At 52.6% G+C, this 121896-nt stretch overlaps 1 protein-coding gene and 1 long non-coding RNA gene across 2 annotated transcripts; one reads left to right on the top strand and one right to left on the bottom strand.

Annotated features, from left to right (window-relative positions):
• Window positions 1–58840: 58840 nt before the first annotated feature.
• Window positions 58841–104753, bottom strand: SLC9A1 (solute carrier family 9 member A1). Its single transcript, XM_056122631.1, has 12 exons — window positions 103631–104753; window positions 68140–68600; window positions 65522–65772; window positions 64681–64898; window positions 63071–63273; window positions 61954–62043; window positions 61448–61518; window positions 61157–61330; window positions 60884–60998; window positions 60699–60800; window positions 59802–59874; window positions 58841–59433 (listed from the first exon to the last, which is right to left on the bottom strand). Exons 1-12 carry the CDS (start codon window positions 103974–103976, stop codon window positions 59096–59098), a joined length of 2442 nt encoding a protein of 813 aa, XP_055978606.1. The 5' UTR covers window positions 103977–104753; the 3' UTR covers window positions 58841–59095.
• Window positions 82403–85365, top strand: LOC130031370 (uncharacterized). The gene is made up of 3 exons (XR_008793684.1): window positions 82403–82852; window positions 83732–83840; window positions 85233–85365. It is a non-coding gene; the product is annotated as an uncharacterized LOC130031370 (long non-coding RNA).
• Window positions 104754–121896: the final 17143 nt, after the last annotated feature.

The following is a 121896-nucleotide window of genomic DNA, read 5'->3' on the forward strand; positions in this document are numbered from 1 at the left end:
TCTTGCAAGGCCATTGGAGTCCTCCCAAGTCTCTTGTCTTTTCCAAAGGCCACTGAGTCTTCCCCAGGGCCACTGAGTCCTTGAAAAGGTCACTGAGTGTTGACTCACGTTTTCCCAGGCAAGGAAGCCAGTAGCCAGAGACAAGAGAGCTTGAGTTCTTTTTGTTTGCGTGGGTGAGAGGGGTTGGGTGGGGCGTTTGCAGGTGGGTGTCATACCCAGTGGTACTCAGGGTTTACTCCTGACTCTGTGCTCAAGGATTGCTCCTGGCAGGGCTCAGGGGACTATATAGGGTGCCGGGGATCTAACCAGGGTCACCGCCCTTCCCCCGGTGCGCTCCCTCTAGCCCCCAAATCATTTGAAATTAAATGACCTATCTACTTCTTTATTTTGCCGTGCTGGGGATGAACCCAGGGCCTCGTGCAAGGCAGGTCATCCTGGGTCTTTTTCTGCCAGGGGGCATTCCCCACGGTGTTGTGGGGACCATGGGGTGCGGGGATCAAATCCGCGGCTCCAGCCCTTTGGAGCTCTCTCTCTCCGGATCCACTTTTTTTTTAACCTGTAAACTCGCAGATGGACTCCTGCAGAAGGGCGCCCTCAAACTGGAAGGCGCGAGGGCGTCACTAGGGCGCTTGGGTCGGATCCTGCAGGTCTGGACAGGCCCCTGGAGTTCGCAACTCTGCTCCAGGGTGTTCAACTACTCAGCAGGAGGATGCTTGGGCGCCCTGGACCCTCGCGCCTGTCCTCCCTGCCGCCCCCTCCGCAGGCCCCGGGCAGCGGCATTCCCGGCCCGGCCCGCTGCCCAACCTCATTCCTGGCACCCACGTAGCCCGGCGCCCGCTGCGGAGACAGCAGTTCCCACGGGAGGAGCCCGCCAGAGGCACGGGCCGCGGGGGAGGGATGAGGCCCCGCCCGAGGAATTGACGTGCGACGGGGCGGGGCCTCCCTCTCTGGCCCCTGCCGGTCCCACCTTCGGCCCCGCCCGTCTCGGAGCAGTAAATCCCAGGGGCCGCATCTCTTGCCTCCTTTATATTCCCTCTCTCCCGTTTCTCTTGTTTCCTGCCCTCTCAGTGGGACCTGGGAGAGAGGGGCTCAGAAAACTGATCTGAAGAAGCCGTCTTAGTGGAGGGACAGGCAGGCAGGCTGGCAACCCAGACACCTGATCTTTAAACCTGTTTCCTGTCAAAGGATGAACGTGAGGAGCTCACTTTCAGCCTTCTGGTGCAGGTCTGGGCGGACTCCCTGGAGGAGGCAGGAGTCTGGCAGGCATGATAGCTGCAGAGGTCTCCTTAGTCCTTTCTAAGAGCCCTGGGTGTGCTCAGGCCTTCTGGCCAGAGGGTGCCAGTGGGGGTCTTGCTGCTGGGAGGATGCTGAGAGTCCTGCTCTAACCCCCTTGACTCCTTGGAGAGCTGCCTTGTAGGAAGAGAGGCCCGGGTCAGAGGCCCAGCTTCCCACTGTCCCACTATGGTGCTGTGTGTCTCTGGGCCTGCTCTTTTCCCGCCTGCTGCGACAGAGGGAAGAGGCCCCAGTCTCCCAGAAGTGGCTCCAGAGCCCAAGATCCTGTGGTGGCCAGGGAGGGATTCATTTCACCTCCAAAGTGAAGGCAGAAGCCAGACTGTCAAAGGATGAGCTGGGTCCTAGGGGCCTGGGGAGATAGAAGGGTGTCTCCCGCCTAAGAGCTAGGCTGATTGACCCCTTTTTGGGGTCTCAATTGAGGCCCTGCTAGACGACGGGGTCAAAGCCACACTGAGGTGCTCAGGGTCTTCTTCTCCTGGTGGTGCAGGGCTCCAGGCAGTGCTGGGGATGAAACCTGGGTCGGCCACATGCAGGCAAGCGCCTTCCCTCCCGCACTATCTCTGGCCTTAGGCACCTTCTTGTCTGATCCTCACTGACTCAAGTCATGACCATTGGACAGGAGAAAGCTGAGACCCAGAGGGGCCAAGTCAGGAGTCTGAGGCACCAGAGTAAGAGGACAATAGAGGGTTTGACTGAGTAGGTTTCCTATAGATGTTCTAGGAAATGTCCCCTGCACTTGATTATCTGGAAGGCACAGCTCTGAACACGGAAGCTTCAGACTCGGGATCTTCCATCTCCATTCTTTTATTATTTTTATTTTTATTAGTGAAACGTCATGAAGTACAGTTGTAGACTTACACATTTTTGTGCTTGGGTTTCTATTATACAATGATCGAGTACCTTCCCTCCACCAGTGCCCATTTCCCACCACCATGGATCCCAGTATCCCTCCCACCCCCCATCCCCCCACCCCACCCTACCTCTGTGACAGGGCACTCCCTTTTGTTCTCACTCTCCTTTTGGGTGCTGTGGTTTGCATTGCCATCTCCGTTCTTAACTTTGGAGACCAGAGTTGGAAAATCAAGTGTCTGATTAAACAGGTGACAGAAACCTTCAAGGTGGATGAGGGCCTGGCCAACTCTGTCCTCTCTGCTCCAGGCTCTTCTGCCTTTTGTAGCCCCTCCCAAACCCCCACCACCACCCCCTCCTCCTCCTGGGACGTGGAGCCCTGTCTTGGGACTGTGGGCAAGGACGAAGCTGAAGGCGAGAATCTTCATTCAGAGGATGAGGACTACATGTTTGGCATGGGGAATGCCTAAGTTTTCATGGACCCCACTCTCCAGCATGGCCAGGTGTGGCCTCTCCTACAGAAATACAGAATCCTCCAGATCCAGGAGAGCCAGCAGGGAGGGGGCAGAGCCTTAGAAAGTCGTCTTGCCTTTAGGGTTTATTGCCCAAGACCGAGATGTGTCACTGAAGCAAGGAGGAGATGGTCTTGGGTTTTAATTTGGGTTTGGTTTTTACTGTTTGACTTCTCAGGCGGGGGCCCTGGGCCCCAACAGGGGGTGGGGGTGAGGGGGAGAGGTGCTGAGCCAGCCGCAGTCTAGGCCTACTCCCTCACTTTGACGCCTGGGCCTCTAGGAACTGGGAGGCTTGCCTGCACCAGGCTTCTAGGCTAAGCAGGGCCAGTTGCGGGGGCAGATAAAGGTGAGAGTCAGTTGAGGCCCAGCCGGGCTCTCCCAGAACTGGGGTGTGGCTCTGTCTGGGCCAGGGTGGAGATCTTTGTCACCAGGCTCAAGCCCAATTTATGACCAACGTCAGGGCTCATCCCAGGATCAGGGAACTGGGTGAAGCAGCCTCGGTCCCTCCCAGGTCAAACCCCGCCCAGAATTCTGACTCTCTAGGCTGAGTCAGGCAGAGCCTGGGCATCCACGGGCCTTTGGCTTCTGGGCTGGAACAGAGGTGCTGGGGGATGGGACCACCTGGAGCCAGCGCAGGGTCCCCTGCCCCTCTCCTGAATGTGCTTGAGGGAACCTCCCACCCCTACCTCCTTCCCTCACCAGATGAATCCCTGCCCCTACCCCAGGACTCTGGCTTCTGTCAGACCTCCTTCCTCCTCTGCAGTTCCTGCTCCAGGCTCTGAAGCTGAGAGGCAAGTGCATAAGTGTGAGTGTGGCAATGAGTGTGTGTGAGTGTGTATATGTTAATGTGTGTGTGAATGTATGTGTTGAATGAGTATGTGCATGTATGTGTGTGTACGTGTATATGAGTATGTGTCAGTGAGTGTGTGTGTGTGTATCTGTGTGTGTAGTGGGTGTGGTGGGAGCTGGTACATGGCTCCCCAGGGAAGGAGCGCAGAGTCCCCTGCTGTGTCTGATGCTGAGGCTAGCATGGATGCCAGTGCCTGTGGGATAGTCCCTTTGCTCTCCCAGGACTCGGGGAAGGGCTGATGTCGTGCTGGCTCCAGAGTTTAAGTGCCTTCAACTGCCTCCTGTCCCATCCCAGTGCCTGTTGACTGAAGATGACTGTGATTGACTGTGATAGTGACTGGCTCTGTTCTGGTGTGTGCGACACACACACACACACACACACACACACACACACACTCTGATAAGGTGACAGTCTGAGGATCAGGAGCCGTCCTCACCACTGCTGGATATGCACCCCCTGCATTGCACCCCACTGCTTCCTGACGGGCCCGGGGATGGGTCCCTGTCATCAGAGGACAGCCCAGTGACCCGCACTGACAGTGCTGTGCCAGCTCTCTCCTTGTGACTGTCACTCATCTCCTTCTGCAACCTCGTTTTCAGAAGCACCTGCTCGTTCATGGGACCTTAGAGGCCACAGACACCCCAGCTCTCCATACAGGGTAATGTGACAGCAGAGGTTGGTGGGTGACCTCAAGGGGCTTTGGGCTTGTTGGGGTGAAAGGTCCAACCACCTCCAACTTTAATTTGATTTTCATAAAATAAAGTAGCCTAGCTCTCTCTCTTTCTCTCTCTCTCTCTGTTTTGTTTTTTTGGGCCATATTTAGTGGTGCTCACTCTTCCTCCTGCCTCTGTGCTCAGGAATTACTCCTAGTGGTGCTCGAAAGACCATAAGAGGTGCCGGGGATCAAACCTGGGTCAGCTGTGTACAAGGCGAGTGCCTTACCCACTGTACTATCTCTCCGGCCTCCTTCTTAAATTTTAATCTTTGTTCCCTGTTTTCCTTCTTGTTACAGTGACCAGGAGTCACCCGCACTTGTGTGGTGCTTGCACATCATTTCTGACTTGTGGTTCTTGGCGTCTTAGTGGTGATGTGCTAGCGATCACACACTTTGTTGTGGCCCTGTGGATTCCCAACAGCAGTGCAGCTGGGGCACACTTGGGCATGGGGTGGTTCAGGGATCAAACTCAGGGCCTCGGGCTTGCAGGGAGCACCCTCCTGTGGAGCAACTGCTCTGTCTTCCTCTCAGCTTGACCCTTCCTGAGCACCAGGCTTCTTACGGAGTGGACTGTGGTTGGCTCTGGCAGCCTTTCTCCAAACCCTGTTTCTCTTTATGGGGAAGCCCCCACTGAGAGAGTCTTGATGGACATATTGGACATGCTGCCTACTACCAAAGCTGAAGGGGACCACAAGAACCCCCCTTAAAGAGGGGCAGGACACTGGTGCCTTCGCCTCACGTAGGCCTGTATACTGCCATCAGGACTTTGTTTCATGTTTATTTTTGGATTTTTTTTTAGGTTTGGGGTCATATCCAGTGATGCTCAGGGGCTAGTTCTTACTTGATGCTTGGGGTGGGGGGTGGCATGCAGTGGCAGTGATTGAACCCAGGCCTCCCACATGCAGAGTATGCACTCAGAGTATTGAGCTCTCTGTCCGCTCTCTGGAGGGGCTCTGGGGGGGCTGCCACCAAGACAGGAACTGGCTCCCAGGGAAGTCTTTGGCAGCAGCAGCACATGTGGCATGTGCTGGTGACACTCTGGGTCAGTGTCTGCCCTCTTTCTCAGCCTGCATCTCTGGGTTTCGTGTTCATTTGGGGTGCTCCCCAATGTTTTTCCTTTTCTTCAGAGGGCAGTCAGGGCCAAGAGTGGTAGTACTGGGCATTTGTCTAAATAGAGACAACCTGGATTTGATCCCTGGTAACCCATAAGGTCCCCTGAGCAAAGCCAGGAATGATTCCTGAGTGCAGAGCTAGGGGTAACCCCAGGGCACTGCCAGGTATGACCCCCCAAACAAACAACAAACAAACAAACAAACAAACAAGAAGTCAGCCAGCAAGATTCCTTTGTTAGCATCCACCTAATAACCACTGCCCCTGCCCCACCGCCAGGCACTGTTGTCACTGTTTCCACCACCCCAGAATCGAAGCCTCAAACCAGCCCCCTTGTCCCCAGAACCCCATTGTTTTCCAGGTTCTCATTTGTTACTATAAGCATGAACAGCGTTAATCATACATAGACTTTCAAACTGTCAGGGTTCAGTGCCGGAAACAGAGATTCTTCTTGGTGTCCTTTGCAGAAAGCTATTTCAGGGCGATCAGTGAGGGAAGCAGAATGGGGTAAGCTTCCAGGAATGATCTCCCTTCCTAGCCTGCACAGAATTGACCCACCAAGAGAGCCATTGCTTCTGTACCCATGAACCTGAGAACACACTTCTGATGCCTCAATCTGGGTGTCGGGATGCTACTTCTGTTCTGGGGATGTGAGGCCCTGGGCATGGTTATTTATGTTCACTAGGCTGGGAGGGGCACAAGAAGAAAAAAAAGTAACATTGATATTCGGGAGATGTCTCAAGGGGATTTCGGAAGGGAGAACGTTAGGAACGACATACCCATCCTGTGGAATTTGGTATGTCGGCAAGTGGACATGGCTATCGAAGAGATTTGAGTAGAAGTCATGGATAATCTTCTCCATTGCCGTTCTGGAGGATGTGATGGATCCATCAGGACGTCGGAGGGCAGTCATCTTGGTCTTATAGTTGGCGAAGGACAGGCGGGCGTTACGAATACTTTTCCCGGCTTCTGCCACATCCACCAGTACTTCTGCTCTTCTCTCTTTGAGGTCTTCCTTGATCGCATCTCTGCACTGCTTTGCAAGCTCGGACGTTAGCTTGCGGTTGCCTGAGGCATGCGCCAAACCACGCTGGCGAATTAGCTCAAGAGTTTTCGAAGATAGGCGACTTTTAGTGGCTATCTCTCTCTTGGTGTTCCTCGCACATTCATTGAGGTGCTGAACCAGTCGATCGTATTCCTCATCAATGTTGTCAACAATGGCATCTTCCCATGTTGCCGCAATAGTACCAAAGAGTTCCCAGTTGGTGGTCGTTCTGGGAGTTCTCTTTTTGAACTTTGCAGCCCTTTCTCCCCGCTCTGTGAAGTAGAATTTTGCACGAAGGAGACGGTGGTCCGATCCCGTTCGAAATTTTGGGACAACAGCGACATCAGTCAGGCAAAACCGTCGATTGAATATGATGTGGTCTATTTCGTTGTGGAATCGTCCACCGGGAGACTCCCATGTCCATCATTTAGATTCTGCCTTCTGGAACTGTGAGTTACCATGAATGGTCTTGGTCGACATGATGAACTCAGACAGTCTCTCACCCTGTTCGTTCCATTCTAGGCCAGGGGTCCCGATGTGAAGTTCTTCAGCTGATCTTCTCGGTCCTATCTTGGCATTAAAATCACCCACAATGATCTTGTAGAAGGTGTGGTCTTCTTTATAGAACTTCTCTAGCTCCATGTAGAACTTCTCGATTTCTCTTTCATCATAATGAGATGTTGGTGCATAGACAACAAAGATAGAAACTGCAGGCAGTGAGCCACATCCTAACGTTCCTAACGTTCCTAACGTTCTCCCTTCCGAAATCCGACACGCCATTTCGTTGGTAAAGAAGCAAACAGCAACCGGCCCAGACAAGGTCAGACCTGAACACCTGAAGAACCTGCCGTCAGTACTCATCAATACACTGGCTCGGCTCTTCATTCGCTACCTGTCTGAATGCAAGGTTCCGTCCCAATGGAAAACCAGCAGGACCGTACTACTGTTCAAGAAGGGAGACATCCATGACATTGGCAACTATCGCCCGATCTGCCTATTGTCTGTGATCTACGAGCTGTTCACTCGAGTCATCCTGAATAGGATTGGCAGAACACTAGATGAAGGACAACCATGCGAGCAAGCAGGGTTCCGCAAAGGATTCAGCACCATCGACCATATCCACACGGTAACCAAGCTCATTGAGGTTTCTCGGGAGTTCAAGATGCCGCTCTGCTTAACGTTCATTGATTTAAAGAAGGCCTTTGATTCTGTTGAGACGGAAGCGGTCATTGAAGCCCTAGCCAATCAGGGCATTCAAGCCCAATACATCAGGATCCTCCGTGAGCTGTATTGCGGATTCACTACCAGGATCTCACCATTCTACAAAGAAGTGATCGTTGATGTCAAGAGAGGGGTGCGGCAGGGTGATACCATTTCACCGAAACTCTTCAGTGCCACCCTCGAGAACATCATGCGACGACTGGAATGGGAAGGAATGGGAGTGAAGATAGATGGTCGGCAATTACACCACCTCCGCTTTGCTGATGACATTGTTTTAATAACACCAAACATCAGCCAAGCGGCACAAATGCTGGCCGACTTTGACCGTGAGTGTGGAAAGGTAGGACTACAGCTGAATCTTACGAAGACAATGTTTATGAGAAACAGCCTTGTTCCTGACGCCCCATTCGCTCTCAATGGAACGACCATCTCCGAATGCAACAGCTATGTGTACCTAGGTCGAGAGGTCAACATGAGAAATGACCTGGCACCCGAGCTGCGCAGGAGGAAGAGAGCGGCTTGGAACGCCTTCAAGAACGTCGAAGAAATAGCTAAGAGGACGAAGAACCTCTAGCTCCGGGCACATCTCTTTGATTCCACTGTTCTTCCTGCATTAACATATGCCTCAGAGACCTGGGCCCTACGCAAACAAGATGAGAATGTCATTCAGGTCTCCCAAAGAAGAATAGAAAGAGCTATGCTTGGAATATCACGTTTCACTCAAATGAGAGAACGAATTCGGAGTTCTGACATCCGTCGACGATCAAGGATCAGGGACGCTGTCTCATATGCCAAGGTGTCGAAAATCAGATGGGCTGGTCACGTAATGAGATTTAAAGACGACCGTTGGACTAGAGCTGTTACTGATTGGATTCCACGGGATGTCAAGAGACCGCGTGGCCGCCCACCTACCAGATGGTCAGACTTCTTTGTCAAGATCATGAATGATCGGTTTGAGGCCCTCCATGTTCCCGGAGCGAAGAGATGCCATTGGGCTACACTAGCACGCGACAGGGACAAATGGAGACGTTACTGGCACCCGCTCGAGCAAATCGACGACTAACGGGAAGTTAAGTGATTAAGTGAAGTCTCAAGGGGCTGGAGTGCATGCTTTGCACGCAGGATCCTTGGTACTGCATGGTCCCCTAGCATCAACAGAAGTGACCCCTGGGCACCACACCAGGAATAGTCCCAACACTGCCGGGTGTGGCCCCCAAAAGAAAAACCCAGGGACAATACCCAAGCACATAGGGTAAGGCACTTGCCTTGCGCATGGCCGATCCGGGTTCAATCCCTGACGCTCTCTACTGCCCCTGAGCCCTTTGAGGAGTGATTCTGAGCACAGAGCCTGGAGTAATCTCTGAGCACCACCAGGTATGCCTCCCCAAAAAAACCCAAAATAAATAAATCATTTAAAAAATCAAAACAGAGCTAAGTTAAAAACAAAACAACCACCACTATCCTTGCAAACAAACAAATAAACAATTCCTAAAAACCCAATAATTCAAAATTAAAACAGAAAAACCACCACTACCATTTACAATGCACTTATTATGCACCGGGGATGGTGCTGGAATGGTCCCGGTTTTAAGGAGCGGCCCAGACAGGCCGGCGCTGCAAGGAGCCTGTGAACCTGGCCCAGCAGGAGGTGATGGGGGAGTCTGTGGCACAAGCCTGCGCTGTGTGGCAGGAACATAGTCATTAGCTTTCTCACCCTCTGTCTAGGAGGCAGGATGGAGGCTGGGAGAGCAAGGCCCCAGGGGTGTGCTCCATGTCTGGTCTTTGCACTGTCACTGGTCCAGCAACATTGTGATCAGCCGGCAGCTGCCACCAGCCATCCCCTTCACCACAATCAGTCAATTAGCACCCTGTCAGCTCCACCAACATCAAGATCTGGTAGAGCCGTCTCCTTTTTCATCACAGACAACGTCACCGTCCATGTCACTACCACCACTGCCCTGATTATCCCCCATTACCTCCGTCCCCAGCGGCAGGGTGGGGCCATGTGTCCAGTGAGGTCACCCCTCTGCAGGGCGCTCCCAGAAATAATTGCTTAATGAGTTGATCTCAGCAGTGAGCTACCCCACACAGCCGGGAAATGTCTGGACTGGCCGAGGCGGAAGGGGCTGGTCTCTGGAGGGGTCCACACCATGGGTGCGTGGCCAGCGGGGCCATCCTCTGGTCTGGCTGGCGAAGAGCAGGAGTTAGGAGTGAGGGAGTTAGAAGTGCTGATAGACAGGGCCAAAGAGTCAGGACAGTGGGGAGGGAGTTTGCCTTGCATGCTACCGGCTCCAGTTTAATCCTTGGCACTGCACATGGTCTCCTGAGCGATGCTATAGATCACTTCTGAGCAAAAAGCCAGGGCCAGCCTTTAATGCCTGCCAGGCGTGGCCCCCAAACAAACAAAAACAAGAGTACAGGTAGAGTCAGTGCAGGTTTATGTAGGCAAGTGACCTCACCCTTCTGGGCTTTAGTTTCTTCATGTATGAAACGGAAGCCCTAAGAACAGCTGTTGAGAGGAATGTGGAAATTTGAGGAAACATAAACCAGAAACTCACATCCAGGCAGTCACTAGGCATTTTTTTTTTCTTCATCTTTAAATTTCTTTTTTTGGATTTTGGGTCATTCCCAGAGATGCTAATGATCTACTTCTGGCTGTATTCAGGGATCACTCCTGGTGGTGTCAGGGGACCACATGCAGTGCCAGGATTTGAACCCGGGTTGGCCAAGTGCAAGGCAGGTGCCTTAATGTCAGTATTATCTCTGGCTCTTTGATTTTCACTTTCAAAGATTCTGGAGGGGCCCAGCCAGTGGTGCTCAGGGGCTGCTCCCGGCTCGGTGCTGGGGTTGTTCTGACCATGCTTTGGGACCGTGAAATGCGGGGGATAGAACTCAGACTTCCCGCACAGCATGTGCTCAGTCTTTTAAGCATCTCTCTCTGCCCCTCTTTTTCTTCTTTAACCAAATACCTATGTGTATATAAATATTACATAAGCTTTTGTATTTTTTGCCACACTTTGTGGTGCTCAGGAGTTCCTTCTGGCTCTGTACTCAGAAATCACTCTTGGCAGTGCTTGGGGAACCGTATGGGGTGCTGGGGATCGAACCTGGGTTGGCCGCGTGTTAGGCTAGCACCGTACCTGCTATACTATCGCTCCAGCTGTTATGGTACAGGGAGCCTTGCTCAAACCTGAGCTATTGTTCCTCATGTTCTTGGGCACAGATGCTCACCTCAGTTCTACAGTGCTCCCTCTCTGGCTCGCTCAGCAGAGAGCACTGCTTGTTTTATCGGGCAATCAAAAGGGGGCCCTGGCACATCACTGCCCCCAGGCCTGACTCACACAGAAATGCCTTCATTCCCCTTGTGGGCCTCCCATCCCCGAGCCAGGAAGTCCTTCCGGATGTCTGGAGCTGAGGCGGCAGTTCTGAGTCTCCTCCCCACTGATGGTGCCTGTGGGAAGATGGAGGAGGAGGGGCAGGGCTTGCCCCCTTGTCTGAGATCTGGAACCGAGAGGCTTCTGGGCACTGGAGGGGCAGAGTTGGGGGCTCCTGTTGGCTGTGCCCCAGAGGGCCTGTTTTTTTCTGGGACCCTTTCCCCGGCATGCCCACCCCTTCAGCACTGCCATGCCTGCAGGCTCCCAGCCTTGGAGTTCCATTCCCTTTTGTCACCTTCCCCTCCTCTGCCATTATCTCTCTTACCCTGTCACTCAGGGAGGTGACACCAGACCGGGGGCCTGACAGTCTCAGGCTCACGCCTCGTTGACACAACCCAAACTCACCTCATCTCCCTCCACTTTGGCCACAGTCTTACCCAGAGACACCCAAGCCAGAGAGAAAGTTAGGGATCCTTCCTGACCTACCCCATTCTGCTGTGGCTCCCGCTACCACATTACAGTGATGCAGTCAGCTTGAGACTGTTCCCACCTTCCCCAAGTCCCACTGCCTCAGGGGGTAGCAGAGACTTTGCCTTCCACGCAGAAGGGGGAGTGAAGGGGGTGGAGGGGTGGGGAAGGGTCTTCAGAGGGCCATGTGAAGGGAGGCTGGGGGCACCACCCAGACACCCCCTTCTTGACTAACACAATTTCTGGGAACAAGGAGTACCGGATTTTGCCCTCTTCTCTGGAAAGTTCCATGTAAAGGGCCTGGCCAGCCTTACTTCTACAGGGCCCCTGGGCTCCGAAGCTCCCTCTGGTGGGCCTCTGCCCACTGCTCTGCATGCCCAGCCTCCCGCTCTCCCCACTGCCTTCCAGGGCTGGTCCTGAGTGTGGCCCGGGAACTTCTTGAGGGGAGAATGATGCCCAGCGGTGACTGCCCCTGAGACACTCTCCAGTTAGAGCCGAGGCTTCCCTGTGTCACCCTGGGGAGATTCGCCCGCAGTCCACCTCACCATCTCCTCTACAGCCCACCTCAGGCTGTCTCAGGATTCACCACAGTTTCTTACGTGGTTTTCTTTCCTCCCTCTTCTCCTGCTCTTCTAGCAGCTGGGAAGGCCTCCTGGGGCACAGAACTGGCCCGGCCACGCCCCAGGACAGTGGGCATTCTCTGTGGTGGCTTGGAAAAAGGAATCCTGACCCTGGGGCCTCCCTTCCTCCTGCTCCTCTCAGCTCATTTCCAGTTCCAGTGCTCACTTCCACCAACTTGCACTGGTTCCATATTCCAATCAGCTCAGAGATAAGGCTGGGTCCCCTCCCTGGGAACACTGGGTGGCGAGGCCCAGGGAAAGGCTAACGTCCTGGCTGTTATTTATTTTTGGAGGGGGTTTGGGAGGGGGCAGTGTGTGGTACTGGGGTCTAAAGAGGTTTGGCCCCAAGCCAGGAATGCTCCCCAACCACTTCCCCTCACACGGCTGTTTTGCCTCAGGTGGGGTTAACTACATTGTTGGTGCTGAGAATTCACAGAGTGAGAAGCCAGGGTCTCACACACCCTGAGCCCAGTTTGGGTTAAGTCTGAAGGCCTCTCCAGCTCCTTGGGGAAACCATTTCTGACACCCACTGTGGGAAATCGCCTGTTCCCCCATCTGCAGGCTTTCTGGAATTTCCACTCATAGACCTTAGTCCCCTTCATTGTTGTGTTTGATTCTTCCATACCTCTCAGGTACTGCTCAGCACTGAGGCAGCAGCGAGCAGAAGAAAAAAACCCTCCCCGGCTGGGAGCAGGTGCTGACAAACCACAATCAGTGGGACACGCTGAAGGGTGTTCCGGAAGAAAGGGAGGCAGGACGGGGGAGGAAGGCAGGAAGATGCTCACATAGATGTAACAGTTGGAGAGAGGCTAGTGTGAGGTAAGAGAGGAGCCCACAGAATCATCTGGACATGGAACATTCCAGACAGAGGGAACAGCCAGTCCCGAGGGCCCCAGGCCTCTCTCTCGGACTTGAGAAACAAGGAGCCAGTATGTCCAGAATGGAAAGAGCCGCAGCAGGCGCCGAGGCTGGAGGCCAGGTCCTGCTAGGCTTGTGCGTCACCAGAGAGTCTGGATTTTATTGTGAGTGGGAGGCTGAGGGTTCAGGGGCAGTGCTGGAGGCTGATCTGGGGAATAGGAGGAAAGGACAGGACCGTGGAGAGTAGCTGGAGGCCCCACTGGACTAGTGAAGGGGAGGCATGGGGAGGAGACAAGAAATAGTTGGAAGGATCTAGAAGGTGGAGCCAATGGGTCACACCTATGGGTTGAGAGTGAGCAGAGGATAAGCTATGAGTGGAACCTCGTCTTTCTTGAGAATGCTCTTTGTTTGCCTTTTTTGGGCACTACCCAGCTGTAATTGGGGTTTACTCCAGCCTCTGAGCTTAGGAGTCACTCCTGGTGGGGGTCAGGAGACCATGTGGGATGCTGGGGATCAAACCTAGGCCAGCACATGCAAGGCAAGCTCGGCCTGTGGTGCTATTGCCTCATCTACACCGGACTGTTGTTCAGGGCTTGCTCCTGGCGGTGCTCAGGGGACCCTGTGTTGCAGAGCAAGCATCCAGCCTTTCACCATCTCCCCGCCCCCCTCTTCCCTTTCAAATGCTGAAATCCTTCCCAACACCATCTTGCCTCCTCTGAACCCCTGCTTCCACCTCAGGCACCTTGGAGATTCAGCCTCTGTAACCGGCTGTGAAGTGGACACACTCATCGTCTCTGAACTGTGCGATGGGGGCCCAGGTGCTCAAGGCAGTCGGGACTGGGGGCAGCAGGTGGGTAGTGCCCCACCACCCTGCCTCTTGCTTGGCACTGTGAGAGGGTGTGTGAGAAGGTGTGGGCCAGTGTGTGTGTGAGGGAAAATTTGAGTGTAAGAGAGGGAGAGGGTTGGTGGGAGGACGTGGTTGAGTAGGGGTGTCGGCAGGCGTAAGTGTGAGTGAGTGGAAGTGTGATTAAGTGTGCGTGAATGTGGGTGAGTGTGCATATGAGTAGAAGTGAGTGTGGGTGAATGTGGGTGTGGGTAAGGATGCAGTTAAGTGGGGGTGTGGACAGGGGTGAGTGTGAGTAAGTGGGAATATGTGTAGGGATGAGCGTGGGTGAATGTGGGTGTGGATAGGGGTGAGTATGGCTAAGTGGGCATGTGGGGAGGGGTAAGTGTGAGTGAGTGGGAGTGTGATGGGGTGAATGTGGGTGTGGCTGGGGTGGATGTGGGTGAATGTGGGTGTGGGTGTGGATGAGTGGGGGGTGTGGGTGTGGGTGAGTGTAGGTGTGTGGGGGTGGGGTGAGTGTGAGTGTGGGTGTGGGTGAGCGTGGGTGAGTGTGGGTGGTGGTGAATGTGAGTGTGGGTTGGGGTTAGTGGGGGTGTGGGTAGGGGTGGGTGGAAAGGGGTTGAGTGAGTGAGACTGACTGACTGTGAGTGCAGATCTGCCTCAGGCCTCTGGAGTCCAGGAAAGTCCCTCATCCTTTTTCCAATTTTAAGAATTCCAGCTTACAAAATAAGAAAGGAGAGCTGCGTAAGACATGGTATATTTTAAATGTTTACATTTAGCAAATGAATGCTCTTAACACACACAAAATACAATGCGATATAATTGTGCTATTCAGAAGATAATTACAGGATTTATAGAAAATATTAATTCATAGTGCACTGCAGGAGGTGTGGCTGGGTAATGAGACACAAGTTTAGAGCTGCCTGTGCACCACTCGCTCCTCTCCTCCCGTCTTTGTCCCTACATGTCGGAGCCTGGTGTGGGCCCAGTGGCCTCCCAGGCCCTGCTCCCTCTTTCTCGCCTCCCTCCAGCCCTCTGTGGCTCTGTGGGCCTGGCAGGCACTACCTTGTCCCACCACCTCAGAACTCACTGTTCCCTCTGCTGGGGACACTCTTCCTGCACTGCCTCCCATAACATCTTTTTTTTTGGGGGGGGGGGGTTTGGGGGAAAGGCACACCCAGAGATGCTCAGGGCTTGCTCCTGGATCCAAACTCAATCATTCCTGGCAGACTTAGGGGACCATATGGGATTCTGGGGATTAAAACCAGATTGGCTGTGTGCTAGGCAAGTGCTCTAACCACTGTATTATCTCTCTGGCCCCCAGAAGAACTTTTTAACATTACACACGATTGTACTCTCGAGCACACACACTATGGTTTATCAGCTGTTGCATCCTCAGGGTCTGGGACAATCGAAGCACAGTAGGTGGGTGCTCAGTATACATTTACTGGAAGAAAGAAAAAAATCTCAGGTTCTGGCAGAAGCAAAGCATGGGGTAGGGCATTCATCTGTCGTGAGTTCTGTCAGTAAGGAGCCCACCCTAGCTTTGACTTCCACTGTCTGGCCACTAGGGGCCAGCAGTGGGGTCCCAGAGACCAGTGGGGAATGCCCTGAGGCTGGGAGCTGGAAGGGGCCATCCAGTCCAACTCCTTTTAAGCAGCCCCTCAGAAATGAGAGCATTTGGAGATCTCTTGGGGCCCAGATATCCAAGCCCCAGAAGGCATCAGGATTTCACCCTTTACTATAGGTCAAATTAAATGTGCTTTATAAGGTATACCTGGCCTTATACTTGGTCTTCTATGGAATGATTATGGACCCTGGAAAAGGTAAAAAACAGGAGGGAGAAAACGCGAAGGAAGAGGAAGGATTCCAGGAAGTAAGGTGTTGATCTGGTTCCCGAAGCCTGAGTGGAAAGTTTCAGGAATGATCACGAGGTGGCGCCAGAATCCCAGTTTTGCGGGAGCTGCGCTTCTCCGCCAAGGCAGAGTTCAGAGGCAGGTGGACTTCTAGGGTGGGTCTGGGACAGGGCTCTGCTTGAAATCCAGCCTCTCCCAGCCTGTCTCCCTTCTCTTCTAATCTAAGGGTTCCCCCGTTCCTGTTTCGACCCAGGCCTGCCCAAGCCCACCTTCCCCTGAGCTTGACGCTTCTGCACAGGAAGCCAGTTCTTTGTTCACTTCGTGATGTGTACTAGCCCCTCAAGTCACACCTCCTCCTGCAATCTGGGAGGGAGACCAAACACTTCCTCTGGGCCCTGGATTCTGCGGGTGGGGGGGGGAGGTAAGAATAGAAATGGAGAGAGGGAAACAGCAGCTTGCAGGAGTTTAGACTTCCTCCCCATCTGCATGAGAAGCACAAACAATCACCTCCTTTATAGATGTGAAAACTGAGGCTCAGAAATGTCAGGCCACAAGTATGCATTATCCTTTCATCCACCAAGCCCTTCCAGCTGCGGTGGGGAACGGGCCAAGCTGAGCCTGTCCCTAAATTCATTCGGGGACCAGAGATCTAGTACCTGGGGTTAAGGACAGCGTTTGCCTTGCAGGAGGCGACTTTTGCTTCGTCTCTGATTCTATCCCTGGCTCTGCCTATGGTTCCCTGAGCACTGTCAGGAGTGACCTCCGAGCAAAGAACCAAGAGTAAGCCCCAAGTACAGCCAGCTGTGGCCCCAAACAAAAACAAATGCACGCACAAAAATCCATTCAACAGCATCTCCAGGCCCTGCAGCTCCAGCAAGAAGCAGATCCAGTCCTTCCCCACAGGGTTGGCAGCCGGGAGAGGCTGGCAGGAAGCTTACAAGGGCGGTTTGTCCTTGAGTCTTTGCTTGGCGCAGTGGGAACCCAGCGATGCAGTTGCTGGCGCCACCTGAACAGGCTGGGGGGTGCAGGACGGGAAAGGTGGTGTGAGGGAGTCTGGGGACTCTTGGCGAACCAAGCTCTGTTCAAGCATGATTTTCCAAAGGTAGAAGCAGAACATGATCCTCAGACACACAAAGGAAGTCGATGGGCCTGCGGGTTTTCTGTAGCTCTTTCACTGACAAGGAACTGGCAGATGCTAACCAGTGTAAGTGAGAATCTGACCTCTTAGGTTTCTGTTTTCTCCTGGACAGAATCCCTTTGTGCAGATACAAAGAAGCTCATGGCCCATGAGGTCCTCGGGGGCCCAGCTGCCTCACAGGCCTCCGTGCCCTCTCTGGTGTGTGGGGTCCAAAATCCAGGAAGAAAACCTTCCTCTCAGCCTGGGAGGTGGGGAGCAAGGAAGGGTGAGGGTCCTTCACCCCTGCACCCAATATCAGCAGGATTAGTCAGTCCAGTGCTGTAACCAAGCCCCTCAGGAATGTCCTCACAGAGGATTGTTTGAGAGAAGAGCCTGAGTGTCTGGAGTGTCTGTCAGGACTCCCTCCACCCTCACCACCCCCACAGGCCCCAGAACACCCCAGTAGTGAGATGGATGGGGATGGAGCAGATTTAAAGAAGTACAGGCCAAAAAAGGAAAACGTGTTGTGCAACCCTCAGAGTCCCCCCGCCCTTTGCCTGAGGGAAAAGCACCACAGACCTGCCGGAAATCCGGAAGTCCAGATGTCCCACACTGAGCACAGCCCTGAGGCTCCTTTAACTCTTGCTGTGGCCACCAGAACTGCCCTGGTGTGCTTGGGAGGCCATGCGGTGTTGGGGTTGAACTGGGGCCCTGTGCCAGGCAGGCGCTCCAGTCCTTTGAGCATCCCCCACCCCACCTGAGGGCCCCCCTCTTTCCCGGGGAAGCTGCAGCCTGACTCAGCAATCCCGCAGGTCTGCTGGACCAATAGCCGTGCTTCTGTTCTCTAGCAGATCTGGATTTCCCAGACTTGCTCCCTCTGGACAGATCCCTGGGGCTTTGTGAAGGCAACATTCATTTCCTTAGAAACGGCTGGATTCTGGCTTGGAGCAGGCTGTGCGGCAGAAACCGAATGCCACTGGCGGTGGAGACCTGCTTTTCTGGTTTCTTCCTCCATCAGGGAAAAGGAACCAGGATGTGGCCGCCTCTGAACTGGCAGCTCCTCTGGACCCTTGGGCTTGCCTGAGGAGAGTGAAGGTGGCCCTTGATTCAACACGAAGTCAAGAACGGACACGAAGGAATCCTGGCATTGTTTTGTGTTTTGATCAGGCCTGGCTTGGTGCTGGAGGTTAAAGCCAGGCCTCCTGCATGCAAAGCCTGCAACCCAGCCTTTTGAGCCACATCCCTATAGCCTTATATGAGTAACTGAGGAATTGTTAACGTATTTGGGCTCTCAGAAGATGAAGCAGGACAGGGAGGAGCTGGAGAAATAGCACAGCAGGCAAGGCCTTTGCCTTCCATGTGGCCAACCGGATTCGAGCCCCAGCATCACGTATGTTCCTCTGAGCCTGAGTGTAGAACCAGGAGTAATTCCTGAACATTGCAGGATGTGGGCCCAAAACCCAAATCAAACCAGAAGAAATGGAAGGGGACCGGAATGATAGCACAGCGGGTAGGGCATTTGCCTTGCACGTGGTCGACCGGGGTTCAATCCCCGTCATCCCATATGGTGCCCCAAGCACCGCCAGGAGTAACTCCTGAGTGTGGAGCCAGGAGTAACCCTTGAGCATCACTGGGTATGACCCAAAAAGCAAAAAATACAAACAAACAAACAAACAAAAAACCCCAAAAGAAATGGAAGGGGCTGAGCGATAACACAGAGGGTAGAAAGCTTGCCTTGCACGCAGCTGACCAGCATTTGGTCCCCAGCACCCCGATGGTTCACCAATCTCACCAGGAGTGCTCCCTGAGCACAGAGACAGTCAGGTGTGGCCAAAAATAAAAACAAAAATAGACCTGATATTTCGAAGCTCTTTCGAATGTCCTAGACTCACCCCAACCCACTCCCTCTTCTCTCCACAGTCTTTTAGGGGCAGGAATCCAGACCAGCTTGGCAGGGCTGGGCCTCATGGTCTCTCATCAAGCTGGGCTCAAGGTGTCTGTGGGAGCTGAAGGCTGGGGCCAGAGCATCTGCTCCATGTGGCCTGCTGGTGAGCAGGTGGCCTCATTGTCCTCCCTCGGGGCCTCTCCTTAGGGTGGCCAATGTGACAGCTGGCTGGGTTCACCCAGAGGAAGTGACTTCATGGAGCCAGACCGCAGCCCTGATGTCATTCTGAAAATCCGCTGCCACCTCTCCCACAGGCCTGTGGGTCACCCAGACCCGCCTGCCTCTTGCGGGAGGGCGTGGCCGGAAGCTCAGAGGTCAGGTGGTGGGACCATCTCGCTGGGTGCCGGCAGCTCTTTTGCCAGCTCCAGGGAAAGGAGCAGGAGCAGACCCTCGTGCTTGGAGCCCTGCCCACCTCCCAGAATGCTGGGGAGATCTAGAGCATCTCTTGCATCCTCTGGTGGTCACTTGGAACTCTGCGAAGGGCTGAGATGGACTTGGGTGCTGGCTGGCCTCACCACCTTCCAGGCTGCCCACCGCCTCCTGCGCTGAACTCCCACCCCCTGTGTCTCCCCAGCTGGTTCCAGCTGCAGCACACACAGTCCTTCCCAGATCCACAGGCCTTCCCACAGAGGCTTGGCAGCTCAGGCCTTTGTCGGGAAATTGACAAGGTGGCCCATTTCATTGTTTTTCTATTTTTAGTGCTAAGGCAAGGAACTCAGGGCCTCACATATGGGAGGCGTGAGTTCTTTACTGAGTCCCACTTTGTACTTATTTATTGATTGTCTTCTTTTAGGTCACACCCAATGGTGCTCAGGGCTCACTGCTACCTCTGCGTTCAGGGATCACTCTGTAGGCAGGAGTCTATGGCTGTACCACTCTGAACGTACCCAATCTCGTTTGGAAGTACCAGGAACCAGAGTTGGTCACATGCAAGGCAAGCACCTTGACCCCTGTACTACCCCTCTGGCTACCACTTCTCCCATTTTTTTTTTAAATTATAGGGGCTCTTCCAGTGGTGTCTGGAGGTGCCTGGGGACCACCAGGGTTACACTCAGGAATATTAGGGGATATGTGATGCTAGGAATCAAACCTAGAGCCTTGGACATGCCAGGCCTATGGTCTACCACCACCCTGGCAGACCCATTTCTTGATGACAGGCAGCCCAATTTGGGTCAGGAGCCACCTCTAACCCACTGAGCCTGTCCCCATCTCCACCTGCGGCAGTTATGGTGCATCTGGAGGCCCAGAGTGGATGGGGTGGAAGGTGCTTGTGTGTCACAGAATGGAGGAAGCGGAGAGTCTGGATGGGGAAGGGCAGGGAGCAGGCAGCCTGTGTCCCAGCAGGGGTCACAGGTTGCACCGTCCATCTCCGTCTTTGGGGGGCGCACAAATTGCCTCCACACCAGGCAGCAAGAACAGGTCCAGCCTGAGCCAGGTGCCCCTGGTCCAATCAGCAAAGGCCAGGGAGGGTGGCTGGTCCTGGTGGTGGAAGGTCAGGCAGGTGCCAGCGCAGGACATAGTGTTGAGGTCATGACTCACTAGGTGAGGTATCTGCTTAGGGGAGAGATTTGTTCTGTGCAGAAATCAAGTACTAGGGTGCTTCCAGATCACTTTGCATTCCTTCCCCTTCCTAAAATTTTCCTGGGATTCTGGAAATAAGCCATTCATGTATATACTCATTCTGCCCCTCTGATACACTACCAAGAACCTGACACCTGTGTACCAATCCTCAGCCATTCAACTCAAAGCTTCAATTTCACTGCAGAATGTGGTTTCCAAGTCTTTAGCATCACTTCCGGAGGTTCGGAGGTCCGGAACCAGCCACAGCCATTCTTAAGATCAGCACTGTGTGGGCCAAGGGTCTCGTCAGGGGGTCCCGAGCTGTGGCAGCAGCGGTGGCGCGAGGTGTCGGCGGCCGGCGTGGGCGGAGGTGAGGCCCAAAGCTTAAGCCATGCTTAAGACCACTCTCCACACGTTTGGACGAGCCTCACGCATGAAGGAACTGACAGAGGAACCCAGGTGTGTGGGACCCAGGGCTGAGATCTCCAAGCCTGCTCAGATAGGGACTGGTCCTCCTCCACCCAGATCCCCCATCTTCCAGTAGCTAGGCATTACACCCACCAACCGCCCCTGGCACCGTGTTATCCCATCAACGGCCAAGACCCAGGGACTATAAAACCTAGTCCCGGGAGTGTGTGGCCGCATTCATGGCCACACCATCTCTTATTGTCTAGTCCTCACTCTTGGAGAACCCAACAGGCTACCAAGTGTATCCTGCCTGCATGGCAGAGTCCGGCAAGCTCCCCGTGGTAAATTCAATATACCAAACTCAGTAACAATGATGGATCTCATTCCCCTGACCCCGAAGGAGCCTCCAATGTGGCACTTGCTAAAATCTCAGGGCTAGGATGAAGGGAGACGTTACTGAGGCCTGCTTGAGGAAATTGATGAACAACAGGATGACAGTGATACAGTGATAGCATCACTTGGAGGGGCTGGGATGCTGTGTGGTCAAAGAGACCTGCTTTGTGTCTGTGAGGCTCTGGGGTTGATGCCTGTCACAACACACACACACACACACACACACACACACACACACACACACACCCCAAGTCAATCTCCCAGGCAGCTTGTTAAACACCCTGAAGGCAGGGCCTGGGTTTAGGAATCCATTTGTGCTTGCCTCACAGGGGCTCCTCGTAACTGCAAGGGGCATGGGGCAGTTGTCAGGAAATCTCCCCGTAGCTCTGAGTCGCCCACAGTGGGGGAGTTCTTCGGGAGCCATTGCCTCGCCCTCAGACTATTTCTTTGCTCTCCCAGGGACCCTCCTGCCCTCCCCTGCAACAAGCCTTTGATCCTGACCCTACTCCAGCTCCCTGTTTTGCTTTCTTTACTACCTTGATTTCTCTTCTGAGCCTCTTCAAGACTCATCTCACATGGAATTCTATTATCGAAGAACCTTTTGCATTTATAGAAACAACCCAAAACCCTTTTTGGGGGAGCTAGGTGATGAATAACCAAATAAAGGAATGGATTTCAATTGTCCCTAATTGTAGGGGGTTATTAGTCTGTGCAGATGGGCCTAATGAGTACTGCACTAGGATTTCTAATTATCCTTAATGAGTTTCCAAAATTCCTGGGGCCTGATAGGGTGAGGTTGATTGTAGCCCAAATGACCCCATGAATCAAGTCTTACGGTAGCTACGCCCTCCCATGCTGATGCTGCAGTCGGCCACGTGACACTCCGTGGCCAGTGGGTTAGCAGCAGCACCACACAGAGGCCTGGACAGTGCTTGGGCTTTGGGGCTTTGTCCTGAAACTGTCATGGCACCGTCATATGAGGAAGCCTCGCTGGATGGGCTTCCTTGGGGATGAAACACCTCTTATACAACGCCCCGTACCCCTGTTCCAGTAAAGCCAACCTCAGCCATTCCCTCCACTCAGCCCTGCGGCAAACATAGACCCCAGAGAAAACAGGCAGCTGATCCACAGAGCCATGTGGAAATAATAAACCCTTATTTTGGGTACTTTGTTATATAGCCAAGCTGACTGATACATAGAGTCACAGTAACAGCCACAGAACTACAGTTCTCTATCATTCTCTCCTCCTAAGCTCCTGGGGCCTATTACATAGATCTGTGGTAGTAAAGCAAAAACAAAAAAAATAGTGACTTGTGCTGGGGGTGTGATTCAAGTAGTATGGCACACACCTCACATGAGGTCCCAAGTTTCATCTCTAGCTGCCCCTCCCCAGCATATTAAAAGATATGATTCATATAAAAAGATAATTTTTGGGGCCAGAGAGATGGCACAGTGACTGAAGTGCTTGTTGCCAAACCCAGTTTGATCCTCAGCACCACATGCCCCTGAGCACTGTGCAGTGCTGGGAGGAGTCACCACAATGCTTCCCAAAAGCTGTTACATAGGATCATGTCAAAGAGCAGAGGCAGGGGGTATGGTGCTGCCAGCAGGTCAATCTGTACCTGTGAGGCAAGTGCATCAGCAGCCTGATGGCGTCTTCAGACTTCCAGATACCCCAAAATTTCTGCTGTGCCTTTGGCCAGACCCCAAAAACTTGGGGCAAAGTTTACCAAGAAAGTAAATGGCCAAAAGTTAGGTATGTGGGAGACACACCCACAAACCACCTCCGGCTCAGCTATATAATTGGAGGCATGGCCTCTCTGGTTCCTGATCAAACTGCTTAATGGCCATGATCCTAGAGACTCAGAAACAAATCTCGAAACCCAATGGCTTTTGGCAGAAATGCGTCCAGTCCCTGCAGGAGGTTACAGGCGCTGGACCACCCCAGGTGGGAATAGGTTTTGTGCCTTGGCCTGTTCCCCATGGCAGCCCAGTGGCCACCATCCTCCAGAGGCCACTGGACAGTCAGGTTTGGGCCCACAGTGACAAGACACGTGGGGCCTTATGGGATGAGGGTGGAGCTGGCCTTTTCCTCCCTGTCCCAACGAGACCCCAAGTCGCTGCCCACGAACGGATTCTCTGGCTCCTGATCAAGCTGCTTAACGGCCATGATCCCAGAGACTCAGAAACAAATCTCGAAACCCAGCAGCTTTTGGCAGAAATGCGTCCAGACCACGCAGTGTGTTATAGTCGCCGGGCCATCCCAGGGGGGAAAGGGTGCTGTCCCTCCACCTCCTCCCCCTTAGCTGTTTGGTAGCCACCATCTGCCAGGGCCATTAGACAGTCAGATTTGGGCCCTCAGTGAGGAGACATGTGGGGCCTCACGGGATGGGTGTGGAACCGGCCCTTTCCCCCCCCATCCCAATGAGATCCCGTGTTGCCACCAACGAATGGCGTCTTTGGCTCCTGATCAAGCCATTTAATGGCCATGATCCCAGAGACTCAGAAACAAATCTCGGAACCCAGTGGCTTTTGGCAGAAATGCATCTGGACCCTGCCGTAGATTACTGTCGCTGTGCCACCCCAGGGGGGAAAGGGTGCTGTCGCACCACCTGCTCCCCCTTGGCGGCTCAGTGGCTGCCATCTGCCAGAGGCCATTGGACAGTCAGGTTTGGGCCCGCAGTGACGAGACACTCAGGGCCTCATGGGATGGGGGTGGAGCCGGCCCTTTCCTCCCCATCCAACAAGACCCCGAGATGCCGCCCACAAATGACCTTTCTGGCTCCTGATCAAACTGCTTAACGGTCATGATCCAAGAGACTCAGGAACAAATCTTGGAACCCAGCAGGGTTTGGCAGAAATCCCTCCAGATTTAATTGTTAAAATTTTGGAATTTCAAAATTGTGCAGCCACTGCTGCAGCCACGCAGCATCATATGTTATTCATAGCCAGCAATAGAAAACAAATTGTCTACTGGCGTATTCAATATGCCAAACACAGTAACAAAGAGTCTCAAAATGGAGACGTTACTGGGCCTGCTCAAGCAAATCGACGAACAATGGGAGAACAGTGACAGTGACAGTGCCTTTTCAGCAGATCTGAGTGTTGGGGTAAAATCCCAAATAATAATGGTGAGTCTGGTGTCAAAATATTGAATGTAATCAATGTAGAGAGAGAGTAATGTGGAAATCGTCTGCTCCACAGGTAGGGGGAGGGTGTGGGATAGGGGTAGACTGGGGTTTTGGGGGGTGGAGAATGGGTACTGGTGAAGGTACGGGTGTTTCATTGTATGACCAAGACTTAAACCCAAAAGCTTTGTAACTGCTCTCATGGTGATTCAATAAATAAAATTATATATATATAAAAAAAAAGGTCCGAGGCAGGTGGCTCAGGGCTCAGAGAGCAACCCTCTGGACTTTAGTTGACTGTTTCTGTTCTCAATACTTTCCTTCCAGCGAGAAGAGAGAAGAGTGAGGGGAGGAAGAACATGACTGATCTCTTTTGGGCAAAGCCGCAAAGAGGCAGATGTCACTTTTTTTATTTTGGTGGGGGTGGGGTTTGGGCCATACCTGGCTCCTGTTCAGGGGTCACCCTGTGTGCTGTGGATGGAACCAAGGTCAACCACATACATGGTGAGTGCTGCAGTTCTTCTGTTGTCTCTCTGGCCTGGACATCACTTCCATTCACAGTTCTTTGGCTAGAACATGAACCCATGATTCCATCTGGTAGCAGGGGAACATGAGCCTAGCTAAAACGTGAGTTTTTATTTTCTTTGTAAAGAAAAGAGTAAATTATTTTAGATATTTGCTATGGTCTGCTCCAGGGCTAGTATTATCCTCAATAAATATTAGTGTCACAGGAGGTAGGTGGTTTTATTTCTCATTGGTAGGCGCTGATGGAACCAATATTTTATGTTTATTGGGGCTGGAAAGATAGTACAGGTGTTAAGGCACTTTCCTTGCAAGTGTCTGACATGGGTTTCATCCCGGCACCCCATATGGTCCCCTGTGCCCTCCAGGAGTGATCATTGAGTACAGAGCCATGAGTAGGCCCTGAGCACCTCCAAGTGTTACCCCAAAACAACTAAACAAAACCAAAAAACATTTTATATATAAAATGATTGATTAGGTTGCTTTGGGATGCAGGTGACAATACTCAGACTGAGGGTGCACCAAAGCGGTAGAGTACTTGTCTTGCTTGTGTGAGGCCAGGCGTTCTATCCACAGCACTAAATAAAACACTCACATCCACTCCTCTAAATGTTGACTAGAGAGTTGGAGGTTGGGGGAAAAGAGAGATAGTATAGCAGGTAGGGTGCCTGACTTGCATGAGGCAGATGCTGGGTTTGATCCCTGAAATCCTAAATGGTCCCCTGAGCCTGTCAGAATTGATCCCTGAGAACAGAGTCAGGAATAACCTGTGAGCACTGCCAGGTGTGCCCTCTTCCCCCCCAACAAAATAACAGCAAAAAGAAGAGTTTGGGGTTGAAGAGTTGGAGAAATAGCACAATGGGTAAGGCATCTCATATGGTATCCCATAAGGCGTCCCTGAGCACTGTGGGGAGTGTGATTCCTGCATGCAGAATCGGGAGTAACCCCTGAGCATTGCTGAGTGTGGTCCGAAAAGAACTGGGGGTTTGAGCTGGAGAGATGAGGGTAGGGTAGGGTGCTTTCCTTGCATGCAGCTGACCCAGGTTTGATCATTGGCATTGCATATGGTCTCCTGAGCCCTCCCAGGAGTTATCCCTGAGCACAAAGCTAGGGGTAAGCCTTGAGTACAACAGGGTGTGGTCTTCCACCCCCAAAAGTTGAGATGTTAATAATCTTTAGAGGTCTTGATGTGATTTTTTTTTTTGGTTTTGTTTTGGAGCCACACCTAGTGATGTTAAGCAGTTATTCCTGGCTCTGTGCTCAGGAATAACTCCTGGTGGTACTCAGGGGACCATATGGGATACTGAAAATCAAACCTGGGTCGGCTGCAAGCAAGGCAAGCAGCCTTACCTGCTGTGTTATCACTCTAGCCCCTTGCTATGAGTATTGAGTCAAAACTTGTCTCTTTTCTTTCTGCCTTCTCAGCTTCTGCACCAGGATCCTGGGCCATCCTGAGAGATGGCTGCAGGATTCCGGCATCAGATCCAGGATAATCGAGCAGTGGTAGCTACTGGCAGGTATCTAGAACTCTGCATGCATCAGACCCCTAAGCACTTCAGGTTGATTCACTCATTTCACCTTCCCAACAGCCCTGCCAAGGAAGTACCATTATTTCCAGTTTGCAGAGGTAGAAATATGAAGCCACTGCTCAAAACTATGCAGCAAATCAGAGTCAGAATCCAACCTTTACTAAGTTTTGGTGCCAGGGATCAAACCCAGGGTCTTGTGCACGGGGGCAGTGTGCTCTGCATGAAGCTATATCCCCAACCTCAGAGTCACTCAGGGGGATTGGAGCCACCACCGGAACCCTGGGAAGAGAAAGCTGGGACAGGCTGACCCTCACAAAGATCATGCTCTCTTGTTACCAAATCCAAGTTCAGTTCTGAATCCAGTGTCAGTTGCCATTTCTGGAAAGCCAGTGTTGACAGTGTCAGTGTGAAATCAAGTTCACTTAAGTGCTGGCAACCTAAGGTGGCACTAATTGTGCCCACATTTATGTAAGAGGAAAAGGGCAGTGGAACAATCTGAAAACAGGGAAGGGTCCAGGCTGCCACTGTTTGGCTAGTGTCAGTGGTTTGAGTATGGAGACTCACCTCTGGTAAAAAGCACAGAAATATCTGCCTGGAAGAATAGTACAGGGGTTAAAGCACTTGTCTTGAATCCCACTGACCCCTATTCAAAATCCTGACACCACCCATGGTCCCTAGAGCATGGCCAAGGGTCAGTCCTGAGCACAGAACCAGGAATAGCCCTTGAGCACTGTAGGGGTTGCCCCACCCCCAAGTACTGAAATGCCAGTCTCTGTGTCCAGGAGCCTGTGTGACTGTGACAGATTTCAGCAATCTCTCTCCAGAGGAGCTGGGATTGTTCTGTCCCATTCGTCTGTGACTGACTCTGGCCTAGCATTAAACACACAGTGTGTGAAAATGCTTTGGACTAACAAACAGGCAAAGCAGAGGCCAAGGTGAGAGAGACATTCTAAGCAGCATCTGCGTAGGGAAAAAGATGGAGTCCCTAATGCCAGCTCACTCTTTTATTTGAGGGAAATCTTTCCCATAAGCTCTAGCTGACTTCCCCTCTATATCACTGACCAGAACAGAATCCAATCCCAGCAGAGGAGAATGGAAAACCTCTCACTAGTCACTGTGTCCTGGGGCTCTTTACTTTTCTTTCCCCGCCCCCAACAAAACCGTCTGTTCAGAAGTGTGTGTGTGTGTGTGTGTGTGTGTATGTGTGCGTGTGTGTGTGTGTGTGCGCGCGTGCGTGCGCACGCACATTCATGCAAACATCAGTCCCATGGGCAAACCTGATGTAAGCAGATAGATAGGAAAGGGCCCCCATGGCAATGAAATTCCTAGGAAGTAATAAAACCAATAGGGCCAAGGCTGCAAACACAGGAATCAAGGCCTGATAAGACTTTCACCTGGTGAGAGAGATCCAGAAAAGGCTGGATTCCCCTCTGAGAGAAGTTCCAGCAGGAACAAAGGCCAGGGAAGGAATTTCAAAAGGACCATCGACTGCTCCCAATTCTATCCCACTTGGCAACCACCTTAGCAACGGACTTTTACCTAAGTAGAAGCCCCTGATGTGGGGGCTGCTTGGAGAAACCCTATAAAAGCCACCTTGAACAAAGGAAGCACACTCATATGCTGCCTGAGCCTGTGTGCTGCTTGTGCCCACGTGACTGGGCACATGTGTCACCCACATCTCCCCTCTTGAGATGTGTACTGGGGCTCCCTCCGTCTCTGGAGAAGCCTGTGTTCTCCCTTAAGTGTGTTACTTACTCCCACTTTTCTCTCTCCCTCCTCCCCCTTCCTCAAGACCTCCAAATAAAATCTGTTTTTACCTCATTGCTTGTCTACTCCTGAAATTCCTTTCTGTGACTTAGGACAAAGACCTGGAAACCCTGGGTAAGGCCCAGGTCTGCTTTTCCTTTCCTGCAAAGAGCAATTCCTTGCTCCAGCCTGAGTCTGCAGCTCTCTGAGAAATCGGATGGTGGGGATCAAGTTCCATGTTGAGAAGCAGATGTCAGGGGTGGCTTGATGGTCACCTGGTGGAATCGGCGGGGCTCTGGCCTGTGCCATGCAGGGCTCATCTGCAGGCTTTATCAGTTCTAGCCTTCCCAGGGTGGCAGAGGTGGATCAGGAGACACTGACCATCTCTCTCCTCTCTGCCCCATGTAAGCCACCCATGGGAGCCCACCGACTTCAAGACACAGGCTTGCTGGGTCTTCTCAGCTCGCTGGGGCTGAGCTCAGTCGGCTCAGACCCTATCCTTCAACCTTTCCAACCTTCTGCAGCTGCTCAAGCCCACGATTGCATGGCTGTAACTCTGTGCTTCTGTTGAATTCTAGCTGCTGTTCCCTGGGTTTCTGCCCTGGAATGAATCTGTTGTACAAACCATTTAGAATCCACTAGTGCCTTCCACTCTGCGAGTACGTGATTTCACCTAAGTGCCTGCTGAAAGACGAATGAGTCAAGGCGAGAATGCTGGGCTGGGGGGAGCTTGAAGGTCTTGGGACATTGATGGGTCTGTTTTTGAGGGGTGGGATGGGGGGGCAGTTTGTTTTGGAGTCTACACCCTGTAGTGCTCAGGGACTAGTCCATACTATGTGCTTAGGAGTGACCTCTTGGGTGCTAGGGTGCTGGCAATGGAATAGGGATCTGGTGGGGTGCAAGGCAACTGCTTCCCTGTTGGCCTATCTCTCTGGCTGACAGTGCTGTTCTAGACAGGGAGACCCTCACTCAGCCTTCATTCTACCCCCACTGCCACCATGCAGTGCAGTCATCTGCTGCTCCTCACCGTCCAACCTTTCCTCCTTCCTCCTTTCTGCTTCCGGCTCCCAGGCCCTGGCCAGCCCCTCTTTCTTTCCAACTTATTGCTGGGCTGCTTTTTCCAGACCAAACCCCACAAACGGCCTGGGAACAAAGGGGCCTTTTCTCTCCCCCAGCAGGCCGTGCTCTCCCAGGAAGGGCACTTACAAGGTCCCGGCACAGCACTCTCAGAGGCCTGGAAACTCCAATTTCAGAGCAAGCTGACTTCAAGGAACCCCTAGGGGCAGGGGGCACAGCCCCTCAAAGCTGTTGGCCAAGGACATGGTCCCTTTTCCAGAACCCGAAAACACAGACCCAGACTGCATTAGACATCTCCTGTCCTCAGGAATTTTCTCAACCCATCTCTGGGTATCTCTGGGTATCAACCCCAGTATCTGGGGGTACTGTGCTGGACCCCAGGTTCTCTGATTCTGAGGCTCAGACACCTCACATACCCCACCTAGGAGCATTTGTGAGGATTTTTTGGTTTTTGTTTTGAGGTCACACCGGCAATGCTCAGGGGTTACCCCTGGCTCTGCACTCAGGAATTACTCCTGGGAGGGCTGGTGGGGGGGGAACCATATGGGGTGCTGGGGATCAAACCCCGGGCAGGCACATGCAAGGCAAACACCCTACCCACTGAATTATCTTTCTGGCCCCGCTTTTGTGACGAATTTGAGAGATGAAAGATAAGCAGGACAGTTCTGCCTGGCACCCCAATAGACTGTCTTAGAATTATCCCCTACCAGGATAGCAGGAACCCTTAGGAGGGCGAGTCCCACCCTGGCCCTTTGAGCACCTCCCATCCATACACCCCACCAGTCGCCCCCCCCCCCCACTCGCCTGCAAAAAAAGAAAAAAAAAAAGCAACCCAGGAGGCCTCCTGGCTCCTCTCTGCCCTGGGGTTTGCTCAGGGAAGAAGCGGCCCTTTCCCAGCTGGGGTTCAGCCTCGCAGCCTCAGGCCAAGGCCAGTTTCTACACACTCCTGCCCTGCTTTTGACCCCAGAGGAGTGGGGTGGGGGGAGAAGAGGTGCAGGGTGTGGGGGTGTGGGGGAAACAGGAGGAAAGATGAGTGGGAGGAGGGGAGGAGGAAGGGAGAGGAGGTGAGACCCCTGTGCATGCGACCTCAGGGCTTCTCAGAGCTGGAATATTCTAAAGCTCCTGTCCCCAGTGCGATCTTACTCAGCACCACTCTGGGAGCCGGGAAATGTACTCTGTCTCTTGTCCCACATTTGGGTCAATTCCAGGGCAGAAATAAAAGCAACAGCTGCAAGAAATCAGCAGCAGCAGCAGGAGAACATGAGCCTGAGAACTGGCAGAAACCGGGAGAAGGTCCCCGCACAGCACTGGCCCGGCTGGGTTCCAGGGGGCCGCTCCTCAATCCTCAGGGGTGCAGACGCAGAGGGAGGCAGGGGGCTCGTCGGGCACCACCCCGTGTTCCAAGCTGGGTTCTCACGGTGGTGCCCGGGCTTGCGGCACCACCGACATCTAGAAACATGAGAATGTGCGCCCGATGGCCTTCGTGGTGGAGTTAGCAGGAGGTTGCAGGGACACCGTGACCTGCTGTCACCTCAGTGTCCTTGCTACACAGTGAACCCCTTGGGCCTGACCCACCCTCCCATGGTTCTCTGTGCCTGGGAGCTTGTTTGGCTTGCTCATCTCGTGCATATTTTGGACTATTCCACATATGAATGGAATCATCTGGCATTTGTCTTCCTGGGACTTCAGTGAGCCTTGAGAATTTCATCATGTCCTCAGGTTCCATCTGTGTTATCCCAAATGGCAAGATTTCCTAGGTTTCCTATGGCTAAGCAGTGTTTCATTGTGTGAACATCACATTTGGGAGGGGTGTTCCCCAGTTGCGTGAGGGGCCACCAGAGCTACCCAGGGACGCTGGGGAGGTCGTGCAGGGGTGGGGACTGAACCCGGGCCCCTTGCCTGCAGCCATGTGCTCCAGCCCTCAGAGGTCTCTCCTGGGTCTAGCATGACTTGTCTTTATTTATTCATCCTGCAGTGGGCACTTAGGTTATTTCCAGATCTTGACTATTGTAAATGGGGCAACAATGAACAGGGAGGTGCAGATTTTTTATTAGTATCTCTAATAAAAATTTAAAATTTTAAAATTTAAAAAGAAATTTGTTTTGGTTTTGGTTTGGGGGCTATACCCAGCAGTGCTCAGGGCTTATTCCTGGCTTTGTGCTCAGGGATCACTTCTGGTAGGGCTTGGGAGACCCTATATGGTGCTGAGGATTGAAACCTGGGTAGACCATGTGCAAGGCAAGCACCCTCCCCACTGGACTGGCACTCTGGCCCTCTTCTGTTTTTTTTTTTTGTTTTGTTTTTAAATAGTGAGGGCCAGAGGGATAGTATAGAGGAGAGGGTGCTTGCCTTGCACAAGGCTAACCTGGATTTGATCTTGGCGTACCATATAGTCCCCCAAGCATCTCCGGGAGTAAGCTCTGAGCATTGCTGGGCATGATCTAAGAAACAGAAGCAAACAACTAGCTCCTGTTTATTTTTGATTTCCCTTCCCTCCATTGCTATTGCGTCACTTAGCTGGTTGTTGAACTTGCACAACTTGGTGTGGTGCAGCACTGAGGTCCCAGACAGCAGAGCGCAGTGACCACGCTCAGGACATGCAGGCAGCACTGGGGATCAAACTCACAGCCTCCACTTGCAAGGCCGGTGCTTTGAAGTATGGCCAGAGAATGCAAATTCTGACTCTCACCCTGAACTATATAAGCAAACCCAAAGGTGAGGCCCAGAATTCTGCTTTAACAGACCTTCCAGGTGGTTTCAGTACACCTGGAATTTGGGAAGTAAACATAGCTAACAGAGGTCTGACTGTTTTTCTAGAGGGTATTGTACTAGAGAAGTATTACTGGAGGGATCCACTTGTCTCTGTGGATCATTCAATTAAAGGTAGGTGTGGGATCCCCAGGGCCCCCATTTCCATTCCCTCATACAAGAAAATCACCTGAGCAGAAGTCTGGCCTGTCCTTTCATCTTTGGATGCTGCCAAGGGCTCCAGAGTCGGGCTGCTGGGGTGAGTGTCCTTGGTAAAGGACAAAGAACAGAATGGGACAGAATAGTAACAACTGGTGACCTTTTTTTCAGGTGTGGGGGGCAAGGCATGCCCAGCAGTGCTCAGGGGTCACTCCTGGTTCTGTGCTCAAGGACTGAACTGGAGTCAGCCACAGCAAGGTCAAGCCTTAAAGCCTGCCCTGTCTCCCAGCTCTCGGCCAATGCACTCCACACATGCTGAGTGCACTTCGCGTAGGTCTCCCCTGTGACACATCTGTGAGGTAGATTCTGTGACCCCATTTATAGATGGGGGCCATGAGGCACAATGAGGTGTCAATAAGTTTTCCAAAGTCACACAACTCACCAGTGGAGGCTCTGGGTTCCGGCCAGGCCGTGAGGTCTCGCAAGGAGGAAGAGCTAGGTTACCTCAGCAGTGGGCAGCTGTCAGAGAGGTCTGAGTAGGGGGGGCCAGGCCCACTTTTCATCCACTTTGGCATTTATGCATTTGTGGTAGTGTCGGGTTTGGTTTTGGTTCTGGTGGATTGCACACAGAAGAACTGCCCGGACACTGGCTTCACCCCGGCTATTCTGAGTGAGGGCTCTTCTGTTACCTGTCAGCAAGCTTTTAGGATCCATCTGCCTTCTGCCCAGCTCTGTGCCAATGACAGGTCCCCTGGAGGTCCTAGAGTCAGCAACAGCCTCTTCTGGTCTCAAACACCCACATGAGAACTCAACAGAAGTTCAAGGTAGAGCTACAACTTCCAGGTGTCCCAGGGCTGGGCTGGGGTTTGAGCAAAGCGTTCCTCAGTTTCCAGGGGCACCGGTGCTTATATCAGGGCATGGGCTCCCTTAGTTCCTGGCTGAAGATCACTTGATCACTTGACATCCCGTTACTCATTGATTTGCTCGAGCAGGCACCAGTAACATCTCCATTTGATCCTGTAGCATGCTAGTGTAGCCCAATGGCATCTGCTCGCTTCAGGAACATGAAGAGCCTCAAACCGATCGTTCAGGGTCTTGATGAAGAAGTCTGACCATCTCGTAGGTGGGCGGCTACGTGATCTTCTGATGTCCCGTGGAATCCAGTCAGTAACGGCTCTAGTCCAGCGGTCATCTCCAAATTGCATTATATTACTTCTCCAAATTGCATTATTGTGTCCAACCCATCTGATTTTTTAAAAAAATTTTATTAGTGAAACACCATGAGGTACAATTGTAGACTTACAAATTTTTGTGCTTGGGTTTCAGTTATACAATGATCGAGTACCCATCCCTCCACCAGTGCCCATTGTCCACCACCACCAATCCCAGTATCCCTCCCACCCCCATCCCCCCATCCCACCCTGCCTCTGTGGCAGGGCACTCCCTTTTGTTCTTTCTCTCCAGCCCATCTGATTTTCGACACCTTGGCAAACGAGACAGCGTCCCTGATTCTCGATCGTCTACAGAGGTCGGAACTCCAGATTCTTTCTCTCACTTGAGTGAAGCATGATACTCCAAGCATAGCTCTTTCGATTCCTCTTTGGGAGACCCGAATAGTGTTCTTATCCTGTTTTCGTAGGGCCCAGGTCTCTGAGGCGTATGTTAATGCAGGAAGAACAGTGGAATTGAAGAGATGTGCCTGGAGCCGGCAGTTCTTTGTTCTCTTAGCTATTTCTTCGACGCTCTTGAAGGAGTTCCAAGTTGCTTTCTTCCTCCTGCGCAACTCAGGTGCCAGGTCATTCGTCATGTTGAGTTCTTGACCTAGGTACACATAACTGTTGCATTTGGAGATGTTCATTCCGTTGAGAGCGAATGGAACGTCAGGAATGAGTCTGTTTCTCATAAACATTGTCTTCGTGAGATTCAGCTGCAATCTGACCTTTCCACACTCATGGTCGAAGTTGGCCAGCATTAGTGCCGCTTGGCTAATGTTTGGTGCTATTAGAATGATGTCATCAGTGAAGCGGGGGTGGTGTAGTTGCCGACCGTCTATCTTCACTCCCATTCCTTCCCATTCCAGTCGTCGCATGACGTTCTCGAGGGTGGCACTGAAGAGTTTCGGTGAAATGGTATTACCCTGCCGAACCCCTCTCTTGACATGGATAATCACTTCCTTGTAGAATGGTGAGATCCTGGTATTGAATCCATAATACAGCTCAAGGAGGAGCCTGATGTATTGAGTTTGAATGCCCTGTTTGGCTAGGGCTTAGATGACCACTTCAGTCTCAACAGAACCAAAGCCCTTCTTTAACATCTCCTGGTTGGAGATGTTTGTTGTTTTTGGTTTTTTGTTTATTTTTTGGGCTTGAGGCTACACCTGTGATACTCAGAGCTTACTCCTGAGCTTACTCTACTCCTCACTCACATCACTTCTGGTGCAGTTTAGGGGACCATATGAGATGCCGAGGATCAAATTCAGGTCTGCCACGTGCAAGGCAAGTAGCCTCCCCACTGTACTACCTCTCTAGCCTCTGGAGAGGTCTGTTTTGTGGTTCAAGTTGTTGGGGATATTGCAGAAACCTTTGTTAGTAGCCTTGGGATGGGGGTGGTGGAAGGGCCATTGAACACTATTGCCTACCAGCCTGTCACACAATCTTTCTGCAAAATGTGCTTTCCTCTCCTCTTTTCCTGCCCAAACTGCTTCTTGTGACTGAGCAGAAAAGATGATGACTGAGGAAGGGGGTTCGCTATGTCCCAACCTTCCCGCTTGTTACCATCCCCACTCTTTCCTGACCTTTATTGTCACAGAGCTTCTGGAATGACTCACTCTGGAGTGGCAGTGTGTCACAGAAGTCTGACTGAGAATCAGATGCAGGCACTTGAGAGGTTAGCAAGAGAGCCAGGTTTATTTACACATGCAGACCCCCTGCCTAACAAAACAGGTGGAACCTGAGCGCAGCACACGAAGAGCTTCTGTGGGTCGGGCACAGCCTACACCAATTCCATGGGGCAGTTTCTTGTCTGACATACACAATGGTTCTTGGTGCCATCAGTGATGAATACATTCTGTTATAGGTTCCATATAGACATTTACTAATTGTTTCCGTGACCCTGTTCCGTTCCTGCTCAAGCAGCCTCATCAGTCTGGCTCCTCTGCTCTGCTCTGGCCATAACTTATGATTTACGGCCTATTCATCTCTGCCCAGCTCCTAGGATGGGTCACTCAGAGGTCCTGCCTCCAGTTTCCTGCTTCTGTGCCTAATTTTCCACTACAAGTGGACCTGACCTTCTTGGTTACAGTAGGACCTACATCACAGGCTTGGAAATCGGAAGAATTTAATTCCCAGATACATGCAAAACCTTCTACATGCTTGGTGGGTTGAGAGAGTGCAAAAGGCTGAGTGTGTGCTTCGCATACAATAGCCCCAGGTTTGAACTCTGGCACTGTGTGATCTCCTGAGCACCACCAGGAGTACTGCTGGGTGTGTACACAAAACAACAACAACACCCAAAGCAACCAAGTGCTTACTGGAGTAGTAACTGACATTCAGTAAGTATGCAATTGATGTCAGCTGATTTTGCTTTTCACTTCCACCACCTCCTTCTATTTCAGCTACTTTGGAGGCTCTTTCTGTGCCTTCCATCACCATTTATGAACAATTAAGTAAATGTCTCTATTTCCTATGTCCCTTGTGGCAGCCCTAGCTCTATGATGAAGTCCTGGGATGTGAGCAGCAAGTGAATGTGCTGTTTCCAGAAATTACTCTGTCAAGGAGGGCACACTTCTCTCCTTTCCTTTTTCCTGCCAGGTGATATGTTGAAGTGATGGTTGGAGTAGCCATCTGTTTTGTCTGGTCTGGTATTGGGGTCACACCTAGCAGTGCTCAGGGTGCCTCCCAGTTTGTGGGGGCAGGGCAGGGTCCAGCCTGGTGTGGAGTGGTCATTTTGGATTGTGAAGTCAAAGCATGAATGTGGAGGTGTTTTTTTTTTGGGGGGGGGGCACACCTGGTGGTTCTTAGGGCTTGCTCCTGGCGACGTTTGGGAAACCATAGGGGGTAACAGGGATTTAACTCGGATCGGTTGCATACAAAGCAAGCTCCTTACTTACTGTACTATGTCTCCAGCCCCAGATGTGTAACACTTTGGGGCAACAAAATGAAGTTCAAGTGTTGGCCACTGACAGCTATGGTACCACCATTCCATGCCTAAAAACACTCATGAGATAAAGAAGGCTCTGACTTATTTAAGCCCGCAGTTTGGGACTGGCATCTCTCATCCTTGAAGTGAATCCAAACAAACTCAGGAAGAGCTGCTGGGTGTCCAGCAGCGGAGATGGGATCTGAATCAGAATGACAGGTGCGGTGCTTGTTTCTGTCCCTGCTGTGTTGATTTACACATGCCAGAGTTGGGTCTAGGCAATTTCCCCAGGGTTCTCAGGATACCAGGCATCTTGTTTCTTGCCACTGGAGAGTCTTAAGACAATCAGGCCTCCATGCTGACTCCTCCATGTGTCTAAAGCAGGTAGACTCAGGCCTGGTAGAACAGGGAGGTGGGGGCTTCTGCAGGAGGCCGGATTTTCAGGTAAAGCGCCCTCAGCCCTCTCGCAGGAGGCTGTGCTGTCAACCAGGGTGCTGGCTGGGGTGGGGACTAGTCACCTCCACGCCCCATTCTCACACTGGCAGTTGTTCCAAAGCTTAAATCTTCAGAGGCCCTGAATGCCTCTGTCTGTTGAGATGCCCTGATAGAACCGGGACAGCCCCTGGAGAGTCTGTGCAGACCCAGAGCTCTGGTGCAGAGCGATGCCTTCCGTGGCCTCTCTCTCCTGTGGAGAAGCTGCTCTTGTCTTCCACCAGCTGGTGAGCCCCGGGGGAGACAGAAAGCCTGACACAGGCACCTGGAGACCTTGTGATGAGAGCTGAGAGCTACTGTCTGACCCAGCAGCATCTGTTGTCAAGGGGAGCTGGTCCCCTGGGAAGAGGGACAGGCCCAGGCTCGTCCTGAGATCCAGGCGAGTGGGTAAGCAGGCAGCCCAGTCCCCCGTCCCTTCTTGGATTTCCAACCCCCACCTCTGCCCTCAGGTTCCTGGATGGAAAACTCCAGCCTGTGCCTTGTAAGGAAGCTGGGGGGTGGGGGGTAGGGAGGTGTGTGCTGGCTGCAGCTGGTACAGAGGGTCCTCTTGGGAACAGCATCTGAAAGCACAGTGCCCCTGACTGGCACATTGGCTCCTGCCCCTCCTCCATGCCCTCAATTATTCCATAGGGGTGTGTGTGTGTGTGTGTGTGTGTGTGTGTGTGTGTGTGTGTGGTGGGGGTTAGCCATCCGAGCTCACTGTTCCTTTCAGCAGTCTAAGTGTGGGTTGCATGTGTGGGGGCTGGCCCAGAGGCTCCTGTGCCCCCTCTCTCTCACCCAAGGGAGGCGGGTTCAGCAACAGCCCCCCTCAGGGCCACAAAGCCAGTGGTCCTGGTTCGCTGGTTGCCAGGCAACCCAGGATGAGCCATCGAGGTCATTTCTCAGATAATTCTGGCTCTCTCCACAGCCTGTTAACAGATGGTTCCATGAATAGCCAGCCCCAGCCCCAGCAGAGACCGATGGTGGGGGCACTGCTGCCCACTCCCGGTGGCCACGGCGACAGTGATGAGAAACCTTTCGAGGGCCTCCACTCTGTGTTGGGGGCCTGAGGTTCGGCTGTGTCAGTGCCGGGAAATGGCCTTGGGTCTGGGCCCTGGGCAGGTTGCTGAGGGAGGGAGTGTAGACAGTGGACATCAGAAGCTCCTGGGCTGGGGGAGCACTGCCCAAGTCTTTGTCCCGAGGGGTATCCTGCAAAGAAACTGTTTTGCAAACAAGCAACCCTTCTTGGATGGGTGCTGTTTCCATTCTCTGTTTTTGCCTTTTATTTATTTATGTCTTTATTTTTTGGGTCACACCCAGCGATGCTCAGGCATCACTCCTAGCTCTGCACTCAGGAATTACTCCTGGTGGTGCTCGGGGGGAACATATGGGTTGCTGGGGATTGAACCTGGGTCACCTGCATGCTAGGCAAATGCCTTCCTTGTTGTACTATCACTCCGGCCCCTGTTTTTACTTTTTTAAATTTGATTGAATTTTTATTTGCAGTGCTGGTATTGAACCCAGACCCTCACAAGGGCACATGAGGGATCTACCTCTGAACTACCTCCCGACCCTCCTTCTGTTTTCAGGACCTGGACATGGAGCTGGTGTCTCAACATCTTGCAGAGAGGTTAAAGTTTTAGGTCAAGAGATACAGACCCTGGGGACAGTGATGTTACAGTGGATAGGGCATTTGCCTTGCACATGTGTCAATTTGAGTTCCATCTCCTGTACGCAATGTGGTCCTCTGAGTACTACCAGGAGTAATTCTTGAGTGCAAAGCCAGGAGTAACCCCTGTGCATCGCCTGGTGTGATCCAAAAAGCCAACAACAACAACAATAAAATATATACAGACCCTTCTCGGCCTTGCCCCTGTGCCTTATCCTGCTTTAGGCGATCAGCCACATGCAGCTGTTTCTTCCCAGGGACAGAACTGGTCATGACTAGATTGTGACTCTTATTCATCTGAGGAAACTCTGGGAGTGACCCTCACCCCCCCCCCCCCCCCAGCATGATGTTCTTCTCCTATCAGAGGCATAAGAGAAGAACCCAAAATGTGCGACTGCAAATTGGTGGGGTTTTTTCCTTCTTTTTTTCAGGATAAGGACGAATTCCCTGAAAAAATTTGCAAATGTCCCACATTCTCTGCGCCTGGTTGCACAATGTAGCATTCATCTTCTGGTAGAAGTTGCCTAACAGACATGGCGGTGCTTATCCGTCTGCCTCCAAGAGGGGACAGATGGTCACATGGTGAGTCCTGGGTCCCGTGAGGCTCCCATAAGCCATAGCAGGTCCAGACACTCAGCAGTTGGTCCACCAGCAACAGATCCTCCTGAGAGAAGCTGTGTATCCCCTCTTCCCCCAGCCTCCCCGGTGCCTCCATTCATTAACTGGTCATTAGGCCTTATCTAATATGGGACAAGGGTCCCATCAGGAGACTCTCATTGCCGTAAAGACTGAAGATGTGCGCCAGTGAGCAGTGTCCGAGGGACTCAGGGCCTGTCCCCCGGGGTGAGGTAGTTGTAATGCTCAGTAACAGTGACTCAGAGACCACTCATGGGACCTGCTGGGTTTGTAGACTGTGGTGCAGACTCAGAACAACAGTCACGCAGACGTGTGGTGACGCCAGCATCGCACATGGTGACCAGCAAGCCTTGATGACCCAGCCTGCAACACGCCGAGACGAAAGGCCACTGGGCACTGGCATGTGTGTGGGTCACTGGTGTGTGCGTGCGCATGTGTGTGTGTGTGTGTGTGTGTGTGTGTGTGTGAACACTAACATATATGGAGCTGTTACTGATTAGACACAACTGAGCTGTGGGCCAGAGATGTTGCTCAGTAGGCCTCTTGAGGTCCTGGGTTTATTTTTATTTATTAGCTTATTTGTTTTTTGGCCACCCCCAACAGTACTCAGGGGCTGCTTCCAGTTCTATATTGGCAGGGTGGCGATCAGGGGAACAGGGTTCTGGGGGTTAGAGCTGAGCCTCCTGTGTACCGAGCACACACTCCAGCCTCGGAGGTCTCTCTGGAGGTCCTGGGTATAGTCTATGACTCTGGGAAAGAAAGGGGGCCTGGGACCCAGGGGAGGAGGTTGTGGTGTTGGCTGAGGTGAAGGAGAAACAAAGGGTTATACGGTAGGGCCTGGGAGGATCAGGGGAGAGGGGTATGGGGGCCTCTGGAACACCACCTTATTCCTCCATGTCCCGAGGGAAAGATAAACAGAAGAGCTTTATTCCATGTGGGCCAAATGACCCCCACACACTGCGACTCTTCAAGAACCGAGATTTGGTCATGAGCAAATCAGGTCAGGAGATACCTGACCGGGGCTGCAAGGGGTGATGGGGGGAGGTGACAGGACCTGAAGCCCTTGGGGTCCTCATGTGGGACCATGTGCCTTGGAGTCAGGGAGCCAGTTTAGACTCAGACAGTCTCTCCTAGGATGACCCATCTCCAGATTTTTCCACACCCTCTTCACCCCTGGTCCTGAGGAGCCAGAAGGACTCCCTCCCAGTGCCCCTCCCCCCCATACACCAGGGAGTGGCATCTTGTGCTGTGTCAGACTTGAGGCTGACCTCTGACCTCCTTGGTCCTGACCGATCACCCTTCCCGGGATGTGTGCTCAGGGATCACTCCTGGCTCTGTGCTCAGGGATAACTTCTAGTGATGCTCAGGGGAGCTTATGGGGTGCAGGGTCAGCTGTATGCAAGGCAAGTGCTTTACCTGCTGTACTGCCTCTCCAGTCCCAATTTATTATAAAGAATACAAAAGGATCTGAGTCAAGAAGCAGAGGGAAAGGATGCCTGGGAAAGGCATGGAGACAGGGCAGATTCTCTGTCTTGCCCACATGCACCCTTCCCCCCTAAATCATCAGGTGCTCACCAGATGGAAGCTCTCTGCCCCCCCCTTTTAATTTAAGGAGATTTTGTTACAGAGCCTAGATTGATGGATCACTGGCCATTGAACTCAACCGCCAGCCCCTCTCCCCTTCCAGGAAATTAGGGGACTTCCAGTCCGAACCCCTATTTAAGCTGATTCCTGGGCATCCAGCCCCTATTTCTAGGTATTTTCCAAAGGTTGATTGTATTAATGTCGCAAAGACAAGTTAAAAAATTTCAAGTCTTCGGAAGTCTATGTCAATGACCAAATAAACATGTCTCCTTATAAATCATAATATCACAGAGGGGAAAAAGTACCTAACTCTTAATGAGATGTTGTAATTAAACATAGAACTAAAACCATGAAAGCTTCTAGAGGGAAATATGGTGGGAAAGCTTTGCAGTTGGAGGGAGGCAAAGGCTAGGTTCTAAGCTAGGCATGGGAAGCAGGAGCCAGTAACAAATGAGAGGGGGCTGCAGGGGCAGGGCAGGGGGCAGGTGCTCATCTTGCACGTGGCCCACCTGGCTCCATCCCTCGCACCACACATGGTCCTTGGAGCACCTCCAGGAGTGATGCCTGAGCACAGCGGGGTATGGCCCAACCCAATGCTCCTCTAACCCCGACAAAAGAGAAACCAAGGGGTGGGGGGAAGGGACTGAGGAAGAGTGGTGGAGGAATCTTGAAACACTGGTGGAGGGACTGGTGTAGTATTCTGCAACTATAAAATTATACTTTTAATACTATTGTAACCTATAAAAAGTGAGAGATTGGCAGGTAGGGCATGCGACAAGTGGTAATATTTCCCTGAGTACGTGTGGGCAGCACGGGGGTTCAACTGATGACTGAGCCACCGCCAGGGCCCTACAGTGTTTTTCTCCCTCCCTCCCTCCCTCCCTCCCTCTCTCCCTTTTTTCCTTCTTTCCCTCCTCTTTCTTCATTTCTTCTTTCCTCTCTCCCTCCCTCCCTTACTTCCTTCCTCTCTCCATTCATTCCTCTTTCTTCCTTCCTTCCTCCCTCCCTCCTTCCTTCCCTCCCTCCTTCCTCTCTCCCTTCCTCTCTTTCTTCCTTCCTTCCTCCCTCTCCTTCCCTCCCTCCCTTCCCCCTCCCTCCCCTCCTCTCCCTTCCTTCCTTCCTTCCTTCCTTCTCTCTCTCTTTCTTTCTTTCTCTCTCTCTCTTTCTTTGTTTGTTTCTTTCTTTCTTTGTTTCTTTCTTTCTTTCTTTCTGGTCACACCCAGTGGTGCTCAGAGCTTTCACCTGGCTCTGCACTCAGGGATCACCCTGGTAGGGTTTGAGGGACCATATAGCACAGCGGGTAGGGCGTTCGCCTTACAAGCGGCCAACATGGCCGACCCGAGTTCGATTCCTCCGCCCCTCTCGGAGAGCCTGGCAAGCTACCGAGAGTATTCGATATGCCAGACACAGTAACAACAAAGTCTCCAATGGAGACGTTACTGGGCCCGCTCGAGCAAATCGACGATCAACGGGAGGGCCTTTACCTTTACCTTTATGTGATATTGGGGTTGGCCATGTGCAAGGCTAGTGCCATTACTGCTGTACTATTGCTCACCTCCATCCCATAGTATTTTTCTAATAAGTACAGCTTCTCCACTCTCTCAAGATGACTATTTCATTTCCTTATTTCTCAGTTTTCCTACTTTCTCAGGCTCATTCTCTGTGTGTGTCTCTGTGTGTTGTGCTGGACTCAAACCCAGGACCTCACATGCAAGAAGAACGCCCTGTATCACTAAGCTCTGTCCCCAGCCCCCAGGGTTCATTCTCAGTGATGACCTTTTTTTATCTTCTAAGGATGACTTCTAAGTGTCTTGGAGATCGATTCATCTTCTCTTCACTATGTCTGCAAGCCTTCCAGCTTCCGTATGTCCCGGAGAACTGTTCCTGCTCCTTCTCAATCCCCATCTCTTTTCACTTCTCTAAGATTTTCTTTTTCAACTGAATCATTTTCTAGGAGTTTACAAACATCTCTGAGTTCCTCTTCCAGGCACAAATAAAACAAGCATCTGTATTTGTTCAAGGGCTGGAGCTATAGCACAGCGGTAGGGCGTTTGCCTTGCATGCAGCTGCCCCAGCCGAGCCGGGTTCAATTCCTCCACCCCTCTCGGAGAGCCCGGCAAGCTACTGAGAGTATCTCACCTGCACGCCAAAGCCTGGCAAGCTACCCGTGACGTATTCAGTATGCCAAACACAGTAACAACAAGTCTCACAATGGAGATGTTACGGGCCCGCTCGAGCAAATCAACGAACAATGGGAGGACAGTGCTACAGTGCTGTATTTGTTCTGTGCAACTTAAAGTAACCCTTGAGCCAGGTGTGACCCAAAAACTAAATATCAAAAACGAACAAAGTATTTATACAAATGTAAGATGTCACAGTTTTAGGGGATTAAAGGCTGACGGTTTTGCTGAGTTTCCTGCTCAGGATCTTCCCGGGCCCAGGCAGACATTGGCCAGGCTGTGGTCTTATCTGCAACTGGATGCTTCTTCCAGTTGCTTTCTAGTTGTATCTTGGGGGCAGAATTGCTGGCAGAATCCCTGCAGGACTGGGTTTCTTACAGTTTTTTTTTGGAGGTGGGGGCAGTGTCTGGTGGTGCTTAGGGGATACTCCTGGCTCTATGTTCAGGGGCCACTCTCGACTCTCAGCTCAGGGATTCATATGCAGTGCTGCCATTCAAATTGCTGTCACGGCCATAGCCACGTGCAACGCAAGTGCCTTAACCTCTTTACTGTCTCCCAGACCAGATCCACACAATCTTTTTTTTTCTCCAATTTTGTGTGTGTGTGTGTGTGTGTGTGTGTGTGTGTGTGTGTGTTGCGCCTGGCATTGCTCAGGGCTTACTCCTGGCTGTGCGCCCAGAGATTGTTCCTGGTTGGAGAAGGGGACCATATGGGGTGCTGGAGACCGAACCAGGATTGGCTGCAAGTGCCCTGCCTGCTGTACAATAACTCTGGCCCTAGATCCCTCCATTCCTGAAAACAATCCGTTCCATTCTCAGCTCTGAGAGCTGCTTCCTCCATGTGGCTTCTCTGCACATCGTGCTGGGTTGCTCTTTGAATCCAGCTGTAGAATCTCTTTCCAGGGCTCACATGATCAAATCAGGCTTTCTAGGGTGAAACACCTTGGGTCAACTCAAAATTAACTGATTGGGGTGAAAGTGGTAGTCAGCAGGTAAGGTGCTTGCCTTGCATGTGGCCCTCCAGGGATTTAATCCTCAGCATCCCTTATGGCCCCGAGTTTGTCAGGAGTGAGCCCTAAGCACAGAGCCAGCAGGGTGTGACCCTAAAACAAAACAAAATGAAGTCAACTGATTCTGCAGCATTTCCTTGCCCTTACCTGCTCCTGTTACTGCCTCAAGGCCTTGCTCTTGGATTTAGCAACCTAAATTCGTTTAGCAACAAATAATTCCCTTTATTCGTCAAGCTGTGGAGATTGTGCAAAGGCTGGAGAGCATTCTTGCGTGCTGGCACCCTGGGTTCAATCACTGGCAACACAGGGTCCCCATAGCACCTCCAGAGCAGTTTCTGAGCACTGAGCAGGGACTAATCCTGTAGTGTTGCTGGGCAGGTCCCCAAAACAAACCAACCAGAGTCATCTAGGCATGTCTGCATTTCTGCCTGCTCCTCTTGCAGCTCCCATATGGCTTTCAGTCACCAAAGGTTCCTAATAATCGAGGGATCGAGGGTCCCCAATCCTGTCTGGTGACTGGTGCCTGTAAGGTTTGCTCAGAACTGAAAGGCAGCCAGTGGATGAAATAGTGACGCTCCACAAATCAGAGATCACCCTGTTCCGGGTGCGGATGACAAGACCACCTGGCGACAGGAAGCCACCAGGCTGCATTCCACGCTTCTTCTCATCCATCCCTACAGATAACAGGCCAGACCAAGCACACCGGCTCCACTGGTTTGTTCCCTTCTCACCTTTTCCTGCCCAAGACAACTTAAAATCCCCTTTAATCACTCCCAGGGCACGATTCTACCCCAGCCTCACCCGAGGTTTGTGGAGTTTTGTCTGGGAGGATACCCCAATAAACTTCTTCTAGTTCCTTCCCTTTATTCATCTCTGTCTCTCTGTCTGCGCCGGACATGGTTCCTAAATCTATCAGTGCCCTTCTTGACAAATCCAATAGGCAGGGTTCTTCTGATTTTTTTCTTTCTCTAACTTTTTCCTGTTATGAACATTTCCAGACACAACTGAAATGGAACAATAGGATGATGTCTGCGCCCACCCACCTGTGGATGCTGTTTCCTGGCCCTACACCACCTCGCTCTGCGTGTCTCTGTTATTTCAGAAACAAATCCCAGTTATTTATTGCATTAATGTGGAAATCAATACTCGCTATGGATTTCTCAAAGATAAAGTCCTTAGAAAATACGACCACAGTCTCATTGTTAACATGAAAATGAACAGTAATTTCTTAGCTCGAGTCTCTGGGTTTCCCTGATTGCTCCATAAACAAGGGTCTGACAGTGAGCTCATTTGCATAAAGAGCCAAACAAGAACCATTCACTGCACCCTTCTACTCCTTTATTTATTTATTCACTTATTTATTTATTTTTTTTGTCTTGCTCCTTTCCTGAAGAAAAGGGCCATTGTTTCTGTAGAATACCCCCATTCTGGTTTTGTCCCTGTATTTAATGGGGTACTCTGTCAAATGTTGAATGGGACGTCCCAGGTGCACCAGGCTCCTGGTTAGGCAGCAGGCAAGCTGGCGCCGCTCGTTCCTGGCCTGGCTCTGGGGAAACCCCCCTCTACCAACCCTCAGTTTGCGCCTATTCCTTCTGCCTGGCTGTGTCTCTCCTTCCTTCACCTCCAGCCTTTCCACCTGGGTGGGCGCTCCTGGGACCCAAATTAGACCCATAAGAACCAAAGGAGACTCTGGATCTTCTGCCTTTAACCTCTTCTTCTGTGTGGGTGTTGGGTGTCTTCCTTGGTCCTTGGTCTCCCCACACTTCCTGTGCGCATCCCAGAGAGTCTGTCATTGTACTATGGAGGACACTTTTCCCCAGCACCATCTGCTCCCGATGTCCTTCACCTAGACCTGGGACACTGCCCACGTCTCCTGATTTTTCCCTGGGGAGGCGTGGGCCATACCTGGAGGTGCTCGGGGGTCACTCCTGGCTCTATGCTCAGGGGTTACTTCTGATGATACTTGGGGGACCATATGTAGTGCCAGGGATCAAGCTGATGTCAGTCACATGCAAGGCAAGCAGCTTAACCCCCTATCTCTATCTCTCTGCCCTTCTTTTTCTTTTTATTTTTGGGCAACGCCTGCTGAAATTCAGGGGTTACTCCTGGCTCTGCATGCAGGAATCACTCCTTGTGGTACTCAGGTGACCATATGGGATGCTGAACCTGGGCCAACTGCGTGCGAGGCAAATGCCCTACCCATTGTTCTACCGCTCCAACCACTCTCTGGCCTTTTTACAAGATTTTTCTTTTTCGTTTTTATATTTTCATTAAGGCACCAAGGTTTACAAAGTTATTCACAGTTGAGTTCAGCTCCAATGTTCCAGCACCAAGCCCCACCCCCAGGCCCCACCTAGTATGAAGCTTCCTCTCATCAGTGTCCCAGGGCCCTCCCAGCCCCCAGCTGCCTCCTCCACAGGCACATTTTCCAGTTTGCTTTTAGTAGTTTGGGTCCTGCATCCAGTGTTGAAGGCTGTGCGGCTCAGGTATATACACAGAACTCACCTCTTCCCACAGATGTAACGGAGGCTCCTGCCCCTTTCCCCATTACTTCTCACCTACCTCTTATGTTCCCCCTGAATTTTTTTCTTCTGTCTTTCTCATTTCTTTAACTCAAGGTCATTTCATCATTCCTTGAAGATACACAATATTCCATTGTGTAGCTATGCCACAACCTTTTTAATCCTTCCTTCACTGCACACCCCTTTGCACCGGTTATCCATGGAGCCCAAAGCAAGCCAGGCAACAAATGTTTACAGCTGTGAGCTCCGTCCCTTTCCCTGACCCGTGGAGCCTGAGGGATCAGACCTGGGCCCACTTCTTTTTTTTTTTTTTTTTTTTTGTTTTCTTGTGCATCACACCCGGCGATGCACAGGGGTTACTCCTGGCTCATGCACTCAGGAACACTACTCCTGGCGGTGTTTGGGGGACCATACAGGATGCTGGGAATTGAACTCAGGTTGGCCACGGGCAAGGCAAATGCCCTTCCTGCTGTTCTATTGCTCCAGCCCTGGCCTACCTCTTCTGGGTCTCTCTCTCTCTCTCTCTCTCTCTCTCTCTCTCTCTCTCTCTCTCTCTCTCTCTCTCTCTCTCTCTCTCTCCCTCCCTCTCTCTCTCTCTCATTGTCCAGCTGCAAAGGCCTTTCCTCCGGTTCTGAAGAATGTCAGGCCTGAGGCAGAGAGATCACAGGCCTAGTTTGGGCCAGGCCCTGAGTTCAGTCTCCAGGTCATATGCCTCTTCCCTGGTACCCTGGACCTGTTACACTGGATGGAGCCCCAGTGCCCCTCCCAGCACTGCGTTTGACCCCTAAATTGTCTGTTCTCCCTGATATTCTGACAGGACACCCTCCAGTTGTCTGCCTCCTTCTGCTGCTTCACCTGCTCAGGAACCTTACAAGGCCAACTAGATGCTCACCACCTGCTGTCTGCCCCCAGTGTGGGTGCTGCAGCCCATGACAGCTTTAGCTGTGCCTGGATGTGAGTCCGGGAGGAACAGGGCTGTATTTGGTAAAATAGCAGCTCTTAAAAATGGAGATGGCATTTACACAGACTGAGATGCACGAGGTCCTCAGTGTGCTATTCGATGAGTTTTGACAACACCCAATCAAGATAGAGAACATGTCTATCCCCCCAGAGATTTCTGCTCACCCCATACTGTCAATGCCCAAACCCCAAGAAACCAGTTCTCTTGCTTTGAGGACTCCATACCTCGGCTCCTCACTTCAGCCCTGCTGTGCATTCCCGAGCTGGGGTTTTAAGACCCTCTGCAGGCCAGAGCAGAAGAGCGTTTCTCTAAAACTCCAGGTCTGTTGAATCACTGTTTCCCCCCTTGCTGTCATGGTGAGTCACTGAGGGCACACACTGGTTTGCTAGCCACGGTGCACTTTGTGGGGCACCAGGACCCCAGAGGCAGTGCCACCAGGATCACACTCATGGCTTGGCCACCGAGCCAGCCAATGGTCCCTTGCACAGGCTTCTGGGAGGCCGTTTCTGAGATCTGGGGTGCGAGCCTCAGGGGTAGGTGGGAAATAAACTGATACTCTCACTGTGGTCAGCACTAGAGAATGGCTTCTGGTCAATAAGGGCCGAGGACATCTGCTTCCCCTCAGTGGGGACTGCTCTGAGCCTCTGTTGCATCTGGAACAGAGTTTCAACAAATGCACATGTGACACCTCATGGTTTGTGCTTGGCTCAGACACCGCTGCACAGCAGAGCCGTGGGACATGTAGGTGGAAGGATCTGGTGTGTCCCGGACTGTGTAGTGGACCCAGAAAACCCAGGGCCATGGCTGGTGTCTGCTGAAACAGTGGCTGTGGTTGAGTCGTTTAGGTTGAGCCTGGTCCCACAGACATGGACCACGTGGGAACATGGGCTTCTCTACCACTTGCTACGGAGGGCTCTGAGGGGTCACCTCTGACTTCCCTTCCTCTGCCAGGATGCAGGATGGTGGGAGACTCTGGGAGGGGAACAAAGACTCATGACTAAAGCTGCCCCTTTCTCTTTCTGCAGTTAGACACAGGGACTTCCGTGCCAGGTTCAAGTCTCAGGCTCCTCCCTCCTGAGGCCCCTTTCTGGGAGACCCTGAGTCTAAGGAGGTGGTTCCAGTGCTCACAGGAACCCCTCCCCTCCTTTCCCAAGCACAGAACACACTGGAGGTTCTCAGAACAGAAGCCAGGCTGGGAGACCCCATTCCAGGAGAGGAAGGAAGGCTGTATGCTCGCAGTCAGCCGGGATAGAGACTCCCTACTCCACAGTAACACACACTACACACATACACACACCGCTATACACACCGTAATACACCACATGCGTCACACACAGTATATGTACCACACATATTACACACAGTGTATATACACTGAACATATTATACACATCACTATACACACACTGTATATACATCACACAGATTACACACATTGCACACGTTATACACATCAACACACTATACACATACTGCATATATACCACACACATATCACTATACACTCACTGTTATATACATCACACACAGTGTATATACACACACTGTATATGCACCACAGGTTATACACATGCTGTATATACACTGCACACATTACACACATCTCTATACACACCTTATATACACCATGCACATCACACAGTGTCTATATACATTATATATACACTGCACACATTACACACATCACTATACACACACTATATACACCACACACATCACACACCACTAATACATAGACTTGTATACACAGTACACACATTACACTCCACACACACTGTGTATATACCACACAGATCACATTCTCCACATAGATCACACATATAACCACATATGTATATGCACCACATACTACATACATACCACACACCACATGCACATTGTCTATACACCACAACACTGTATATGCACCATACACATTACATACACATAACTCACAGCACATACATGATCTACACACATCACACACCTCCAAGCAAAGCCAGTCTGCGGGACGGCGGGGGTGACCTTCCTATCCTCAGACAGGGCCTAGTGTCCTGTATGCTCAGGCTCCAGCCGGCACTCCACCTTTCTCCATTTTCCCAGGTGGCTTCTCCAGCCTCCAGGACCTTCCCTGGCACTGGGACAGCAGCCCTTGTGTGCTTCTCCAGCCTTTAGGCCTCCTCTAACTATGCTCCCCACATTGTCACTGTTCCTCTGCCATCCCTTCTTCAGTGACTCCTCTCTGCGTACTCTCTGTGTCCATCCTCAGGGTCAGCCCCATCATGGTAACCTGTTCCAGTGTCGTCAGGAAACAGGTCCCGGGCTCAGCTTGCCCACACATCTTGACTGGCATCTGAGAGTGGGGTGGCAGGAAAGGACAGTGGTGGTTGGCAGGCAGTGCCAGCACTGACAGGCTCAGGGCTGAGAGAGCCTGAGCGGGGCTGGGAAGACTGGCTTTAGTCACTATGGAGACAGCTGTGCCTTCTGATGCCTCAGGAAATGTGGAGGAGATAATGGAAGTTGCCTGGAGAGCTGCTCTTGCAGGCCTGGAGGGCTGCGTGCAGGAGGCTCAAAGAAACCCCCAGCACAAAGAGGTCCCCCACTTTCCACCTGCACCAGGGATTGACCTCAGGGCTTATACATGACAGGTAAGCACTCTACAGCTGTTACCAAAATCTGGCCAAGAAGGGCCAGAATGATGGTACAGCAGTTGCCTTGCACATGGCCCTCCTGCGTTCATCGCATCCCATAAGATCCCCTGAGCACCGCCAGGAGTGATCCTTGAGTGCAGAGCCAGGAGTAAGTCCTGAGCGCTGCTGGGTGTGATCCCCAAACAAAAATAAACAAAGAGCAAGAAATCCGACCAGAAACAAATGCAAACACTTGAGAGATTATCAGGGGAGCCAGCTTTCATTAGTCACGCAGACTCCACCTGGCTAGCACTGAAACCAGTGGAACCTGAGCACAGCGTACAGAGAGCTTCTGTGGGTCAGACACAGCCTACACCGATTCCATGGAGCAGTATCTCGTCTGACATACACAATGGTGCTTGGTGAGATCGGTGACGAATACATTCTGTTTTAGGTTCCATATAGACATTTACTAATTGTTTCCGTGACCTTGTTCCGTTCCTGCTCAAGCAGCCTCATCAGTCTGGCTCCTCTGCTCTGTTCTGGCCATAACTTATGATTTACGGCCTATTCATCTCTGCCCAGCTTCTAGGATGGGTCACTCAGAGGTCCTGCCTCCAGTTTCCTGCTTTTGCTCTTAATTTTCCCACTATATTGCTGAGTCACACCCCGGCCCATGCCTATACTGCCCCCCTCTTACTTTTTTTTTTTTAAGTCCTGTCTCTGTGCTCAGGGATAGATCCTGGTGGTGCTCGGGGGATCATACATGGTACTGGGAATTGAACTGGGATCAGCTGTGTGTAAGGCAAGTGCCCTAACTTTCTCTTCTTTCCCCCAGCTCCAGAATATGAAATCTTTACTAGCATGAAGCAGTATAACATGTGTATTCTGGTCTAACATACATTTTTGTTTGTTTGTTTTTGCTGGTTTTCTTTTTGTGCTATATCCAGAAGTGCTCAGCAATTGCTCAGTGGTGCTCAGTGGACCATGAATGCTGAGGATCAAACCTGGGCCTCCTGCATATAATGTCTGCATTTGAGTCTCTTGAACTAGCTCGCTGGCCACCTGTCTTTGCCCCTTCCTTCCTTCTTTCCTTCCTTCCTTCTTTCCTTCCTTCCTTCCTTCCTTCCTTCCTTCCTTTCTTCCTTCCTTCCGCCTTTCTTTTTTTTGTTCTTTTGTTCTTTCTTGCCCTCTTTGCTAGCATGCACTTTAGCAGTGAGTCAAATTTATGACCTGCCGTCACTTATTTATAAGGGCTTTGGGCCACACCCAGTGGTGCTCAGCTCCTGGCTTTGTGCTCAGTCCAAGCGGGTCCAGTGAAGCCGTATATCTTCATTCCACTGCGTCAGGGCTTTGTCTGATCTCTTGGTCTGTCGGAATATCGTCCAAAGGGACTCTGATTATCTTGATACAGAGCAAAACAATGTGCTAATCCATCATGCTGGTAACTATGGCAACTGGGCTTTAGTGAGCAGGAAATTGTGAGCACTTTAGATTGGGGGGGTCCTCTCAGCAGGGTTCAGCAGTTATTCTTGGCTCAGCGCCGAGGGGACCATTTGGTGTCACAGCTCTCCCTCATGCAAAGTTTGTGCTCTGGCCCTTGGAGACACCTCCGTGGCCTAGAGCACTTCCTATCATAGTTTGGTAATGACCTTTTTCTGACCTTGTTTCTTTCCTGTGGCACCTCTGTTCTACCAGTTAAGCCCTAGCTTCATGCCATGGCCTCCAGTTTATGCAATTTTTACCTGTGGTCCCTTGATGGGAAGACCACATGACTCCTGGCTGAGAAACGCCCCTCTAGGCTATTAGCAAAAGAGACATGTGCCAAAGGAAGAGTGTAGCATGGGAAGGAAGTTTCCAGAGTCCCCAATGATCTGGAACAAGCCAGGATACCACCTCTAAAATAAAGGACACTTGACTTGCCCACTGCGGAGAAAGGCAAAGTGTTGGCTGGGACTCTGGATTTTTTTTTTCTTTCTTTTTGGGTCATACCCGGTGGTGCTCAGTGGTTACTCCAGGCTCTGCACTTCTGGAGGTGCACAGGGAACCATATGGAATGCCGGGGATCAAATGCAGGTCAGCCGCATGCAAAACACCTCACCCACTGTACTATTGCTCTGGCCCCAGACTCTGAAATTTTTTAAAAAAATTTTGGTTTTGGGGTATGCCTGACAGTGCTCAGGTACCAGTCCTGGCAGCAATCAGGGAAACATATGGAATGCAGGGTCTGAACCCGGGTCAGCCATATGTAAGGAAAGCACCCACCGCCTGTACTATCACTTCAGCCTCTGACTCTGGATTTTTGAGGTCACATGTATCCCACCCTTGGCTGTGTGACTGGGAAACCCACCAAACTGCAAATTTTGCCCAAGGCCTGCTGCAGGTCCAGACAGCTGAGCAAGCCACCTGTCACAGGTGCTGAGCTTGATGGTTTGGAAGCGACAGTGACAGAGAAAGAGTCCTATAGACCAACTTTCATAGGAGGGTCACAGAACAGTTACAGACCCTGAGGGGTGGGGTTCACTCATGGCTACTTCTGCCAAGAACAGTTCCCCATCTTACAACTCCTGGCTTACAAGCAGACACTAGAGAGACCACCGAATACCTGTTGGGGACCCGACACCAAGTGGCTCAGGAAACCAGGAATGGGTATTATCTGACCCATTTAATCACAAAGCTGGACATGTGTGGCACCTTCTACACTGGACAGTGTAGATGAGGCTAGAGTTGAGCGAGTCGACAGGTGCGGGGAATTTCGAGACAGGCAGCTCAGGTTCCCATGGCACCACCGACTCTTACTGCTCCATTGATTTCCCTACAGCTTATAGTTGGGGAGTGGCGCTGGGCAGCTAACAGGCGAGGCTTCCTGATATGTCAGCGCTGGCCATGCATGGACAACACAGCCTTAAGGGCACACTTCCGGTGTCTCTAAAGGTGACTGGGCCAGAGAAAGAGAGAGAGAGTACAAGGGTGAACGGAGACACTTGCCTCGCACGCAGCTGGCCCCGGTTGTTCCTAGGACTGCACACGGTCCCCCAGCACTGCCAGGCATGCTCTCTGAGCATAAAGACAGGTGTGAGCCCGAGCATTGCTGGGTGTGGCCTGGCTCCTCCTTGCCCCATAAAAGACAGACTGTATTAGCACTGTAGCACTGTCCTCCCGTTGTTCATCGATTTGCTCAAGCGGGCCCAGTAACGTCTCCATCGTGAGGCTTGTTACTGTGTTTGGCATATTGAATACTTCACGGGGAACTTGCCTGGCTTTGCCATGCAAGGGCGGGCGAGATACTCTCGGTAGCTTGCTGGGCTCTCCCAGAGGGGCAGAGGAATCGAACCCGGCTCAGCCCTCAGCCGGCCGGCTGCACACAAGACAAAGGCCCTACTGCTGTGCTATTGTTCCAGCCCACATCCCTGATTACTGATCTCTTTTTCAAGCCCATTATCCTCTCCTCACCTATGAGAGACCCAAACTCTTAGTAACCTTCAACAGACTGAGCCAATCTGCTCACCCGTTGCCCCCAGCCACATTGTGCTTTTGTTTATGGGCCATATCAGCAGCACTCAGGGCTGACTCCTGGCTCTGTGATCAGGGGTCCCTCACGGGGGGATCAGGGAACTACCCCAGGTGCTGGGGGATGGTTGGCTGCGTACGAGTCCAACACCTGACCCGCTGTACTACCCACTCCAGCCCCTCGCCACATTCTGGCCCTCCCTCATGAATGATTTCATCTGGCCACCCTGCACTCCATGCGCACATTCTGCCTCTTTTTCCTTTTGGGTTTTGGGCCACATCTGCCAATGCTTGGGGGTTACTCCTGGCTCTGAACTTAGGAATTTCAGAGAGATATACTCCCATCCCAATGTCTTGGGGTTATACTAATGGTCCCAAATAATTTTAAAACAAATTTATGAAAAGTTACATGACGGGGCCAGAGCAATAGTACAGTGGGTAGGGAGCATGCCTTGCACACAGCCGGCCTGGGTTTGATCCTGGAAACCCCATGTGGTCCCCCAAGCACTTCCAGAAATGATCTCTGAGCACAGAGGCAGGAGTAATTCCTGAGTACCACCATGTATGGTCCCCAAACAAACAAAAGTTACATGACCCCATATGTCCACGACCCACAGTTTGAGAAGCTGGGGACTGAAGGACATATTGAGATGCTAACTTCTTCCTAGATCCCTGAATCCTGCCTACAGAGTCAGGGATAAGGGCCTGGTCATAGTATGGAAGTAGATGACAGTCCACATGACCTGGGGACCCGGGAACACAGTCCAGAGAGAACCAAAGCTGCAGATGGATTCAGACTAAGACTGAGAATATGGAGGTGGGGAGGGAACAGCTCCGGGTAGGGCGCCTCCCTTGCAGGTCTGAGGCTAAGGGCTGGATCCTTGCTAAAAGTAATCCCCCGTACCACAACTAAACGTGTGACTCCTGGTCTTCACAACAGCCCCACAGGCTGTGTGTGAGAATCTCAGTTCAAGGCTGAACTGCAGCAAGCTTGCGACTGAGAGGGGAGTGCTGGAGCTCCTAGACCAGGGGTGCAAACCTGCATCACTGTCGCCACAGGGAGGGTAGCAACCCCTGCATCACTGCGGCCATGGGGAGGGGTAAAACCCCTGCATCACTGCGGCCACAGGGCAGGGAGGGGACTAGGAAGCTCTGGATTTCTTATTTATTTATTTATTGCATTTTAGGTCACACCCGGCAATGCTCAGGGGTTACTCCTGGCTCTGCACTCAGGAATTACTCCTGGCCGTGCTCGGGGGACCATATGGGATGCTGAGAATTGAACCCGGGTTGGCCGTGTGCAAGGCAAATGCCCTACCCGCTGTGCTATCGCTCCAGCATGGGGTCTTTATGTGGGGGGCAGTCAGTGATAAGAGGTGTGTCATTGGACCATGCTGGTTTTTAGGAGGGAAGGATCTGTGCAAGTCAGGGGTGAAGCTGCATCTTGTACTGGCAAAGGCCAGAGAAAGTCTCTAAGGGACCCCAAAAGGAAGGCGACCTTGCTGAGTCTGAGATTTGTTTCAGGATCTGACTTGTGGAACCGAGAGAAGAAATTCACATTAAGCTCCTAATTTTGTGGCCACTATTACATACTAGCAAATGAACATTTATTTGTTTTATTTGGGGGCCACACCTCGCGGTGCTCAGTGCTTAACTCTTGGCTCCATTCACAGGACCCCGGGGACCATAATGGGATGCTGGGGATCAAACCCAGGTGGGCCACATCCACTCTACTATCTTTCTGACCCACAATTTTACCTTTTTTTTTGGGGGGGGGAGGGCACTTTGGGGCACATCTGGCCATGCTCAGGGCTTGCTCCTGGTCATGCTCAGGGATCACTCCTGATAGGCTTGGGGGACCATAAGTGGTACCAGAGATTGAAACTGAATCAGCAGAGCGCAAGGCCAGGGCCCTACCAGCTGTACTATCATTCTGACTGCAAGTGAACATGTTCATGCTCAGTGTACTTCCCTCACCAGGTCTGGTCTAGTACCCGGTACTGTGGCATACCCTAGCTGCCGGTTGCAAAGACCAGACTGGATTTCCTGTCTGGGGCCATGTCCAGGGCCATGGTTCTCAAAGTGTGGGTACAAGATTCCTGGGATCCCCAAAACACTTTTAAGGATTCTGTGAGATCAAATCCTATTTTCATATTAATGCCAAGACATTCTCATTCTTTCATAAGTGTAGAGCAGAATTTTCCAGAGGCATCACGAGTTGAACAACAGAGAGAATGCCAATGCAGATTTCAGAATCTGTCTTCTGCTAGGCAAGGCTCTAAAACAGATTTGGGGGAGTGGGGGTGTTCAATAAGGTCCCTCATCTCACAATTGTTATTTTTATTTTATTTTGCTTAACCAAGTGACAGAGACGGGGCAACTGAGCCACATAGGATATCTGATGTAGATTTCCAGGAGGAAAGCAGAAATGAGGCAGAGCGATTGTGGCCCAGATCCAGAGGATGCACTGGGCACTTCTTAGATGTCCCATGCCCAATAATGGTAGTGGGGATTTTCGATCTCAGTGTCAACCTGAGCTGCTGGCTGGGGAGACAGTGCCAAGGACTGAGCTTAGCACTCTGAGCGCGGGAGGCCTGGATTTGGTCCTTAGTACCATGGGGTCCCCTGAGCACTGCCCGGATTGAGCCCTGAGGACTGAGAAATAAGTAGCCTTCCAAACGCTACCCGGTGCAGCCTCAAACCCAACAACAGCAAACCTGAATCTGCACAGGAATGAAACTTGGGACAGCTCAGTATGCAAGGAGCTCCATCAGCCCAAGTGTTGGCAGCTGGAGTGAGGACGTGCTGGGGAGGAAGAGGCGCCGTGATTGCTTGTCGAGGCCTGTGCCCAACTTCAGAAGGGGCCGTGGCAGCTGTTTATTGTCTACTCTCCCCCCACGCCCCCACCCCTGCTGTCTCTTTGAGAGAACCCTGCTGAGGACTGATGTTCTAAGTTTGGAACGGGTGAGGATGACTGATGGCAAGATGGGGTGGCTGATGAGACTGTCCACGGCTGGGGATGGACTTGAAAAAGAAAAATCGAGGTAACATTCACATAATAAACGCAAATCTTTTTTTTTTTTCGTACCCCTTCCCCGGTACCAGCCAATATTGCTGCAGCAGGGACTTCAAACTCCAAGCATCTAAAAGAGAGCCGTCAGCAGCATCAGATACATTCATAATGTTGTATAAACATCACCAGGAACTATTTCCAAACCTTTTTTTCATCACCCCAAATGTTGCAACTATTAATAGGGAAATTCGTTGTTTTTTAAAGTTGTGGTGTTGGTGCCCACACCTGGCAGTGCTTAGGGGGGGCCAGAAAGTTTGGGGCTCAAACTCGTATGAGACAGGCACATGCTGTACCCCTGGGTCACATCCCAAGGCGGGACACACATTTTTTATCTGAGGGACAGGGTGGATGTTGGACACAGTAGAATCAGCCCTGCAGGATGACCTGTCCCCCGCAAACTCCTTTCCACCTGCAGGGACTGGGATGTGCAGGCACCTTCCCTTCTGCTTTCAGTTAACGGTGCCAACAGGGAGGCACCATGGGATCACAGAAGCAAGACTTTTGCCTTATGTCTTTCAGCCTGGCAGGGCCGTGTCTGGCCCCTGTGGCACAACTCTGGCCCAAACCCCTGCCATGGACACAGCTCCCTCCTCTCACGCCGTTAGGCTTCCTGCGGGTCCATCCTGGATGCCATCCCAGGTATGTCCTCTGCCCACCCTCTGGACAGTGCCTCAGTTGAATTCTGTGAGGACACAGGGATGGGCAGGGTGGGCCAAACGCCCTCTGGTGTCAGATTTCAGAAACGCACCCAGGAACCTGCCCTGACAGACACCAGCAAGGGAGCATTTCAAGAAGGGCTGATGCGTTGCACCCAGGTGGCAGAGTGCACTCAGGTCAATTGTTACTTCACCACAAGCTCCCATTTTTTTGCTTTTGTACCATACCCATTGGTGCTGGGAAATCAGGGGGCGCTGGGGCTCAAACCCGGGTCCCCCATATGCAAAGAAAGCACTCCACGCTGAATCTGTTGAGATCTCCTTTCTCCACCCCAAGGTCCCATCCTTGCCTCTCCTTGTGTCACCCCATCCCAGCCCCTCAGCCTTTTCTCAGATTCCAGAATGTTCCCAGGTGCAGCTCGCAGTGAGAATATTTGGGTGATCTGACCCCACCTTCACCCGGCTAAGTTCCATTTCTTCACCAGTCCTCTCGTGGGGAACATCCATCCCCCTACCCCCACATCCAACCTTTCATTCACGAATGTGACCACACTATTCCTGGGCCAGGGCAATGCAGGGTGGGTGGCCCTGCTTCGCTCACCCCTCTATCCCCGTGGCTGGCACACAGGACTAACCAGCCAGCAGTGGGCAGGGCTTAGGCATTTCTTAGCGCTTGCCACCAAGCAAAGATCTTCAGGTCCCTGGCCAGCCTCGTCTCCCAGATCCCGGGGCCCCCAGTGAAGCAGCCCTGACTCTTATAAAAAACTCACACGGATTTATTAGAATATGAAAAAGATTCGGTTTCTTCTGTACAGGCGGCAGAGCAGCAGCGGCTGTGGTGGCTTTGACTGTGGTTGTCAACGTCACCTTTGCAGGGTGACTCCTGCCCCAAACAGCAGTTGCATGGAGTGGGGTGGGGGTGGGGGGACAGAGGAGCACCTGCTGCCCGGTCTGCTGGGAGGAGGGACTCGACTATTGCACGATCCTGGGGGAGGGGGGTGCCCCAGCGGGAGGACAGACGCTAGCAGGCCTGGGCCTGGCCTCGGCGGCAGTGGGGCTGCGAGTGTGTGCTTGTGGGGGGCCCAGGACTCTGGCTGCTCTCAGCAGAGGCCTTCTCCCCCGAGCACCGGGTTCCACAGCAAGCCGGGGGCGCTGCCTGTGAAATGGAGGTTCCGGGGTTCCCAATGAGAGGGACGGGAAGAACAGACCAGCGGGAACTGAGGTCAGGCCTCAGAGCACAGAAAGGCTCCGGAGGGCCCAGCGTCTGCCAGTCAGAATCATGATTGGAGCCAGGAGGGGCTCATTTCTGCTGTCAGAGCCTGGGGAGAACCTGGAAGCAGGGGTGAGGGTGTGGGGGCAGCGCATGTGGGAGAGATGGGGACACAAAGAAGGGATGTGTGGGTACGGGGTGGGGGCGCCAGAGCTCTGCTCAGCTGGGGGGAGGGGTGTTTCAAACAGGAACCCCCCGTGTGCGGGGAGTCCCGGGTAGGCGTGGACAAACCCAACAGAGAAAAGGCAGCGCTGTCCCAGCCCGGGGGCCTCCCCCAGCAGCAGCCCCGAGGGTGGTCCCGTTGGGAAGCTCTGAGCACGGCACTGTCCAGAGTGCCCCAGCTCCAGACAGGGCGGCTCAGAGAGGTGCTCAGCCCGCGGCTCTGAGGAAGGACGGGCCGGGTGGCTGGCCAGGGGGACAGAGCTGGCAGGAGAAGGGTCACCGCTCCCCCCTCAGTCTAGTGCTCCCGGTCAGGGAGGCCCCCCCTCCCCCCCCCCCCCCCCCCCCCCACGAATCCTTCCTTTCCCAGCCAGGCCCAAGGCTGAGCCAAGGCTCTTTGGTTAAAATGAAGATTGGTTTTGGAGGAGGAGGGGGAGATGGGGCAGGGGGTGTGGCTGAGGCGCAGGGCGCTCAGAGCCAGCCCCGGGGGGCTTCACCAGCCCCGCCAATCTGCCCAGGGGGAGGCCGGGGAAGCCGTGCTGCGTGGGGCTGGGGCAGTGGGCCCGGGGGGCCATGCAGTCGGGACGGGTGGGGCCAGGCCAGGGGACGAAGGTCGAGGGACCCCCCCACCCCGCCCCCTCCAGCAGCTCTGGCTCTGGTGGGAGAGTCTCTGCGGGCCGGCCACCACCCGCGCTCCTGGCGCTACTGGCCCTTGGGGATGAAAGGCTCGCCCTCCCCAGGGTCAGGGTGTGGGCCAGGGTCGCTGAGGCAGCGCTGTATCCTCAGGGAGCTGGGGCTGTCGCTGGGCCCGGGCGTGAAGACATCATCGGTGCCGGGGGAGGAGGTATCCTTGGACCGGATCATGATGCCCCCGTCCTCATCCTCGTCCTCCTCCGTCAGTCTGACCGGGTCCCGGCCCAGCCCCAAGATCTTGCCCTTCAGTTCCTCGTTCACCAGGTCCACAGACTCGGGCGACTGCGGCGAGGCCGGGTCGATGGTGATGACGGGCAGGTCAGCCTTCGGCTCATAGGCCAGGGGGTCTGTGGAGCAAGAGCACGGCTGAGCTGGCGGCTGCCAGCACCCCCACAGAATCTTCCTGGGAATGAGCCACCTGACTTGAGACTTCACCAGGGTCCCTGCGAAGGGGCCTCCTCTCCGCACGCTGGGGGGTCCCCATGGATGCCGTCCTGAGTCACCTGAGCCTGCTCTTGGCCCCAGGCCCAGGAAAAGCTGCCCTGCTCAGGGTACTGCCAGCCCCTGGCCCCCTTAGCTCTCGCGTGGGAGCGCCAATCTCCCAGCCCAGCGGAAGCAGGAGAAGCATGTGGCTCGGAGGAGTCTGAAGCAGGGTGGGGGGGGCTCATCGCAGGGGCACACAGCACCCCACCTCCGGGCCCCTGCCTCCCCTCACCTGAGCCGATGCGGGCGCGGGACATGGTGGGTGAGTCCAGCTTGTGGGCGGGCACCGTCAGGTAGTTGTTGATCTGAGGGAGCAGAAAGCAGGTGAGTCCTTCTGTGGTGGCTCCTTTTAGGCCCTTGGCCCGGCAGCACCAGTGACCTCCAGGCGCTTTGGGGGGATGCTGAAGGCTTAGTCCAGGCAGCCTATCTCCTGCTCTAGCCCACACGTGCCCGCCAAAGCCAACTCCATGTGTATGACCAGGGCCCTGCTGACCTCGTGTAATCAGAAGGACTCAAAGCCTCCTCCTTTCAGAGGTGTCCCCCCGACACCCCACCAGTGAGCCAGTCAGAGGCTGGACATGTATGGCTTCCTTTCCCTCATTCCTTAGCCCCCTTCAAACAAGTGCCCGGGCCTGAGGGCTCCGTCCCCCTCCTCAGTGTCCCTTCAGTCGCCTCCTGGGAAGTGGCGCCTCCCATTTCTGGCACCTCCATCTGCGCTCTTCATCCCGAGCCTCCCTGCGGCCTGTTCCACCACCACCCAGGCAGGTCCACAGAGGCCTCTGCAGCTGGCCATGTTTCCCCAGCAAAGCATGTGTCTTGCTTGGAGACTTTGGTTAAGCTCCCTGCCCCTCACCCATGCCTCTCAGCCTGGGTTTCCTCACCAGAGAGTGGAGAAAGCCGTCATGGGGGGAGACGGAGTCATGGACAAAGTCTACCTCATGCCTGCAGAGGCCTCGCCTCCTCGGAGCTCAGGGGCGAGGGGGAGGTTTTCTGCAACTGGCCCTGGCTCTGGGTCTTCAAAACCCGATCAGAGAGGCTCCACTTGTCAGGGACCCCGGGGAGTGGGGTACGAGAGGAGAAGCCACATCCCCGAGAGGCGCCAGCGCGTGCCGCCCGGGCTCCGACTCACCTTCTGCTCCAGCTGCCGGACCTTCTGTCTCCGGATCAGCATCTGGTTCCAGGCCTCCTCGTAGGGGTCTGCCACCAGCGTGTGTCTGTTGTAGGAGCGCAGCTGTGGGAAGAGAAGCCGTGAGGACGGGGCAGAGGGTGCAGAGGGGAACGGAAGGCTGCCGGGGACGCGGGCAGGAGCCTCACCCGCTGCCTGGTCTTCTGCAAGTTGTTCCGGAGGATCTTGCGGATCTCCTCTTCCTTGTCCTTGGACAGAGCCGGCAGGATGCGCTCGGCAGGCAGGGCCTTGGGGTGGATGTTCCTGGGACAAACAGGCCTAGGGTCAGTGCCTGGAGCCCGGAGACTGTGGGCTGGGCCAGGAGGAGGTTGCGGCAGGGGGCTGGGTGGCCTGGCGGGTGGGCTCAGGGCTGCAGCCTGACACAGCATGAAGGAGAGGCTCTGTTCCCGGCAAGCACTCACTGCATGGAGACGGTGGACACGGCGGAGGGCAGCTTGCCCATGCCCCCGCTCTCCACCAGCTCGATGGCCTGCTTCATCTCCATCTTGTGGTAGAAGGCGATGAGCTGGGGCTCCTTGGACCGCTCGCCCGCGATCAGGCACTTCTTCACGTACTTCTTGTTGAAGCGGTTGAGCCTGGTGGGAAGAGGAATGAGCCGATGGAGCCGGGCCCAGGGGCTGCGGAGAGGTCCCGACCCGGGAGATGCCCCCCTACCCCTCCCCACCCACCTGCCCACCAGGCCTGCCACCTACTTGTCCTTCCAGTGGTGGTGGCCGTAGTGGCCACAGATGTCCTCAATGCCTGTCAGAAGGTGGTCCAGGAACTGAAACGGGCCCAAGGCCAGGTCAAGCCTCACTGTTGGGCTCCTTCCCCACCAAGACCTCTGAGCAGGCCCTCCCGCTTCCCAGTCCTCTTGGCTACCCCTCTGCTAAGCCCAGCCCTGCAGTTTTAAGAGTTGCCAGGAGGTGGCGCCTGCACCTCACACATCCTGAACCCCTTGCAGCAGCTCTGGGCCTCTTAAATCCTCTGTCACTAAGACCCCCACCTGGAATGGTCTGTGTCTGAGGCCTGAGTTTCTCCCATGATGCCCCTCCTCGGGCTCACGGCTAGTCACCACACCTGCCTACAGGGTGACTGGGCCCCTCAGAGATGCAGGAGTACCTGGCAGGAGTGCAAGCACTAGGCAAGGGGTGGGTCTAGCTGCTCCTGGCCCCCAAAACCTCTTCCGCACCCAGGGCCCGGCCTCGGCTTCCAGTACCTGGGTGTGGATCTCCTCATTGATGGAACGCTTCGTCTCCTGCTTTTTCTTCACAGCCAGCAGGTCTACCAGAGGCCGGATGGTCATGCCCTGGAGGGGAAGGGAGAGTCCCCCTGTGAGCCTGGCAGGGGGACCACTGAGCCTCTCCCTCCCCCAGAGCCCCCAAAACCGTGGTGCTCTCTGCTGAGGGCCCCAAACCCTCCACCCCCATAAAGCCAGACACAGCCAGAGGCTGGAGAGTGGAACACCTCCCACACTGTCACTGGACCCTGGTCTGAGTGTGGCCCCGCCGGAGGCGGTCTGTACCCCCAGACCATGCAGGAGGCTCTTTCATTCCCCCCCACAGGGAGGAGCCCGGTGTGCTCAGCGGCCTTCTAAGTTCTCTCAGAGGCTGAGGGGTGGATCCAAATGGGTGCCAAACCCCAGCCCAGTGCTGCTTCACAGAGAGGCCCTGAGCACACACCCGGGTGAGGACAGTTTTGACAGCGACAAGAGGACCAAAGCGGCAGCCCCACCGGGGTGGCTCTGTCACCTTCCTTTTTCCTGAAACAGCCATGATCCCCACTGGGGTCCGGGAGAGGGGACGGGGGAGAGGGGAGCAGAGGCCCAGACCATTGCCTCACCCGAGGTCCCAGTCAGGGGTGGGGGGCCCGAGGGAAGGGAATGAGCTCACAGCTAAGCCTGTGTCTCAGCACGGACATCACTGAGCAGAAGGCAGGAGGATGCCCAGGTATCATCTGGCACAAACCCCTCACTTCCCAGGGGGCAGCAGAGACCCTGGTGGAGGAGGCCTTTTGGGGGACAGTCGGCAGCAGGCCCAGGTCGGCGAGTATGCAGGATGTGGGTGCCTGAGATAGTCAATCGCCTCCCTAAGACCCCTCCACATGTGCATCCGGGCCTGTTCCGGGTCCACTTCTCTGGAGACCACCCGCCTTCCCACTGACGTCGCACGGCAGCCAAGGTGCCATACATTCCCGGGGTTGCTGAGCACTGACCCTTGTCACAACCCTCCCTCACAGCTGAGGAAACTGAGGACCTGGAGGAAGAAGTAACTCGCCCTGGGACAAAGCAAAGGGGCTCTCTTGAGTGACGGAGAGGCGGGGTCCCTGGCCAGCACCTGCACAAAGACGGTGAAGAAGATGACGGTGATGATGGCGGTGAGGAAGAGGTCACACATGGGGAAGTGCTTCTTGTCCAGGAGGTAGCCCAGAGAGAAGGCGATGGCCCCGCGCAGGCCCCCGTAGGCGATGATGAACTGGTCCTTGGGTGTGAGCTTCACGATGCGGAACTTGTTGATGAACCAGGTGAGGCCCAGCACACCTGTGGGTCATGGGAGAGAAACAGCTCAGGGCTGGGATCCAGGGGCAGAGGGGTGGGGGTGGGGGACCCAGCTCAGTCCCCAGGGGGTTGGTCCCCGGAACAGTAGCACTGTAGCACTGTCCTCCCGTTGTTCTTCGATTTGCTCAAGTGGGCACCAGTAACGTCTCACAACAAATTGTGAGACTTGTTACTGTTTTTGGCATATCGAATACATCATGGGTAGCTTGCCAGGCTTTGCCATGCGGGCAAGATACTCTCGGTAGTTTGCTGGGCTCTCTGAGAGGGGCAGAGGAATCAAACCTGGGTCAATTCAAACCTGGGGCGTGTGCAAGGCAAACCCCTCCCTGCTGTGCTATCACTCCAGCCCCTCCCCCACCCCCAGGAGCGGTAACAAAACAAAAATGAAAAGAGATGTCAAGTTATCCCCAGTTCCCCTGAGCCTCAGCTTCCAGGATTACACCAGCCAGACTCACTTCCTGGAGCCCTCAGACCAGGACCTGTTAGCCCCTCAAAGCAAGAGCTCGGGGAATCCTTCAGGGGTTGCCCAAACCTGAATGGACCTTGGAGGCCTCACAGGCTAGAGGCTGGGAGTGCAGTGGGAGAAAAGATGAAATAAGACAGGCCACAGTGACACCCATGCCACAGGATGGGTGCACAGGGGCTAGCTTCCCAGTGCAGAGAGCTAGTTAAGACTGTAGAGGCCTGGCTCTGCATGTGCAAGGCCCTGGGTTCGATCCCCAGCCCTGCAACACCAACAAAAAAGTTGATCCTGGATCCAACCCCCACGCCCGAGACTGAACCTCATGAGAACAGGCACAGGTAAAGGGTGTTTAAACAACACCAAGGGGTCGGAGGGAGCTCAATGGGTTGAGTCCTGCTTTGCATGCAGGAAACCTGGGCTTGATCCCAGCAGCTCTGGGTCCCCAGAGCACTGCCAGGAACAAGCTCTGAGCACAGAGCCACAGGAGTTTTATTTGTTTGTTTTCATGTTTAGAACCATACCAAGCGGTTCTCAGGGGACAACATGAAGTCCCAGGGATTGAACCTGGATCAGCCACATGCAAGGCAAATTGCCCTACCCATGATTGCCCCAGCCCCATGAACACCACCAGTCATGGCCGCCAAGGTGGGGAGACACCGGGCAGGGGTGAGGTGCACCTGCAGAGTGAGTGGAACTTGAGAGCAAGGACCTGTGCAGGACAGGTTTGCAGGGGTGCGGTTTGGCAAGTGTCCCAGATAGCAGGCACACACACACATAGGCGCACACACACAGACATATAAGCACACATGACATGACGAGCACATGCACACACACACTAAATGTAAAACACAGATGCATACATGTGCACGCTGCACAGACGACCTGCACGCACACACACACACATACACAAACACACACGCTCTTACCCAGCACGCGTGCAATGAGACAGAAGAGCAGGGTGCTGATGACGAAGGTCCAGTTCCAGTGGTGGGAGCCGGCCACAGTGGAGACGCCGAGGAAGATGAAAATGAGGGTCTCACTGACGCTGCTCCACATCTTCAGGAAATACTTGATGGTCGTGTGGGACTTGTGGGAGATGTTGGCCTCCACATAGGGGCGCATCACCACGCCCGAGGCAATAAGTCTGGGGGGTGGGGGGGAGAGGGTTCAGGGTTCCAAGCAGAACTACAACCCTTTGCTGGGCTGACCCTGGGGGTCCAACGCCTGCCCTTGTCCTGCCATGGTGCTCACAGTTGCCCTGCGGTCACAGGTATGAGCTTGTGTGGTTCAGAAGAGAGAACTGAGACCAGGACAAAGTGAGTCTTCTGCCCACCAGGACATCAGCCAGGAGTGGAGAGCAGACAAGAACTCAGGGCGGGGTGGGGGCGGGGGTTAGAGAGGGAACTGTGGAATCGCAGGGGTGGTACAGTGTTCATCCTCTGTTCTATTCATCCACAGTCCCGGGGTCTCCACAGGAAGGTGCCCACATCTGGGCCTGCTCCTGCTGGGGTCATCGCCACCCCAAGTCACCATTTAGCCCTCCTTTACCCTTTGGGAACCAGCTCCCCTCTCCAGGACACCTGCTACCCTCAGCTGGCAGGCTCGAGAATCTGTGCTCAGCTCCAGCCAAGGACCCCTCTGAGACTGGTGGAGGGAGAGGGTGGTAGGGTCAAGACACCCCCAAGCTGTCAAGTCAGTGGCTTTGAGGGGCAGTCCCAGGGTTGGGGACCTGGTGCAGGGGTATCATCCCTGGGGCCCCAGACTCACGCCATGATGCCTGACAGGTGGAAGAGCTCAGCAGACAGGTACGCCATGTAGCTGTAGAGGAAGACGAAGAGCGGCTCGATGACGCGGATGTGGTTGGTGAACCGGGAGGTGAAGGCGGCGATGACCCCGTAGACCACGCCCACAAACACCCCGCCCAGGGCCACCACGAAGAAGCTCAGGAAGCCTAAGACAATGTCCACGATGCCCACGTGGTCGTAGCTGGCAAACTCCTCGAAGAGGTGATACAGGACCTGGGAGGGAGTACAGGCTGGTGGGTGGGAGCACGGGCCCTGGCCCTGGCCCACCCCTTCCCGGAACCTGGCCACAGAGGCCATGAGGGAGCAGAAGGACCCCAGGCAGGTCTGCCAGACCCCCCATGCAGGCCTGGGTTGGAATTGGGGCCCCGCCATGCCTAAGCCAAACACTGGGGTAAGCACTCCCACTCCCGTCTCATCCATAAGGCGAGGAAGAGGGTGCCGAGCTCCTGGAGTGGTTATTAAATCAGTTCTCCAAGGTGCAGTGCTGAGAACTGGGCCCCTGGTCATGCCAGCCTCTCCCCCATGACCCTGGGCAGAGCACCTCTCTCTGGGTCTCAGCTTTGAGCAGGGAGAAGCCGAACCATGGGCTTGAATGGGGCTTCTTTACCACGGAAGCTTCTTGGGAATGTATACGGCCAGTCTGCACCCCCGACCCCAGACTCTGGAAGTGGGACCTAGAAACCTCCATCCCAGTCCCAGGGGCCGCCAGGAGCAGCCAGGTGGGTATTGGGGGCCTGGAGGCCCTTGGGGGCACCTGGACTGGCACGAGATGCATCGGGGAACACTGCTAGCAGATTGGGGTGCCCTGGCCCAGCGCCTCCTGCTTTTATGCAGCAGCCTGCCTGGCTGAGTTGAGCCAACACAGGGTGCCGGGGTGCTATGGCACCTGCCAGCTAGGGACCCCTGCCCAGGAGCAGCAGGACGGGGCTGGGGGGAGGGGGCGCTGACAGCAGAGGAACCTCAAGGTGGGCTCAGTCTGAGATTCCATCTCCCCTTAGAGGCCACTGTGAGGCCCAGTGGTACCACCACCCTCCCTGGGAGGGGGCCCAGGAGACTCTGTGACAGGGCTGCCCCAGGGGCCGGGAGAGTGTGGGTGGGGCTGCCCCTGCCGTCCTGTGTAGGCTGCAGTGCTCACACCTGCGGCTGGAGCGCTGGAAAGAAGGGGAGGCGGACACTGGCCACCCATGCTGCCTGGACCAGGGTAGCCGAGGGATGGGGCCTGGCCCCCACAGTGCTGCTCTTGGCCCGGGCCAGCGGAGCAGAATGGGGGACACAGTGGTCAGCACCAGGCCCCGAGTCAACCCCGGCGACATTGCCATCACGGAATGGGACCTCGGATGACTCACACACTTAACTCATGGCGGGCTCTCAGGCTTCTCGCCTGGGAAAACTGGGGGTGACCAGCCTGTGGGGAGCTGGTGCAAGATCAGCAACACCTGAGGGCAAGTCGTGGCTGGCTGGCTGCTCGACCCGCTGTCCCCGGAGCCCCAGCCTGAACCCTAACTCTCAGATCCAGGGGGCCACTTGGTCGTTCCATGGAGTCTTTTATTTTTTTTCCTTTTTTTTTTTTTTCTTTTTGGGTCATACCCAGCGATGCATTGAGATTACTCCTGGCTCTGCACTCAGGAATTACTCTTGGCGGTGCTCAGGGGACCCTAGGGGATGCTGGGAATCAAACCTGGGTCAGCTGCATGCAAGGGAAACGCCCTGCCCGCTGTGCTATCGCTCCAGCCCCTCCATGAGAGCAAGGCCAGCAGGAATCCAGGAGGGTGACTGCTGTGTGCCACAATCTCAGGCTCAAAGGGACAGACGCTGGCTCGGAGATTAGGGTCAGGCCAAGCTGTGGCCTCGTCCAGCCACCCGGGGCCAACCTGGGGGCAGGAGAGCAGAGGGAGAAGCAGCCAAGACCACAGCAGCTGACCGTCCTGCTGGTCTCTTCTCCATGAGGAGGGGGAGGGGCAGCACGAGCATCAACAGGGCTGGAGGCCCCGTGCTCCCGGAAGGAGCTGGCTGGGAGCAAGGGCCAGAGAGGCCCAGTCACTTGCCTTAGGTCACCCAGTAAGCGAGTGGCCTAACCCCTTTCACTGATCACTCCCCGGAAATTTTGGAGGCAAGATCCCTTTCTGTGATTGCTGCCCGTACAAATGTACAAAACAAACCCAACATGACCCTCAGGACAAACTTCCATAAGAGGGTAAACGGAGGCCCAGAGAGGGTACATATTGTAAACCAAGATCACATCACAGCAAAAAATGGGGAAGAAGTATGTGACCTGGTGAAGTCACAAGCCTGGGCCCGTGAGCCAGTGGAACTTCGATCCTCACCTGGTTCTGTGAGTCCAGCAAGTGCTTAACTCCCCTAAGCCTGATCCTCCTCTGGAGAGTGAGACTAACAAGGAACCACTGGGGTGGTCCTGGGGTTTACAGGAGAGGAGAGTGTCAGGGGGGCTCAGCACGCGGTGAGCGGTCATGGACACCTGCTGTCCCTCTTCAGTTATTAGAGGGTGAGTGTGGGGGTCCTGTGGAACCCAGATTCAGGTATGTGCCCCGTGTGCCCATGGGCACGGGCCTGCCCCCTCACCACAGTGACGGCGTCATTGAGCAGGGACTCCCCGAAGACCAGGATATGCAGCAGCTCGTTGATGTGGATTTCCTCGAAGACGGCCAGCACGGCCACGGGGTCCACGGCCGAGATGATGCTGCCGAAGAGCAGGTTCTCCAGGAGGCCAATGTTGTTGATCTGCTCCCCGCCCACCAGGCACACGGCGTACATGAGGCCGCCCAGGAAGAAGGCGTTCCACAGCGTGCCCACCACGGCGAAGATGAGGATGGTGCCCAGGTTCTCCGTGAACTGCCGCAGCGGCAGGAAGTAGCCCGCGTCCAGGATGATGGGCGGCAGCAAGAAGAGGAAGAAGACTTCCGACTGCAGGAAGGGCGGGGTCTCCCCCACGCCCTTGATCAGGCCCCCTACCAGCAGCCCCACCACGATCAGCAGGCAGCTCTCGGGGACGATGCTCGAGATGGTGGGGATCACGTGGAAACCTACGAGGGTGAGAGAATGGGAGGCCATGGCGTTGCGGAGCCCGGGAACAGAGCAGGGACAAGCAGTGCAGCTGGGAGAGGAACCGGCAGGGGCAGACCTTCAGCATCCTCTCCTTTGAGTTGTTCTCTCCCTTAAGGTGGAGGTGAGTGGACCAGCCTCACAGGGTCACTGTTTGTGTTTGGGTCAGACCAGCGATGTTCAGGGGTTATTCCTGGCTCTGTGCTCAGGGCTTGGGGACCATATGGGATGGTGGGGACTCAACCCCGGTCACCACATGCAAGGCAAGTGCCATATCTGCTGTACTACCTCTCTTGGGATGAGGTTTTTAAAGTGCTTTGTTTTCAAAGGATACCCAGATGTAATATCCTGTACAAGGAAGTGGCTCTAAGTCTTCCGCAGTCAACATAATGGGGGTCAACATAGGAGGCTCTGGTACCTACAGCACCGCCTCACCCTGCCCCCAGGCCATGTTTGCAGGCACGAATTCAAGCAGACAGATCCACGCCTGCCATCCAAGGGCCTATCGGAGGGCAGAGAGGGACCCAACACAGAGGTGTCTAAACTGCAGGGGGACAGCTGGCTGGGGGAAACGAAGCACACAGAGAAGGACCAAGAGTATCAGCGTGGCAGCCGTCAGCTCGAAGTCCTGATTCTCGCCCTTCCTGCCTGGCTTGGGGCTCACGGAGGCAACGTGATAATCAGACAGACCCGGCTTAGTCCCATGGTACCCAGAGTTAGGGTGTACAGGGTCACACGGGCGGCTCTTGGTGGTGCTCTGGGACCATGCAGTGCTGGGGAACCAGGCTTCAAATTCGCGAAGCATAACGCCTTCCCACATGAACGACCTTCCTGGCCCCACAAGGCTCCCCACTCTTAGGATAAGTCAACAGAACTCATAGAGGGGAATGAACTTGCCCTTCAAGTTCAAGAACCAAGAGAGGATTCTGGGCTGACCAACTCCCCACCCCCGGCCTTCACCAGCCCCACAGTTCCATGAGCCGATGTTGCCTCACTTTCCTCCCCACTGAGGTCTAACATATTCCTCTCTGAGCTCCACCAATCAGCCCCCTGCCAGGCCTCTTGAGACCCCCAGATGCAGAGCTGAGAGGGAGTGAACATCCCTGCGGGAGGTGAGGGGGAAGGTCCTGCTTGATGCCAGGTTTAGCCACAGAGTGCCATGTTCCCTGTGGGCTGCTGCTTGACTGCTGGCTTTGAGGAGGTGGGTGACAAGGGAAAAAGAATTGGGCAGCAGGCTGCATGTTGGGTGCCATAGCCCCTGGGTCATAGCTGGGCCAGCGCTCCCCTCCCCCCACTCGCCTGTAACCTCTGTGTAGGCAGAGTCCACATCTGCTTATAATCACACTCTGGGGCTGGGGAGCCAGCAGGTGACCAACAACCATCAGCTGATGTGAAAATGAGCAGGGTTGGACCATTACCCACAGCACTCGGGAGAGCTGCCTGGCTGGAGCTCTGCGCCCGCCATCCCTGGGGTCCTTGGGAAGGAGGAACAAACCCCGCTACCCAAACGCCTCCCATTCTCAGGTGTTTGGAGAGTCTCGAGTGAAGAATCATTTCATGGGTCCTGGGGATGGCTCAGCACAGGTGCCTGCCCTGCAAGCAGGAGCTGGGAGCCACCTGCACCGAGTGACCGGGGGACTCTGCTGTTGGGGGCCTCTCGTGGCACCAGAGTATATGATCTTGGGGGCATCACAGACTACTGGATTATCTCTTAATTTTTTCAGTTTTTTTTAATTAAATTTCTTCCACTTGGGGGGAGTTAGGGTTACATTTAGATTTAGGGTTCGATTTCTGGTTAGGCTTTAAAAATGCTTCCTGTTGGGGCTGGAGAGAGTGCATAAAGGGCTGAAGGCATGCTCTGCATGCAGGAGGACCGTGCTCCATCCCCGGCCCCACATGGTCCCTCTCCACAAGCACGAGCTAGTAGCAGCCCCTGAGCACTGTAGGGTGTGAGTCTCCCTCCCCACAAAAAAAAACAAACAAGGGCTGGAGAGATAGTATGTGAGGGAGATAGAATGGGAGGGAGATAATATGGGGGAGATAGTACATTTAAAGCACTTGTCTTGCGGCTGACCTGCATTTCATCCCCAGCACCCACTGTGGTTCTCTGAGCACAGGGCCAGGAGTAAGCCCTGGGTACCATGGGTGTGGCCCTCAAACAAAATGAAACCAAAAAAGCCTCCTCTTGGGTCTGGGGCCAAAGCTCAACAATTGAGCATTTGCCTTTTACACGTGAGCCCCTCCCCCCCCCCCCCCGCCCACTACCCCCCCTTCCCGCCTTGGTTCAATTCCCAGCAGGGCAAACAAAACTAAAGTCTCCCCACCTACTCTGGTCCCTGGTCCGATCTACAAGATTTCCTGGTACCAAGACACACCAGGGTCCAGATGAGTTAGCCCCAGCTCTTTGGGGGCAGGGTCAAGGTACCTGAAACAAACCAGGGGGCACTCTTGCGCATGCCCACTGCTCCGGATTGCACCGGGCCTGGAGCTGGTGCACACCTCTCCTGAGTCCCTGCAACAGCCGTGTGCCAGTGGATAGTCCCCAGCTTGCAGAAGAGAAAGCTGGGGCTCCGCAAGGTTCCAGGGCCCTGCTGGTGTCTAAGGGAGGAGTTCCACTCTACATACACCTGTCCAACCTGCGCAGAGTGCGCTCACCGCCCTGCACTGTCTGGTGCGCCACCAGTATGGTCTGAGTCAGGCCTGGGTGGCACCTTGGGAGGCTGAGAGGGCTCAAAACTGGTGAGCAGCTGGAGGAGGGCTGCCATCTTGGTGCCCGGCCGCAAGGCCTGGTCGCCAGGTGAAAAGACACTGCTAGTCCGATCAACAGGTGAACTACTTGGAGGACAGGCCCAGGGCTTCCGCTCCCCCAGGCTGCCCTATGCCAGCCCTGCCTTTCTGAGAGCAGAAGACCCTCAATCGCGGGCTGGGAGCAGGGGAGGTGAGGCACCAGGGAGGGAGAGATCTGGGTTCTCGGCTTCCAAGGTTCCAAGGCTGGGTGGGTGTGAGGCTCTGGCAGACACGGGGGCCTGTGGGCCTGCTCTGGCATGTCCTCTCTCCAGACCCCAATTCTACCAGTCGCCCACACGCCTCTGGAGCCCCAAGTGCCTTCAGAGTACAGGAAGCCTGCTGACACCAGGCATGCAAAGAGGGGTGCAGTGGGGCCCCAGCCCCAACTGCAGAGCAGATGCCAGGAAATGAAGCAAAACTTCTGGGGCCCAAACTTGTAGCTGGGGTAATGTCACCAGGGTGGAATCAGGGGTGCAGCCCAGGCCTTTAGCATCAACTGCAGAACCCACACCTGGATGGGATACAGGAGACCAAGGTGCCTGCAACCCGGTACGGCTCTGGTTGGGCCCACCATGGTACCATGATGATTCACGGACACACCAGAACAGGGGAGAGGAGGGTGCGGCTCAACACCCCTCAGGCACAGGGCACACAGGAGGCTGAAGGGGTGTGTCTCGGTCTATCTCAGTCAGGAAATTGGGGTGCTGGGGTTCCTGCACTCATGTCACCCTGATACACACCGCATGTTCTCATACAAATGCATCCACACACATCTTCTGACACACACTAACACGTGCTCACTTCTGCACACTCGCCTGCAATCTCTTCTGTACCCTTGTTCTTCCACCCTCTGTACACACGCACACACACACACACACACACACACAAACACAACCACACCCCCCTACATACACAGAGTCTAGATGTTTCACCAAACCTGGAGCGGGTGAGGCGGTCCCCTGCTTACCACAGGAGAGCGTCTTGTTTACAGACACCCATGTCTCCCTCATTCTCTGGGCCATTGGCCACCCTGACACCCACGTCTGGCTCCAGCCCTGGCAGTCAGGCGGGAGTGCCAGGAAGAGAAGCCTCCATGGGCCCACCAGGGCCCAGTCATGGGGGACCCAGGACTCCAGAGGGGTTCTGCGCCCTAGTTCCAGGCCTAAGGCTGCTCTGGGGCTTGCAACTCGGCCAGGTCCCCAGGGACTCCGACGATTCCATTTCCTGAACTCCCTCTTCAACTGCCCCAGCAACCAGCTCCAGCAGCACTCCGAAAGGCAACACCTCCAGCACTCCAGTTTATGGCGTCCTGCCGGGGCCTCTTCGTGTCCATGCACTTCACCACGGCGCAGGAGGGGGGTGTCTCAGTGACCACCTCCTCGTTAGACAGAGGAAACTGAAGTGCAAGGAGGTTAAGAACTTGCTCAAAGTCACGTAGCTGGTAAGTGATTCGCATCCTGAAGTCTGACTCAGGAGCCCATGCACCGGGCCGCTCTCTTGCTTGGCCCTGATTTTCTTTTTATTTTGCATCTAAGGGGAAAGTCGACCCAGAACCACAGAGGCCCAGAGTGCTTTCCCCAAGGGCCAGAGGTGGCAGTTTTTCCACAGGTGCTTCTCCAGGGAAAGTGCCCACAGCTCTCTTCCCACTCAACTGGCCCAGGAAGCCCTTGGAAGCCGGGCATGTGGACCAAAGAGAGTGGATGTCGTGTATGCCTGAGGCCCTGCATCCTTCCCCTGGAACTGTCAAAAATAAAACAAAGAGATCTTGGGAAATCCCTCCTCGCTTTAAGCTTGTGCTCTCCAGTAAGCCCTCCTGTTTTCAGCCTGTGCCCCTCCAGGAAGACTTCCTGAAGGAGCCCAGCCTAGAGGGGCATGTGGTCTCCACCACACAGCTAGGGCAGAAGCTGGGAATGACCCGGCGGTGTCTGTGTGCTGTGCTCTTGGTCCTGGGCTCTGCAGGGCAGAAGGGTCCTCTACTGGGGGAGGGGCTCCAATTCTGGCTTTACAACTGACACTGAAATAATGATAAGAATATTAATATATCTCTGATTCTTCTCTGTCGACTCTTCCACCACTGGTGTTGGTTATAACCAGAGAGGAAGAGAAATAGACTTGAACAGACCCAAGCCCAGGCTCAGCAGGATCCTAGGCAGATGCAGGGCGAGCACGTGGCGCTCGTCATACCATCCCAGGTTCCGGTCGGGGCATAGCCAACGACAAGGTAGATGACCTTGGGCAAATTTCCTTCTTTCTCCTACCCTCCTGTGTGAAGTCTGTCACAGCGGGCTTTGGAGTGCAAGAGGAGGAAGAGTAAAGAATGTGCCGAAGGACCAAACATGATGACCACTTAGTATCCGCATTGCAAACTACAACACCCAAAAGGAGAGAGAGAATGAAAGAGAATGTGCCGGCCACAGAGGTGGCAGGGGGGTTGGGGTGGTGGTGGGAGGGACACTGGGAACATTGATAGTGGAGAATGGGCACTGGTGGAGGGATGGGGACTCGATCATTGTATGACTAAAATGTAATCATGAAAGTTCTGTAACTGTACCTCATGGTGATTCATTAAAAATTTAAAAAATTAAAAAATTAATTTTTAAAAAAGTGCCAAAGGATGCTGGCACTCAACATTAGCAAAAAGTGCTAACTTATTTTATTTACTTTTGAGGGCCGGGGGTGGGGGGTGGGGGAGGGAGGCTGTGGGAAGTACCAGGGATAGAACCCAGGTCCTCACACATTTGAAGCCTGGGCCTTACAATTGACCTACATCCGGCCCCTATTATCTTCACAGTTTTCTTCCAAACCCAAGTAAAGCCTGAAACACTCTGTTATCAGGGTCTCCTGGGTGCACTCCTCTGTCTCTGTGCTTTAAGCCCCCAACCCCTGAGCGTGGGAACTTTGTAGAGTTCCGGGTCTCAGTTTCCAGCGCTGAGTCGGTCTTGGCTCTCATGAACTGAGAGCACTCTGGGAAGTTAGACATAAAGTGTGGGAAGAAAGGTAGAGGAACTCCGAGATGGCAGGCCTAGATGATGTTTCCCAGAGCAGGGCCTGTGTAGACTGGGTTTGGAAGGAGCAGCGGAACTATGACAAGTAAGCCAAAGAACAGGCATTCTAAGACCTGCATCCTCAACAGAAGTACCCAGCATAAGTACCCCGATATATGGGTAACGACGGACTGAAAACCAAAGACAAGAAGGCAGGCTGCCCTCCCAGCCTGTGCCAACACCCACAGGGAAGTATGTGCTGGGAGATGGAATGTGAGATTGTATGTTAGACTCATGCAGCAAAGCACCTACGAATGTGTCTTTATGTCTCGGTTTCTCTTCTCTAACTCGCCCCAAGGGAAGTTGTAGTGACATAATATGAAATATGTGAAATAATAATAAATAATATTTTCACATATAAATATGCAAAAAAGTAAAATAATGATAATAATATTAATATATCTGTATGTAACCGGCCAGATATATAGAGACATATTAATATATCTAGTAGGTAAGGTACTTGCCTTGCAGGAGGCCAACCCAAGTTCAATCATCAGAAAACATATGGTCTTCTGAACACTGCCAGGAGTAGTCCCTGAGCACAGAGTGAGGAGTATATTCTGAGTACTACTGGGTGTGGCCCAAAAAACAGACCAAAGTGTGTGTGTGTGTGTGTGTGTGTGTGTGTGTGTGTGTGTGTATGTAGTGCATGTTTCTCATACAGGATGCTTTGGTTTCAATCTCCTATATTCCCCTCCTATGCTCCTGGCAAGCTACCCATGGTGTATTTGATATGCCAAAAACAGTAACAATAATGGTATCGTTCCCCTGACCCTGAAAGAGCCTCCAATACGGCAGTGTTGGGAAAGATGAGTAAGGAGAGGCTGCTAAAATCTCAGGGCTGGGATGAATGGAGACATTACTGGTGCCCGCTCAAGTAAACTGATGAACAACGGGATGACAGTATAGTGCTATTCCCCTCAAAATGTAAATTTAAAATGCTCACTCCATGGGACTTCACTTGGTCATGATTCACTTTAAAATACAGTCTCCGGGGCTGGAGGGACGGCTCAGGGGGCTGATCACATGCTCAGGATGTGGGAATTATGGGTTCAATTCCTACCACCACCAAGCACTGAGCCGGGTGCAGCCTCTGAGTATCATGGGCATCATGACCTCCCACCCCCACCCCCCAAAAAAGATACAGCCTCTGACACCCATGGGACAGCACCCATGGGGCACACAGCGCATCCGGTGCACTGGGCCTTGAGGGAGTGTTCACAAGCCTCCCCTGTTTCCATCAGGTGAAGATTAATGAAGTAATGAAGAAAGAGGCGCAGGCTGGGGATGTAGCCCCGAGGAAGAGCACTTGCCTCACACGCGTGAGGTCCTGGGTTCAATTCCTGGCACCATAAGAAAACCCAAAAAATGGGAGAAGAAAAAACCCAGAGGCTCAGGGCGGCTAAGTGCCTTGCCCGAGGTGCAGAGAGGGCCAGGGAGTCCAGGTCAGTAGTACCCCAGCCTCCTCTTGCCTCCTTTGTGCTTGGCTGTTGCCAAGAAAACAGCCTGTCAGGATCAACAGGATGGGAATGGGAGCCCATGAGTGCCTCCCCCACACTCTGCCTTCAAGCAATCTGCTGTAGTACCTGGAAGACTCATCCCCCTCACAAGAACTGGCTCTCCGCCTTCCTGCCCCATCTTTCCCCCAGACGTCTGTCTCCATCCACCTCTCAGGGAGTCAGGGTCTCACCCTCGGGAACTTCAAGTCTGGGAAGGAGTTTCTTGAAAAACTCCCAGAGCACATATAGCACATGCTGCCCCCAGCCTCAAAACAGGAGACCCAGAGCCAGGTTCCAGGTGCAGAACTGCACTTCCCAAACCATCAAAGTTCAGCTCGGTTTCCCTGTGTGTGAGAACCCAGGCATTGGACGCCATGCGGAACACCAGCACAGCTTCAGGGAAGACGGAGGAGGCAGGGCTACTACAGCAAGGCTGTGCTGGGGGCGGGCCAGGAGGCTGGCGAATGACGGAGTCTGCAGGGTCGGAGACGCCGTTCCACCGCAGGACATTCCATCAGAAGGATGTCCAGGGCTGGGGACCAGACTCCCATCTCTGTGTACTCACAGGGAGATCTACCTGTACCTGGAACTTCTACCCACCTTTCAAACCCCAGGGGAGGTACCACCTCCTCTGGGAAGTCTTCCCTGAACAGCCCCCCAACCGAGTCAGGCTCTCCTCAGAAGGGAGGAGGGGGTGGCACGTGGGGCACTCCTTGTAGATGCCAGCTGAAGGCAGCTCAAAAAGGTGGGCCGAGGAGAACCAGGGGTGCTTCTTGCAGGTGGGAGGCAAGTTGGAGGGTGGGGAAGAATGTGAACGCCTGCATGGAGAGACCCTCTCAGCAGTCTGCCCGGGGCCTGTGGCCAGGAGCCAGCCCAGGAAGGAGACGCTGTGGGATGTGCGGCTGGGGCAAGTTGGCCATAGAAGGGACTTACCAAGGGCCTGAGCTGATGCTGCCGGCCTGGCCTTGAATGCCCCTGACCCGACCTGCAGCCAGGCCCTGCGCCCACCCTGCCTCTTCTTCCACCAGCCTTCCTCTCCCGGGGGGTCTCAAAGACCCCTTCCAGCTCGCCACCTCCGGGTGCCGGGCCAGCCTCCCCTCCCCGCTGTTCCTGGGCTCCCATAAACAAGTGTTGGGTGCATTTCAGCCCAGCACTCTCCCCGCCCCCACAGGAAGGCTCTGGATGGAGAGTCCCTGAGCAGGGAGGTGAGGGATGACTCACAGGGGGGGAGGGGAGCGACAGAGACTGGGGCTGGCAGTAAACAGTCCCTGCGTGTTGACAAGACACAGAACTCCAGCAGGCTAGCAGGCCTGGCAAAGGAGCGGTCCCCAGGCAGCCAGTCCCGGTAGCAGGGCGGCGGGGTGGGGTTATCCTCTGGTTCCAAATACTCTCGTGGCTGGCGGGAGGCCCAGCAAGGTGACAGTGTACTACACGTCGGCTTTGGAGACTGTGTTCTGGGTGTGAGGACCTCATACAAATAAAACACGCATCCTACCACTGAGTATGAGAACGTGGCCCACCATCCCCCTGAGTCTCAGGAAGGACAAGAACATTCTCCAGCTACTTGGGCCATTTTATTTATTTAGTTTTTAACCACACCTGGCTGTGCTCAGGGGTTACTCCTGGTGGGCTAGGGGTGCCGGGAATCAAACCTGGGTCAGCCACATGCAAGGCAACCGCTCTTCCACTGTACTGTATCTCCGGCCTCATGATTTGCCTTTTTTCTTTTTTTAGCTGTTGTGAGGCCACTACTGGGGTGCTCGGGGGCCACCATGACCACACAGGGCAGTGCTGGATGCTGGGCATCTCACCCAGGGGCTTGTATGAGCAAGGCTTGTGCTCTATCCCATGGGCCACGGTTCTAGCAGGTCTCGACAATATACATACTGTGCTTGGGGGACCAGACAAGGTCAGGACTGACCCCGAGTCTGCTGCATGGGAAATAAGCAAGCATGTGATCAGCCTGTTGAGCTCCATGGCCCTGTTTGATGATTTTAAATGAAATCAGGATCAGCTGAAACTTCCTGGCAACAAATTCGGCAGGAGAATAATCTAGTGATTCTCCTGCTTCCTATACCCACCATACAATCTCCAACCCCCTGGCCAACAATGGAAACAGTACAGTACTCAACGTCCTCTTGTGTATGTTAACTCTGCGGCAACAGTGGAGCCTGCGCAGTGCGCTGTGACCACGGGCAAGGGCTGCGCTAAGCGCTTCGCTATCGCATCCCCCCTGAATTCATTTGTTCTAACGTACTAGGTGCTACTGCCTTATTTAAAGGTAAGTAAGAGGGGCTGCAGGGATAGTACAGTGGGTAAGGCACTTTCTGTGCACATGGCTGACCCTGGTTTGATCCTCGACACCCCATTGGGTCCCTGAGCCCCACCAGGAATGATCCCTGAGCACAGAGACAAAAGTAAGCCCTGAGCACCTGAGTGGGGCGTGACCAAAAATCAACAAACAACAACAAAACAAGTAAAGGAACAGCAAAGGGCTGACCACTTACATGGCCCCGGGGCCCAGAGCCAGGGTCAGACCCCGTGGACACTCCCCCACCCCTGCCCACCACCACGGGGCGGGGGCGGGTGAGCTCACTGTCCTGCCTGGGCCTTCCTGGAGGCTCAGCGGGGAGGCAGGCTGCACTCTTCTACCCTGAGGTCCTCCACACAGCGTCCCCGCAGGCCTGGCCTCTGTGACTGCTCATGTAACCAGAGAGCTCTGGCTTCCACTTTTCCCACTCCCGTGGCTAACACTGGCATTAGAAAAATCTAAATCACTTCCCTTGCAAAGAACCCCTTTTGGTTCCCTGCATTTCAATCATGGGGGCGGGGGGGGGGGGAAGCACCTGGAATTCATCTGGCTGCAAGTTCCCTTCTTTTCCTGGCACCCCAGGAATGTGGCTCCCAGCCTGTCCCCCACCCCACCCCTCCACGCACATACACACCCTGTCCCTGTCTGTGACCTCCTGCCAGACTGTTCTCGGGACTTGCCAGGGGCAGACATTCCAAGCACTGGGGCACCCATACCTGGAGTTGGGGGGAAGAAGCAAGAGGCACAGCGCCATTTCCAGAGCCCTGAGAGCCGTGGGAAGCTGACGTCTTCCTTTCTTTTCAGCTTGGTGGGGGTAGGGTGTCATTTGCTAAATGCAAATTTCAAAGAACACTGGCACTGAGTGTACAGAATAAAATCCTTGATGCTCCGAGCGAGTGGCCCTTCCAGGTGAAAGTCACTTTGCTCGGAAGCATCACAACAAAGTCCACCCACGGTCCACAGCTTGAACTCCTTGCCGGTGCCCTCCCCCACACCCGTACTCGGTGCAGGAGCAGTGTCAGGAGGAGAGCGACTCTGCCATTTTCAGGACAACAGCCCTGCAGAAAGCTGGTCTCTGCGTCCCATTTTCCAGCTGCCACCGGGCAGGGCAGGGGGAGCCTGAGGGAGGAGACTGACCGGTGGGCAGCTGGGAGAGGGCGGCAGTCCCTGTTGCCAGCCCAGCTCCTGAAGCGCCTGGGCAGTGGGTAACCTTCAGTGGGCCAGAAAGTCACCGATGAGAAGATGCCTGAGCAGAGCACACTCACAGTGGGCCACAGATGATGTGGGGCTGGCAGGGGACTGGGTGAGTGACTCGAGGCTGATGTGGCCAGGGTGTGTCACAAGCTGAGCCTACAGGGACCAGGTATAGCGGCTGAGCACTCATGTCTGCACCCCCATGCAGGTTCTTCCTGCAGCGGTCCCCATCTCTCCAGCTTCACTCAGGTACTTGGACCCCTGTCCCACAAATCACCCTGGCCCCTATCTCTCACCCTCAGTCCAACCCCGGGACTCCCGCAGAGCTTGCTTGGCTGCCTCTGCAACCTCCCCGCCATTCCTTGAACAGACACACTCCACCTGCTGGCAGCCTCAGCCATGGGGGTGGGGATACCATCCTCTGTCCACGATTCTGGCCATTTCCTCATGGCCTGCACATGCCTGGGGACAGCCCTCCCACCCGAACCTGGCCGGCGCAGTGGGCAATTCTCTCCTCCCTGGGAGAAAAAGGGTGAGGCTGACAGGGAACCCCAAGGAGGGGCGAGAGCACAATAGCCCTCCTCCTGGCTTCCGGAGGCACCCCAGGGAGAAACCCAACAGTCACAAGTCTGGAAGCGGGTCCTCAAGGTCCTGCAGTTGGGCCCTAACCCTGCCTGGTGGCCTCCCACTCCGGGCCTTGCTCAAGGGCAGGGACCCTCTCCCACAGGTCTTTGATGCTCCATAGCCCAGAGCCTGTCCAGTGGCTAGGATCAAGGTTTGCTGGGGGCCAAAGAGATAGCACAGAGATGACTCTGACAGATCTCCAACTGACAAACAGACCTCAGAGCACAGAGCCAGGAATAGACCCTGAGCTAGGCATGGCCCAACCCAAACTTGCTGAGCCCGCAGAATCCCTGTCTGAGCTAGCCCAACCCGCAGGGTTGGCCCTCGGCGCCTGAGGACATTAGCTGTGGCTGGCCTGAATCTGAAGGAGGGTGAATGGGATCCTAGGAGACCTCTAGGCAAAGCAGCAGTGCGTGGAAAGGCAGGACAGGAGGACAAGTGTGGTGCGGGCCGAGGATTTCTACAGGATGCAAATTAATTACAGGGAAAAGTGGCAAGGAAACATAATTAGATGGTCAACGGCCAGCCATTCTTCTGGCTTCACTGAAACGCAAGGCAGGAGACACCAGATACAGAAACGGAAGTTCAGAGTGGCCCAAAGAACCACCCATGCTCCCGTGAGTAGCAGCAGAGCCAGGTCAAAAAATAGGGAACCACTGACTCCCAGTAAAGTGCTCACCTAGGGCCTTGAATATATCCTGGAGAGGCAGTTTCAGAGCGCGCTGGCAGGCCTGCCAGATCCAGCAGAGAGCGCTCACCAGGGGCAAGTATGAAAGCCCTGCCTGTGGGTGCCTCAGAAAGGAAGCAAGGGTTCAGGGGGCTGACACCACACAGGCTCCAGGGGGTGGCTCCTTGCAGGTCCCAGCAGGGGGGCTGAGGCCTCCCAGGGTCTCCAGAGACCAGGTTGCCCCCTCCCTCCAAGAGATAAAACCTGTTGCCAGTCTGGCAGGCCAGGTGCTCTCACCCAGCTCTTGTCTTTTTCGGGTCTCAGTTTCCCCACCCCCCAGGCCCACTGGGGGGTCAGGAGCCTGACCCACACACTCCGCTGCTGGACAAAGTTGGAGATTCTCACACTCACTACCTCCATCCACACCCCCCCCCCCCCCCCCCCCCCCAGCGTCTGACTGGCGCAGTCCTTGTCTGGAACAGGAACACAGCAGGGAGAGAGTCCATGTGGCCATCAAGGGAGCCCGTCTTTGTCTGATGGGACTGACCCCTGTTCTGAGCACCAACTTCTCTGGTCTCTGGCAAATCACCTCACGGCCCCACACCCTTCCCCTAGAAGCAATGTCCACAGCCCAGGGCCCATCTATGAAGCAAAGACACTCAGAGGACAATGAAAACAAAACGAAACCCAACCACAGTCATGGTTGTGACAAGCCTATTTCTGAGGAAAAGTAGAGAAGCCGGGAGGATGCAGGGGCCTGGGTTCTCCTTCTAGGGCTCGCTGTCAGATGAACAGAGCTTGGACAGCAGAGGGGTAGGGCAGAGGTCACTCATAGCTGGGGCGCAGCAAGAGGGGGACCTGCACCAAAGGAAGCTCCTTGGGGAGCTGGTGTAAGGGACAGGCCTGGGGTGGTCCACACAGTCTGGGGGAAGCAGAAGGCGAGACTGAGGGAAGCTGAAGGGAATCTGAGGGGGAGGCTAAGGAGAGACTAAGGGGAAACTGAGGGGAGACGGAAGAGAGCTGAGAGGAGACTGAGGGAGACTGAGAGGAGATTGAGGAGAGGCTGAGGGGAGTCTGAGGGGAGAATGATGGGAGGTTGAGGGAAAGATTGAGAGGCTGAGGAGAGACTGAGAGGAGACTGGGGGAGATTGAGGAGAGACTAAGCGGAGGCTGAAGGGAGGTTTAGAGGAGTCTGAGGGGAGGCTAATGGGGTGTCAGAGGAGGGGCTGAAGGAAGACTGAGGGGAGACTGAGGGAAGACTGAAGGAGAGGTTAAGGGATGACAGGGGGAGGCTGAGGAGAAGCTGAGGGGCCGCCGAGGGGAAGGTTGAAGAGAGGCAGAGAAGATGCTGAAGTCTCAGGAGCACCATTAAACTTGCTTCTTATCCCCTGTGGATGAGACCAGGCCATGAAGACTCAGGTCCCCTGACACATTGGCAGTAGGGTCCCCGAGGTTGGCAGAAGGGGCAGGGCGGGCTCTCCTACAAGAAGGTGCAAGTCACAGACCCCGAAGGCACGCCTGGAGGGTCCGTGCCTCCACTCCCTCCCTGGGGGAGCGGTCAGCTGGAAGAGGCGCTGAGTAACTAGAGAGCCGAGCATGCTCAGAGGAGGCTGCCCTTCAGAGGACACTGCAGAGAAAAGATGAGGACACAGCTGCGGGCCGCTGCCAGGACGGCCAGGGCGCAAGAAACGGCAAAGGGAGGTCAGGCTTCACAGCAGGGAGAGGAGGGACAGCACGAAGTCAGAGGAGTGAGGAGGAAGGGCCTTCCGGGGCCATTCCAGTCCAATCTTTCCAGATGCAAGAAGGAAACCCAGAGAGGGGCAGGGACTTGGCCAAGGCCCCGGAGAAAGAGGATGGCGGCACCGGGAGTCCTGCTCCGAGCCAGTCCTCCACGGCTCTTCCTCGTCCCATCTTCACTGTGACACTTCCCTTCCACCAAGGGAGTCCACCAGTGGCCCCTCCCTGGCCTGGGTTCGGCCTGCAGAGGCTCTGGTTGGTGCCCATCAGCTGCCGCAGGGGCCAGTGCAGCCCTCCAGCTGCAGGCCAGCGTGGAACGTGTTAGCCCCACGCTCGGTGCTTTCTCGTGGAACCTCTGCAATGCCGAGAGGTAAGCACCCTTATCTTCGTTTTCCAGCAGAGAGACCTGGGTTGGGCTGAGAGGACTAGCCCCATGGCGCCCAGCCAGGAACCAACAAAACTGGCATTTGATCCCAGAGGCAGAGCTGGACCCTCCCACAGGGCTGCCTCATGCCCAGGAAGGATTTGGGAAAGTCTATCAGCAGCACTTCTGCTGGGTGATCCTGTATGTGTGTGACACACAGAGGCAGGGGCTAGGGGAGCAGCCAGGGCCGGGCCTGGCACTCCAGAGAGTTCTGGTCAGCTCCGAGGCCTACTTCGGCGTGAGGTAGGGATGCAATGACAGACAGGGGGCTCCTGGGCCCTCAACTACCTAGAGCCAGTGAGGAACTGAGGCGGAGAGGCAGATAAACCAAGGCCAAGGCCACCTCACTGGGAAGGAACAGGGCCGCACAGGGCTCAGGCCAGGAAACTGCCTCGGGGGCTGCCCTCTGCTCTCTGCCAGGGTGTCTCTCACCTGGGTCGCCCAGGAGCTGAGCCGCAAGGATGGTCTGGATCACCCTTCTTTCGGCTCAGAGGCGGGCTTTGGCAACACTGTAGAGAAGTGACTGCTGGTGAGTTCCACAGAATGGAAAGGGCACTTTGGCCACATTCCGGACAACACCAGAGAACCTCACAGTACCGTCCTGGCCTTCCAGCACCCAGGGCTGCCTGGTGCCACCAGTAGCTGGTTGACCGCTCCAGATCACAGCGTCCTGGTTTATTACCTTCAAGCACCTCATGGGGTCCAGTGAGGACCACCTGCGATGACAGAGGCAGAGTGCTCGTGTGCCACGAGACAGGGGGTCAGGCATCACCTGCTCGTTTTTGTGCTTTTCTAAAAAAATTGTTTTTGGTGTTTGGGCCACAGCTGGCGATGCTCCGGGGGGTTACTCCAGTCTCTGCACCCAGGAATCACTCCTGGTGGAGCTTCAGGGAACACGAGAGCATGTTAGAGACCTAACCTGGTTCAGCTGCAGGTAAGGAAAGTGCCCTACCTGCTGTACTATTTCTTCAGCCCCTGTGTGGGAGTTTTGTGATATCACCGCTCACGGTCATTAGAATACGTGTTACCACCTCACCCTGCAAACATATGATGGCCCAAAGCCCCTCCCCAAACCATTTCCTGAACCAACAGGGCCTGCCCAGGCCCCTATCACTGCCTGGTGACCCGAAAGGGCACCAGCAGCCAGGACCCTCGGGTGTGCCTGGCACTGCATGTGGTGGTTAAACACTGGGCAGGTCCCATGAACACCTTATCACTCCAAATTCTTCCTGGAGAGAAGCAGGGCGAGGTAGACAAAGGCCCCAACCCAGGCCAGTCTGTTTTTCTAATCTCTGAGGTGTTTTTTGGGAGGGTGGACCCTCCCAGGCAGTGTTCAGGGGGCTTGGAGGCCACTCCCAGTCCTACTCAGCTACCCTCGTTGGATGGTTCAATGCCAAGACTTGAGGATGCAGTGCTTGGCACTGCAGTATCGTGGGCCACCTGGGCCACCCCTGCTCGGGTCTCTGAGGCCACAAAAGATCTGGCCGGGTCAGGTGGAATCATGTTTTGCACACACCCTTAACCCCTGGGGCGAACGTCCCAGTCTGTTTTCAGTTTTCTGTCCTCAGTTGAGGTCATAATCTCACAGGCTGAGGGGAAATCCCTGGTGGCCCCTCTTGCAGAGCCCTGAGGGCAGAGCTCAGGAGAGTCCAACGCTGTACCAGAAATCAGAACCCCAACCGGGGCCGTGGTCTTCATCTGCCTGTGAGGAAAGGGGCAGGGGTCCTGGATGGGTTTCCCAGGTGGCAGGAAGGGATTGGGGAAGTAAAAGAGACCCAGTCTGGGGGTACAGGGGGAGCCTAGACCGGTGCAGGACCTCCCTCCTCATCCATGCCTGAGAATGGCCTGCACATAGGAATCACTCCGGGCCAGCTCTGGGTACCACACAGGATGACACATGCGCCCTACCCACTGTACTCTGTACTATCACTCCGGCCCCTTTCATCCTTTTCATGAACAACAACAAAACCTGGGAGAATGATGCTTATTTGAAATTTGTCACTGTCCTCCCGTTGTTCATCAATTTGCTTGAGCGGGCTCAGTAACGTCTCCATTGTGACAACTGTTACTGTGTTTGGCATATGGAATACGTCACAGGTAGCTTGCCAAGCTTTGCCATGCGGGCGCGATACTCTCGGTAGCTTGCTGGGTTCTCCAAGAGGGACAGAGGAATCAAACTCAGGTTGGCCATGTTGGCCACTTGCAAGGCAAACACCCCACCTGCTGTGCTATCGCTCCAGCCCATTGAAATTTGTATGACAAGAATTTTATTTTTAAAAAAATGGGGAAATTTTCCTGATCACCTGCTCTGACTTAAAACTCATAGTTAAACTGTGCCGGGACACGTTCTGTCCATGGAGAAGGCCCAGGTTCAGTTCCCGCATTTCATGGTATGCTGGTACACCGCTGGGAGTGACCCCCGAGGCATGGAGGCAGAAGGAGCCCCTGAGCACTGCTGGATCAACTCTCAAACCAAAAATAAAATAAACACACTGTAATAGATGATCTCATTCAATTTTTCCCACATCCCATGGAATGTGGGAAATGTGTTTGTTCTTGGCTGATCATCGTCAAAACCAGGGAAATCAACCCAGATCCCTGTCAACAAGACAAGACTAGGATTCATACAAAGCACTGCTGTCCAGAGACCAGAAGAACAAATCCCTGAGTCAAGGGGCATCAGTGGAAGCTCTTGGATCCATGGTACATGCAAAGCCTGACTCCAGTTTCTTGACAACAAGAGGGAAACCAACTGTCCAGAAGTTCCAGGCAGTGGCTATTTCAGGAGTGTGGGCTACAGACTGGGACGGGAACTTAGGGGACACACAGACAAGACGTCTTCCACAGTGATCTCCACAGTTATTAAAGGATGCAGAAGTGTGTGATGAATCTCTGAGCATCACACTTTCAGATCAGTACCAGTGAGGCGGGCGTGCATACGATGCATGACATAAGCAGGCTAAGGCCATAGAGCTGGCAGGTAACCCTGAGGATTGTGAAGGGCTGACCTCTGCCATTCAGGCTCTGGACAGGTAGTCTTAGCCCCAGGCACAGCTGGAGGCCTGCAGAGAGCTGTGATTCCATCACCTGCCACACCTACCAAGCCAGGCTGCCTCAAAATCCTCCTGAGGGCTGCTGCTTAACTGGCAGGGATGAACAGAAGCTGGGGGCCGGAGTAGAGTCCTGTGTTAGGAGGGTGCCCACAAACACCCACCTGTTGGCCAGGACCCACGGTGAGGGGGTTTCAGGTAAGGACAGGCCACGTGATGGCTGAACAGGCCTGAGCTTGGCCCAGCACCTGGGCTTGCCTCTAACCACTGGGTCACCCTGCCTTCCACTGTCCCCTTAGGTCCCCTGCGGAACAGTGAGGCTTGGAGAGACTCGGTTCCCCTCGAGCCACCCACTCCCTGCTTTAAATTCCCGCCCTGCCCAGGCTGCCCTCCCTCCCCCTCCAAAAGCACCACCTCCTGTTGCTTGGCAGGGAGCCCCCCCTCCTGCTACATCCTCTCTACTGTGCCCCCACTCCTACACAATCCTTGCTCCAAACCACTGCCTGCAGTTTCCCATCTGATCAGTTTCTCAGGAAGGATAATTACCCACAGAGAAAGGAGGCGGAAAATCCCTGGAGCCAAGAACACAGGGGGGGAAAAACTTGAGCTGGGGCCGTTCTCCACCTGCCGGGACAGTCTTCATCCTGAGCAGGATGGCCTGGGGTCCCGGGTCCTCCTCCCCCTCCCCCGCCAGCCCCCTCGCAGTTCCCACACCTACAGCAGAGTCCCAGGCCCTCTATGAAACCTGAGGCTCTCTTGTCTGGCCCCTTGTTCGCCTTGGTGCCCCCCCCCCCATGCTCTCGGAAAGAGCCCCGGAATCGAGGAGCACAGGACCTACACTGCAGTTTGCTCCATGTCGCTATTGGGTTTTTTTTTTTATTTTAGAAAAAAAAAAGTTTAATCTCTCCTTAATGTGTCTTTTCACAAGCACTAAATCTGAAGAACAGTGAAGAAGGAAGCAGCTGTGTATTTATTTACACAACCTGAGGGCCCCTGTCATTGGCCAGGCTGTGGCTGAGTAGGGGAATCTTGTGGGTGGGGGGTGTCTTGGTGGCGCTAAGGAGTGTTAATTGTGGGCTTTGTCTGAACAACCTTCTCTCCCGAAATGTATCTAGGCTAGCTTGGGAGCACCAATGACCTGAGCCACCAAGTCCCAAGCAGGGAGAACGGCCAAGGTGGGCACTCTCAGCAGGGCCAGGAAGCAGGAAATGTGGGGGCCCACAGCCTCAGGGTGCCAAGCCCCTGGGTCGGGGGTGGGGGGAAGACAGGGCAAGCCTGAGGTCTGGGGAGGGGCAGGAGGTATGAGGGAAGGGAGGGGGCAGATCCTGTGTTTGTCTCCCACACCAGCAGCAGCACTGCGGGGGCAGGGGGGCGCCTCCCGCTCAGCTCAGTCTGCCTGGCACACAGGAGGTGCTCAGGGGCTGCCGAAGAGGCTGTGCAGGGGGGCAGGGGGCTTGGCAGAGGGCTTGTACGGGCAAGGGGGACATCCCGCTCAGCCCAGCTCTGCCACTCCCCTCTATGCCTGTGGGCAAGTCATTTCCGTTCAGCCTTCTGCTTCCTCCTCCGCAGCAAGATGAGGGTGTTGGGCAAGGCCCAGGCACAGTCCGTCATCCCTGGGAGCCCCTTCAGCCCGCTGCTCTCCCAGCCGTACCCATCAGGAGACAGAAGGCTCCTGCCTGCTAACTCTCGGGGCGCTTCCATTACATGGTCTGATCTGGGGCCTAGCCTTGGGTCTTCGCCCAGCGATAAAGGCCGTATTCTCTCACTCTAGATCTGCCGTTCTGGGTCTGGAGTCCCCAGGCCACGTGGGATCTTCGGGATCGGCCGGGAACAGGCCTGCCAGGACCTGGTGCTTGGCGGTGCCACGCCTCCCACATGACTGGTCTGGTGACTGCCCGCCTGCAGGCGTTGGGCCCGGGCAGAAGAGGCAGGAGTCCAGCAGAGCCTGGCGTCCCGCTCAGCCTCTCCCTTCCCTGCACGCCCTCCTGTCTTCTCTCTCTCTCTCTCTCTCTCTCTCTCTCTCTCTCTCTCTCTCTCTCTCTCTCTCTCTCTCTCTCTCTCTCTCCAGGTTATGCCAGCCAATTTAGAGCCACCACCTCCCACTGCCAGGCCGCTCCCCACCTCCCTCCCCAAGCCTGAGAGCCCCTGAAGGCACCACACCACACTGAGAATGTGAGTGGACCCAAGGCTCAGAGCCCTGCCCTCTCTTCATCTCCACAATTCATCTGCCCGCTCTCACCCCACTCCAGCTCCCTCAAAAACCCCTTCCCCGCAGGGCGCTGGGTCTCTGAAAGGCAGGCCCCACCTGGTGGGCCCAGCTAAACCTTAGCTCCATGGAGAGACCGCAGCACCTGGGCCAATGAGTCCCTCACTCCTCTCTACGAGAACCCTGTCACGGCCTGGCGCTGTGGCCCCTTCCAGCATCTCCTGCCGGGACACGAGCATCAGGAGTCTCCTCGTCCTGCTCCTCGTTGTGTCCACAGCGCCCAGAGCAGTGTCTCGGGGACATGCAGGAAATGAGAGGGGGAAATACTGCACTGGGTGGGCGGGGGGGGGGGGGGGGGCTCTGGGAGGTGAAGTGAAGAGGTGACATCTGACTGAAGCTTGTGGGAAGGAGCTGGCCTAGCAGGGGGAACAGGCCCAGTAAGGCTCCGGGTGGCTGAGGAACCCAGAAAGATGCTGAGAGTTGGGTATGTGTGTGTGTGTGTGTGTGTAAACATCGGGGCACAGGCTGGGATGTAGCTTAGCAAGCACTTGCCTTGTGTGTGTGAGGCCCTGGGTTCGATCCCTGCATCTCCAAGGGGGGTGGGGGGGGACAGAGCATGACAGAGAGAAGTAAAAAAAAAAAAAAGAGAAGAGGAGAGGCAGAGGAGAAGTGAGGGCTGCACCTTTCCTAGATTTCACTCTTAATTTCACTTAAGAAACCATCAAGAGGCAAACAGCAGGGAACACCCACGTCCCTGTGTCATGGCTTGATGAGAGGGGAGTGGAGCCGGGGACTGTTCCAGAGTTCACTGGGGTCAGCAGGTTAGGGACACTCATGGCTTGGAGAGAGAGAGCAGGTGGGCACGGGCAATGGTGAGGTAACAGGTTTTCCTTGCCAGAGGCCCCGGCCACACTACCCCCTCTGGTGGTCCTGCCCAGCCCACCTACCCCACCATCCTCCTCACAGACTACCCCCCGCTCCAGTCCAGCCCAGATCCCCCGCAGCTGGCCTGGCATCCTCCCAGGTACCCAATCACACCTCTGCTCAGGGCTTCGGGGGGCTGCCCAAACCGCCCCTGCTCTGAGACGGTCACATGCAGGCACCTCTAAAGGCTCCACACCCCACTCATGCCAGAGGCCTCTCACCCCCTTCCTAAAGCCCTCTGGCCCCGGCATCATGAAGCACTTAATCATTCCCTGTTTCGCTTTGCAAGGACGCTGGGGCTGGATAAAGGCAGATAACCTCCACTCCAAGTCAGGGGAGGGTGCCCTAGGCACAGCCGCAGCCTGGCGTCTGGTGCCACCCATCCCTGGAATTCACCTCCCCACAGGAAGCAAGGCAGCCAGGCAGGTGGGCGAAGTGTGTTAGGGGTAAGGAGGAAGGGGTGGAGCTCCCAAAGCAAAGGTTAATGGTTCTGCTTTATCGGAGGCGCTCTGGGCCTCACTCAGGTCTCTGTGCCTTTCTCCAGAGCCTCCCTCCAGGTGAGCTCTGCAAATGCCAGTCACAGCGAGGCTCTGGCTCCACGCTCTGGAAGTATTCCCCAAACCCCTGCTCTCAACTCCTCGTGTGCCCCCGAAACTGGGCGTTTCCCACTCCAGCCTCAGTGAGGCTGTTAAGAGTGATTTGTCTTTTGGTCTCAGACCAGCATTTATCAGTGTAGATCAATGTGGGCTGAGCAGGGTTAGCCTTCTTCCTGCTCAGACCGCTCATGGTCTATTCTGCAATCCCCTCACCCCACTCCCAGAACTGCCCTGACCCAGTGCCCTCTGGCCCATACGCCTAAAACATCCTCCGGGGCTGTACTCCACCTTCTTTAACGCAACCAGAACAGGGCGACTCCCGCTTCTGGGCGCTTACAAAGTGCTGACAGATATTATCCTCTTGATTGGGGAAACCAAGGTTCAGATAATGAGCTGCTGTAGCTAGGAAGGGGCAAAAATCTTTTCCCTGTAATACTGGCTCAGTTCACCTGGCACCTTATCCGAGTTGGGCCTATTTTAAAAGCCATCATCTGTTCTGCAAACTTCAGTGCTCTTATAAGCGGCACATCAAGTTGTCATACACAAAAAACGTGCCTTGCTCATTAAATGTTTCAAGTGCAAAGTCTGCTGCTCCAACGAGGTGGGGGAAATGCCTCTGATGTAGGAGGAAAAGCAGCGGATTTGGCATGGAAAGCCCAACCTTGGCTTCAGCTGGGCCACAGTCAGCTGTGCATGTGACTGATTCTCTCCCCTAGGCTCCTTGAGGGCTCCTGATCCCGGAGGGGGTCCTAAGTGGCACCATTTATTGTGTTAAGAATGTGACAAACTCTGGCACCCCACCTGACACAAGAACTCAAAAAATCCTGCCCAACATCCTTGCCCGGTATTATTTCCCCTCGCTGTCAATGGTTGACTTGAGACTCAAAGAGGAGAAGTAACTTCCCCCACATGACGCAAAGCAGTGGAAAACATGAAGTGGTACCAAGATGTAGACAGCAGAGATCTGAACCCATGTCCATCAAGATGCAAAGTCTATGTTCCAAAGAAGTCTGTTCTAGGAACTTCCTTGGCAACTCAGAGAGGTCTGTCCCCAGTAGAAACTTCTAGAAGTCTTCAGTCCTGAGAACATGTCATTTCAATCCTATCCATCCTTCAAAGCTTGTTCAATAATCACCCCCAGGGGCCAGAGAGCTAGTACAAGGGCTTGCACATGGCCGACCCAGGTTCGATCTCCAGGATCCCATATGATCCCTTGAGCAGTCCCAGGAGTAATTTCTGAGTGCAGAGGCAGGAGTAACCTTGAGTATGGCCAGGTATGGCCCCCAAATAAACAAAAATAATTCGATGATCACCCCACAATCCTCCCTGGTGGGAAGGTCTTTTCTGCCTCCTCTAGCCTCTGCTTGAATAATACCACCTGCACCCTGAAACTCAGTCACTTTTTACTGCATCTTTCTGGCATTTCTCCAGTCCTAGAGCCTGGAAAGCTACCTGTGACGTATTCAATATGCCAAACACAGTAACAACAAGTCTCAAAATGGAGACATTACTGGGCCCGCTCGAGCAAATTGATGAATGGGAGGACAGTGACAGAGCTCCTGGAGAAGCAGAGCTCCTTCCTCTAGTGTTCATTCTTCCTAGCCGGCAGGCCTGGAGGGGCAGGTGGGTGCAGCTAAGTGCCCCTCCCCTCTCCTCCCTTCCCCTCCGCCAGCATGCTGTAACCTGAGTCCTGAGCTGTGCACAGCTAGGTGAGCTGAGCTGGTTGGCCTCATGCTGGCATCCTGCCTCCCTGGTAGAGCATCCAGATTCCTGTGGGCCCTGGTGGTAGGACCTCATTCCCCAGTCTGATGGCAAAGATGCTGCAGAAAGCACAGCACCAAGGCTCAACACTGGCCTGTGCCAGTCTTGACAGGTCGGAGGAACCCCACCGGCCTCTGGGACAGTTAAGAGGTCTGGAGCCTTGCACTTGCCCCCTGCAAGGGTGAACGTGTTGAAGGCCAAAGGCTTGCCTGAGAGGAACAGCTCCCCGATGGACACTGCGGCACAGAGCCCCTCTTCCTGATCCTAGAGCCTCTACTGAGTCACCACTGCTTAGAGACCAACATCCAGGCTGAGGACCAGGCCCCCTCCTCCTGATCCTGCCGCTTAATCCCAGGAGACCTGGGGTTAGAACACAGAGCAAAGAAGTTCTGCCTCTGTAGTTTATTCATGTTCGGCTCTGGACCAGCAGGGGAAACTGAGGAGATGGATCAGCACCTCTCTGCTCTTCTCTGGGACCTGGAGCCACAGACCGTGACAAGATTCTCTCTGCCTCTAATGCCTAGGGGTCACTCTCACTGTCATCGTCACTGTCCTCCCATTGTTCATCGATTTGCTCAAGCGGGTCCAGTAACGTCTCCATTGTGACACCTGTCACTGTGTCTGGCATATCAAGTACGTCACGGGTAGCTTGCCAGGCTTTGCCGTGCGGGCAAGTTACTCTCAGTAGCTTGCCGGGCTCTCCAAGAGGGGCGGAGGAATCGAACCTGGGTTGGCCAGGTGGGCTGCGTGCAAGGCAAACACCTTACCTGCTGTGCTATCGCATCTAGGGGTACAGTAATCTTTTCTTTCACTTCCACAAGCAGGGTGAGAGCAGAAGATGTGCCCCCCACCCCTCCTCAGGAAACAGGAAAAGCCAATCAGGGTTGCCGTACTGTGACATCAGAGGCTGTCCCCTTGAGCAGCTCCCCCGGTTTCTGCTGATCCCCCCTAACAGAGCCTCTGAGGAGTCTGGGCTTTGGGCACTTTGGGGAAAAGGGCGGGTTGCTGAACTCACCATGGAAACCCAGGAGACCCGGGGCAAAGGAAGCTGGTACCCTCCCAGCTTACACCAGGCGGGGGGGGGGGGGCAGGAGGGAAGAGATGGGGGTCTACATGGTTCCCCCAATCCAGAAAGCTTTTTTTCAGGGCTGGAGAGATACTACTGAGTTTGATTTGCATGTGGCCAACCTGGGTTTGATCCTGGTATTCCATATGCTCACATATGGTCACTGCCAGGAGTGATCCCCAATGCAGAACCAGGAGTAACCCCCTGAACACCACCAGGTATGGCCCCAAAACAAAACAAAAAACAAAGAAACAAACAAAAACAACAGAAAGCTTCTCTAGCTATTTCACCTTTTCTGCTCCCTAGGAGTCCTATAGCGTGGATGTCAAGCAAACCCCACTCATCTCAAGATTAAGTTACTTTGTTCCTTGCCCTATTCTAATTCTGAAAACATGAAGATAGATGTTTTAAATCTTTCAGGGGGACCTTAGATCCTTCTCAGAATCTGTGGCTACTATGGGTCTCCTGCTGATTAAAACATATATAAATGTCTACAGAGATCATTTGCAGGCAGAGGTAGATATCCGTGGGTCCCTTAAATACTATTTAGGACTCAGGAAGAGCCTTAGAAAGCGAACTGTAGAACAACAGCTTGCTAAGCTCCTGCCTAAGTCAGAGCGCCTTCTTATGCAATCCCTCCTGAATGAACTTCCTCTTTTCTACCTGGTCCAAGCTTCAAAACCACCTCCTGGGGCTGGCGAGAGAGCTCAGTGGTTTGTACAAGAGCTCTGCATGCAGAAGATCCAGATTCAACCCCCCGCCCCCCGTCCCACAAGGTCCCCTGAGCACCACCATAATGACCCCTGAGCAAAGAGCTAGAAGGTATATCTGAGTACCACTGGGTGTGGTAAAATTAAAAAGACTACCTCCTGGAGGTGGCAGGAGGGAAACTGGAGACAGTGGTGGTGGGAAATGTACTCTTGTGAAGGGAGGGGTGTTGGAACACTGTTATGACTGAAACCCAATAATTACCATCTTTGTAACTGTCTGAGGGTGATTTAAAAAAAAAAAAGACTACTTCCTCCAGGAAGGCTTCCCTCAATTCAAACAATTTCCTACTCATTCTTTCTTCTTGTGTGTTGTCTTACTTTCTCCAACGAGAGAGCCAACCTTCTGCAGGCGCATTTATTGAACCCCATAACCTTAAACTGGGTCAAAGATGATCATGATCTCAAACTTGTTTCAATCCCGGACACAGTGTATGATCCCCAGAGTTCCACCAGTAGAGATCCCTGAGCACAGAGCCAGGAGTAAGCCCTGAGCACAGCTGGGTGTGGTCCCAAAACCAAACCAAGCCAGAAAAAAGTCCCAGAGAGACTTCCTATGGATCTGCAACCAACAGACAGGCAAAGTAAGACTTACTATCGGTCAATGTGCAAGAAAAAGGCACAGCAAGAGCCAGCTCTCAGGTCCTCATTCCCAGTCTCTGGCTTTTTCTTTACACAAATGGCCTTGTGAAACCTAAATCTGCCCTCTTCCTTTCACACTTGGCTGCCAAGAGAATTTCTGCAAAGGTGCGCAAGAAAGTCAACAGGCAAGAAAGTCAACAGTCGAACCTGCTGGGGACAGAAGAGACAGGGACTCTGACTTTTACCTAAATACCCTTTTGTTGGGTTTTATTTTTGTTTGTTCTGTTTTCCATCATAATCATGCTTCATTTATTCATACTGAAGAAATAAAAGCACTACAGAAAGGAGTGTTGGCCCCAGTCTGCCCGCAACACGCACACAGAGGGAAACAGAGAAGCCAGTCAACCCGCCCTGGTCCAGCTATAAACGAATGAGATTGTCCTCTGCATGGTTTATGGCCAACTGGTCTCGTTAATTCACAGTCACAGGGGTGGCTGATGGTTTGAGGAATCTTCCCGGGAAAAGCTTGATTCAATTAGGGCTCTTGGCAGCTCCCTGAGGAAGTTCTGGTATCTCACTTTTACTTACACAAATTGAGGGCAGACCAAACAGACCTGGCCATTCCTGAGGGACCCCACATGCCTGGGCGGGTCTGTGGCCGACCCTCCTTTGGAGCCAGGCTGAGCGAGGGAGTGGAGGGCATGAATCTCACCCCCGCAGCTGGCAGGCAGATGCTGAAGACGTGCCTCACGTTACCTTCCACACTCAGCCAAGCTCCTTGGCACTCCGTCTGGCACCTAGCCTCGCCAACCCGTGTTCTCCCTGCCCTCTGAGCAGTCAAACTGGTTTTCTAATCCCCAAAGCCTTCCCATGAATCCTCTCTCTATAAGGAAATTAGTCTTCACACATTAACTTCCTTCCTCCGTTCTAGGCAGGTCAGAAAGCAAGGCACTGTCTTCAAGGGGCTTCCTTCCTGTGGGGTGCAGACTAAGGGTGTCTGGCTTTTGGTCCTGCCTCTGATATAACTCCTCCCCATGCTTCAAGACCTATTCAAGTTCCATCTCCTTGGGACAAGCTGCTCCTAACCACCCCTGTCCTGGGAGACAGGACAGCTCTGGCCTCTGAACTTTGCCTCTGCAGGTCTGTCCATTCCGCTATTCTTCCCCTAAGCTCACAGTGAGTAAGGCCTGGGTTTCTCTCTTTTTGGTTCCAGGAAGGTACTTGTTGATCTCCTGGGGTTGACTTCAGCCAGCCTGTCCCTTGCACCAGTGTGAACAGACTCACAAGTCAAGCTGAGCTCAGTCCCCGCTGGCCAACAGCATGCCACCTGGTCTTTGTGCCTGGCATATGGCAAGTGTGATGTGAAGGTGTTAGCTCACTGTTATTCTGTTGAGTTTGGGGGCTCTGCTGATGCAGAGCTGTGCTGTCTGCCCCCTCTGTGGCCTGGTCACAAACCAGCAGAGCCTGGGGAAGGGCCAGTGTGGGTTTAAGTGGGCTTAAGGGTGAATGTCCCCAAAGGGCCCCCAGGAAGGAACAGGACTTCTCGGCCTCAACCTGCCTCAGAGTTATTTAAGGACATAGCTTTTCAGGAAAGCGTTTGTTGGAGTGATGTGAGGCACACCAGATTCTCACCAAGTCGGTCTTAAACTCAGGGGTCGGTCCATCTTACAGGGCTCCCCCTCCCCACCCCCACCCCCAGATGGCCCCTTCACATGCTGGGTGAGCTTTTGGGTAGGGGGGAGACAAGATGACATCACTGTGACCCCAGGGAAGCAGGGCGGGCCACTGATCCAGGCCCAACCCAAAACTTAGTTCAGTTAAAATTAGATTAGCCCATAAGATTAAAAATACCCACATATAATCACGGGTTGCCTTAAAGTATCAGTTGATGTTTATCGGCATCTAAAGAGACGGTTTGGCCCAGTGCGGTGTGTGCAGACAACCTTGGGGAGACGCGTCTGACTCAGATGTTTGCAGGGGGAGTGAGCGCTGCAAGGAGGCCCACACAGGCGATGGATGACTCAGGAAGAACCTAAGTCCCAGGTCTGCTGAGTGAGCCTCCTCGCCCCACCCGGGAAGGCAAGGGGGCAGGTGGGCGAGGGGGGGGAGTGAGGGTCTCCTGGGGCTGGGGGAGGCGGTGAGCCAGCCAGCTGTGAGTATTCCCAAAGGGAGACCGGGGACCCCAGCTCCGTTCCCTTGCCCCTGCTGTGTTTCTGAATGCCACCTCTTCTGAGAAGGGCCATTTGCTTCACAGCCGAACTGGGAGTTTGGGGGGGGGGGGCACAAATCCAAGGAATGATCTTTAGAGAACAGTCAAAATTCACTGCACCAAAATCTTTAGACTGTCACATTTCTGAAGGACTTCAGAGGGTCGGGGCGCTGGAGCACATGCCTTGTACTCACAAGGCCCAGAGCTGATCCTGGCACCACGGTCCCAACCCCCACTCCCCACTGCTAGTACCACCTGCACAGTGTGGCCCGGGGGACCATCAGGTCCCACAGGCAGAGAAGAAATTATCCCCAAGCCTCCTGAGCACTGTTCAGGAGCCTTCCCTACCCCACCAAAAATAAAGAGATAAAGAGACAAGAAAGAAACAAAAAATTCTGAATTGAGGGGGGGCCAGGGCACAATAATCAAAAGCATAAGGGGTCTTGAACCCGAAGGAGCTGGTTGTACACACCCGTGATTTCCAGCCATACTACTACCTGACACCACCTTTATGATGTGAGCTTAGTAACTGGCATCAATTGTAAGGAATATTTAATGAAAAAAATTACAAATTAGAAAATGGGGCCAGAGATGTTGCAATTTGCTTAAAGTCACACAGCCAGGCCGCAAAGAGCTAAAACCAGGTCTCACATTCTGACTTCTCTCCTCCTACTCATCCATCAGCCTTCACTGCTCTTTCTCTTCCTTTCTCTTCCTCGTCTTTCTCTTCCTAGAGAAGCCCAAACACAGGTGTGCAGGTTGTGTTGGTAAGAACTCTCACCTTAGGGCAAGGGTGATAGTGGTGGCCTGGAGTGCATAGCTCTGAGGCAGCAGTCCTGGGTTCCCACCACCTCATTAGAACCACCCTCAGAACCAGGAACAACCTCCATGTCCCTGAGCACAACTGGGTGTGGCCCCCAATTTAAAAAAAAAAACACTGAGACCTGAGACCACCCCAGCCCGCCCACCCTGCTACCTTCAGCCCGTCCCTGCACGAGGAGGAACCAGTGTCTCTCCCAACAACCATTCTGATCACCAACAAGGACGTGTTCAGCTATTCGCTCTCGTCAAAGCCACTTTGGATCTCTGGTTTCCCTTGATCCCTGCAGCAATCCAGAGTGTTAGTCATATAGGAAGAGGATGGCGCCTTGGGCTTAACAAGGACAGGGCTTGGCCAGAGAGAAGGCAGAGGGTTAAGCCTGCCTTGCACGTATCCGATCTTGGTTCAATCCCCAGGATCACATACAGTCCCCTGAGCACCACCAAAGACACAGACGTCATGAGTGCCAGGGGGTATGGACCTCCCTCTGCCCCCTGCCCCCTGCCAAAAAAAAGTACAGGGCTGGGGCCAGAGACAGAGCTCACCTGGCTGAGCACATGCTCTGCATGTGCCATACCTGGGTTCAATTCCTGGCATTGTATGGTCCCCCAAGCATTGCCAAGAGCAGCCCCTGAGCACCAACAGGTATGGTCCCAATACCAAGAGGGGGAAAAAGGGACAGGGTTTGGTTTCTTCATCACTTCGTTGCTTCATCACTTGGTTGCTTAGACAGGCCACAACCTGAGACAGTTTCTTTAGACTGAAAATGGGTATGTCAATATTCTACCTGCGGGACCACTGAGAAGATCCGAATGAAATACTGTATATGTGAGTGCTTTGGAAACAAACTACAGCATTAACAGAATAACCACTAAACTCCACCTCCCTTAAAATCTGGGCTACCAGCCCCCTACAGTGACCCCCCTCTCAGGTGACCCTGTTGGTGCCTGAGGGTTGGCACCCCATCCCCCTGCCCACCCTGAGGTGGGAGGTCACAATCCCAGGGGAAGACCCCACTAACTTTCCCGACACACGTGGGTAAGAAGCATCCTCCGGCCAGACCACCAAGAAGACAGCAGGCAGGGTCACTCCCAGAGGCCAGGAATCCTGACGGACTCAGGGGAACCCACAAACGCTGGGACTGGTGGGACACTTTCCTGGGTAGGCACCAGCAAGCACAGAGGGTCTCCCACTTCCTCAGGGGAAGGTGCCCCGTCTAACAAAAGCCCAGCCCCTCCAGGGTGTCTTTCAGTTTCTGTTTGTTCGGGGCCACACTCAGCACTGCTGAGGAACTACTCCTGGCTCTTGGCTTGAGGGCTGCTCCTGGCCACGTCCTGTGTCCATAGAGCAGGAGCAGGCAGGAAGGCACCCCCACCTGCCCAGGGAACATGAGGGCCAGGGACATGTGTGCACACATATGTGGTACAAGACTCAAAAAAGAAAATATGCAGCAATGCCACATCCCAGGAGATAAACTCTCTGGGGGCTCACTGAGAAAGCCAGAATGAAATACTATGATCTATAGAGCTCAGCGGGATCCATCCCAGCACCACCTCTGCCATGTGTGCGGGTATATGCGTGCACACGTGCGCACACGCGCACACACACACACACACACAAACACACACACACACTATGAAATGCACAACATTACTCTATACTCGACAAACAATCATTTTTTTTTCTTTTTGGGTCACACCTGGCAATGCACAGGGGTTACTCCTGGCTCTGCACTCAGGAGTTACTCCTGGCGGTGCTCAGGGGACCATATGGGATGCTGGGAATCGAACCTGGGTCGGCCACGTGCAAGGCAAACGCCCTACATGCTGTGCTATCTCTCCAGCCCCAACAAACAGTCATTCTTATAAACAAACGCATACACATCAAATGAGATGTGACAGGGGAGACTAAGCCTAGCCGTGGAGAGACAATCAGGGAAACGGGTTCAGGGGGAGAAGTGGAAGCAACTGCCATGTGCTGGGCTGGGCTGGGCAGAAGATGCAGAGCAGGAGGACTCAGAGCAGGCCCTGAACCACTACCGTGAGCTGAGCACTGGGGGCGCCCCCACGGCCCCCCTCTCCATGGCCAAGAGGACGGAGGCAGCATCTTCATCTCACTGACAGCCAAGTTAGACCCAAAGAAACGAGGTGCCTGGTCTGTGGCCACACAGGCCCGAGGTCCTCATCCTTCCCTGACACGGCAGCTGGCAGGCGGGGCAGGGTGGGGAGGAGAGTAGGTGTGGGCACTTGGCGAATGGAGTCCAAGGTCTCTGCGCTCTGGAGACACGTGTCAGACCTGAAGGCTCCCGACCTCCCTGCCCACTGTCTCCTCCTCAGTTAGCTGTTTACCCAGAGAGAAAAAGGTCGCCTCTTCTTTTTAGAGAGTCCCATCTGGGCTTCTTGAGACAGTTTCAAGGTGACCTTTAAGTTGTTCCTGTGTCCTCATGAGACGCAAGAAGCAAGTTAGTCTTCTTTTCACAGGAACCAGTGGCTGGGGCTGATATCCACATGTGAAGCAGATAATGATCCCCTACTCACAGGCTTGTTCTAAGGAGGAAATGGCAGGATATGCCTTGCAAAGACCAAAACCATAAAAAGCTACAGGGATGAGAAGGGACAAAGGGAGGCTTATTTGCCTCCGATCAGGAGACAAGGTGAATACCTGCTTTATAGGCTCCCCAGCTTCTGCCAGGAGTTCCGGGTCAGGGATATGAGCAAAAACTGTGCAGGGGGTGCCCGTGGTGAGCAGGGTCAGTATGTGGCTGTCTTCTGAAATAAGCCCAAGATGGACAGAGAGGTGAACTCAGGACAAAGCAGAATTCATAAGGCCCAGATCACAAGGAGGAAGGGAAGTGAGAGTGGACCTCACCCAAGGCTTAGGATCACTCAGGGCTTGCCCAGGATTCTAAGACTCTGGCCTGGACAGTGCAAAGGGCGGGGTGTGTATGCTCTGAAAAGCTTCAGGTTCAATCTCCAAACCCAGCTGGTTCTCTGAAAACCACGGTGACCTCCCCCAAAAGAAAAATCCAAACTGAGGGGCCAGAGTGATAGTACAATGGGGTGGGCACTTGCCTGGAAGACCTGGGTTTGATCCCGGCATCCCATATGGCCCCCCAAGCACTGCCAGGATTCATTCCTGAGTGCAAAACCAGGAGTAATCGTTCCTTGAGCACGCTGAATGTGCACCCCCCCAAATAAAAAACAAACAAACAAAATAAAACAAAAACCCAAAATGGTTCAAAATGTCCCAAGCTTCACTTACCCCTCCCCACCCAGGAAAGAGCCAGAATCTCTGACTGTCAAGAGAGAGAAGAAAAGGTCTAGATTTGCCTACTGTCACCCACTTTAACTCAGTGGAGTTAGTCAGACAATAACCCAGAGCATCTACCCCGGAACTTCAGTCTTTAACCCACCTCTCCCACACCCACCCCTGGCTGCACCCACCTGAGGCTCTGCTCAGTGATAAGGAATCAGGAGCAAACAGCACTCTCTAATCTGAAAGTAGGGGTACACCTTGCAAATGAAACAGCTGCCAGAAGTGACAGAATGAGGCTGACACAGCTCCTGCCCACACTAGGGCACTGGAAGATTAGGCAAGACCCAGCCTAGTTGTAGAAAGGTGCAGAAGGAGCACGGCCTCAGGCCCCTGCCCCGGAACCCACCTACCACATCCCACACACACTGGAGGCAGTTTAAGTGGAAGGAAGGGGCCAGAGAGAGTTCAATAGGCTGGAGCCCAGGCTTTGCATGTAGGTGACCTGGATTCAAATCCTAGCCCCAAACCAAACCCAAAAGTCAAAGGAAGAACAAAGTCAGCAGGCCACACCCCAAACCCCAAAAATCTTGAGGAAAGGATACCCAGTGACAGTGGAGGCTTGAGCAACTTGAAAACCTCCAGCCATAAGAGCACTGTAGGCGGCTGAGGTGGGGATTCACTGCCTTAGGTGGTTAAAAACCTGCAGGGTGGGGCGGGAGTCGGCACAGCAGTTAGGTTGGCTGGGCGTGTGCCTGAGTTCCATCCCTGGCACCACCTGGGCTCCCAAGCACTGCTGGGTGCAGGCCTGGAGACCACCAAGCACTACTGGGGTGGCCCAGGGATCCCTGTCCTGAACAGCATCTCGTCTTCCAGCCTTGCATCAAACTGTCAACCCGGTTGGCGGAGAATCGCTGATGGGGGGCCCCAGTCCTCCAGAGTACCACTTGGAAGCCCCCAATCCCCCCCTACTGGGCCCCGCTTGAGCAAAAAAATAAATAAAATAAAGAAACAAAAAACCCTACAGGGCCAGCTCCCACTCATCGAGGGCTTCCTGCAGGCACAGGGCAGTTTTGCCTATATTCATTTTTGTCACAGTCTCAGCAAGACCCTTCACACTCTGGCAAGACCCCTCCCCTGTTTGGGGAAACTGAGATCAAGAGAGGGTAAGCGGCAGCGTGGCAGAAGCCTTGTCTAACTTCAGCTCTACATGCTGCAAAGAGAAAGAAAAAAAAAAAAACAGGCTTTCCACTAGGGATACGGCTCAACAGCAAAATGCACGGCTTCTTTGCCTGAGACTTGGGTTCAAAACTCCGCAACGAGAAAGAAGAAAGCTGATGAACATAAAGATACCTAGTTTGGGACCAAGAGTTTGTTCTATGGGCTGGAATACATGCTTTGCATGCAAGAGCCCTGGTTCAATCCTTAGTATTGCATGACCCCCTGAGCACTGAGCCAAGAGTAGTCCCCAAATTAATCACCAGGTATTACCCAAAATACACATCAAATGGGCTTTTACTCTGGCCACCTGAATGGGGACCCTGGGATCTCTGGAGCTCCTTTCCCTACTCCCTTCCCCAGGAGACCAGATACCAGGGCTCCTTTGTTTTCAGAGGCAGAAAAACGTTTTTCCAAGCCAAAGGCCCTCAGAGATCATATCCAGCCTCCTCATTTTACAGTGGGAAAACTGAGGCCTGAGTCTAAGTGGTTGGCCCAGTGGAAAGGCAGAAATGTCAGACCTGGAGGGGGACACAAAGATCAATTGGCTTTTAGGAGAGGCATGACTGGCCCAAGGTCACAGAGGGTGGGGGAAGAAAAGCCATATCTCCTAACTTAGTCTAGAGTGAGGCACCTTTCCATGGTCCCTGTTCTGTTCTCGGGCTGCCCAGGGTCCCAGACACAGGTTCTGGCTGTGACAAAGCAGTCCCAGCCATTTGGGCCTGAGGGAAAACCCCTGAGTCCCCAGAGAAACGTCTTTGTGGTCCTACTCTCCTCCCACTAGAAAGCAGAGACTCAGTGTGTGGCCCAGCCCCAGGGCCCTAACAAAAGGCCAGTATGAATGGGAGGGGTGTGTGTGTGTGTGTTGGAGGGGGTGGGTAATTTACAGACAGGTCTCCCACAAGCAAATGACACGTCATGGTCACTGACAACAAGACACGGGCTTCCTGACTCAATTGATAAGAGTCAAATTTAGAAATTTTGGTCAATTTCACAGGTGGGGGAGAAGGGCAGAAAAAGGCCCAGCTTGTTCAAGGTCATATATCTGTCAGTATCCATGCACACTGCTCCCCTGGCCCAGCCCTGATTTTCCCCGGAAACTGGCTGCCGTCAGGGTGCGTGCTGGTGGCCCTGATCTTGTCAGGGCACCCCAGCTCCACACCAGCAGTGAGCTCTCGGGTCTGCCAGAACAGCGTTTTCCTGCAGCAGGTCCCCAGCCCAGCTCACACCAGCTGAGCATCATTACCGGCTCCCACATGTCCTTGGGAAAGCCGCACAGCTTCCTGCCGAGAGTCACAACTCCCCAAATCCCCACCAGCAGAGTCCCAGGTCCCCATGCCTGCCACAGCTAGTTGGGGGTTAAAGAAAAGGCAGTTTTCAAGCCCCTCAATATCACTTTCAGAGACTTCTGGGTTCTGCAAGCACCAATCCCATCAATCACCCAGCAAGCAGAGCACGTAGCCTGGCTGGGAGACCAAGCCCCCTGGAAGGGATCAACTTTACTCTTTCCCTTCTTCCAGAAAGGTTCACAGAGTCTTGGGCCAGAATCTCTAGACCCCTCTGCGTGTCCTTTTCCCACCTGGCTAAGTAGCAGGTCATCGTGACTGATCAGCCCAGACAGCACCTTGAGATACAGCTAGTGCCAACCTCGGAGTGAGCAGGGGCCAGACCCAACTTCAACCTTCAGAACGACCCCTTCACTTCCCAGATAAACTTCAGAAGTTTCCCTGACCCACTGGCCCATGAACCCATGAGGGATGGCATTCCTGGGGGATGTCTGCCCCACCCTGGTAGGCAAAGTTGACAGCTGACATTCTAGGGATGAAGGATTACGGGGATCCCCCATGTTCCACCATACCATAGATCTGCAGTACACAAGTCCCCCACTATACTCAAACTTTAAGACATACACCCCACGCAGCGTGCAATGGCACTGGTTGCTAATAACAGAAGAGACCACAACACTTGCTGGAAAGACAACTGTCTCGATCTCACACACAGCTGGGTGCCTGGCTTCCTGTGAAGCCTGACCCAGTCAAAAGAGGCATGCCAGGCCCTGGCTCCTGATCCAAGGTCTCCTAGGATCGACTCCTGCTCTCCCAAGCCCCGCCTGGCTCCGCTTTTGGGAGGTCTCGGGCTGCAGAGGCGGGAGCTCCACTCTGGGAAGGACAGAGATTGCAGGACGGATGCCGCGTGTCACAGGACTGGTGGAGCGTCAAGGCGTATGTAAGCAGCAAGAAGCTCACGGGTTGGGTGGCACACACCAGACTCACCTATCTTCATGAGGCAGGCCAGCAGGATCCAGAGGGAGATCTCGAAGGGCGTGCGCACGTGCCCGTAGTCAATGCCCAGCACTGGAAAGGCCTTTCGGGCCTTCAAGTGATGCTCAGTGACTGACCGGTTAACGGGGCGGCTCTCGGGGATGATATCAGGGGGGGCGGTGGTGACATCCCCCATGGAGCGTTCCCGCGGCGGTGGGACGGTGCTGGCAGTAGGACTGAGCTGGAGGCCATGGCTCCTGAGAATGGGGGGCAGCCCCAGGAGGGCCAGCAGCAGCAGCAAGGAAGGGAAGATGCGCGGTGGCGAGAGGCCGCAGATGCCAGACCACAGAAGCAGCATGCCGCTCACTCAGCCCCGGACACGCCAACGCTCAGCAAAGTGACAGCAAGTCCCAGGACATAGGTAGCAAGGCTCAGTGGGTGGGGAGAGACACCGGGGCAGTCTCTAGAGAAAGTTCATGTCTCAGGTATTTGAATGGAAGCAGTCCTCCGGGGGTGGAGGAAGGCTGGGTTCTCTCCAGAACTCCAGGCTGGGGGAAAGGGACAAGACGCAGGCTGCACCGCGGGAAGCGACCCAAGGTCTGCAACTCCAGGCCTGGGAAAGGGCGAGAGAGGAAGAGAGGAAGAGAGGGACAGGATAGGCTGGACCCCGGGCAAGGAAGAGAAGGAGGGAGGGCTGGCAGCCAGAGCAAAGTGAGTGAGGAGCTGGGACTCTGCTAGGGCAAGGAACAGGGAGCCTGAGCTAAAGGAAGGGGAAGGAGAGGGTGGGATCCAGTCGGGAAAAGGACAGAGGGGGCTGGAAGCCCAGGGTGCAAGGCAGCAGTGAAGGCGGAAAGCGGTCGGGAGCGAGCCCTCGCAGGGAAGGGTCTCGGAGTGCAGGAGCGCCGGCCGGGCAGAGATTCCGGGGAAATGGAGAGTGGCGGAAGGCGGAGGCAGGCGGCCTGGTGGGAGGGCGCCTCGGGGCAGGCTTGGGGGGTGGCTCGCAGGGGGCTAGCGGCAACACGCCCCTCCTTTCGGTCCTGCGCGGCACTGCACTCCGCCCCGGCCCAGCTTCTGCTCCTCCGTGTCCAGCTCCGGCTTCCGCCCCAAGCCTGGCCCCAGCGCCGCCGGCGGCTGACTGCTGCCCGTCAGAACCCAGGATTGCCATTTATAGGCACCAGCGAGCAGCCGGCACGGCCTGCTAGAGAGACCCATCAGCGCCCGCACGACGCAGCGACCCCTATCGCGAGGGAGGGAGTCTCGCAGAGGATGGAGAAGAAGTGGGAGGGGCGGGGGCGGAGGGAGGCGGTGAAGCTCACATAGAATCTACAAAGATTCTCTTACGCGTAAAACGCTTCGCCATGTACAAAGCGCTCTCATATCCATCTCTGCAGTCACATACATGAAAGCGTCCGACTAATCCCGGGAAACATATATTATTATTCTGTGTATTTCATTATCATGTGACCTTGAGTAAGTTACTTAACTTCCTGTCCACGGCCTTCTCCACTGGCGAGTGAAGATAGTAGCATCAGTATCAGAGGAATATTGTGATGACTAACTTAGGTCATCGGAATGGAACCTAAAAGTAATAGTTGCAATAGTTGTTATAGTTGGTTCTGCAGGTGAGGAAACAGGTTAAGAAAGTTCCCTAGCTAGCATGTAACTCGTATTAGTTTGCTAAGGATGCTGTAACAAAATACCACAGAGGTGTGGGGGGGATGTGGGGGGAATGATTGCTTCAAACACAGAAATGCATTGCTTTATATACTGTAACTGGAGTTCTAAAACAAAGATGTTGCGAGACTGTTTCCTCTGAGACCTCTGAAGCACAGAGAATTTGTTCTGTCTTTCCTAGTTCTAACATTTGCTGCATTCTTTAGTGTTCTGCCATTGTGTTACTATAACACCACATGCAACATCCCCCATTTTTCTGAACCTTGAATTTCCCCTTCTTTATAAGGACATCCGTCAGGCTGTTTTAGGAACTCACATTAGTGACCTCATCTTATCGTTTTCAATGGTCCTATTTCCAAATAAGGTCATGTTCACAATTATTGGGGTTAGGACTTCAACATCAGTTGGAAGGACACAATTCAAACCACAACACTAGTAGAACTGAGATCTGGATATGCACTATTGGTTTGGGTTCATAAGATTGAAGAGATCATGGCTGTATACTGGAATAATTGGAACGCTTTTGGTATTTTTAATTTGGAAGTCATACCTAGCTATATTTGGAGATGCTTCCCAGAGGTTCTCAGGAGACCATGCAGTACCAGGGATCAAAGTTGGAAAAGGTGACACTCCACACTTTGAGACTCTCCCTGATTCCACCGGGGGGGGGGGGGGGGGGGGGGGGGGGGGACTTTTGGCGCGAATTGGGATCACACTCAGCAGTGCTTAGAGCTTACTCCTAGGATGGCACAATTCTGTACTCAGAGATCACTCCTGGGTGCTTAAGGAAACCATATGGGGTGCTGGAGATTGAATCAGGGTCAGCCACATGCCAGGCAAGTGCCTTAACTCTTGTACTATCCCTCTGGTCCTGAAAAACTTTTAAAAAATACCATTACCATTGCCTGGACTGGAAAGAGAACTCAGTGGTCTGAAAATAGGCTTCATATAGAGTAGCCCCAAGCACTGTAGGTATAGCCCCAAAACTCCCCTCTCTCTCTCTACCCCATCCCCCATACACACATACACACACACATACACACATTACCTGGTACCCACATCCAGAGATTTGAATTCAGTTGTTCTTGTTCCATGGAATCACCCAGACAAGGCTAGTTTTTCAAAAGCTCCTGCATATACATACCTCCTTCTACTGTACATTTAGGGTTGACAACTATTAAAATTACTAAAATGTTGCCCCTGTTCTGCAGAAGAGCAAAAAAAAGACCAAGAAAGTCTAAGTGACTAGCTCAAGATCACAAAATGATTTCAAAGAGGCTGAGTTCAGTTTAGCAAATATTTTCTGGGCCTTCTGACAAGGTTCACATACTGGGCTCTCACGACACAGAGATAAGACACAGGGAAGAAGGAGGTGGTAGGGGTTGGGAGGAGGCCCAGATTGGACAAAACATGCTGATATTTTTCTATTTTTTTTTACTGGGTGGTAGATACAAAGGAAGTTCTTTTGGAACGACTCACCAAACCCTAATGATTTGTATAATAACTCATTGAGTACTTACATTTTGTCCACCATCCTTGAGATAGCCTATCCTTTCACTAAAAGGTGTGTTAAAATGATAATAAAGTGATATGATAGTGAATGAAGGTGCCAACGTTAAACTCAACTTCCTGTACCCCATATCCTCCTGGCACTTTCTGGGAGATGACAGAAAAGACTACAAGAGCCTATAGAGAAGTCCAAGGGCCTTGTGTCATCTGGGAGCAGATAAAAGGAGAACATTAGCTATAATAGAAGTAACCAAAGAGAAAATAGCATTTATGGAAAGGATCAGAATATTATAATGATGTCTCACAAGCATTATCAATTATTCAAGACCTGGTGTACAATGAGGGTTCAATAAATAGTAGCAGTTATTTTCATTTCCATTTTACAGACAAACAGAAACTAAAATACCAGGAGCAGAGCCATAGCACAGTTGCTAAGGCTCTTACCTTGCCTGTGGCCAGCTCTGGTTCAATCCTCATCACCACATGGTCCCCTGAGCACTGCCAGGCTGACTTTGGAAACTTTTGGCACTGCAGAGCTCAAGCAGCATCACATCCTTGGACCCTGACACTGAACCACTAGCTCTGTTGACTCAGATTCTCTGAGAGGGGACCCTGGACCTCAGAAGCACCACTTAGGACCCTCCCTCAACAAACAACTAAAAAGGATCACAAAGGATCACAGATGTAGTTCAGCAATATAACACTTTCCTTACAAGTGTGAGATCCTGGGTTCAATACCCAGAACCACATATGTGTGCACATACATAGGAATAGAAAAAAAACCAAATAAGTCTCAGAGACATAAAGTCACTTTATCAAGATTTCACAGGTGACAGATCCAGGAACTTAATTAGCTTTCTAACATGTGTATCAGTACTCTTTCAAAACGCTATAGGTTCCATGTAGAAGAACAAAGGGGCTTGGGTGAGTGGTGAAAGGACTGTCCAGGGACTGAAACCCTAACTTCTAGAGTTCTTCCCAGTCTAAGGCATGCTCAGATCCTCCTTCTCTGGATTCTCTCATTCCAGTCACAGTGAGTCCTTCAGGGCCATCCTGGGAGAAGTAGATCCCACGAGGGCCATGAAATGCCAACCCCAAGATCCTCCACAGTCTGGAGAAACTGGTAAACATGCAGGAGAGCCAGGAAAAACTCCTTGGGAGAAGCCACCTGTGACATGCAGGATGCATGATACTACAGGGGATGCGTCGCTCTTGTGGACAGCCAGCCATCTGGTTCCAGTGCCAGGCCATCTCTCATGACTAATAAGACTTTTTTTTTTGTTTTGCTTTGTTTTTGTTTGGGAGTCACATCTAGTGATGCTCAGGGGTTACTCCTGGCTCTGCACTCAGGGATCATTTCTGATGGGTTTGGGAGGTCATCTGGGATGTCAAGATGCTGGGAATGGAACCTGGGGTGGCTACATGTAAGGAAAGCACCCTACCCACTATACTATTGCTCCATTCCCCATCATTAATTAGAAGACTTTAGATAAGTTAATCATCCTCCCTGATGCTTCTTTCAGTGTGTGGGGACGACAATGAAGTTAATTGCATGGGACTGTTTCCAAGATGTCAGCCGAGATATCTGCAACACTAAGAGCAGCACTGCATATAGTTCCCATCAGTGTCTTTACTTACAAGCCCTGAGTATAGACCGTAGGTTTGGTTTGGTTTGGCTTTTGTTTTGGAGCCATCACAGAAGTTCTCAGCACTGTGCCCGAGAATTGCTCCTGCAAGTCCTTGGAACATCATGCAGTGCCAGGATTAAATTGAAACCTCGCTCAGCCCATTGAGCTATCTTCATATTTTAATAACAGCCCCTAATTTTCATAAGAATTTTATGTAGGGTCTGGAAAGAGAGGTGAGGTGCCTGCCTGGCATGTGTTTGACCCTGGTTTCATCCCCAAACTCAGGGACTCTTCTGAGCACAGAGCCAGTAATAGTCTTGGGCAAGGCTGAGTGTGGCCCCAATATCCCCCCCCAAACAATAATTTTAGATAAATGATATTATTTGTTGTGCATGTTAAAAGCATAATGTTCCAAAAAGTTGTAAATTAAAGAATACCATAATATTTATAGCCCTGTTTTAGCATGCCCTCTCATTGAAAATTTTATTTCACTTCCTTCCTGTTTGCTGTTGCTATTCTGATAACTGGGGCGTCCCCCATATCCCTGTCTGTGCCATTCAAACATTTCACTGTGGTGCTCCCCAGGGTGTGGCATTTGCAGAGGCAACTGTGGTATCCTCCAGGCTTGCACTTCTTTCAGTTGTGGTGCCTGCATATGTCTTCACAAGAGCTTGTGCTCTTCTAACTGAGTTCCTCACACCCATTGTAGATGCAGTGCTCACTGGGGTTCACTGGGGAGCTTGACATCGGTTTGGCAGTGATTGTACTTCCTGACCGCAGGGCTGACACACCTCTAGTTTGAGTCTTACCCGTGGGCACATGCTTTTGTTGCAGTATTTGCCCATAACTGGCTGCAAAGTGGTCAGAAACCACTTACAATGCCAAAGATCACAGTTCCAGGGTTGCGCTCAATGCACCACGAACTCATGACCACACCACACCATTCATGTTTTCTAAGCCATTGGGCTACTCGGTGCCCCAAACACTCTTTTGGGAGGGAGTGGGGTGGATTGGACCACACCCAGCAATGCTCAGTGTTTCCTCCTGGTTCTATGCTTAGGGATCGCTGCTGGAGAGGCTCATCAGGCCTTATAGGATGCCAGGGAATAAATCTTGACCAGTCTCATGCTAGGCAAATACCTTATCGGTGTTTATCTGCTGTAAAAGCTTTCTGGACCCTCTTTTCTTTCTTTCACATTCCAGGCCCACACTGTTCTTGACTCAGACAAGTTGTGGGCTCTGTGAACTTTTCCGACTGCGGATCAAGATCAGTCTCTGGGTGCCTGGACCTTCCCCAGCATTGACCACATCTGCTCCCATAGCCATTCATTAAATTCTTTCACTGAAAGTGATGGGAATTTATTGAATGGACGTAAGTATGACATCAACAGACACGTGGCAAGTAGTGTGTATGAGGAAAGAACTTGCTGGGCTACTTATTATCTGTCCATCATGGAAAGTCACATTTGCTTTTGTTTCTCAGTTTGTTCTGGTATAGGAGGTGTGGGGGGTCATGAGTCTTATTTTTGCAAGGTTAATGGAAAGATTAAATAGCTGATGTATATCAAGCTCAGTTCCTGTCAGATAGTTGGCACTAAGTGCCAACTGAGTTCATTTCCTTCTTTCCTTTGTTATATAATATCACAGTTCTCAAGGCCGTCTAGTCTCCCCTCCTCTCACTCCGCTTCAACCACACTTTCTCCATGTCATTCTCAAATACTACCTTAGTCCTTAGCACATTCTGTTCCTTCTGCCTGCCTGGAACACTCTTCCCATTAGCTAATTGGTGCATTTCTTCACATCCTTTAAGCCTTTGTACAAATCTTCCTTATTTTGGTTGTGGGGAAGAAGGGGCAGTAGCATTGCTGTGGCATAGCTGGGTAGCTGTGCTCAGGACTTACTCTTGGTGCTGTACTCAGGCATCATTCCTGAACTCCCACATGTAAAGAATGCCCTCAGCCCATTTAACTTAGTCTCTCTTTCTCTCTCTCTGGTCCAAGAGTTTTTCTTTTATTTATTTGTTTGTTTGTATATTGGCTTCTTGGGTCACACCCAGTGATGCTCAGAGGTTACTTCTGGCTCTGCACTCAGAAATTACTCCTGGTGATGCTAAGGGGACTATATGGGATGCCAGAGATCTAACCCAGTTCGCATCAAGTGTCATACTCCCTGTACTATTGCACTAGCCCCCAGGAATTTTTCTTGTATCTGTTTCTGAACTTCAGCTCTAAGTAGTTCTTATGATCAAATGGCCTGTTTAGGGCCATGGATTCTGCCACCTTCCACTGCCACGATGGTTCAGATGTTCACTTCTCAGCGCTTCACCTTTCTTATCTTCAATCTCTTGATCCCTCTTGAACCATTTTCTTTAGCTCCCTCATGAGATCCCTTTATCACCTGACTTTCCTCCCTGCCCTGACTGCTCCCTCTCTGTCTGCTGTGGTTGAATCCTCAGCCACTCAGGGGTCACTTCTCACCTTTCTGATCTCTAGATCTATATTCATTTCTCTGATGATCTCTTTTCCTCATGGTTTCAAATAACAGGAACGGGCAGACAGTCCATAGATTGTACCTCTGCTCTAAACCCAGGATACTGCAGCCCACTGAGCATTCCACATGTCCACCTGGCTGTGTACCAGAAATCTCAAACTCAGTAGGTCCAAACCAACAGGGGGGTCTTCCCACCCACTTCCCAGCCCTGCTTCTCCCACTGCCGTTTTCCTTGTGCAGGAAGCAGTCACTCCATCTTCACACGTCTTCAGGCCAAAATCCTGAGTCATCCCAGACTCCTTTTTTCCTTTCCTGTCAATCCTTGGCAGAAACTATCAATTCGATCTCAAAAGCATTTTCAGAATCCAACTGCTTCTTACTGCCTTCCCCACTCCCATCCCAATCACAACCATTTCCATTTCTTCTCCAGATTATTACAACAGTTTCCAAGCGGTGTCAGCTCAACACAGCAGTCAGAAGGATCCCTATAAAGTCTCTGTTAGATTCTATCATCTCCTTCCCAGATCCCTCCAAGGTCCTTATTACTCACCAGTTCTACTCAGCCTCTCTCTGGCTTCATCCCAATACTTGTTCCTTCTTCATCCAGCTCTAGCCACCCTGGCTTCCTTGCTATTTCTTTTCTTTTTGTTTGGTTGCAGGGACACATTCAGTGGTGCCCAGGGCTTATTCCTGGCTCTGTGCTCAGGGACCACTTCTGGTGTTGTTTCTTGGAGGACTAGGAATTGAATCCTGAGTTGACTATAAGCAAGGCAAGCACCTTACCCACTGTATTACCTTTCCAGCCCTGCTTTTCTTTTCATTCCTTTTCTTTCTTTTTTTTTTTCCTTTTGAGAGTTGAGGTAGGAACACTTCTAGTGCTCAGAGGCTACTCCTAGTGCTGCTCAATAGTGCTCTAGGGACCTTGAGGTGTTGGGGATCAAGCTGTGGGCTTCCACATGCAAAGCACATTTTCCAGCTCTTTGAGTTGTCTCCCAGCACAAATAAGAACATGTGTTTAACTTGCTGTTTTGTCTTTTTTTGTGCTGGGAATCAAACCTGGCCCTTTAAACATGCAGAAGTAGTGCTTTACTGCTGATCTACATCCTTGACCATTATTTATTTCCAAACACCCCAGGTTTAGTGATTTTTGAGAACTTTTGGTTTACCTGGTGTACAGTTATTCCCAGATATCTGTGCTTGGCTTCCCCCTTCACTTCCTTTGGGTCTAAGATACTCCCTCTCAGAGAGGCTCCCCCCTCAGCTCCATATCTTCTCTTTACAGTGTAATACCTGGGCCATATATGTGTCTCAGTGGTAGATTACTTGTCTTGTATGGATGAGGTCTTGGATTGAATTTCAGCACTGCGTGGACCCTTAAGCACTGTCTGGAGCGACCCCAGAACAATGAGCCAGGTATAACTCATGAGAACTACTGGGTGTGACCCCAAAACAAAACCAAAGAAAAGAAGCAATAGGGGTCAGAGTGATGGTACAGTGGGCAGGGCGCTTTCCTTAGACCTGGCTCACCCAGGTTTGATCCCTGGCACCCCATGTGGTCCCTGAAACCTGCCAGAAGTGACCTCTGAACTCAGAGCACCACCAGATGTAGCCCTCCACCTAATAAAATAAAACAAAACAAAGGTGCAATACCTGCATCACCTCCCTTTTCTTCTTTCCTCCTTTCTTAATTTTTATCTGTGGCTTTCACTATCTGACATACTGCATTCCTACATTATTACAGTCTGACAGCAGGAATTCAAGGCAGAGAGCAAAATAGTTGGTAAGTCAGGCTTGAAGGGGCCAAGAGGTGCTCAGTGGCTAAAGTTCCTCCCTTGCAAGGTGAGGGTCGGTGGAGAGTGGGGTGGGTTTGTACTGGTGCTGCCAGCATGCGCCAAGTGCAATCCTGCCAATCTGCTGCTATATGCCCTCCCCAGAATCACAGTCATTCCTTGTAACTTGGCATGTGCAAGAAGTGCAGTTAAAAGGTGGGAACTCTAACAACTAAAATGGCACATGAGTACCATGGTCACGGGTACTACCCCTGGTGATCATGCGCAGGCACCATACAAAAACTGTGTGAGCACCAAAACCAAGTGTGTGTGCCACCCTCAGTCTTCACGTTAACAGAAGGGAAGAGGACAGCCAAAGACTCCTGAAGCCAAACTCCCTATATTTGTAAGCTTGCTCTCCCAGTGCTCAGTTGTGTGACTGTAGGCAAGTCATTTCATCATGCCGATGTCTTCATCTATAAGACGGAATAACAATAAAACCATTGCCATAAGATTTTTATGAGGGTTCAATGGATTCTGCATATAAAGTACTTAGAACTATATCTGCTACTTAATAAGTGCCACATGTTTTTGCTATCATTGTTATTTCAAAATATTTGGTTCATAGTAAGACCTATATAATTATGTGTTACTATTGTTCTGATTTGAGGGGCCATGCCTGATGTTGCTCAGGGATCACTCCTAGAAATGCCCAGGGGATGATACAGGGTTCTGTGGACCAAACCCTGGTTGACTACAAGCAAGGCAAGTTCTTTCCCTGCTGCACTATCACTACCCATCTGTTCCAAGTGCAAAGCAAACTCCTTCCAAGCCTGGAAGTCCTATGTAATTGTTACCCATTTATTCACATTAGAATGTACACTGTTGTATTAGACTTAGAATAGCAGTTTGCATAATAAAACATTAAAGAAAGATTTGTTATATGAGAACACAAACTTGATACAATATTTTAATCTTTCTTTCCCTCCCTCTCTCTGTCTCTGTCTCTCTTTATCTCTCTGTCTCTCTTTGTGTCTCTGTCTCTCTGTATCTGTCTCTGTCTCTCTCTCTGCCATACCCGGTGGTGCTCAGGGGCAACTCCTGGCCTTGTGCTGGAGTTCTCCCAGTGGTGCTGCAGTGGTGGTCAGGGGACCATGCTGTACTGAGGATTGACGTAGAGCCTCCTGCCTGTAAAGCATACTCTCAGCCCATTGAACCATTTCCCCAGTCCCATTTATGGTAATTTAAACTTATGTCAGGGGCAGAAAGATAATACAAGAGCTAAGTTACCTGCCTTGCACCCAGATGACACTGTTTTCACCCCTGCACGGCATATGGTTCCCCCTACACTGTCAGGGGTCACTACTGAACACAGTCAGAATCGCCTCTGAGCACCTCCTGGTGAGGTCCCAAAACTCAAATAAATAAATAAATAAATTTCTATCAATGCCAGCATAGCACACGTATCCATCATCATCTTTAGTTTTCACTCAGTATGATAAGCATCTAACCACGTTGATAGACACAAACCTCCTTCTTTTAGCTGCTGTCAGGTAAATATTCTTCCTGCTCTTATTTTCTGTTTTTTTTTAAATGCTCTTTTCTCATTTCACTTCCCTCCCCTTGGTTGCTGTTGCTTTTGCAGTGTCTGGAGTCGGAGTGCTGTAGCCCTGGGAACATAATGGCAATGCCACTGAGCTTACTCTTGACAGCGTGGAAGTCACAGTGTCAGCCCCAGTTCATGCTCTGTTTTTTTTTCAGATTTAATTTCACTTTTTGTTTAAATAAATAAATATTGCATCATGTTGCTATATTTCCCCTTTATATCTGTTCTTCTATTGATGGAAATTGGAACTGTTACAGTTGTGCTATTGTTGTATATTGTGTTATAGTGTTGTATCAGCTATTCTGCATATATCTTGGTACATAGGTGTAACAATCCCCCTGCCCCCACCACCAGGGGATGTGGCTCAGCCATCAAGCACTTGCATTGTATATTTGCAGCCTGGGCTTAGTACACACACACACACATACACACACACACACACACACACACACTTCTCCCTATATACTTGTAAATTGTATTTCTGTATTTAGAATTTGTATTGCCTCTGCTTTCCTAAATTGTTTTTCTAAATTACCTTTTGCCTTCTCACCTGCAAGTATGAGACTTTTCCCATGGTCTCCTCAGTACTTCCTTTGTTAATTTGATGGGTAGAAAATCGAATAAATAGAATTTACATGTAAATTACTTTTGTGTTTATTTATCAGGGCTTTTTTTTTTTGCCACACTCAGTTGTGCTCAGGACTTACTCCTCCTGGCTCTGTACTCAGGGATCACTCCTAGTGGGGCTCAGAGAATCATATGTAGTGCCAAGGACTGAACCCAGGTCGAGGTAAGCATGCAAGGTAAGCACTTTACCCTCTGTACTACCTGACTGGCCCTCTTCACTTTTTGACATTAACTTTTAACATCAGAATACCTTTAAATCTATGGAAAAGTTGCAAAGATAGTTGATGAAGTTCCCAGGAGCCTTCACTCAATTTCTCGTAGTGCCTTCAATTTATGTTACCATGGTAGGTTTGTCAAAACAGAAAAACCATCAGTGGCATATTGCTATTAAACTCCAGACTTCATTCCAATTTCACCAATGTTTATTTTCTATTGCAGGATCCCATCTAGGCTAGTAAATTGCATTCAGTCCTCTCTCCTCTCTCTTATTAACCTTCTCTGGTCTGTGACTATCTCTTGGTGCTCAGGGGATTGTTGGATAACATTGGGTTGTCCTTGCTCCTCCCACAAGGAGCTTAGGTTTATTGAGTTACTCCCCCAAAAGTGCCCCTGAGACACACCCAGTTCCATCAATCACTAATAATCCTATACTGCTTTTTTCTTTCCTTTTTGTCACTTGCATGATTGAGCAATGTTCTTTTTGTATAGACACAGGAAGATAGTTCATGCTATACTTTGTAACATGGGAGTTAATTGACTCCAAAATAATATTTACTCTGGGCATCCATATTTGCTTGACTTAAACCTCAGTTTCCCTTAGTTCCTAACACTTCAAAAGCAGGGTCCCGATGAAGGGACTGGATGGACCCAGGGCAAACTGTAAGCTATCCTGGCATCGAAAAGGGGACAAGCTAAGCATCTTAAATATAATAAATTAAGAGCATGGTCATGGGACAAAATTCTGTCATGACCCAAAATAAAAAATAAGTGTATAAGGCCCTGCTGGGGTTAGAAAAGACTAACCTGGCCTGAGGACTGTGATTTATAGTGATATATAAAGGCAAAGGCCCTCCCGTTGATCATCGATTTACTCGAGTGGGCCCAGTAACGTCTCCATTGGAGACTTTGTTGTTACTGTGTTTGGCATATCGAATACGTCACGGGGAGCTTGCCAGGCTCTGCCGTCTGGGCGAGATACTCTCGGTAGCTTCCCGGGCTCTCCGAGAGGGGTGGAGGAATCGAACTCGGGTCGGCCATGTTGGCTGCATGCAAGGCAAACGCCCTACCGCTGTGCTATCGCTATAGGTCTGGGATATATAGAGAGATGTTCCCAGGAAAAGCCAACCTTAAGCGGAATATGTATCTTACTGTGTTCATATAATGGGTCTCATTCCCCTGACCCTGAAAGAGCCCCCAATATGACATTGGGCTACACTATCACATGACGGAGACGAATGGAGATGTTACTGGTGCCCGCTTGAGCAAATCGAGAAACAACAGGGTGACAAGTGACAAGTGACTGTGTTCATACAAAATGACTAGAAATATTACAAGAAGTAAATTCACTATGATTGTTTAAAAGGATTACTAGCTGAGGAAAGGAGAAAGCAATACACCCTGGATAGAATCCCACCCTTGAGCAGATCTCCTAGTAATCTGGAGTGCTGAACCCTCAGATGAGATCTTGTCCTTAGAACTTCCCCTGAAAGAGTGGCTTTACCTCTTTTGTTGTTATGACAATGTTCAACCCCACCTATGTGTACTCCACCCTTCATGATTTCTACATGCTGTAAGGGGTAAGAGGGCTAGAGGGCTTTGAGGTCTACGAGGAGACTAGGATAATGGAACTATGATGATTGGGACTACAACCAAACCTTTGACTACGATTGTGCTATAAGAGGAGAGATCAGACTACACTGGGGAGGAGAAAGAGAAATAAACTGTCTACCAACCAACCTGGGGTCCTGTTCTCTATTCCCCTGGTCCTTCATTCGTCTGTCACTGTGGGCCGGCCAGCTCTTGGCGACCGAACACTCAAGTCCTGTGTACGCCCATGCATTTTCTTTGGAAACTCACAGGAGATTAAGCCCTGGGTTCCTGCATGCAAAGCGTGTGCTTCAGCATGCAAACCATGTACTCTAGTCCTTTGAGCCATCTCCTTGTCCCATGACCGTTTTAGAAGCACTAGTCAGATAGTTTGAAGACTGTCCCTCAATATAGATGTTTCCTTCCTGTCTGGATGGGGTTAGGGGTTTAGAGGAAAAATAGCCGGAAAGTCAAATAACCTTCCGTCACACACCATCAAAGAGAAACTTTTTACTAATAGGTCTTACTACTTTTGATCACTTGCTTCATGAAAGTGGCTTCAGTTTACTCCACTCAGTGTTACTGTTTTTTTTTTCTCTAGTTTTTCAAAGTTTTATCTAATCATTTTGTTTGTCTGGATTTTTGTGGTGCCAGGAATCTAATCCAGGACTTCACACAGGCAAAGCACTTTGCCCTACTGCTGACCCATATCTCCAGTTTCATTTAATTTTCTTTTTCATTTTTATTTTAGGCACTGTGGTTTGCAATCCTATTAATGACAGGGTTCCAGACATAAAACGTCCCAGATCATCACCCTCCACCTGAATGTCCTTTCCTCCACCATAGCCCTAGGGCATTTGTTTACTCTCCTACTTATTTCTTTATATCCCATCTATGAGGAAAATCATTCTGTTTCTGTCCCCCTCCCTTTGACTAACTTCACTCAGCAGGATGCTCTCCAGATCCATCCACATAGCAAAAAAAATCATGATTCTATCTTTTGTTATAGCCCAGTAGTACCCCAGTGTACTATAGTTTCTTTATCCAGTCATCTGTTCTTGGACACTTGGGTTGCTTCCAGATTTTGACTATTGTGAATAGTGCTGTCAACTAATTTTTTTTAATTGAACTTCTGTGCCATACTCAGTTGCAAAGTTGTTCATGATTGGGTTTCAGTCATACAATGTTCTAACACCAGTCCTTTCTCCAGTGCACATTTCTCACCACCAATGTCCCCAGTTTCCCACCTGCCACATTCCCACCCCAACTTGTTCCAATCTTTTTTTTTTATTTTTGGTTCACACCTGGCAATGCACAGGGATCACTCCTGACTCTGCACTCAGGAATTACTCTTGGCTGTGCTCAGAGGACCATATGGGATGCTGGGAATCGAACCCAGGTTGGCCGTGTGCAAGGCAAGCACCCTACCCACTGTGCTATTGCTCCAGCCCTTTCTAATCATTTTTGTTTGTCTGATTGGTTTGTTTTTGATTTTGGTTTTTTTGGGGGGGCACTCCCAGCATTGTTTGGGCCCTGGGAGTAGGGGAACACATGATGCTAAATGAAAGCTGGGCTCTGAGCGAGCAGAAAGAATGCTCCAGCGTGTTGAGCTCCCTCCCTGCTCCTTTCTTCTGTTCATTTTAATTTCTATTTCCCTGAAAATTCCTCAGAGAATTGCTTGCTCATGTCCTTTGCCCATGTTTCAACTTGCCTATTTGTCTTTAGATCTTACTGATTCCTATATGTGATTTATATATAAATTGCCATCTGCTTCAATTAGGAAATCATTTAGTAGTTAATTTTGTGGAGATCTTTTGCCATGTGTACATTTCTAGTTTTTAATTAATCCTGTTTACATATTGTTTTCTTTATTCTTTGTGCTTTGAGAACTACCTTTGGAACACTCAGCTGTGACTCATCAGTCCATAATAACCATCGCTTCTTGAGACTTTATCCATATTGCCTCTTTCCTCCAATGCCCATTCACTAGCAGGCAAGTTCCTACTTATCTTTACTGTCATAAATCAAATGAAACCTTCTCTGCAAACTTCTTCCCAGTTCCCCCAGGTAAGAATAGTTGGTTTCTATCTTCCCAGTGCCCCCACAACTTGTCCCTATGTTTATGAGAGCATTATTGCCCTCCATTATAGTGCTCTTCACTTAGGATACATATATAAATATTTATTTATAGGGACCTTGTCAGCAGATGGGGGGAGGGGCCAGTGATACTCCCAGTGATACTTAGCCTGAGTGTGAGCTCAAAGTTTCAGTGCTAAAGCCTGGTGGCACTTGAGAATCAAGAGAGCCATACCCATGGTGGTGCTGGGTGGGAGATATGGGGTGCTAGTACATGTTACCCCTTTACATCATATCCTTTGTTCTGTTTTATATATATTTATAGATAGATAGATAGATAGATAGATAGATAGATAGATAAATAGATTTTGCTTTTTGGGTCACACTCAGCGATGCTCAGGGGCTACTGCTGGCTCTGCACTCAGGAATTACTACTGGTGGTGCTCGGAGGACCATATGGGATGCTGGGAATCTAACCCAGATTGACCCCGTGCAAGGCAAATGTCCTACCCTCTGTGCTATCACTCCAGTCCCTATATATATAGTCACCTAGAGCTAAATACTATAGGCCTATCACTTTTTCCTTTGCCCCTGGTCCAATCCCCTTCAAGGCTACAAGTTGCGGTTAGAATGACTTGCTTAAGGCATAGGTGATGGTTTCTGTGTTTTAGGTGTACATGACTAGGGGGTTGAGTGAGGCTCAAGGCCAGACACATGATACAGGCACCCTGTTTTGCTATCTTTGCCCAGTTACTCCCTCTTGCAAGGTTCCACTTCAAGGCCGCTTTGCAAGGTCGTGCTTTTCCTGCTCCAGAGCCTGTCACCCTGCTTCACAAAGGGATCACTCCTGCTCATGCTTAGGAAACCATACATGATGCCGGGGATTGAACCTGAGTTATCCACATGCATGGCAGGCACCTTAACCTCTATACTATCTCTCCACAACATTCATTATTAAATACATGCAATGTAGCATTTACCACAGTAACTGTTTTGAAGTGTGGCTTTGGTGGTCTCATTCAACATTCACATTGTTCACAGCCCTTGCCACTGTCCCCATAACTCTTCACCTCTGCAAGTCTGCAAGTTTCCCTGTCAAACTGTAATCCCAATTTCCCCACCTCCAGTTCCTGACAACCACTATTATACTTTATATTCTGACCACTCTAAGTACCTTGTAAACGTGGGGTCTTCCAGCTTTTGCTTTAGGTGATTGGATTACTTCACTTAGCATATGTCTAAGTTTCCACTATATTGTAACATATTCAAGAATTTCTTTCCTTTTTAAAGCTGAAAGATATCCTAGTCTCTGGATGCATCACATTCTGGTGATCCTTGATCAATGGACCAAGAATGTAGGTTGTTTCCACCTCTTGGCTAATTGTGAATGTTACTAGGAATGTGTATGTGCAAATATCTCTTAAGACCTGTTTGAGATGTATGATTTCTGGTTCATATGGTAATAATTTTTTGTTTTGTTTTTGAGCTCTAAGGATACACATGGTTCATGGTACTTTGAGTATCATGCAGTGCTAGGGATTGAGTCAGTTTCTCCTGTATATAATGCATGCATGCTCTCAGCCCTTTGAGTGCTCTCTCCAGCTGGTTATTCTATTTTTAGCCTAAGGAGTCTCCATAATGTTTTCCACAATGGCAGTATCATTTTACAGTCCTACCAAAAGTGTACCAGGGTTCCAATTTCTCACCAACACTTGTTTTCTGGTTTCCTGAAAGTAGTCATCTGAATGGGAGTGAGGGGACTATTTAATTCATCTTTACAGCTGAGTATTTTGCAACCAGGCATGATTGAGTAAGGGGTTATGGAATGAATGAATAAGGTTATAATATAGATGGGAGGTATTCAGACTTTTCGCTCTTATATTCCCTTCTAAAATCTTGCCCTGTCTCTCTATTTGTGACGTTCAAGTAGAACACTAATTTTAACACAAAGAAAGGGCTGCAGAGACAAATGATTAGTTCATGCTTTGCATGTGGGAGGCCCAGCTTCAATTCTCAACATTGCCAGGCGCAACCCCTGAGCACTTAGCCAGAAATAACCCCTGGTCCTTCTGCATATAGCCGTCTTCCTCCCAAAAAGACAATTCAAGAAGATCTTATATACAGAAAAGGTGACTTTTTTGTGCCATAGCTGGAGGTGCTCCTGGCTTACTCCTTGCTTTGTGCTCAGGAATTACTTCTGGAAGGGCTTCAGGGACCACTGAGATACCAAAATCAAACCCAGGTCAGCTGTATGCAAAGCAAGAGGCCTTTTAAAAAAATCTCCTCCCTTTCCCTATTGTTACAGTATTTTATTGTTGCAGTGGCTGGTGTCACATTCACAGACACACAGACACACACATCCCTTGTGTGGTGCTCTCACACCCGGCTGCAGTGCTCCTCAGGGTCACACTCTAGTAATGCTGGTTGTAGTGCTCACGAGGGGCCACTGTGGAGCTCACACACCAGCTCACTACAGGTTGTGCTCCTGGCTGCGGTGCCTTGTGAATCTTTAGCTGCAGTGTGGGCACGCATAGGACAGTGCATTGGAGATCACACACCCTTTTGGAGGCCCAGGGCTTCTGAACAACAAAGTCTCAGGAACAAGTTTGATACACAGGGCAGCACTAAGGATCAAATCCTCAGCCACATACTTTTGCCATGAAGCCAATCCCAAGTCCTCACAAATAGAAAACTTAAATTCTTCTTCTTCTTCTTCTTCTTCTTCTTATTATTATTATTATTATTATTATTATTATTAATTCCTCTGCCCCTCTCGGAGAACCTGGCAAGCTACCGAGAGTATCTCGCCCGCACAGCAAAGTCTGGTAAGCTACCCATGACATATTCCATATGCCAAAAACGGTAACAAGTCTCACAATGGAGACGATACTGGGCTCCTCGCTCAAGCAATTTGATGAACAATGGGAGGACAGTTCTACAGTGCTATTATCATTATTATTATTATTAGTAGTAGTAGTAGTAGTAGTAGTGGTAGTAGTAGTTGGGGGGGGACCATACCCACTATTGGTCGAGTACTACTCTGGCATGATGTTCTGAGGTCATTAATCTTTCTCCTCAGAAGACCATGCAGTG

This window comes from Sorex fumeus, unplaced genomic scaffold, assembly GCF_029834395.1.
Source record: "Sorex fumeus unplaced genomic scaffold, SorFum_2.1 ptg000047l, whole genome shotgun sequence".
Taxonomy (NCBI): domain Eukaryota; kingdom Metazoa; phylum Chordata; class Mammalia; order Eulipotyphla; family Soricidae; genus Sorex; species Sorex fumeus.

What these genes read in the sequence shown, in the direction of transcription:
- SLC9A1 (XM_056122631.1), bottom strand. Translation starts at nt 103,976, where the DNA reads ATGCTGCTTCTGTGGTCTGGCATCTGCGGCCTCTCGCCACCGCGCATC. An exon ending in TCCGGCAGCTGGAGCAGAAG is followed by an intron (nt 59,875 to 60,698) that starts GTGAGTCGGAGC and finishes CTGCTCCCTCAG; the next exon opens with ATCAACAACTACCTGACGGT. An exon ending in CCGCGCCCGCATCGGCTCAG is followed by an intron (nt 59,434 to 59,801) that starts GTGAGGGGAGGC and finishes CTTGCTCCACAG; the next exon opens with ACCCCCTGGCCTATGAGCCG.